General features: G+C 31.6%; 4 protein-coding genes, 10 long non-coding RNA genes and 1 pseudogene across 21 annotated transcripts; 1 reads left to right on the forward strand and 14 right to left on the reverse strand.

The window, feature by feature from the left end:
• Window positions 1-1,339: 1,339 nt before the first annotated feature.
• Window positions 1,340-3,589, reverse strand: LOC127096277 (uncharacterized). Its single transcript, XM_051034869.1, has 2 exons — window positions 2,147-3,589; window positions 1,340-1,696 (listed from the first exon to the last, which is right to left on the reverse strand). The coding sequence occupies exons 1-2, from the start codon at window positions 3,587-3,589 to the stop codon at window positions 1,340-1,342; spliced, it is 1,800 nt and encodes a 599-aa protein (XP_050890826.1).
• A 5,190-nt stretch (window positions 3,590-8,779) lies between these two features.
• Window positions 8,780-20,488, reverse strand: LOC127096278 (uncharacterized). Its single transcript, XM_051034870.1, has 6 exons — window positions 20,131-20,488; window positions 12,893-13,099; window positions 12,222-12,836; window positions 10,969-11,124; window positions 9,089-10,861; window positions 8,780-9,006 (listed from the first exon to the last, which is right to left on the reverse strand). The coding sequence occupies exons 1-6, from the start codon at window positions 20,486-20,488 to the stop codon at window positions 8,780-8,782; spliced, it is 3,336 nt and encodes a 1,111-aa protein (XP_050890827.1).
• Window positions 20,489-20,640: 152 nt separating this feature from the next.
• LOC127096279 (uncharacterized) lies at window positions 20,641-22,117 on the reverse strand. Its single transcript, XM_051034871.1, has 2 exons — window positions 20,933-22,117; window positions 20,641-20,715 (listed from the first exon to the last, which is right to left on the reverse strand). Exons 1-2 carry the CDS (start codon window positions 22,115-22,117, stop codon window positions 20,641-20,643), a joined length of 1,260 nt encoding a protein of 419 aa, XP_050890828.1.
• Window positions 22,118-27,500: 5,383 nt separating this feature from the next.
• LOC127096280 (uncharacterized) lies at window positions 27,501-29,879 on the reverse strand. The gene is made up of 3 exons (XM_051034872.1): window positions 29,690-29,879; window positions 27,810-29,582; window positions 27,501-27,727 (listed from the first exon to the last, which is right to left on the reverse strand). The coding sequence occupies exons 1-3, from the start codon at window positions 29,877-29,879 to the stop codon at window positions 27,501-27,503; spliced, it is 2,190 nt and encodes a 729-aa protein (XP_050890829.1).
• Window positions 29,880-42,317: 12,438 nt separating this feature from the next.
• On the reverse strand, window positions 42,318-51,569 carry LOC127092140 (uncharacterized). 3 transcript variants are annotated; one of them, XR_007792126.1, is made up of 2 exons: window positions 51,434-51,569; window positions 42,318-42,620 (listed from the first exon to the last, which is right to left on the reverse strand). It is a non-coding gene; the product is annotated as an uncharacterized LOC127092140 (long non-coding RNA). The 3 variants fall into 3 exon arrangements; XR_007792125.1 differs by lacking the exon at window positions 42,318-42,620 and adding an exon at window positions 48,120-48,422; XR_007792127.1 differs by lacking the exon at window positions 42,318-42,620 and adding an exon at window positions 51,024-51,326.
• Window positions 51,570-53,928: 2,359 nt separating this feature from the next.
• Window positions 53,929-63,185, reverse strand: LOC127092138 (uncharacterized). 4 transcript variants are annotated; one of them, XR_007792121.1, is made up of 2 exons: window positions 63,050-63,185; window positions 53,929-54,231 (listed from the first exon to the last, which is right to left on the reverse strand). It is a non-coding gene; the product is annotated as an uncharacterized LOC127092138 (long non-coding RNA). The 4 variants fall into 4 exon arrangements; XR_007792122.1 differs by lacking the exon at window positions 53,929-54,231 and adding an exon at window positions 56,827-57,129; XR_007792123.1 differs by lacking the exon at window positions 53,929-54,231 and adding an exon at window positions 59,735-60,037.
• A 2,356-nt stretch (window positions 63,186-65,541) lies between these two features.
• LOC127092139 (uncharacterized) lies at window positions 65,542-66,088 on the reverse strand. The gene is made up of 2 exons (XR_007792124.1): window positions 65,953-66,088; window positions 65,542-65,844 (listed from the first exon to the last, which is right to left on the reverse strand). It is a non-coding gene; the product is annotated as an uncharacterized LOC127092139 (long non-coding RNA).
• A 2,360-nt stretch (window positions 66,089-68,448) lies between these two features.
• On the reverse strand, window positions 68,449-83,978 carry LOC127092137 (uncharacterized). The gene is made up of 3 exons (XR_007792119.1): window positions 83,927-83,978; window positions 68,859-68,942; window positions 68,449-68,751 (listed from the first exon to the last, which is right to left on the reverse strand). It is a non-coding gene; the product is annotated as an uncharacterized LOC127092137 (long non-coding RNA).
• An 11,494-nt stretch (window positions 83,979-95,472) lies between these two features.
• Window positions 95,473-96,032, reverse strand: LOC127092136 (uncharacterized). The gene is made up of 2 exons (XR_007792118.1): window positions 95,892-96,032; window positions 95,473-95,784 (listed from the first exon to the last, which is right to left on the reverse strand). It is a non-coding gene; the product is annotated as an uncharacterized LOC127092136 (long non-coding RNA).
• Window positions 96,033-98,421: 2,389 nt separating this feature from the next.
• On the reverse strand, window positions 98,422-98,960 carry LOC127092135 (uncharacterized). Its single transcript, XR_007792117.1, has 2 exons — window positions 98,841-98,960; window positions 98,422-98,733 (listed from the first exon to the last, which is right to left on the reverse strand). It is a non-coding gene; the product is annotated as an uncharacterized LOC127092135 (long non-coding RNA).
• A 2,407-nt stretch (window positions 98,961-101,367) lies between these two features.
• Window positions 101,368-104,897, reverse strand: LOC127092132 (uncharacterized). 2 transcript variants are annotated; one of them, XR_007792113.1, is made up of 2 exons: window positions 104,731-104,897; window positions 101,368-101,679 (listed from the first exon to the last, which is right to left on the reverse strand). It is a non-coding gene; the product is annotated as an uncharacterized LOC127092132 (long non-coding RNA). The 2 variants fall into 2 exon arrangements; XR_007792112.1 differs by lacking the exon at window positions 101,368-101,679 and adding an exon at window positions 104,314-104,625.
• A 2,281-nt stretch (window positions 104,898-107,178) lies between these two features.
• On the reverse strand, window positions 107,179-110,634 carry LOC127092133 (uncharacterized). 2 transcript variants are annotated; one of them, XR_007792115.1, is made up of 2 exons: window positions 110,465-110,634; window positions 107,179-107,490 (listed from the first exon to the last, which is right to left on the reverse strand). It is a non-coding gene; the product is annotated as an uncharacterized LOC127092133 (long non-coding RNA). The 2 variants fall into 2 exon arrangements; XR_007792114.1 differs by lacking the exon at window positions 107,179-107,490 and adding an exon at window positions 110,068-110,357.
• A 2,380-nt stretch (window positions 110,635-113,014) lies between these two features.
• On the reverse strand, window positions 113,015-116,372 carry LOC127092134 (uncharacterized). Its single transcript, XR_007792116.1, has 2 exons — window positions 116,267-116,372; window positions 113,015-113,304 (listed from the first exon to the last, which is right to left on the reverse strand). It is a non-coding gene; the product is annotated as an uncharacterized LOC127092134 (long non-coding RNA).
• Window positions 116,373-131,938: 15,566 nt separating this feature from the next.
• On the forward strand, window positions 131,939-132,675 carry LOC127096281 (SUPPRESSOR OF GAMMA RESPONSE 1-like; annotated as a pseudogene).
• Window positions 132,676-133,991: 1,316 nt separating this feature from the next.
• Window positions 133,992-134,751, reverse strand: LOC127098442 (uncharacterized). Its single transcript, XR_007793364.1, has 3 exons — window positions 134,601-134,751; window positions 134,242-134,460; window positions 133,992-134,104 (listed from the first exon to the last, which is right to left on the reverse strand). It is a non-coding gene; the product is annotated as an uncharacterized LOC127098442 (long non-coding RNA).
• Between the last annotated feature and the right edge of the window lie 9,428 nt (window positions 134,752-144,179).

The raw sequence follows: 144,179 nt of genomic DNA on the forward strand, positions 1-144,179 counted from the left end.
GAGATATAATTCAAACGTCCCAGGAAGCCTCTAACCTCTCGCTCGGTGCGTGGAGCAGGCATTTCTTGTATAGCTCGGACCTTGTCAGGGTCCTCCTCAATTCCTTGTTGACTATCGATGAAACCAAGCAACTTCCCTGAACAGACACCGAATGTCCATTTTGCAGGGTTTAATCGTAATCTAAACTTTCTGAGGCGTTCAAACAGCTTCTTCAGATGGCTCATATGATCTTCTTCATTCTGAGATTTAGCGATCATGTCGTCAACATAGACCTCTGTCTCCTTGTGCATCATATCATGGAAAAGAGTGACCATAGCTCTCTAGTAAGTTGCCCCAGCATTTTTGATACCGAAAGGCATTCTCTTGTAGCAAAAGGTGCCCCAAGAGGTAATAAAAGTGGTCTTCTCCATGTCATCTGTTGCCATCTTAATTTAATTGTATCCCGAAAAACCATCCATAAAGGAGAAGACAACAAATCTTGCAGTGTTGTCTACCAAAGTATCAATGTGTGGTAGAGGGAAATCGTCCTTTGGACTAACTTTGTTCAGATCCCTATAGTCAACACACATCCTCACCTTGCCATCCTTTTTCGGCACAGGTACAATATTAGCTACCCATTGTGGGTACTTCGCCACTGCGAGAAAACCAGCGTCAAATTGTCGTATGACTTCTTCGCGAATCTTCAGAGCCATATCTGGTCTTGTTCTTCGGAGTTTCTGTTTTACTGGCGGGCATTCTGGCTGAAGCGGGAGCTTGTGCTCAACGATGTCAGTGTCTAGACCTGGCATATCCTGGTATGACCATGCAAATACATCCACATATTCTTGTAGCAGCTTAACCAGTCTCTCTTTGATGCTTGCTTCAAGCGTGGTGCCGATTTTGACTTCTTTTTTCTCTTCCTCTGTGCCAAGGTTGATTGTTTCAACCGGTTCTTCATGTGGCTGAAGGGCTTTGGACTCGTGCTCGAGCAGCCTTGTCAATTCGTCGGGGATGTAACAATCTTCTTTACCCTCTTCTTCGGCTTGGTAGATAGGGGAGTCAAAGTTATGAGAGGTAGTAAAGTCATTGGATTCAACGGGGTTATCATTTATTCTGCATGTTTGAATGATTGATTTCTTTTAGAAAAGTAAAAAATAAAAGATGCATAAATGGAAAGTTTTTTTTTTGTTTTTGAAAAGATTGCCATTTTCTTATGAGAAAGCAAAATGAATGAATAAGAATTTAACAAAATATCTTTTATTCACTGATAATGATTATTTGAAAATGAAAAGGGGCCCTACAACATGATCCATTAGCCTTGGGCAGAGCTAAGGATTTGAAAGGAAAAATACAACAATTATTACTTTGACAAAGGAAAAATTTCGGGGATCTCAACCGCCTTCCAATTGTTCAAAGTTGTCTCACACCGGTAAACCAAACATGGCTCATCTTCATTTTCGGTGCCATCTCCAATTGCATTGACCTGATCTCCATGGATGAATCCTGTGCTAAGGAATACTTCCTGGATGCTTCGAGTGTTGTCCTTTGCAGGGACTTGGGCTCCTTTCGCAGCGGAAGGCACATATCCCAGACCAAAGCGATCATGCTTCTCACGAATATCAATAAGTTGACCCCAACCTTCAGGGTTTCCTCCTTCAATGCTAGACTTTGCGCTTTTCAGATAAGCGAAAGATGAACAAGCTTTCCCAACAGGGTCCTTCATTTCCACAAAAGTGGCATTGGCTATTTCAAGAGCTTGGAAAGAAGTTTCCAAAGCGTCCTCATCAGCCTCAATATACCTAAAGGATGAAAGGTGACTAACCATAAAGTCCTCCTCCCCAGAGATGATAATCAATTGATTGTCCACCACAAACTTCATCTTTTGGTGTAAAGTGGAGGTGACTGCCCCTGCAGCATGAATCCAAGGACGTCCTAGTAAGCAGCTATATGCTGGATTAATATCCATGACTTGGAAATTAATCAGGAATACATGAGGGCCAATCAATATGGGCAATTCAACCTCTCCAATCACGGTTCTCCTGGAACCATCAAAAGCTTTCACTACCAAGGCACTAGGCTTCATAGCTGGTCCTTGATAAGATAACTTGGCGAGTGTTCTCTTTGGCATAACATTCAGAGAAGATTCGGTATCAACCAACACTCTTGCCAAAGCATCATCTTTGCATTTTACTGAGATATGGGGAGCACGATTGTGATTTTGTCCATCCTCAGGTAATTCCTCTCCACTGAAGCTTAAAGTATTGCAGGCTGTGATATTTGCAACTACTCCATCAAATTGGTCTACTGTTATGCTTTGTGTTACATGAGCTTGAGCAAGCACCTTCAACAAAGCCTCCCTATGGGCTTGGGAATTCAACAACAGAGATAAAATAGAGATCTTAGACGATGTTTGATGCAACTGGTCCACAACCTTGTAGTCACTTTTCTTGATCAACTTCAAGAATTCAACAGCATCTTCGGATTGAACCACTTCAGGTTCTTTAGTGGGAGCTACAACTGTTGATTCCTTGTTTGGCCCTTGAGAAGTCACATTGAATTCGGGCGTATAGACTCGACCACTATGGGTCATTCTGCTCATCCCTGCAATATTGGTGACGTCTTCACTTACAACTTCTGTCACTTCAACGTCTGCACTTCCTTCAACAACCTTATCCCCAGCAGTAATCTCATATTTCCAAGGCACAGCCTTGGTGCTCTCGTAGGGAAAAGGCGTGGGCATACATATTTCCACAGGCGACGACTTACTATTCATTGGAACCACTCCACCACTATAATATGGAATTTCAACCGGTTCAGATGAATTGAAACAAGGTTTAATTACCAACACGTCTTCGTTCTTCACAGCACTGGATATTTGAAGCACTCCTTTATCCATCAAATTTTGAATGTTGTCTCGTACCACCTGACATCCCTTTGGGTATGTGGCACACTCTTCACAATTTTCATGATTAACATTAATCATGCCAACTTCCACCAATCGGGCATGGAATGCTGCCAAAGGAGTCTTAACATCATCCACCTTATCAACCGTAACACCAACAAAGGCGTCTTCAATGGCGTTTACTACAGGATTTCCATGGGGAGGAAGAGGATTGTTCTTCACATTCGGTCCCATGTCCTTAAAAGACAAGATCTTGCTTTCAATTAGCTCACGAACCCTATGCTTCAGAGCGTAGCAACCCTTTAGGTCATGCCCGGGGGCACCCTCGTGAAAAGGACAGTGTGCATTAGGGTTGTACCATGGAGGAAGACGATCAGGTGGAGGTCCCATAGGTCTGGGAACCACTAAACCCTTTTGTAATAGGGAAGGATACAACTCAGTGTACGACATTGGGATTGGATTGAAGGTCGCCCTCTCCCCTTGCCTCTTGTTCTGGTTCTGAGTATTTTGCCTTGGCGCTTGAGCTCTCGGCTGTTGATAAACAGGAGCTACTGGTGCTTGTTGATAAGCTGGCGGAGCCGCAGCACGTTGTTGAACTGGAGCTGGTCGATAAGCTGGAGGCGCTTGATAAGCCTGAGCAGGCTGTTTATTGAATGCAGGTGTCACAGCAGCTACGTACGATTGCGGAGCATACTGGACGGGATACATGGGTTATTGATAGGGAATTGGTTGTTGAACATACTACTGAGGTGGATATTGTTGTGGTCTCCTTCTTGGAGGAGCTCTTCCCTGTCCAACAGTCACAACATTTGTTTCCCCTTCCTTCTTCTTGGGAAACCCTCCAGAGAACTTCTTTTGATTGGCATTTGAAGTTCCAGCTACAGCCGCCAGTTTGCCATTCCTTACACCATATTCAACGCGAGCTCCTATAGAAACAAGCTCGGAGAATCCCAAAGAAGCACTTCCAACCATCTTCTCGTAGAATTGAGGTTGGACAGTGTCAATAAATAGTTCAGCCAATTCCTTCTCAGCCAGAGGTGGTTCGACCTGAGAAGCCAGTTCCCTCCATCTTTGAGCGTATTCTTTGAAGGACTCCTTGTCATGTTGGAACATGCTCTGCAACTGTCTTCTGTCAGGCGCCATGTTCATGTTATACTTGTTGTGTTTTATGAACGCATCTGACAGGTCTTGGAAACACCTGATCCTATTCTGATCCAGACTTAGATACCATTTGGAAGGAGCCCCACTCAAGCTGTCTTGAAAGCAGTGGATCATCAACTTGTCGTCCTCCACGTGTGCAGCCATTTTTCGATAATACACGATGAGATGGCTCTTTGGACAAGTATCCTCCTTGTATTTGTCGAAGTCCGGAGTTTTGAATTTGGCTGGAATCACCAACCCGGATACCAGGCACATTTCTTTGGCAGCAGATCCAAAGACGTGGTCTCCTTCTAGATCTCGGAACTTCTTCTCAAGGAGCTGCATGTTCTCCTTTACTTCTCGGAAATCCTCAAGCCTTACTCCGTCACCGGCAACTGTTGAGTCAACAGTCTGATACATGTGGTTTTGATCTTCATAATGAGGAATATGCCTAGCATAGGCAGCTGGTGGAACCACAGTATGGATGACTAGACGTGCGTCAGTGTAAACCGGTAATGGCACAGCTTGTTGGACATATTGCCCCATGTCGTGCACTACCTCCGCTCGGGGGACGAAGTCATAGGGTAGCCCATATGGAGGAAGGGTTGAGGGTAACATCCTCTGAGGTGGGACTTCCACTGCTGGGCCTGTGGTCTCTGACATCACGGTCGCTTGCGGAATCTCAAACCTGAAGGTTAAAGCTTGCAGCATCTCTCGCATCTGGGACATGCCTCCCTTGATCTCGTCCAGCTCAACTCTAACTCGGGAGCTCTCTTGTTCTTGTTCAACCATTCTCTGTCTTGCTCTGGCGCGAGTATTATACTGGTGTTGAAAATTCAGCCTGAAACTGGAGGAAGAAAGGGAGGAGTGAGACTCTTTTTTTTGAAAATGTATGCATGCATGTATGGATGCATTTTGTTTGCAAAACTCTTGGTTCAAACTAAAAGTCTTGCTTTTTATGCGTATGTAATGAATGGATGGATGCAATGTTTTTTTTTGTTTTTTTTGGTACGGGTTCAAAGGTCCGAGGTATGGATAAATTTGATTGCTTTCCAAAACAGGGGTTCTCACCGGGTATGATCTAGGGCTTTGTTACAAAGGATCCCCAGAGTCATTGATTCACAAGAATGTTTGACGCTTACGCAAAATACTTTTCGGTCGTCAACTCCATCAAGGGAATCTATTCTGGGTGAGGTTCTCGTACCGACTCTTACGAAGTATTCACCTCGGGAGTCCGCACTACGCAACCATCGACTTGGTTCTAGACAGGGTACTCAGAGTCATGGATTCAAAAGAATGTTTGACGCTTACGGAAAATACTTTCCGATCGTCAACTCCATCTAGAGAATCTATTCTAAGCGAGGTTCTCGTATCGATTCTTACGAAGTATTCACCTCGGGAATCCATACTACGCAACCATCATTTCTAGTTGGCCAAAGGTTCAATGTTCTAAAAGGTTCTTAGAGTCATGGACCCCTTTGAAACATCGAAGCTTACGAGGTATACACCTCGGGTGACAATATTTGCAAAAGGATCTACTCTAAGTGAGGTTCTCGTACCGACTCTTACGAAGTATTCACCTCGGGAGTCTGTACTACTCAACCATCGTTCTATCTTATGTTTTTTCCACTCTAGACTCGGGTGTAGAGTCTTTCCCACATGGTTTGCAATCAAATACCCAAATACCCAACACAGCGGAACCAACATACATCAAAAATATCAATATAACAATAAAGATAATAAAACCAATAAATAAGGAAAAGCCACACAATTAAACAAACAAAGGCACACAAACGTCCTAACTAGGCTTGACTCGCTTAGGGAACGACAATCCCCAGCAGAGTCGCCATCTGTCGTACCTCGATGAAAAATGAGAGACACGACCTTAAGCGAAGCGCAATCGCGCGCTCGCAATGATGGACTGAATAGAGTCTCCACCGAACTTTATTTATTCCTAAAAAGGAAAGGGGAAATATCGATAAAACCCAAGACAAAACGACAATGATTATGGTCGTCGCAACCAAATCAGGGTTCGGGAGTCGATTACGCAAGGGGAAGGTATTAGCACCCCTCACGTCCGTTGTACTCAACGGGAACCATTAGGTGAGTTGTGCGCATTAATGTTAGTTTGGAATGTTAGGCTTTAAGTTATTAGGTGGGAAATAAAGAAAGGATGAGAGGAGAATACTTTTGGATTTTTTTAACGAAGGACTAAACCTAAGTTTTTTATTAGTGGGCCTGACAAGATTTACAAATCCTGCTCCTACGTATCTCAACAGAGAAATCAAGGCTTACGTAGTTCTGGGTAGAAAAATGTTTGTTTGTTGGTCGATTTTAGCGAAATCTACTTTGTGTCAAATCGACGAAAACATTATTGGATTACCCAAAACAGGTGGAAAAACATCGCCTTGCATCGTTTTGAAACAAAGTACCTTTCGTTTGAGAAAAGGTTTGAAGGGTCAATCGCACGGCGGCGAGAAAAGGTTTAAGAGCCAATCGCACGACGGCGAGAAAAGAAATTGATTGGTTTGATGTGTTTTGAATAATGGCGAGAACTTGGATGAGCGAGATATCCATCTCGAATCCTAGTCTCAGGAGTGCGTGGTATACACCACGTTCCATTTCCATCTTATTTGCAAAAATGTTTAATAAGGATTAAGTGTTTTGAGGTTTGGTTGAGAAAGGGTTTGAAGAAACCGCATTGACAATTTTAAATGATGGCGAGAGCTAAGATAGGCGAGGCATCCGCCTCGAATCTTAATCTCAGGAGTGCGTGGTATCCACCATGTTCCATTTCCATCTTTATTGAAAGGTGTTTAGATAGGAATTAAGTATTTTAAGTTTTTGTTGAAAATGACTTGACACTAGATCAAGCATTGATGGACGTTTAAGAGAAATTTGAATGAGCGTTTGAGAGAAAACACAGTAGATAAATTTGGATGATGACGAGAGCTAGGATAGGCGAGACATCCATCTCGAATCCTAGCCTCAGGAGTTCGCGGTATACACCACGTTCCATTTCCATCTTTATTGAAAAGGTCTTGAATATGAATTAAGTTTTTTTTTTTTTTGATTATGAAAAATGGCTTGACGTTGGATCAAGCTTTTGATGAAAGTTTGAAAGAAATGGAATAGAATGGGAGGGAGAAATGGATTGATTTGTTTATTGAGAAAATACTCGACGTTGGATCGAGTCTTATTTTTTTGATTTTTGAAATGGTTGATTTTATTCTTGTGTTAGTAGCTGACTAAACAGTCAAGCGAGTAAAGAAATGAAAAACAGTAAAATTATTACACATCGGGGGAGTGGGGTACATTTTGTCAAATGGGGATTCAAAGTACTGGAATAATTAAATCGGGCCCAAACGATAAATAATGCAATGTATGAGTGTAAGTGCAAGAGAACTGTCTCATTGTAAGAAGGCCCAAGAGTAAGCCATGTGAAGAAAATAAATAACACAACAAGTTATATTTACAAAATACTCAAAAATTTAATTGAAAGAAACAACATCGGGACGTACACGGATAAAAATCGGGATGCGAGGATGCGAATCAAAGTCGCATAACGCAATGACGTGTAAGGCAGATGGAAATTGAAAAAAAAAACAAACAAGAAATCTAGATAATGTGCTCAAAGCCGGTTTGCACATATTAACAACAACCGAAATGTCATATGTGATTAATCAAAATGCGGCGAAATACCATCAATGTATCGATAAAAGTAATCGTGGATAAACAACATGGGAATTGTTGAATCCATAAATTAAAATCGATGTTTAATAAATAAAAATAAAATAACGGCGAAAGAATAAAAGCTAAAGTTGAAAAGTGAGAATAAAATAAAACAAAATGATTAATAATAAAATAGATCCTAAATCAATCAAAGATTAAAAATTGTATAAAGTGAAAAAAACTAAAACCAAAGTGAAGCAAAAGGGTATCAAACCCGAGACCAAAGGCTTGCCAAAGCATCCCTTTACCAACTCTGCCAACAAGCATCCTTGTTGTATGATCTCAAGCACTAATACATAAGATAAACAAACGGACCAAACCTTTTAAGTAAAATACAAAGTTGAAAAAACAGTAGCAGAACAAGTTCATCTTTAACGCACATAGATTATGTTTCTTTCCATTTTGAACATCAAAATTTTAACAGGAAGTTAACATCACAAACAAACAGGCAGCAGTATTACTAAATGAAATCAAATCGGAACAATAACCATGGTTCTCTCATAAGGATGCAAAGCAGAATCGAAACATAGAAATAAAGCTCGGAAAGGAAGCTAACCGGTTGCGGCGAGCTCGACCGACGAATGTAGGTAAACGCTTCTCGTTCGCTGTCAAGAAAGATTTAAAGGAACTTCGGTGGAATTTCAATTAGGAGTGCCGCTTTAGAGAACAGGATAGGGATTTTCTTTCTCTTCTTTATGGTTTCCTTTGTTGTTGGGATTTTTGCCGTTTCACCGTCGAAGGAGTTCCTTAGGGACTTGCTGTTTGAACAATAGCCGCTAATGTTCTCTAGAAAATTAGGGTTTTTCGGCTCTCCTTTTTATGAACAGTGGCCTCTCTTTTATAGTCACACTGCTAGTGTCTTTTGAATTGGCCGCTGAGATCAAAGGGGTATCGGACTTGGAAGTGCTTTTGGTGCTGCCAGTTTGTCTATCCTGTTTTGGTGCTTATTCTGAAAAAGGTGACATGTACCTTGTACTTCTTCTGTGAAAACGTTTTCATTTTTGTTTCCTGTGAACTTTTACTGCCTTACCAAGTTATTTTACTGCAGTGAAAATAGAAAGCATCAGCAGGTCCACTGTGTATCTTTTTCCTCCAAACTATTGCCTCATGAACTGTGATTGGAATGCTGCTACTAGTGTCAATGTCACTACCACCATGGTCCTTAAAAACAGAACTGAGAGGTTTATTTATCAAGTTAGCTGCTATCTTAGTGATCTCCTGCATTGCCACTTCACTGAACTTTGAATTCATAGCTGAAATATAATCAACAAGTTCAAGCAAAGTTTGCCTCTCTCCAGTGATCCGATTCCTGTTCCTTATGCTACCGGCAAGAACTTTCGGTATTTTCGTTTATGTTGTCCATGGCACGAAATGCTCCCGGCCATAATCTTTTTAAATGCTTTCCAACCTCATAAAACTTTCGTCCTTGAATAATATCTTCAAGGGAAGGACATGATGCTTCACGTGACCGCCAAAGCCGAGATCCATATTGAACTAGTAAATCATCAATAATGAGATCTAAGTGTTCATCAATGGTTTTCTTCGAATCAGCCACTAGTGACTTCCATATGTGTACCATTGCATCCTGTATATTTTTATCAGGATCATACTGGTAGCGTACAAGCCTTGGAATCAAAGATCGTAAATGAGGCTTAAGAGCATCCCCTGCTTGCTTTGCTATTTTTGAGAAGCCAAAAGCAGCTGCTCTCTTAGAATTCAAAGAAGCTTGATGATTTGCTAAATCCATAAACTTATAAATCAAGTCTGGCTGTCCCATCTCATTTGCAAAGCTACATAACTCCTTATAAGTGTTCAGTTTCCCTCCACTAGCAGTTTCACCAAGAGATCCATCTTGAAATACTTCAGAATCTTCAACAAGCTTGATTGCTCTTTTCCGTTTGCCTGACCCAGTCAACGTATTCACAAGTTCATTCACCAAATTTTGTTTCACAGATTCATCACCAAGGTCATACACAATACTCATGCCTTGAGAAGCCAACTCTTGTGTGAGTTCATTTTGTTCACCAAGAAGGTGAGAGAAAGCCTCCTGAATTTCTGGAAGCATTTTCTGAATAGTAGGATGACTACCGCAGTACTTTGTAAGTGATACTAGCCAGACAATTCCAGCACATCGCTCTTCTTTCCTGCTACTATACAAAAGCTCATCAAAAAGCTTTTTCATAATTGCATCTCTTGCAGAAGCATGGTATCCTTCACTATGTTCACTTTGTCCATTTGGGAACTGCTTTGACTCAGCAGAGTTTAAATCTCCCATCAGAAAATTTGAAGCAGTCGATAGTGAAGTGAAGTTAGTTCTGAGGATTGTGTCAGCACTAACAGGAACACTACCCCACAAAAAAGAAAGTGCCTCCCCAGCAGCAAACAGAATATCCTCAGCCTCAGATCGACAAAGACTTAAAATCAAATTTAAGGCCATATCTATATGAGAGGATGATAATTTCTTTACACATATATGCCCAATGGATATGACGATCTTCTGTATTACTTTAACATCATCACTCAAGAGAAACTTACTCAATTTATCATACAGAAGTATGAGAATTCCATCTGAATTAGAATCCTCAAGTGGAGGTAAAGAAATACGCAGTCCAATATGACCTAATGCTTGCATTGCAACAGCAGCAAGAGCAGAAGTTTCAGGATTAACCACATCAACTAGGCATCTAAGTGTTTTCCGGAGAAAAATTTCTGGCATAAGTGCTCTAGACAAATAATCTGCAGTGATATATCCTATTGCACAAAGCGCACCGTGCTGAGTCTCAAATCTAGGCTTATGTGTTTGGCTGAAAATTGAAGTCAATTCCGAAATAACATCAGATGTTGCAGGCAGAGGAAGAGCAGAAGACACGATTCCAAGTAAACATGCAATGGATTCCCGAGTGTCCCAATCTACATGATTCAGTAGTAGTTGCTTAAGCCATGAAACTTTGAGAGCATAATGTGATGCTACCACCTCTGGCATATGCGATCCAATTATAAGCAATGCTTTGGAAGAAGTGACATGCAACTCAACAGAGCCTTCAAATGACATAGAGTGTTCCAAGAGCAAACAAAATGTCTTCACTGATGATATAAATTTAGGCGAGCCTTTTGAATTTTAATTTTCTTTGAATCATCAATTGAAGCTTCATGTTGGTTGCCTTCAACATATTCCATTTATGTGAATCCAAGTGAACTCATATAAGAAGACAAACTCTCCAACTCAATGGCATTTTCATCATCGGCCCCTTGAGGAACTTTGGTGTGAACATTTTCATCTTGAGAAGGGTTAACAACAGTGCTAGCTTCAGAATCATTGTTTCGGCGTGCGAGGGAATCATTTGGTCGAACAAGAAAAAGTGCGTCTTGGCCTAATGATATTTCTTTTCAAGATCTTCAAAGACATCCTCATATAGATCTCTCAGGGTAGAACCAGATGTATTTGATGCAACAGCTTGATATTGAGGCAACTCTTTCACCTTCAAGCAGTAATCTCGCCATTGTGTTTTAGCAGTGAATGAAGCAGTTCTATGAAGAATAGAAGGGATTTTCCTTTGAAGTTTCAGTTTGGGGAATGTTGATAGAATTCAGGATTTGATTGGAGGTTAGTTGGTGAAAACGGTTCCGTTCTGTTACCGTTTTTTTCTATTTCTGTTTTAGGTACCGGTAATAGGTCCTCGTTTGCATCAGGTGCCTTTGTTCGAATCTCCTTGGCTTTATCAGCCCGATGAAGGGTGTTTTGAGTTTTGGTATGGAATGTGCTTCTTGCCCTCTACAAGAGCATTGATGCAGCTGATTAGTGCAAGAAGAGATCGGTTAATATTGGCACCCTCAAGAGACCTAAGTGTTCTTTGATTTGTGGCAAAAGCTCTCTCTGACCATGCAAAACAGCATGGGAACGTGAAGATGTTTCATTTGCACGAGTGGGTTCCGTAGTTCTATTACGATTTCCCTGCTGAAGCAATGCCATCACTTCATCGGTGGAGTAAGCTCTGTATTGCGTAAGACCTGCTGCCTTCATTTCTTCCCTTTTTATTAAGTTGAATCTCCACAAACTTACCAAACTGACTTGGATTATTGTTCCTCACAGTCTTTGCATTGCCAAAAGCTCTTAGGACGGGATTTAACTCGAGGACTTTTTGCTCGACAATTCTACCTTCAGCAAATAAATTCAACTGTCCAGTTGAAGTGAGCACTACCGGCATTTGATCGTCTAACCATGCCAGACCTATAGCCGCACCGTCGAGAGACCATTCTCCATATACTTTTAATTCTAATTTGACCAATCTTGCAACCTAGTGCCTGTCTTTCTGAACTTGCAGTTTTCTCGTTGAATATAAAGTTTTCGTCTGGTTGAACTTGCAGATTTCACAACATTGAGTGGCTGCTACAGTGGCTATCAGAACCTTCGGTATCACAAAATGGAGGGCCGTTTGGTGCTGACATTATTGAGGAGTTGAGAACTCACCTACTACTTTAACCTCTACTTCAAACTTTTCTGCATCACTATATGCAGCCACATCTTGAACATTCATACCTTGAGGGGTATTAGAATTAGTAGAAGACAAAGCAGATTTAGAGAATATCTCAGATGGAGTTACCAAATGGGTAGGGTGTTTAAATACTGTAGGGCTATCAGAAACCACAGAAACATCGTTTTGTACAACTTTCTCACTTTCTTGCAAATTGTCACTTGATGCAGATACATCAGCCACATTAACTTTTTCAGAGTCTACTCTTTGTTCTGCAGAAGAATCAATATTTGTTGGCTCGCTGCCGTGATCACCAGCAGTTGTTAAGACGGTCCCTAAAATATTAGAAGAACTTTTGGAACCAGATAACCTTTGAGACAGTCTTGGACTTGGCGAAAGTGGAGGCATACATGGTGATAAATTGAGTCTGTATTGTTGAATAGCTTTGAATTGGTGTGTGGATATATGTTGATTTGAGAAGCCACCACTACTGTTGCGAGGCGAATTCTGCATAGAGACGGGGATTATAGCAGCAATGTTAATTTCTACTTCCTCTTCTACTTCCCAACAAAACCAAACTTCATTCACCGTTGATTTGTTGTTCTCTAAAACTGTCTCCAAGCAATTAAGAAGAACAGTGACAAAGGCTTCAAGATGGGCAACACACTGTTTGCACTTTCTGGATTTGACATTATTTCAACATCACTGCCACTTTCGGAGACATTATCTGTTTTTGATTCTTTTTGCGTTCCAGCTGAGCCATTTGTCTTAGAAACAAAATATTTAGATGACAAATACTTTGTACTAAATAAGTTGAAGGTTGGCTTCTCAAAATTCAAATGGGCCCAGATTGTTGAAACAGTGAAGGTGTTGGCTGAAGCAAAACGAGAACCATGGAATTCTGAAATGAAACTCGAGATTCGGGCTGAACTTTAGGCCCAACATCGTCGTCTCTCCTTGCTTGTGGCTTCCGACGCTTTATTCTTTCAACTTGTCGTTGATGCAAACCGTGCTCTTTGTAAATTATGTATTTTTTTGGATAATCCATGATTTGCAATGAATGAAAATTGGTGTTTCTTGTAGCAAGACAAAGATCTCTCTTTTCATCTTAGAAACTTCATGTATTCATGTCATGAGATGCTTTTTGATTATAAGTTATTCATATGCCATGTACATGGATGATTATGATTGAATGAATGAATGAAGTAATCGAACTATGAATGAGTATGTGGAAATTCTTGAATATGAATGAAATTTCTTTTCAATGTGAATGAAGAAAATATGAATGTAAATTTGGAACGTGAAAAACGTAAAAAATATGAAATAGTAAACATGAACATGAATGAAGGATATGAAGGTGAATGAAGAAAGAATGCAAACGAGTGATTGATGGGGAAAAATTTTCAGGGCCAAAATTGGGGTATGACAGTTGCCCCTATTTAAACATCCTCCACCAGAGGAAAATGAAACAACACTTTTTCATCGGATCGCAGTGGGGGATGGTTAAATACCATGGAGACCCAAATTTTGAACCTGAAAAATGAAAATGTTATGATATGATATGCATGGATGTATGATTCTTTATTTTTTTGAATTTATCTGTTAGGGACACAGTAAATCCTTAACAGGAGATGCTACTGGACAGACCGATCTGTGGGGAATGTGATGGTCCATAGGGAGACAGACACAATAGGGTAAAACAAACCGCTTGGGATAACAATAATGCTGGAGAGTCAGACACACACTGGAGAGTACTCAAAGAGAAATTCGATGAACGAAACTTAGAATACAAGAGATTTTGGCAGTAAGTTCACACATGACTTACTAAACCCGAATAAAAAAATTTCTACAACAGATTCATACATGACCTGATAACACTGAAATAATCATAGAGAAAGATTCTTCAAAACAGGTTCATACATGACCTGGTAATACTGGAATGAAAGCTCAACAGCAGGTTCATACATGACCTGACAATGCTGGGGAATATCAAGAAGTTCTGACAGCAGGTTCAGACATGACCTAACAAACTCAGAAAAATTCAAAAAGAGTATATCAACAGGTTCATACATGACCTGATGACAAACTTGAACATTTTGAGAAAATTTCCACAACAAGTTCATACATGACTTGACAACATTGGAATAATCAAAGAGAAAGATTCTTCAAAACAGGTTCAGACATGACCTGATAATACTGGAATGAAAGCTCAACAGCAGGTTCATACATGACCTGACAATGTTGGGGAATACTAAGAAGTTCTGACAGCAGGTTCAGACATGACCTAACAACATCAGAAAAATTCAAAAAGAGTATATCAACAGGTTCATACATGACCTGATGACAAACTTGAACATTTTGAGAAAATTTCCACAACAAGTTCATACATGACTTGACAACATTGGAACAAAAGGTTCAGCAACAGGTTCATACATGACCTGATAATACTGGAATGAAAGCTCAACAGCAGGTTCATACATGACCTGACAACACTTGACTATTTAAAGAATTTTCAATAACAGGTTCATACATGACCTGACAAAACAGGAACATTCAAAGAATTTTCAACAACAGGTTCATACATGACCTGACAACACTTGACTATTCAAAGAGTGCTCAATTAACAGGTTCATACATGACCTGAGATTACTTGGGAAAAATCAAAGGGAGTTTTATCAATAGGTTCATACATGACCTGAGAATATTGGAAAACAAACAAAGCAAGTTTCATCAATAGGTTCATACATGACCTGACACTTTAGAATACATCTGATAGTTCTGGAGATTTCTCACAAGAAATTCATCCAATCACAGATTTTGGAGATTCTTAACAGGGAATTTATGCAAAACGGGAGTCTTCTTATAAGTAGATCATCCATGCAAAAGGCTACGATGATTCTTTATAGAGAAAATCAAACATAACCTCTAAGCTTCTGGGAACTCCTCAAGATGGTGAGTCATACATGACTTTCACGGAACCATCAGGAAAGACAAGGTATTCAAACTCTCTGTACATGTCAACAACAATTGGACTTGATGAAAGTCATTAGTAAACAATTACCAGCTACAACGGAGTTTGCCAGCAACAACTGGACTTGAAATGATGTTGGCGGCAACCAAAACTTCAGATATCAATCACAAATGTATTTACAAACAGACTGACAGTGATGCCAACGACAATTGGGTTTAAAATAAATGCTGGTTACAACCCGACCTTAAAGGATACCAGTTACAACTGGATTTGGTCAAAGACACTGGTGACAACCAGACTTAACAGACGATGCCAGTAACAACTGGTCTCAGAGGTCAAGGGATACAATCAACAACGAGACCTGAGATTATGCAAATGAGCGCGAAGCACTTCGGGCTATGCATGATTTGGGTTTTGCTTATATGCATGATGTATGAATGATCATGAAAATGCAAATGCTGACAATATACATACTGGAAATTAGGGAAAGCTTTATGGAGGTACTGAATCCTCAACACCAATAACTCAATCGAAGGAGTGAGTAAATGCATCAAAGGAGGATCTATCAAGCTGAACAGTTACAACTGGCCCAATAATCCTTCCAGAGAATGATAAATTTGTGCTCTCTGGAGATAGATATTGATCATCCAATGGGAGTCTTGCAACTTGAGACTTGCGGGGAAAGACGAAAGATTTCCTTTTAATATTTCCACATGTCAAAGCAAAATTGTGTTTCTCAATATGTTGAAAAATTCTTTTTGAGTTCAAAATTTCATTATTAACAAATAAATGACATTTTGCATAACAAAGAAAATCAGAGAAAACAGCAAATGATAGAATTTGATTGGCAAACTTGTATTTATTCAAGAATGGTAGCACACAAATGGCGTAGCTCCATGGAATATTACAAATTTGAAAATGGCAATAGGGAAAGGTTTACATTAAATCGCAATGACTACTACTATCCCTAATAACAATGACTCCACGAGACCTCGCTTCTGAAGGGAGTAACTAGATTGATCTTCCATTTTTAGCTCTTCTGTGTTGATCAGTGACGAACCGATGCAGTCTATGCCTTTTGTCCCTAATTTTTGCCTGGATCGCCCTTTCGGGTTTTCAATCCACCGGGACGCTCCTTTTTGCCTAAGTCGCCCTTTCAGGTTTTCAACTTAGCGAGCTACCATTTTTTTTTATCCCTAACTTTTGCCTGGACCGCCCTTTCGGGTTTTCAGTCCACCGGGATTTGTTAGGCATAGTATCTTTTGACTGCATCAGAGTTCACAGGGTGAATGAGCTCTTCGCCATCCATAGTTGTGAGAAATAGAGCACCTCCAGAGTATGCTCTCTTTACAACATATGGGCCTTCATAGTTGGGAGTCCACTTCCCACGTGAATCTTTGTGTATTGGCAAGATCTTCTTGAGCACGAGATCTCCTTCCTTGAACTCTCGAGGACGGACCTTTTTGTCAAATGCCTTCTTGATTCGTTGCTGGTACAATTGTCCATGGCACAGAGCGGTCATCCGCTTCTCATCAATGAGATTAAGTTGATCATAGTTGTTTTGGATCCATTCAGCTTCGTCCAGCTTGGCTTCCATCAATATTCTCGTCGAAGGTATCTCTACTTCGACTGGGAGAACTGCGTCCATCCCATACACTAAGGAGAATGGGGTTGCCCCTGTTGAAGTGCGGACTGAGGTCCGGTATCCATGCAAAGCGAAGGGCAGCATCTCGTGCCAATCCTTATAAGTTTTCACCATTTTTTGCAGGATCTTCTTGATATTTTTATTGGCGGCTTCAACAACACTGTTCATCTTTGGACGGTAATGAGAGGAATTATGGTGGTCAATCTTGAAACTCTCACATAATTTTGTCATTGTCTTGTTGTTCAAGTTTGAACCGTTGTCGGTGATGATCTTGCTTGGGATTCCATAGCGGCAAATAATCTCCTTCTTGATAAAGCGAGCAACCACATGTCTCGTCACATTGGTGTAGGAAACAGCCTCCACCCATTTAGTAAAGTAATCGATGGCAACCAGGATGAAGCGGTGACCATTGGAAGCTTTAGGCTCTATAGCACCAATCATGTCGATGCCCCACATTGAGAAAGGCCAAGGCGGTACATGAACCTTATCAGCATAAATTTGGCATTTATGACATTTTCTTGCATAGCTGAAACAATCGGACTCCATGGTCAACCAATAATAGCCAGCTCTCAGAATTTTCTTGGCCATGGCATGTCCATTAGCATGGGTTCCAAAAGATCCTTCATGAATCTTCTTGATCAACATGTCTTCTTCGTGTCTATCCACGCATCTGAGCAGAACCATGTCATGGTTTCTCTTGTAAAGCACATCATTACTCAAAAAGAATTTGGATGATAACCTCCTCAGAGTTTTCTTATCCAACAATGTAGCATCTTCTGGATACTCTTGACTTAGAAGATATCGCTTGATGTCATGAAACCAAGGTTTACCATCAGTTTCTTCTTCAATTAGCTGACAGTAAGCAGGCTTATCTCTTCGCTCGATTCGAATAAGTGAAGCTTCATTATGGAATCTGACTTGGTACATTGATGCTAATGTTGCCAAAGCGTCATCCACTTGATTCTCTACTCTTGGGATGTGATGGAAAGTGATATCGTCGAAGTATTCTATCATCTTCACAACACGAGCGCGATACGGGATCAGCTTCGCATCGCGAGTTTCCCATTCTCCTTTGACTTGATAGATCACCAAGGCTGAATCTCCATACACCTCAAGGATCTTGATTCGGAGATCAATTGCGGCTTCCAGACCAAGGATACAAGCTTCATACTCTGCGACATTATTCGTACAATCAAAGCATAACCTTGCTGTAAAAGGGGTAAAGCCACCATTTGGATTCATTAAAATAGGTCCCACACCATGACCACTGTAATTGGAGGAGCCATCGAACGGAAGCTTCCATCGAGATCCTGGTTCTGGTTCTTCATCTGGGCCTGGGGTCTCACAATCTTTTATCACCATTATATCCTCATCGGGGAAATCAAACTTCAAAGGCTGATAGTCTTCAACTGGTTGGTGAGCAAGATACTCTGCTAACACACTTCCCTTGATTGCCTTCTGGGTTACGTATTGGATGTCGTACTCTAACAAAAGCATCTGCCAACGGGCAAGTCTTTCAGTCAAGGCAGGTTTCTCAAAGATATACTTTATTGGATCCATTTTTGAGATCAACAAAGTAGTATGGCAAATCATGTACTGCCTCAAACGACGAGCGGCCCATGCTAGCGCGCAACAAGTTTTCTCCAAAAGCGAATATCGACTTTCACAATCAGTAAACTTTTTACTCAGATAGTAAATAGCATGTTCTTTCCGACCAGTTTCGTCATGTTGCCCCAGCACGCATCCCATTGATCCTTCAAGCACAATCATATACATGATTAATGGCTTTCCTGGGACAGGTGGAATTAAAATAGGAGGCTCTTGCAAGTATTGACGAATCTTCTCAAAATCACTTTAACAATCAGAATTCCATTCAACAGCTTGATCTTTTCGAAGCAATTTGAAGATAGGCTCACACGTGGCCGTCATATGTGAGATAAACCTTGAGATATAATTCAAACGTCCCAGGAAGCCTCTAACCTCTCGCTCGGTGCGTGGAGCAGGCATTTCTTGTATAGCTCGGACCTTGTCAGGGTCCACCTCAATTCCTGGTTGGCTAACGATGAAACCAAGCAACTTCCCTGAACGGACACCGAATGTGCATTTTGCAGGGTTTAATCGTAATCTAAACTTTCTAAGGCGTTCAAACAGCTTCTTCAGATGGCTCATATGATCTTCTTCATTCTGAGATTTAGCGATCATGTCGTCAACATAGACCTCTATCTCCTTGTGCATCATATCATGGAAAAGAGTGACCATAGCTCTCTGGTAAGTTGCCCCATCATTTTTGAGACCGAAAGGCATTACCTTGTAGCAAAAGGTGCCCCAAGGGGTAATAAAAGTGGTCTTCTCCATGTCATTTGGAGCCATCTTGATTTGATTGTATCCCGAAAAAACATCCATAAAGGAGAAGACAACAAATCTTGCAGTGTTGTCTACCAAAGTATCAATGTGTGGTAGAGGGAAATCGTCCTTTGGAATAACTTTGTTCAGATCCCTATAGTCAACACACATCCTCACCTTGCCATCCTTTTTAGGCACAGGTACAATATTAGCTACCCATTGTGGGTACTTCGCCACTGCGAGAAAACCAGCGTCAAATTGTCGTTTGACTTCTTCGCGAATCTTCAGAGCCATATCTGGTCTTGTTCTTCGGAGTTTCTGTTTTACTGGTGGGCATTCTGGATGAAGCGGGAGCTTGTGCTCAACGATGTCGGTGTCTAGACCTAGCATATCCTGGTATGACCATGCAAATACATCCACATATTCTTGTAGCAGCTTAACCAAACTCTCTTTGATGCTTGCTTCAAGCGTGATGTCGATTTTGACTTCTTTTTTCTCTTCCTCTATGCCAAGGTTGATTGTTTCCACCGGTTCTTCATGTGGCTGAAGGGCTTTGGAATCGTGCTCGAGCAGCCTTGTCAATTCGTCGGGGATGTAACAATCTTCTTCACCCTCTTCTTCGGCTTGGTAGATAGGGGAGTCAAAGTTATGAGAGGTAGTAAAGTCATTAGATTCAACGGGGTTATCATTTATTCTGCATGTTTGAATGATTGATTTCTTTTAGAAAAGCAAAAAAATAAAAGATGCATAAATGGAAAGTTTTTTTTTTGTTTTTGAAAAGATTGCCATTTTATTATGAGAAAGCAAAATGAATGAATAAGAATTTAACAAAATGTCTTTTATTCACTGATAATGATTATTTGAAAATGAAAAGGGGCCCTACAACATGATCCATTAGCCTTGGGCAGAGCTAAAGATTTGAAAGGAAAAATACAACAATTATTACTTTGATAAAGGAAAATTTCAGGGATCTCAACCGCCTTCCAGTTGTTCAAAGCTGTCTCACACCGGTAAACCAAACATGGCTCATCTTCATTTTCGGTTCCATCTCCAATTGCATTGACATGATCTCCATGGATGAATCCTGTGCTAAGGAATACTTCCTGGATGCTTCGAGTGTTGTCCTTTGCAGGGACTCGGGCTCCTTTCGCAGCGGAAGGCACATATCCCAGACCAAAGCGATCATGCTTCTCACGAATATCAATAAGTTGACCCCAACCTTCAGGGTTTCCTCCTTCAATTCTAGACTTTGCGCTTTTCAGAGAAGCGAAAGATGAACAAGCTTTCCCAACAGGGTCCTTCATTTCCACAAAAGTGGCATTGGCTATTTCAAGAGCTTGGAAAGAAGTTTCCAAAGCGTCCTCATCAGCCTCAATATACCTGAAGGATGAAAGGTGACTAACCACAAATTCCTCCTCCCCAGAGATGATAATCAATTGATTGTCCACCACAAACTTCATCTTTTGGTGTAAAGTGGAGGTGACTGCCCCTGCAGCATGAGTCCAAGGACGTCCCAGTAAGCAGCTATATGCTGGATTAATATCCATGACTTAGAAATTAATCGGGAATACATGCGGGCCAATTAATATGGGCAATTCAACCTCTCCAATCACGGTTCTCCTGGAACCATCAAAAGCTTTCACTACCAAGGCACTAGGCTTCATAGCTGGTCCTTGATAAGATAACTTGGCGAGTGTTCTCTTTGGCATAACATTCAGAGAAGATCCGGTATCAACCAACACTCTTGCCAAAGCATCATCTTTGCATTTTACTGAGATATGGAGAGCACGATAGTGATTTTGTCCATCCTCAGGTAATTCCTCTCCACTGAAGCTTAAAGTATTGCAGGCTTTGATATTTGCAACTACTCCATCAAATTGGTCTACTGTTATACTTTGTGTTACATGAGCTTGAGCAAGCACCTTCAACAAAGCCTCCCTATGGGCTTGGGAATTCAACAGCAAAGATAAAATAGAGATCTTAGACGGTGTTTGATGCAACTGGTCCACAACCTTGTAGTCACTTTTCTTGATCAACTTCAAGAATTCAACAGCATCTTCGGATTGAACCACTTCAGGTTCTTTAGTGGGAGCTACAACTGTTGATTCCTTGTTTGGCCCTTGAGGAGTCACATTGAATTCGGGCGTATAGACTCGACCACTACGGGTCATTCTGCTCATCCCTGCAATATTGGTGACGTCTTCACTTACAGCTTCTGTCACTTCAGCGTCTGCACTTCCTTCAACAACCTTATCCACAGTAGTAAACTCATATTTCCAAGGCACAACCTTGGTGCTCTCGTAGGGAAAAGGCGTGGGCATACATATTTCCACAGGCGACGACTTACTATTCACTGGAACCACTCCACCACTATAATATGGAATTTCAACTGGTTCAGGTAAATTGAAACAAGGTTCAATTACCAACACGTCTTCGTTCTTCACAACACTGGATATTTGAAGCACTCCTTTATCCATCAAATTTTGAATGTTGTCTCGTACCACCTGACATCCCTTTGGGTATGTGGCACACTCTTCACAATTTTCATGATTAACATTAATCATGCCAGCTTCCACCAATCGGGCATGGAATGCTACCAAAGGAGTCTTAACATCATCCACCTTATCAACCGTAACACCAACAGAGGCGTCTTCAATGGCGTTTACTGCAGGATTTCCATGGGGAGGAAGAGGATTGTTCTTCACATTAGGTCCCATGTCCTTAAAAGACAAGATCTTGCTTTCAATTAGCTCACGAACCCTATGCTTTAGAGCGTAGCAACCCTCTAGGTCATGCCCGGGGGCACCCTCGTGAAAAGGACAATGTGCATTAGGGTTGTACCATGGAGGAAGACGATCAGGTGGAGGTCCCATAGGTCTGGGAACCACCAAACCCTTTTGTAATAGGGAAGGATACAACTCAGTGTACGACATTGGGATTGGATTGAAGGTCGCCCTCTCCCCTTGCCTCCTATTCTAGTTCTGAGCATTTTGCCTTGGCGCTTGAGCTCTCGGTTGTTGATAAACATGAGCTGCTGGTGCTTGTTGATAAGCTGGCGGAGCCGCAGCATGTTGTTGAACTATAGCTGGTCGATAAGCTGGAGGCGCTTGATAAGCCTGAGCAAGTTGTTGATTGAATGCAGGCGTCACAACAGCTACGTACGGTTGCGGAGCATACTGGACGGGATACATGGGTTGTTGATAGGGAATTGGTTGTTGAACATACTGCTGAGGTGGATATTGTTGTGGTCTCCTTCTTGGAGGAGCTCTTCCCTGTCCAATAGTCATAGCATTTGTTTCCCCTTCCTTCTTCCTGGGAAACCCTCCAGAGAACTTCTTTTGATTGGCATTTGAAGTTCCAGCTACAGCCGCCAGTTTGCCATTCCTTACACCATATTCAACGCGAGCTCCTATAGCAACAAGCTCGGAGAATCCCAAAGAAGCACTTACAACCATCTTCTCGTAGAATTGAGGTTGGACAGTGTCAATAAATAGTTCAGCCAATTCCTTCTCAGCCAGAGGTGGTTCGACCTGAGAAGCCAGTTCCCTCCATCTTTGAGCGTATTCTTTGAAGGACTCCTTGTCATGTTGGAACATGCTCTGCAACTGTCTTCTGTCAGGTGCCATGCCCATGTTATACTTGTAGTGTTTTATGAACGCGTCTGACAGGTCTTGGAAACACCTGATCCTATTCTGATCCAGACTTAGATATCATTTGGAAGGAGCCCCACTCAAGCTGTCTTGAAAGCAGTGGATCATCAACTTGTCGTCCTCCACGTGTGCAGCCATTTTTCGATAATACATGATGAGATGGCTCTTTGGACAAGTATGCCCCTTGTATTTATCGAAGTCCGGAGTTTTGAATTTGTATGGAATCACCAACCCGGATACCAGGCACATTTCTTTGGCAACAGATCCAAAGACGTGGTCTCCTTCTAGATCTCGAAACTTCTTCTCAAGGAGCTGCATGTTCTCCTTTACTTCTCTGAAATCCTCAAGCCTTACTTCGTCACCGGCAACTGCTGAGTCGACAGTCTGATACATGTGGTTTTGATCTTCATAATGAGGAATATGCCTAGCATAGGCAGCTGGTGGAACCACAGTATGGATGACTGGACGTGCGTTAGTGTAAACCGGTAATGGCACGACTTGTTGGACAGATTGCCCCATATCGTGCACTACCTCCGCTCGGGGGACGAAGTCATAGGGTAGCCCATATGGAGGAAGGGTTGAGGGTAACATCCTCTGAGGTGGGACTTCCACTACTGGGCCCGTGGTCTCTGACATCACGGTCGCTTACGGAATCTCAAACCTAAAGGTTAAAGCTTGCAGTATCTCTCGCATCTGGGACATGCCTCCCTTGATCTCGTCCAGCTCAGCTCTAACTCGGGCGCTCTCTTGTTCTTGTCCAGCCATTCTCTGTCTTGCTCTGGCGCAAGTATTATACTGGTGTTGAAAATTCAGCGTGAAACTGGAGGAAGAAAGGGCGGAGTGAGACTCTTTTTTTGAAAATGTATGAATGCAAGTATGGATGCATTTTGTTTGCAAAACTCTTGGTTCAAACTAAAAGTCTTGCTTTTTATGCGTATGCAATGAATGGATGGATGCAATGTTTTTTTTGTTTTTTTTGGTACGGGTTCAAAGGTCCGAGGTATGGATAAATTTGATTGCTTTCCAAAACAGGGGTTCTCACCGGGTATGATCTAGGGCTTTGTTACAAAGGATCCCCAGAGTCATTGATTCATAAGAATGTTTGACGCTTATGGAAAATACTTTCCGGTCGTCAACTCCATCAAGGGAATCTATTCTGGGTGAGGTTCTCGTACCGACTCTTACGAAGTATTCACCTCGGGAGTCCGCACTACGCAACCATCGACTTGGTTCTAGACAGGTTACTCAGAGTCATGGATTCAAAAGAATGTTTGACGCTTACGGAAAATACTTTTCGATCGTCAACTCCATCTAGAGAATCTATTCTGAGCGAGGTTCTCGTATCGATTCTTACGAAGTATTCACCTCGGGAATCCATACTACGCAACCATCATTTCTAGTTGGCCAAAGGTTCAATGTTCTAAAAGGTTCTTAGAGTCATGGACCCCTTTGAAACATCGAAGCTTAGGAGGTATACACCTCGGGCGACAATATTTGCAAAAGGATCTACTCTAAGTGAGGTTCTCGTACCGACTCTTACGAAGTATTCACCTCGGGAGTCTGTACTACTCAACCATCGTCCTATCTTATGTTTTTTCCACTCTAGACTCGGGTGTAGAGTCTTTCCCACATGGTTTGCAATCAAATACCCAAATACCCAACACAACGGAACCAACATACAACAAAAATACCAATATAACAATAAAGATAATAAAAGCAATAAATAAGGAAAAGCCACACAATTAAACAGACAAAGGCACACAAACGTCCTAACTAGGCTTGACTCGCTTAGGGAACGACAATCCCCAGCAGAGTCGCCATTTGTCGTACCTCGATGAAAAATGAGAGACACGACCTTAAGCGAAGCGCAATCGCGCGCTCGCAGTGATGAGCTGAACAGAGTCGCCACCGAACTTTATTTATTCCTAAAAAGGAAAGGGGAAATATCGATAAAACCCAAGACAAAACAACAATGATTATGGTCGTCGCAACCAAATCAGGGTTCGGGAGCCGATTACGCAAGGGGAAGGTATAGGACCCCTCACGTCCGTTGTACTCAACGGGAACCATTAGGTCAGTTGTGTGCATTAATGTTAGTTTGGAATGTTAGGCTTTAAGTTATTAGGTGGGAAAGAAAGAAAGGATGAGAGGATAATATTTTTGGATTTTTTTAACGAAGGACTAAACCTAAGTTTTTTATTAGTGGGCCTGACAAGATTTACAAATCCTGCTCCTATGTATCTCAACAGAGAAATCAAGGCTTATGTAGTTCTGGGTAGAAAAATGTTTGTTTGTTGGTCGAATCGACGAAAACATTGTTGAACTACCCAAAATAGGTGGAAAAACATCGCCTTGCATCGTTTAGAAACAAAGTACCTTTCGTTTGAGAAAAGGTTTGAAGGGTCGATCGCACGGCGGCGAGAAAAGGTTTAAGAGCCAATCGCACGGCGGCGAGAAAAGAAATTGATTGGTTTGATGTGTTTTGAATAATGGCGAGAACTTGGATGAGCGAGATATCCATCTCGAATCCTAGTCTCAGGAGTGCGCGGTATACACCACGTTCCATTTCCATCTTATTTGCAAAAATGTTTAATAAGGATTAAGTGTTTTGAGATTTGATTGAGAAAGGGTTTGAAGAAACCGCATTGACAATTTTAAATGATGGCGATAGCTAAGATAGGCGAGGCATCCACCTCGAATCTTAATCTCAGGAGTGTGTGGTATCCACCACGTTCCATTTCCATCTTTATTGAAAGGTGTTTAGATAGGAATTAAGTATTTTGAGTTTTTGTTGAAAATGACTTGACACTAGATCAAGCATTGATGGAAGTTTAAGAGAAATTTGAATGAGCGTTTGAGAGAAAACACAGTAGATAAATTTGGATGATGACGAGAGCTAGGATAGGCGAGACATCCATCTCGAATCCTAGCCTCAGGAGTGCCCGGTATACACCACGTTCCATTTCCATCTTTATTAAAAAGGTCTTAAATATGAATTAATATTTTTTATTATTTTTTGATTATGAAAAATGGCTTGACGTTGGATCAAGCGTTTGATGAAAGTTTGAAAGAAATGGAATAGAATGGGAGGGAGAAATGGATTGATTTGTTTATTGAGAAAATACTCGACGTTGGATCAAGTCTTATTTTTTTTATTTTTGAAATGGTTGATTTTATTCTTGTGTTAGTAGCTGACTAAACAGTCAAGCGAGTAAAGAAATGAAAAACAGTAAAATTATTACACATCGGGGGAGTGGGGTACATTTTTTCAAATGGGGATTCAAAGTATTGGAATAATTAAATCGGGCCCAAACGATAAATAATGCAATGTATGAGTGTAAGTGCAAGAGAACTGTCTCATTGTAAGAAGGCCCAAGAGTAAGCCATGTGAAGAAAATAAATAACACAACAAGTTATATTTACAAAACACTCAAAAATTTAATTGAAAGAAACAACATCGGGACGTACACGGATAAAAATCGGGATGCGAGGATGCGAATCAAAGTCGCATAACGCAATGACGTGCAAGGCAGATGGAAATTGAAAAAAAAGCAAACAAGAAATCTAGATAATGTGCTCAAAGCCGGTTTGCACATATTAACAACAACCGAAATGTCATATGTGATTAATCAAAACGCGACGAAATATCATCAATGTATCGATAAAATTAATCGTGGATAAACAACATGGGAATTGTTGAATCCATAAATTAAAATCGATGTTTAACAAATAAAAATAAAATAATGGCGAAAGATTAAAAGCTAAAGTTGAAAAGTGAGAATAAAATAAAACAAAATGATTAATAATAAAATAGATCCTAAATCAATCAAAGATTAAAAATTGAATAAAGTGAAAAAAACTAAAACCATGCCAAAGCATCCCTTTACCAACTCCACCAGACAAGCATCCTTGTTGTATGATCTCAAGCACTAATACATAAGATAAACAAACGGACCAAACCTTTTAAATAAAATACAAAGTTGAAAAAACAGTAGCAGAACAAGTTCATCTTTAACGCACATAGATTCTGTTTCTTTCCATTTTGAACATCAAAATTTTAACAGGAAGTTAACATCACAAAAAAACAGGCAGCAGTATTACTAAATGAAATCAAATCGGAACAACAACCATGGTTCCCTCAGAAGGATGCAAAGCAGAATCGAAACATAGAAATAAAGCTCGGAAAGAAAGCTAACCGGTTGCGGCGAGCTCGACCGACGAATGTAGGTAAACGCTTCTCGTTCGCTGTCAAGAAAGATTTAAAGGAACTTCGGTGGAATTTCAATTAGGAGCACTGCTTCAGAGAACAGGATATGGATTTTCTTTCTCTTCTTTATGGTTTCCTCTGTTGTTGGGATTTTTGCCGTTTCTCCGTCGAAGGAGTTCCTTAGGGACTTGCTGTTTGAACAGTAGCCGCTAATGTTCTCTAGAAAATTAGGGTTTTTCGGCTCTCCTTTTTATGAACAGTGGCCTCTCTTTTATAGTCACACTGCTAGGGTCTTTTGAATTGGCCGCTGAGATCAAAGGAGTGTCGGACTTGGAAGTGCTTTTGGTGCTGCCAGTTTGTCTATCCTGTTTTGGTGCTTATTCTGAAAAAGGTAACATGTACCTTGTACTTCTTCTGTGAAAACATTTTCATTTTTGTTGCCTGTGAACTTTTACTGCCTTACCAAGTTATTTTACTGCAGTGAAAATGGAAAGCATCAGCAGGTCCACTATGTATCTTTTTCCTCCAAACTATTGCCTCATGAACTGTGATTGGAATGCTGCTACTAGTGTCAATGTCACTACCACCATGGTCCTTAAAAACAGAACTGAGAGGTTTATTTATCAAGTCAGCTGCTATCTTAGTGATCTCCTGCATTGCCGCTTCACTGAACTTTGAATTCATAGCTAAAATATAATCAACAAGTTCAAGCAAAGTTTGCCTCTCTCCAATGATCCGATTCCTGTTCCTTCTGCTACCGGCAAGAACTTTCGGTATTTTCCTTTATGTTGTCCATGGCACGAAATGCTCCCGACCATAATCTTTTTAAATGCTTTCCAACCTCATAAAACTTTCGTCCTTGAATAATATCTGCAAGGGCGAGACATGATGCTTCACGTGACCGCCAAAGCCGAGATCCACATTGAACTAGTAAATCATCAATAATGAGATCTAAGTGTTCATCAATGGTTTTCTTCGAATCAGCCACTAGTGACTTCCATATGTGTACCATTGCATCCTGTATATTTTTATTAGGATCATACTGGTAGCATACAAGCCTTGGAATCAAAGATCGTAAATGTGGCTTAAGAGCATCCCCTGCTTGCTTTGCTATTTTTGAGAAGCCAAAAGCAACTGCTCTCTTAGAATTCAAAGAAGCTTGATGATTTGATAAATCCATAAACTTATAAATCAAGTCTGGCTGTCCCATCTCATTTGCAAAGCTACATAACTCCTTATAAGTGTTCAGTTTCCCTCCACTAGCAGTTTCACCAAGAGATCCATCTTGAAATACTTCAGAATCTTCAACAAGCTTGATTGCTCTTTTCCGTTTGCCTGACCCAGTCAACGTATTCACAAGTTCATTCACCAAATTTTGTTTCATAGATTCATCATCAAGGTCATACACAATAATCATGCCTTGAGAAGCCAACTCTTGTGTGAGTTCATTTTGTTCACCAAGAAGGTGAGAGAAAGCCTCCTGAATTTCTGGAAGCATTTTCTGAATAGTAGGATGACTGCCGCAGTACTTTGTAAGTGATACTAGCCAGACAGTTCTAGCACATCGCTCTTCTTTCCTGCTACTATACAAAAGCTCATCAAAAAGCTTTTTCATAATTGCATCTCTTGCAGAAGCATGGTATCCTTCACTATGTTCACTTTGTCCATTTGGGAACTGCTTTGACTCAGCAGAGTTTAAATCTCCCATCAGAAAATTTGAAGCAGTCGATAGTGAAGTGAAGTTAGTTCTGAGGATTGTGTTAGCACTGACAGGAACACTACCCCACAAAAAAGAAAGTGCCTCCCCAGCAGCAAACAGAACATCCTCAGCCTTAGATCGACAAAGACTGAAAATCAAATTTAAGGACATATCTATATGAGAGGATGATGATTCCTTTACAGATATATGCCCAATGGATATGACGATCTTCTGTATTGCTTTAACATCATCACTCAAGAGAAACTTACTCAATTTATCATACAGAAGTATGAGAATTCCATCTGAATTAGAATCCTCAAGTGGAGGTAAAGAAATACGCAGTCCAATATGACCTAATGCTTGCATTGCAACAGCAGCAAGAGCAGAAGTTTCAGGATTAACCACATCAACTAGGCATCTAAGTGTTTTCCGGAGAAAAATTTCTGGCATAAGTGCTCTAGACAAATAATCTGCAGTGATATATCCTATTGCACAAAGCGCACCGTGCTGAGTCTCAAATCTAGGCTTATGTGTTTGGCTGAAAATTGAAGTCAATTCCGAAATAACATCAGATGTTGCAGGCAGAGGAAGAGCAGAAGACACGATTCCAAGTAAACATGCAATGGATTCCCGAGTGTCCCAATCTACATGATTCAGTAGTAGTTGCTTAAGCCATGAAACTTTGAGAGCATAATGTGATGCTACCACCTCTGGCATATGCGATCCAATTATAAGCAATGCTTTGGAAGAAGTGACATGCAACTCAACAGAGCCTTCAAATGACATAGAGTGTTCCAAGAGCAAACAAAATGTCTTCACTGATGATATAAATTTAGGCGAGCCTTTTGAATTTTAATTTGCTTTGAATCATCAATTGAAGCTTCATGTTGGTTGCCTTCAACATATTCCATTTATGTGAATCCAAGTGAACTCATATAAGAAGACAAACTCTCCAACTCAATGGCCTTTTCATCATCGGCCCCTTGAGGAACTTTGGTGTGAACATTTGCATCTTGAGAAGGGTTAACAACAGTGCTAGCTTCAGAATCATTGTTTCGGCGTGTGAGGGAATCATTTGGTCGAACAAGAAGAGTGCGTCTTGGCCTAATGATATTTCTTTTCAAGATCTTCAAAGACATCCTCATATAGATCTCTCGGGGTAGAACCAGTTGTATTTGATGCAACAGCTTGATATTGAGGCAACTCTTTCACCTTCAAGCAGTAATCTCGTCATTGTGTTTTAGCAGTGAATGAAGCAGTTCTATGAAGAATACAAGGGTTTTTCCTTTGAAGTTTCAGTTTGGGGAATGTTGATAGAATTCAGGATTTGATTGGAGGTTAGTTGGTGAAAACGGTTCCGTTTTGTTACCGTTTTTTCTGTTTCTGTTTTAGGTACCGGTAATAGGTCCTCGTTTGCATCAGGTGCCTTTGTTCGAATCTCCTTGGCTTTATCAGCCCAATGAAGGGTGTTTTGAGTTTTGGTATGGAATGTGCTTCTTTCCCTCTACAAGAGCATTGATGCAGCTGCTTAGTGCAAGAAGAGATCGGGTAATATTGGCACCCTCAAGAGACCTAAATTTTCTTAGATCTGTGGCAAAATCTCTCTCTGACCATGCAAAACAGCATGGGAACGTGAAGATGTTTCATTTGCACGAGTGGGTTCCGTAGTTCTATTACGATTTCCCTGCTGAAGCAATGCCATCACTTCATCGGTGGAGTAAGCTCTGTATTGCGTAAGACCTGCTGCCTTCATTTCTTCCCTTTTTATTAAGTTGAATCTCCACAAACTTACCAAATTGACTTGGATTATTGTTCCTCACAGTCTTTGCATTGCCAAAAGCTCTTAGGACGGGATTTAACTCGAGGACTTTTTGCTCGACAATTCTACCTTCAGCAAATAAATTCAACTGTCCAGTTGAAGTGAGCACTACCGGCATCTGATCGTCTAACCATGCCAGACCTATAGCCGCACCGTCGAGAGACCATTCTCCATATACTTTTAATTCTGATTTGACCAATCTTGCAACCTAGTGCCTGTCTTTCTGAACTTGCAGTTTTCTCGTTGAATATAAAGTTTTCGTCTGGTTGAACTTGCAGATTTCAAAACATTGAGTGGCTGCTACAGTGGCCATCAGAACCTTCGGTATCACAAAATGGAGGGCCGTTTGGTGCTGACATTATTGAGGAGTTGAGAACTCACTTACTACTTTAACCTCTACTTCAAACTTTTCCGCATCACTATATGCAGCCACATCTTGAACATTCATACCTTGAGGGGTATTAGAATTAGCAGAAGATAAAGCAGATTTAGAGAATATCTGAGATGGAGTTACCAAATGGGTAGGGTGTTTAAATATTGTAGGGCTATCAGAAACCACAGAAACATCGTTTTGTACAACTTTCTCACTTTCTTGCAAATTGTCACTTGATGCAGATACATCAGCCACATTAACTTTTTCAGAGTCTACTCTTTGTTCTGCAGAAGAATCAATATTTGTTGGCTCGCTGCCGTGATCACCAACAGTTGTTGAGCTGGTCCCTAAAATATTAGAAGAACTTTTGGAACCAGATAACCTTTGAGACATTCTTGGACTTGGCGAAAGTGGAGGTGGAGCAACATGGACATGTTCAAAACCATTATGAGAAGGTAAATCATTTGGCTTGACCTCAGTATCTGATACCAAAGCTTAAGGAAAACCATGTACATCCAAAGACAAATTCAATGGCATTTTCAGAAGTGCTTGAATGAACTTACTGTGTGTTAACAATTTCCAGATCAGCAGATCCATCCTAGGCACGGGATACACTCGATTATGTTTTTTTTCAAGCTCAACATTGTCTAGTGGTGGAGGCAAACATTGTGATAAATTGAGTCCGTATTGTTGAATAAATTTGATTGGTGTGTGGATATATGTTGATTTGAGAAGCCACCACTACTGTTGCGAGGCGAATTCTGCATAGAGACGGGGATTATAGCAGCAGTGTTAATTTCTACTTCCTCTTCTACTTCCCAACAAAACCAAACTTCATTCACCGTTGATTTGTTGTTCTCTAAAACTGTCTCCGAGCAATTAAGAAGAACAGTGACAAAGGCTTCAAGATGGGCAACACACTGTTTGCACTTTCAGGATTTGACATTATTTCAACATCACTGCCACTTTCGGAGACATTATCTGTTTTTGATTCTTTTTGCGTTCCAACTGAGCCATTTGTCTTAGAAACAGAATATTTAGATGACAAATACTTTGTACCAGATAAGTTGAAGGCTGGCTTCTCAAAATTCAAATGGGCCCAGATTGTTGAAACAGTGAAGGTGTTGGCTGAAGCAAAACGAGAACCATGGAATTCTGAAATGAAACTAGAGATTCGGGCTGAACTTGAGGCCCAACATCGTCGTCTCTCCTTGCTTGTGGCTTCCGACACTTTATTCTTTCAACTTGTCGTTGATGCAAACCGTGCTCTTTGTAAATTATGTATTTTTTTGGATAATCTATGATTTGCAATGAATGAAAATTGGTGTTTCTTGTAGCAAGACAAAGATCTCTCTTTGCATCTTAGAAACTTCATGTATTCATGTGATGAGATGCTTTTTGATTATAAGTTATTCATATGCCATGTACATGGATGATTATGATTGAATGAATGAATGAAGTAATCGAACTATGAATGAGTATGTGGAAATTCTTGAATATGAATGAAATTTCTTTTCAATGTGAATGAAGAAAATATGAATGTAAATTTGGAACGTGAAAAACGTAAAAAATATGAAATAGTAAACATGAACATGAATGAAGGATATGAAGGTGAATGAAGAAAGAATGCAAACGAGTGATTGATGGGGAAAAATTTTCAGGGCCAAAATCGGGGTATGATAGAGGCTCATGAGCCCAATGAAATGGATAGATGAAGATTAGAAAAAGCATGACAGTGGTCCACAAAGTTATTAATCATCATATATGTCTCCCAAGTATCTCAATTTTCCAATTTGATCAAGATAACCCAAAGGGCTTGAAGATTGTTTCCCAAGGAAACCCTAATTCCACTGTGCTTTGATTGTGCCTTTCCCATGAAGAAATCTCAACCTTTGATCAAATTTAATCAAGGGAAGTTCTTTCATTCATCACTTTATGCATACGTGAGCCTATTTGGGGGCCCTCAATCATTTATTCATCAAGATTGGAAGTTTGGCCTTGAAAAGTTGACCAGTCAAAGTCATCTGACTAAATTGAGGTCCAATGAGATACAACTTTTGATTTGATTGTCAAATGAAGATGACCCCAAGAGAAAATATGTTCTTAAGAACCATATGGACAACTTTCATGTTCATAAACAATCCATTTGAAACTTGGAAGGTCATCATTCATTTCAAAACATTATAGGTCATTTTGATTGAAACCCTAATTTTGGGTCAACTTACCAAGGGCATAACTTCCTTAATTTTTATGATTTTGAGGTGAGACCAAATGCATTGGAAATCTTAAGATGTATGATTCAAAAGTTATGTTGGAGAAAATTTCATAATACTAAAATAAATACATGTGATAATACAAAACATTATAGGTCATCTTGGACCTAATTCATTGAATTTGAAAAGGTATCCAACTTCAAATGTCCATAACTTTGTCATAAAAAATCGAAATGATGCAAACTTTGAGTCTATATTGATCAGATTGAAACGATCTACAACTTTTATGTTAGATATTTTCTCATTTGAAGCTTGTATCATGAGGACAGAGGGGTTTGATTAAGCTTGCTTTTGGGTGAAATTTTTCAAAGTGGTTTGAACATGTTTTGTACTTGGATTTTCCCAGCCAGTTTTCATCAATTTTCAAATACCAAATGATTTTTTCCCAACATGACTTTTGTTCCTTATTTCAAGGGCTTTCCAACCATTACTCACAATGCTTATTTGGACCTACCATTTCGGGGTTTCGAATTTCTTTTCATGTATGTGCAATTTTGGTATTGTATGCTAAAACTTGAAATGCAAGCTATTTCCCTCCAAAGTGCACGATCAATTTCCCTTCACTTGATCTCAGCAAGCTTTTGCATTCAGCATTGTGCCTTCCACACGCTTGCACATGCCCATGCATCCAAATTCAAATTCTCATGCACATGAACAAAGTGTGATGCACAACCACATTCAGCTATAAATAGCACCTTCATGAGCTCCATTTGCTAACCTTTTGGAGATCCCAAGTGCTGTAGAAGGAAAACCATAGCCATACCAAAGGAATCACTCAAATTTTTTTCACACTTTCGAGCTTGAAATTCAGTATCATTAGTTGAGTTTCAAAGCCTAATTCCTTAGCCAATCACTTCCATTACACTCAAGGATCAAAGATGAGCAAGGATCTTGAAGGATTCGTGGCCAGAAGTTCTTCAATTCAGAGGTATAATCTCAAACGTTTTGGATCTAGAACTCTTAATTCAATGTAGTATCCTTGTGTTTCTGTGGTTTTCTGAAGTCCTCACACTTGAGGCAAGCCATTGGTGTTTTCAATTCTTCATTTCATGAGCAATCAGTTTGAACACCATGATTTTCTCCTTCACATTTATCTCAATATAGGAAGAGTGAGGGAGATCCATTAGTACAGTGATGATCTCCATCACACGAGCTTCATTTCCATGTCCTTGTTTTCCATTTTCATTAAATTTTATTTCTCTGCAATTGGTGGCCGGAAGTTGTTGTTTCGTCGGAGAAGATGGTGGTTTCCACCACCACCACCACGTGTGCATCCTCCTGGCCTTTGGATCTTGTATTCAGGATCTAATCTCACACGTCAGTTTCAATTACTTCATTGAATACAAGTTGTTGCGCGTTTGACTCAAGCCCAGCGTGTGTCCTCAGATCTGGACCATCCATAAGCGCCACGTCAATTAATGAAATGCATCACGTGGTTGTGGTTTTTTTTCGTTTATTCCATTTTCTTTTTATTTTCTGTTAATTCCTTTTATTTTCAAAAATTCATTAAAAAATTATTTGAGGTCAGAAAAATATGAGACAAATTCCAAAAAAAATCTTGAAAAATCTAGTTTCATATTATGATTTTTAATTATTTTTGTAACTTCATTTGATATTTTTTTATGAATTACTTGTTTTTTATTGGTTTTAGTTCATTTTAAAATACTTTTTGACTTTTAAAAAATCCAAAAATATTTTCATAGCATTGATGGATCATGATAAGTCAATGAAAAATAGTCTCATCAATTTCTTATTTGATTTGAGATTATTTGAGATTTTAATTCATATTGTGCTATTTTTAATTGTTTTCAATCGATTTTAATTACTTTCTGATTTCAAAAATTTGTGAGAAAATTAGTCAAAGCTTGTTTGACTATGTTGAACCTATGAGAATTTAATTGGACTTTTTGAAGTTGATTTGAATTGAATTTGAGGTTCAACCTTATTTGTTTATTTTTTTATTTGCATTTTATTTTAATTCAAAAAATACCAAAAAGATACTATTGACTCTTTGACTTGTTAACTTCATTTCTCTTCTGTTTGGTGTTGATTGAGGTTGATGTGAATCAACTTTGATCAATTGGGATTGTTTATTGACTTCTTATTCCCCACCCTTTCATTTTCATCCATTTCTTTCCCTCATATGGCCAATGAGTTAAAGTCTTATGGTTGGTCTTGACAAATGAGAAGTTTAACCTTCTTTGATCAAAACCAAACTCAACTTGATCCATGATCAAGTGAGTTATTTTGTGTCCAAGATAGGTTGCTTCTTGGTCAAGCAAATAACCTAAAGTCAATACAAGGCCCTTCCCCTTTTGTTTGGCATGACAAGTTTATGGAGCTTGGCTTACTAGTCATGATCTCTAACTTGTGTTCTTTGCCTATATTCTTATTGATCGGCCTCAGATAGGTGTGACTACTACATTAGTCCACTTACGATTGCTTAACATATCGCTACATTGACTTATTACAAGCTAACATAACCTTACTAACTACTAACTTCAATTTGAGCTTTGAATTTCTTGCCATTTACTTTTAATGTCATTTATTTCTTGCTCATTATTCATATTGATTTTCTCTTTGCTCATTTGAGCACATATTTTATGTTTATGTCATTTTTATTTTGCTCATTTGAGCCCATTATTGTATATAAATATATTGCTATCTTGTGTTGTTTTTGTGTTTGTTTTGATTTGAACCCAAATGCAAAAGGAGAAAGGACTTAGAATTAGGACTTACCCATGCTTAAAGTAGTTCAAGAGCAACTAGGCCTCATGCCTTTAGAATGCAAAATTTGTTGAAGAGCAACTAGGCCTCATGCCTTTAGAATGCTAAACTCAAAGTCAACCTCAAAAGGACTTCTCTTCCAAACTTATTCCTTGTTCATTCCCTTTATTGTGTTGTGAACTTTTTTGATGGTTGCTCTTGTGTGATAGGGATCCCACCTTGAGATTGTGAAAAGAGGACCATTGTCATGAGTAGCCAAGTTAAGAGCCAAGCCAAATGGAGATCCTAGGAGCTTGAATTCAATTATTGATTGCTTGTTTGTGTGCTAAGTCCAAAGGAAAGGAGCATATTAAGTCATCTATATGACTTCAAGAAAAAGGAACTCCAAGGGTTTTTCTTTCCCCTCTTATCTTTGTATGCTTTAGGAATAGCCCTTCTCTTCTTCTCCCCACTCTAACCAAGCCAAAAGTCATTTTCAAAACTTTGACTTTATTTCAAATTAGAAACCTAGGCCTTAAGCCTTTGACTTTTCAAACTCTTTTCATAAATACTCATTGTAAATAATCTTAATCCAAATTTGACCTCATTTTGTAAATAAGTCTAACTTGTAAATATAATCCATTTCAAGTTGTTTTATGGTTCCAAGGGCCACTTTGTTAAAACCTTTTCAAAAACATTAGTCATAGGTTTGAGTTATCATAGTGGTTGATATAAAGCTCACCTCATCCTTAGTGTTGGATTATAAGCCTTCCATTCTTATTATAGGGTTAACCCCTCACTAGCATGTTGAAGCCTTCCTCACATGGTGGATTGTTGGTTTAGGTTGAGTTTTCTCCCTTTGATAACAAAAGACCTTATGGCTTTTGATTAAATCAATTCACCAATCTTTGAGATTTTTACCCCGAACTACGAGGTTTTGATCCTCCTTTGTGATGGTACCTAGGCAATGGGTTCATCCATTCAAACAACAAAATTTGTAAATATAATCTATTCTCTTCTCATCCCCCCAATATTTTGCACAAATCTTTTCACAAATACCGACCTACAACACATATTTGCAAAAAGGGTTCCCTTAGAGTACTAAGGATGTTTTGGGTGCGTAAAACCTTCCCATTTCATAACCAACCCCCTTACCTAGATCTCTGACATTTTTATTAGTTTTTGATTTGAAAAACTTCTTACTTGGCATTTGTTCGCTTTTTAGCCTTTCCTTTGGACAAATAAAAGTGCGGTGGCGACTCAAATTGTATGTTGACTTTTGGTTTAGTTAATAAACCTAAAGGTAACGAAAACCCCGCTACAGTATTTTAATTCGTCAAATAGTTGATTCATATCAATAGATTGATCAAATGAATATTGATTGGAAGGGCCAATAGATTGATCAAATGTCCCATCCCTTTTCCACTCACAGAAACTTCATTTCCTCTCAAAATGGTTTCCAAATGTTACTCCATTTCCAACAACCAATCTCTTATATGAATATAAACACATCAACAACACCTTTAAAGCAACAACCATAGTATTAATTCCCAAGAATCCAACAAATAAAAAACACACATAGAAGTATCATCAAAGAATAATTACATGATCCATAAAGAACTCATTATAATATCACCTATCATACTATCAATTTCATGGTTCATTAACCCTAACTACCAAATCTAAAGTTCTACCTAGAACTCACCTAGTAGAAGAAGAAGATGAAGTTGGGTGAAGAAGATGAGATGATGTTGTGATGGTGGTGAATGTTTCCATGACTTTTCTTTTCTTCTTCATTCCTCTTCTTCTCTTCTTATCTTCTTCTTTTCCCCTTTCTCTCTTCTTTTCTTTTTCCTTTTTGATAACTCTCCTTCTCTTTCTTCCTTCTTATCCACTTCTTCTTTCTTTTCCAATCACCACCATACATATACTATATCATATATATAAATAATATATAATATTAAGTAGTAATATAAAATATCTCAATTTTTATTTTATCTTTCAGTACCAATTGACCAATTATTAACGTTACCAAAAACGTCCTTTCTTGTACTTAATAATATTGGTCTGTCTCTTTTATTAATAATAAATCTCTTCATAGTTCACTGGTTACTCTGTTGGTCCCAATTGAAAACATTTAGAGCACATAGGATCTCAAATTTTTACAACTAACAAAATATAGAGTACACAGGAACTCAATAAATCTCAACTGACAACTATTTGAGCATTTAAGGGAATATGAGATATTACATTCTCCCCCCTTTTAATTTAAATTCGCCCATGAATTTCCTTCACTCAACAAACAAACAAACCTTGTATCAACGTCTTAGACCAACACTTGACTTCTCTTCAATTTCAAGTCTTTGACATACTCATTCTTCTAACTTGTCTTTGCTGTCAAATTTCCTTCTTCATGAACTCTTGAAACTTCTTGATTTCCATCACAATCTTATTCTGATATTGGATTAACATTTACACTTGCTTCCACTTAATTCATCTGATATACCACTCTAGATCAGTTGGTCACTTTCCTCCCGGAAACCACAACTTCCCTTCCTTGCACTAAGTTACACAAAACATAAATATGACATCTTATCTTGACTAGGTTAATCAATACTCCTTAATCCTTCATAAGAAAACTTATTGATTCCTTAACCACACACAATATTGACTACTCTTCTCTTATTATTCCTTCAACAATTGCGATAACTTTGTAATCCATTTATTGATAATCTCGTAAACTTCACTTGATCTGATACTGTATGCTTCAAGTCTTTACTCCTATTAATTCACTTCTCTCATACTACTCCAATGAGATAGAACCATTAGCACGAGATTGTCTTACTCTCATCCTTACCTCATTCTTACGAGTAATTATCTCCATGATCCCCATAGACTTGATTGAGCTCTTTCTTTCATCACCTTCCATTGTGATACTCTGATTCCAATAGTGGAACACCTGGGATTCCTAGGCACCACTGTTTAGCTAACAATCTACAAATAAACATACCTACCCTCCAAAGTGCCTACTATCCAAAATGGTACTAGAACCTTACCGACTTCCATTAGTAGAATAACTTCCTTGATGACTCACACAAGTTTAAAATATGACCAACATCCTCCATAATATATATATATATATATATATATATATATATATATATATATATATATATATTATATATATATATATATATATATATATATATATATATATATATATATATATATATATATAAATATATATATATAGGAGCCACGTGACTACAACCATAAAGGTGTATGACATCCAGATTCATCATGTGTTCGAAGCAGCTAAACCAAATTAGTTTGACGATCTCCGGTTTTGGTTACTATATTCCATATCAAGTCCTCTTATAGGGTTTTGATTCATTCAAGATTTCTTCCGACACGTGATCTCGACCAATAACAAAGTAACACCGTCAAGGAACTTTAAATCATCAACAAGACACCACTTCTAAGGAACTTAAGTAATCTAGAACGTAACTATGAATGTCCATACACCTCATAGAGTCACATACAATATTTCACACACATCTAGAGATAACATTTCACTTCGTATCAAAAATCATTCATCTCAATTGTCCTGTCCCATCTTCCATAATCTTGGCACATGCTCTTACTAATATACAGTCCGAGTTACATGATTAACTTCAGGAATAACTGATTCCCGTTCCTCTTGGGAAGTATAACTCATGAATCCTTCCAATAGGGTAGAGTATCATTGTACACAAAAATACTACTCTCCTGGGGTTCCTCATCCGAAGCCATGAATCCAAGAAATACTATACTCACCACTTGATAAACCTACAACAAAAACAAAAAATTAATTATAGATTTTGTGTTCTTAAGAGTTTGTTGATCCTATATGAAGCATACGACTAGAGAGATAAAAATAAACTTTTATGCATTACCTAAAAGCAGGATCATAGAAATGAACAAAATAAAGCAAAAATATTTTTGATTGATTAACATGAAGGTCGTTGTAAAAAATTCACCTTTTACTGATTTTCTGTTGAGATTTAGGACTTACAATATATATACTGAAATGAAATTTATAGAGGGCAAGGAAGATGCTTGAAAAGAAAATAAATAAATTCAATTAAATTATTTTTATATTTTCATTACTTTACATCGATATTTATCTATTTATATATATTTTATATTATTTTGTTTTTGTTAAAGGTCGATATTAATATGTAAAAATGTCAATCTTAATTATTTTTATGAGATACAAATATATAACACTCACTTCGGGGTGTGACATTGGTCTCAACTTTAATTATTAATATATTTATTTGAAACAATTATTATTTTTAATTATTTCATGTTATAATATTTTTAAATTATTGATATTATGCAACACATCGACAAATGACTGTTTTATTTTAGCGGACGTTATATATTTAATTATTCGCGTAAATTTTATTTTATTTTTGTATGTATTTATTTAAAGGAGTAATCTAAAATTTATTACTTAAAAAAACAAAAAGTTATTTTCGAATATGATTTTAAATCAAATGAATGGTCAAATTTATATGTACTTTTTTTGGGTGTAGTTAGGGGTTTGTTTTCAAGAAAAAAATTATTTATTTGGTGGGTAGAATGCAATAACTTAAAATTTTAGTAATTTACTTCATATACTCGATATAATGAGAATTAACTTTTTTATAATTTAGTTTCACAAATTTATAAGTTTGCGGTAGCGTATTTTTATGTTTATGCACTTTAGAGGATGAAACTTTTTCAAGGTGGTAAAGTGGTAACATCATAATATTTCAAATATGTAACATATTCATTTCTTAAATTGTAGCATCCTTAGTTTTATGAGGTAGGAACATTGTCAAATTGTAGCATCCTTAGTTTTATTGAATATATATAACTTCATTTTTAATTCATCACTAATTAATGAGAATTTTAGTATATCTATTTCTTGATTAATGGAATTTGACTGAAGAAAAGAAAGATACCTTATATTGACATATTTTTTTAATGGACGATTTGTTGAGGTATTTAAATTAATAATTTTTTATGCAAACTATTGGGAGTTTATATTAATATGCTAATATGATGGATGGGGTAGCTCCACTGGTATTTGCTAGATGAGTGAAACAGGTGTAAGTTTTTTTCTAGGTTTTAGTCCACGACGACAAAATTTATTTATATTTATATGCAAAAAATATTTTTTTTTATATTTATAAATGAAAAGCTTTAAAAATAATATTTAGATATTAATTTCTTTAGTAATAGGTAAGATTGTAACTTCGGTTAATTTCTAAATTGTTAACATTAAGTATATTTTGTTCAATGATACTTACTAATTTTTGTGGGCGACCTTCATATTGAGTCTCACAAGTGATAACAACTATATAAAAATAATGCACACTAGTTGTTTTGAGTAGAATTATGACATGTAATGTTATGCTATATTCCTTACACTTATTAACAAAATATTACGTTGTTAAGAAGGTAAAATTTGTCATTCCTTTTTTAGTATTTACTTTGTATTCGTTATTGTATTTATGTAATTTTATTTTCTTTAAAGAATTTTATTCTTTTTCTTTTATATTTTTATCCATATCTGCATTTTTTATTATTTTATTTCCTTTCTAATAAATATTATAATTTGACTTTATTATTCTTCCATTTAACGCTTTCGAATTGGGTTCCATTTAAATAAATGGTTAATTGACCCAATTTAATATTACATCACTAATATCTTAAATTTTAGTCATCGCTGGTGTAACTTTCTAAACAATCTATCCTTGTCAGTGGCACGAAATATTCAAAAAAAATATAATGAAAATAGTATATAGTTTACGAAAGTCCATATTATCATCTCGATGTTTTATTCAAGTGTGGGAATTTGAAAGCACTAATTGGAAGAAAAACACAAAACGACAAGGCTCTTTTCCCTGACATCAAAATAAATTTGAAATGAGAGTAGTAGAATATTCATAAGCTGTTTGGATGCTTTATTAAAATAAAATTATGTAACAATGAATAATATCAAAATATGTTGTATGATTTATCTTATTAAAAAGGGAATTTCAAAGCAATGATCGTAAGAAAAATACATAATGACAAGGCTCTCTCCCAAAAAATCGAAATGAAATTTCGAAATGAGAGTCGGTAGAATATTTATAAGATGTTTGGATGCCTAAAAAAATAAAGTAATATAACAATGAATAAATTCAAAATACATTGTACGGTTTATGTTATTAAAATGGGAAAAAAAAATTTTTGTTGATTGTGTAGTAGAAAAACTTTACAACAAAATTATAAAATGATATATATAGAGAATAGATCCGAATTTGTGTTTGATGCAAATTCTAATTTTAAGTATTCACGGATATGGGTTCCAACAAATTAAAAATCCCTAGAATATGACAACTTGATTATATTAATAAATTTGAATGATAGCTTTATTTTACACAATATATATTCTTACAAAATCTTAATTCGAAACATACATTAGGTATTCCTTTTATTCACTTATTTTTCTTAAAGGACAAAATAAATCATCCTATAGTACAACAACATTTATTAGAACTAGGAAAAATTATTCTACAAACGCCGCCTTTCTTAAATCCCTTTTTAAGACAGTCTGAATTGCATTGTCCATCAGACGCACAATTACCACCTTGACATTTTATATCCGTAACGCTATACTCACCACTTGATAAACCTACAACAACAACAAAAAATTAATTATAGATTTTGTGTTCTTAAGAGTTTGTTGATCCTATATGAAGCATACGACTAGAGAGATAAAAATAAACTTTCATTCATTACCTGAAAGCAGGATCATAGAAATGAACAAAATCAAGCAAAAATACGATCGATTGATTAACATGAAGGCCATTGTAAAAAAATCACCTTTTACTGATTTTCTGTTGAGATTTAGGACTTACAATATATATACTGAAATGAAATTTATAGAGGGCAAGGAAGATGCTTGAAAAGAAAATAAATAAATTCAATTAAATTATTTTTATATTTTCATTACTTTACATCGATATTTATCTATTTATATATTTTATATTATTTTGTTTTTGTTAAAGGTCGATTTTAATATGTAAAAATGTCAATCTTAATTATTTTTATGAGATACAAATATATAACACTCACTTCGGGGTGTGACATTGGTCTCAACTTTAATTATTAATATATTTATTTGAAACAATTATTATTTTTAATTATTTCATGTTATAATATTTTTAAATTATTGATATTATGCAACACATCGACAAATGACTGTTTTATTTTAACGGACGTTATATATTTAATTATTCGCGTAAATTTTATTTTATTTTTGTATGTATTTATTTAAAGGAGTGATCTACAATTTATTACTTAAAAAAACAAAAAGTTATTTTCGAATGTGATTTTAAATCAAATGAATGGTCAAATTTATATGTAATTTTTTTGGGTGTAGTTAGGGGTTTGTTTTCAAGAAAAAAATATTTATTTGGTGGGTAGAATGCAATAACTTAAAATTTTAGTAATTTACTTCATATACTCGATATAATGAGAATTGATTTTTTATAATTTAGTTTCACAAATTTATAAGTTTGCGGTAGCGTATTTTTATGTTTATGCACTTTAGAGGATGAAACTTTTTCAAGGTGGTAAAGTGGTAACATCATAATATTTCAAATATGTAACATATTCATTTCTTAAAAAAATTATCATTTAATATTTATATTTTTTTAATAAATTGTTTTATGAGGTAGGAACATTGTCAAATTGTAGCATCCTTAGTTTTATTGAATATATATAACTTCATTTTTAATTCATCATTAATTAATGAGAATTTAGTATATCTATTTCTTGTTTAATGGAATTTGACTGAAGAAAAGAAAGATACCTTATATTGACATATTTTTTAATGGACGATTTGTTGAGGTATTTAAATTAATAATTTTTTATGCAAACTATTGGGAGTTTATATTAATATGCTAATATGATGGATGGGGTAGCTCCACTGGTATTTGCTAGATGAGTGAAACAGGTGTAAGTTTTTTTCTAGGTTTTAGTCCACGACGACAAAATTTATTTATATTTATATGCAAAAAATATTTTTTTTATATTTATAAATGAAAAGCTTTAAAAATAATATTTAGATATTAATTTCTTTAGTAATAGGTAAGATTGTAACTTCGGTTAATTTCTAAATTGTTAACATTAAGTATATTTTGTTCAATGATACTTACTAATTTTTGTGGGCGACCTTCATATTGAGTCTCACAAGTGATAACAACTATATAAAAATAATGCACACTAGTTGTTTTGAGTAGAATTATGACATGTAATGTTATGCTATATTCCTTACACTTATTAACAAAATATTACGTTGTTAAGAAGGTAAAAATTTGTCATTCCTTTTTTAGTATTTACTTTGTATTCGTTATTGTATTTATGTAATTTTATTTTCTTTAAAGAATTTTATTCTTTTTCTTTTATATTTTTATCCATATCTGCATTTTTTATTATTTTATTTCCTTTCTAATAAATATTATAATTTGACTTTATTATTCTTCCATTTAACGCTTTCGAATTGGGTTCCATTTAAATAAATGGTTAATTGACCCAATTTAATATTACATCACTAATATCTTAAATTTTAGTCATCGCTGGTGTAACTTTCTAAACAATCTATCCTTGTCAGTGGCACGAAATATTCAAAAAAAATATAATGAAAATAGTATATAGTTTACGAAAGTCCATATTATCATCTCGATGTTTTATTCAAGTGTGGGAATTTGAAAGCACTAATTGGAAGAAAAACACAAAACGACAAGGCTCTTTTCCCTGACATCAAAATAAATTTGAAATGAGAGTAGTAGAATATTCATAAGCTGTTTGGATGCTTTATTAAAATAAAATTATGTAACAATGAATAATATCAAAATATGTTGTATGATTTATCTTATTAAAAAGGGAATTTCAAAGCAATGATCGTAAGAAAAATACATAATGACAAGGCTCTCTCCAAAAAATCGAAATGAAATTTCGAAATGAGAGTCGGTAGAATATTTATAAGATGTTTGGATGCCTAAAAAAATAAAGTAATATAACAATGAATAAATTCAAAATACATTGTACGGTTTATGTTATTAAAATGGGAAAAAAATATTTTTGTTGATTGTGTAGTAGAAAAACTTTACAACAAAATTATAAAATGATATATATAGAGAATAGATCCGAATTTGTGTTTGATGCAAATTCTAATTTTAAGTATTCACGGATATGGGTTCCAACAAATTAAAAATCCCTAGAATATGACAACTTGATTATATTAATAAATTTGAATGATAGCTTTATTTTACACAATATATATTCTTACAAAATCTTAATTCGAAACATACATTAGGTATTCCTTTTATTCACTTATTTTTCTTAAAGGACAAAATAAATCATCCTATAGTACAACAACATTTATTAGAACTAGGAAAAATTATTCTACAAACGCCGCCTTTCTTAAATCCCTTTTAAGACAGTCTGAATTGCATTGTCCATCAGACGCACAATTACCACCTTGACATTTTATATCCGTAACGCTATACTCACCACTTGATAAACCTACAACAACAACAAAAAATTAATTATAGATTTTGTGTTCTTAAGAGTTTGTTGATCCTATATGAAGCATACGACTAGAGAGATAAAAATAAACTTTCATTCATTACCTGAAAGCAGGATCATAGAAATGAACAAAATCAAGCAAAAATACGATCGATTGATTAACATGAAGGCCATTGTAAAAAAATCACCTTTTACTGATTTTCTGTTGAGATTTAGGACTTACAATATATATACTGAAATGAAATTTATAGAGGGCAAGGAAGATGCTTGAAAAGAAAATAAATAAATTCAATTAAATTATTTTTATATTTTCATTACTTTACATCGATATTTATCTATTTTATATATTTTATATTATTTTGTTTTTGTTAAAGGTCGATTTTAATATGTAAAAATGTCAATCTTAATTATTTTTATGAGATACAAATATATAACACTCACTTCGGGGTGTGACATTGGTCTCAACTTTAATTATTAATATATTTATTTGAAACAATTATTATTTTTAATTATTTCATGTTATAATATTTTTAAATTATTGATATTATGCAACACATCGACAAATGACTGTTTTATTTTAACGGACGTTATATATTTAATTATTCGCGTAAATTTTATTTTATTTTTGTATGTATTTATTTAAAGGAGTGATCTACAATTTATTACTTAAAAAAACAAAAAGTTATTTTCGAATGTGATTTTAAATCAAATGAATGGTCAAATTTATATGTAATTTTTTGGGTGTAGTTAGGGGTTTGTTTTCAAGAAAAAAATTATTTATTTGGTGGGTAGAATGCAATAACTTAAAATTTTAGTAATTTACTTCATATACTCGATATAATGAGAATTGATTTTTTTATAATTTAGTTTCACAAATTTATAAGTTTGCGGTGGCGTATTTTTATGTTTATGCACTTTAGAGGATGAAACTTTTTCAAGGTGGTAAAGTGGTAACATCATAATATTTCAAATATGTAACATATTCATTTCTTAAAAAAATTATCATTTAATATTTATATTTTATTTAATAAATTGTTTTATGAGGTAGGAACATTGTCAAATTGTAGCATCCTTAGTTTTATTGAATATATATAACTTCATTTTTAATTCATCATTAATTAATGAGAATTTTAGTATATCTATTTCTTGTTTAATGGAATTTGACTGAAGAAAAGAAAGATACCTTATATTGACATATTTTTTTAATGGACGATTTGTTGAGGTATTTAAATTAATAATTTTTTATGCAAACTATTGGGAGTTTATATTAATATGCTAATATGATGGATGGGGTAGCTCCACTGGTATTTGCTAGATGAGTGAAACAGGTGTAAGTTTTTTTCTAGGTTTTAGTCCACGACGACAAAATTTATTTATATTTATATGCAAAAAATATTTTTTTTTATATTTATAAATGAAAAGCTTTAAAAATAAATATTTAGATATTAATTTCTTTAGTAATAGGTAAGATTGTAACTTCGGTTAATTTCTAAATTGTTAACATTAAGTATATTTTGTTCAATGATACTTACTAATTTTTGTGGGCGACCTTCATATTGAGTCTCACAAGTGATAACAACTATATAAAAATAATGCACACTAGTTGTTTTGAGTAGAATTATGACATGTAATGTTATGCTATATTCCTTACACTTATTAACAAAATATTACGTTGTTAAGAAGGTAAAAATTTGTCATTCCTTTTTTAGTATTTACTTTGTATTCGTTATTGTATTTATGTAATTTTATTTTCTTTAAAGAATTTTATTCTTTTTCTTTTATATTTTTATCCATATCTGCATTTTTTATTATTTTATTTCCTTTCTAATAAATATTATAATTTGACTTTATTATTCTTCCATTTAACGCTTTCGAATTGGGTTCCATTTAAATAAATGGTTAATTGACCCAATTTAATATTACATCACTAATATCTTAAATTTTAGTCATCGCTGGTGTAACTTTCTAAACAATCTATCCTTGTCAGTGGCACGAAATATTCAAAAAAAATATAATGAAAATAGTATATAGTTTACGAAAGTCCATATTATCATCTCGATGTTTTATTCAAGTGTGGGAATTTGAAAGCACTAATTGGAAGAAAAACACAAAACGACAAGGCTCTTTTCCCTGACATCAAAATAAATTTGAAATGAGAGTAGTAGAATATTCATAAGCTGTTTGGATGCTTTATTAAAATAAAATTATGTAACAATGAATAATATCAAAATATGTTGTATGATTTATCTTATTAAAAAGGGAATTTCAAAGCAATGATCGTAAGAAAAATACATAATGACAAGGCTCTCTCCCAAAAAATCGAAATGAAATTTCGAAATGAGAGTCGGTAGAATATTTATAAGATGTTTGGATGCCTAAAAAAATAAAGTAATATAACAATGAATAAATTCAAAATACATTGTACGGTTTATGTTATTAAAATGGGAAAAAAAAATTTTGTTGATTGTGTAGTAGAAAAACTTTACAACAAAATTATAAAATGATATATATAGAGAATAGATCCGAATTTGTGTTTGATGCAAATTCTAATTTTAAGTATTCACGGATATGGGTTCCAACAAATTAAAAATCCCTAGAATATGACAACTTGATTATATTAATAAATTTGAATGATAGCTTTATTTTACACAATATATATTCTTACAAAATCTTAATTCGAAACATACATTAGGTATTCCTTTTATTCACTTATTTTTCTTAAAGGACAAAATAAATCATCCTATAGTACAACAACATTTATTAGAACTAGGAAAAATTATTCTACAAACGCCGCCTTTCTTAAATCCCTTTTTAAGACAGTCTGAATTGCATTGTCCATCAGACGCACAATTACCACCTTGACATTTTATATCCGTAACGCTATACTCACCACTTGATAAACCTACAACAACAACAAAAATTAATTATAGATTTTGTGTTCTTAAGAGTTTGTTGATCCTATATGAAGCATACGACTAGAGAGATAAAAATAAACTTTCATTCATTACCTGAAAGCAGGATCATAGAAATGAACAAAATCAAGCAAAAATACGATCGATTGATTAACATGAAGGCCATTGTAAAAAAATCACCTTTTACTGATTTTCTGTTGAGATTTAGGACTTACAATATATATACTGAAATGAAATTTATAGAGGGCAAGGAAGATGCTTGAAAAGAAAATAAATAAATTCAATTAAATTATTTTTATATTTTCATTACTTTACATCGATATTTATCTATTTATATATATTTTATATTATTTTGTTTTTGTTAAAGGTCGATTTTAATATGTAAAAATGTCAATCTTAATTATTTTTATGAGATACAAATATATAACACTCACTTCGGGGTGTGACATTGGTCTCAACTTTAATTATTAATATATTTATTTGAAACAATTATTATTTTTAATTATTTCATGTTATAATATTTTTAAATTATTGATATTATGCAACACATCGACAAATGACTGTTTTATTTTAACGGACGTTATATATTTAATTATTCGCGTAAATTTTATTTTATTTTTGTATGTATTTATTTAAAGGAGTGATCTACAATTTATTACTTAAAAAAACAAAAAGTTATTTTCGAATGTGATTTTAAATCAAATGAATGGTCAAATTTATATGTAATTTTTTTGGGTGTAGTTAGGGGTTTGTTTTCAAGAAAAAAATTATTTATTTGGTGGGTAGAATGCAATAACTTAAAATTTTAGTAATTTACTTCATATACTCGATATAATGAGAATTAATTTTTTTATAATTTAGTTTCACAAATTTATAAGTTTGCGGTGGCGTATTTTTATGTTTATGCACTTTAGAGGATGAAACTTTTTCAAGGTGGTAAAGTGGTAACATCATAATATTTCAAATATGTAACATATTCATTTCTTAAAAAAATTATCATTTAATATTTATATTTTATTTAATAAATTGTTTTATGAGGTAGGAACATTGTCAAATTGTAGCATCCTTAGTTTTATTGAATATATATAACTTCATTTTTAATTCATCATTAATTAATGAGAATTTTAGTATATCTATTTCTTGTTTAATGGAATTTGACTGAAGAAAAGAAAGATACCTTATATTGACATATTTTTTAATGGACGATTTGTTGAGGTATTTAAATTAATAATTTTTTATGCAAACTATTGGGAGTTTATATTAATATGCTAATATGATGGATGGGGTAGCTCCACTGGTATTTGCTAGATGAGTGAAACAGGTGTAAGTTTTTTTCTAGGTTTTAGTCCACGACGACAAAATTTATTTATATTTATATGCAAAAAATATTTTTTTTTATATTTATAAATGAAAAGCTTTAAAAATAATATTTAGATATTAATTTCTTTAGTAATAGGTAAGATTGTAACTTCGGTTAATTTCTAAATTGTTAACATTAAGTATATTTTGTTCAATGATACTTACTAATTTTTGTGGGCGACCTTCATATTGAGTCTCACAAGTGATAACAACTATATAAAAATAATGCACACTAGTTGTTTTGAGTAGAATTATGACATGTAATGTTATGCTATATTCCTTACACTTATTAACAAAATATTACGTTGGTTAAGACGGTAAAAATTTGTCATTCCTTTTTTAGTATTTACTTTGTATTCGTTATTGTATTTATGTAATTTTATTTTCTTTAAAGAATTTTATTCTTTTTCTTTTATATTTTTATCCATATCTCCATTTTTATTATTTTATTTCCTTTCTAATAAATATTATAATTTGACTTTATTATTCTTCCATTTAACGCTTTCGAATTGGGTTCCATTTAAATAAATGGTTAATTGACCCAATTTAATATTACATCACTAATATCTTAAATTTTAGTCATCGCTGGTGTAACTTTCTAAACATTCTATCCTTGTCAGTGGCACAAAATATTCAAAAAAAATATAATGAAAATAGTATATAGTTTACGAAAGTCATATTATCATCTCGATGTTTTATTCAAGTGTGGGAATTTGAAAGCACTAATTGGAAGAAAAACACAAAACGACAAGGCTCTTTTCCCTGACATCAAAATAAATTTGAAATGAGAGTCAGTAGAATATTCATAAGCTGTTTGGATGCTTTATTAAAATAAAATTATGTAACAATGAATAATATCAAAATATGTTGTATGATTTATCTTATTAAAAAGGGAATTTCAAAGCAATGATCGTAAGAAAAATACATAATGACAAGGCTCTCTCCCAAAAAATCGAAATGAAATTTCGAAATGAGAGTCGGTAGAATATTTATAAGATGTTTGGATGCCTAAAAAAATAAAGTAATATAACAATGAATAAATTCAAAATACATTGTACGGTTTATGTTATTAAAATGGGAAAAAATATTTTTTGTTGATTGTGTAGTAGAAAAACTTTACAACAAAATTATAAAATGATATATATAGAGAATAGATCCGAATTTGTGTTTGATGCAAATTCTAATTTAAGTATTCACGGATATGGGTTCCAACAAATTAAAAATCCCTAGAATATGACAACTTGATTATATTAATAAATTTGAATGATAGCTTTATTTTACACAATATATATTCTTACAAAATCTTAATTCGAAACATACATTAGGTATTCCTTTTATTCACTTATTTTTCTTAAAGGACAAAATAAATCATCCTATAGTACAACAACATTTATTAGAACTAGGAAAAATTCTTCTACAAACACCGCCTTTCTTAAATCCCTTTTTAAGACAGTCTGAATTGCATTGTCCATCAGACGCACAATTACCACCTTGACATTTTATATCCGTAACGCTATACTCACCACTTGATAAACCTACAACAACAACAAAAAATTAATTATAGATTTTGTGTTCTTAAGAGTTTGTTGATCCTATATGAAGCATACGACTAGAGAGATAAAAATAAACTTTCATTCATTACCTGAAAGCAGGATCATAGAAATGAACAAAATCAAGCAAAAATACGATCGATTGATTAACATGAAGGCCATTGTAAAAAATTCACCTTTTACTGATTTTCTGTTGAGATTTAGGACTTACAATATATATACTGAAATGAAATTTATAGAGGGCAAGGAAGATGCTTGAAAAGAAAATAAATAAATTCAATTAAATTATTTTTATATTTTCATTACTTTACATCGATATTTATCTATTTATATATATTTTATATTATTTGTTTTTGTTAAAGGTCGATTTTAATATGTAAAAATGTCAATCTTAATTATTTTTATGAGATACAAATATATAACACTCACTTCGGGGTGTGACATTGGTCTCAACTTTAATTATTAATATATTTATTTGAAACAATTATTATTTTTAATTATTTCATGTTATAATATTTTTAAATTATTGATATTATGCAACACATCGACAAATGACTGTTTTATTTTAACGGACGTTATATATTTAATTATTCGCGTAAATTTTATTTTATTTTTGTATGTATTTATTTAAAGGAGTGATCTACAATTTATTACTTAAAAAAACAAAAAGTTATTTTCGAATGTGATTTTAAATCAAATGAATGGTCAAATTTATATGTAATTTTTTTGGGTGTAGTTAGGGGTTTGTTTTCAAGAAAAAAATTATTTATTTGGTGGGTAGAATGCAATAACTTAAAATTTTAGTAATTTACTTCATATACTCGATATAATGAGAATTGATTTTTTTATAATTTAGTTTCACAAATTTATAAGTTTGCGGTAGCGTATTTTTATGTTTATGCACTTTAGAGGATGAAACTTTTTCAAGGTGGTAAAGTGGTAACATCATAATATTTCAAATATGTAACATATTCATTTCTTAAAAAAATTATCATTTAATATTTATATTTTATTTAATAAATTGTTTTATGAGGTAGGAACATTGTCAAATTGTAGCATCCTTAGTTTTATTGAATATATATAACTTCATTTTTAATTCATCATTAAATAATGAGAATTTTAGTATATCTATTTCTTGTTTAATGGAATTTGACTGAAGAAAAGAAAGATACCTTATATTGACATATTTTTTTAATGGACGATTTGTTGAGGTATTTAAATTAATAATTTTTTATGCAAACTATTGGGAGTTTATATTAATATGCTAATATGATGGATGGGGTAGCTCCACTGGTATTTGCTAGATGAGTGAAACAGGTGTAAGTTTTTTTCTAGGTTTTAGTCCACGACGACAAAATTTATTTATATTTATATGCAAAAATATTTTTTTTTTATATTTATAAATGAAAAGCTTTAAAAATAATATTTAGATATTAATTTCTTTAGTAATAGGTAAGATTGTAACTTCGGTTAATTTCTAAATTGTTAACATTAAGTATATTTTGTTCAATGATACTTACTAATTTTGTGGGCGACCTTCATATTGAGTCTCACAAGTGATAACAACTATATAAAAATAATGCACACTAGTTGTTTTGAGTAGAATTATGACATGTAATGTTATGCTATATTCCTTACACTTATTAACAAAATATTACGTTGGTTAAGACGGTAAAAATTTGTCATTACTTTTTTAGTATTTACTTTGTATTCGTTATTGTATTTATGTAATTTTATTTTCTTTAAAGAATTTTATTCTTTTTCTTTTATATTTTTATCCATATCTCCATTTTTTATTATTTTATTTCCTTTCTAATAAATATTATAATTTGACTTTATTATTCTTCCATTTAACGCTTTCGAATTGGGTTCCATTTAAATAAATGGTTAATTGACCCAATTTAATATTACATCACTAATATCTTAAATTTTAGTCATCGCTGGTGTAACTTTCTAAACATTCTATCCTTGTCAGTGGCACAAAATATTCAAAAAAAATATAATGAAAATAGTATATAGTTTACGAAAGTCCATATTATCATCTCGATGTTTTATTCAAGTGTGGGAATTTGAAAGCACTAATTGGAAGAAAAACACAAAACGACAAGGCTCTTTTCCCTGACATCAAAATAAATTTGAAATGAGAGTAGTAGAATATTCATAAGCTGTTTGGATGCTTTATTAAAATAAAATTATGTAACAATGAATAATATCAAAATATGTTGTATGATTTATCTTATTAAAAAGGGAATTTCAAAGCAATGATCGTAAGAAAAATACATAATGACAAGGCTCTCTCCCAAAAAATCGAAATGAAATTTCGAAATGAGAGTCGGTAGAATATTTATAAGATGTTTGGATGCCTAAAAAAATAAGTAATATAACAATGAATAAATTCAAAATACATTGTACGGTTTATGTTATTAAAATGGGAAAAAAATATTTTTGTTGATTGTGTAGTAGAAAAACTTTACAACAAAATTATAAAATGATATATATAGAGAATAGATCCGAATTTGTGTTTGATGCAAATTCTAATTTTAAGTATTCACGGATATGGGTTCCAACAAATTAAAAATCCCTAGAATATGACAACTTGATTATATTAATAAATTTGAATGATAGCTTTATTTTACACAATATATATTCTTACAAAATCTTAATTCGAAACATACATTAGGTATTCCTTTTATTCACTTATTTTTCTTAAAGGACAAAATAAATCATCCTATAGTACAACAACATTTATTAGAACTAGGAAAAATTATTCTACAAACGCCGCCTTTCTTAAATCCCTTTTTAAGACAGTCTGAATTGCATTGTCCATCAGACGCACAATTACCACCTTGACATTTTATATCCGTAACGCTATACTCACCACTTGATAAACCTACAACAACAACAAAAAATTAATTATAGATTTTGTGTTCTTAAGAGTTTGTTGATCCTATATGAAGCATACGACTAGAGAGATAAAAATAAACTTTCATTCATTACCTGAAAGCAGGATCATAGAAATGAACAAAATCAAGCAAAAATACGATCGATTGATTAACATGAAGGCCATTGTAAAAAAATCACCTTTTACTGATTTTCTGTTGAGATTTAGGACTTACAATATATATACTGAAATGAAATTTATAGAGGGCAAGGAAGATGCTTGAAAAGAAAATAAATAAATTCAATTAAATTATTTTATATTTTCATTACTTTACATCGATATTTATCTATTTATATATTTTTATATTATTTTGTTTTTGTTAAAGGTCGATTTTAATATGTAAAAATGTCAATCTTAATTATTTTTATGAGATACAAATATATAACACTCACTTCGGGGTGTGACATTGGTCTCAACTTTAATTATTAATATATTTATTTGAAACAATTATTATTTTTAATTATTTCATGTTATAATATTTTTAAATTATTGATATTATGCAACACATCGACAAATGACTGTTTTATTTTAACGGACGTTATATATTTAATTATTCGCGTAAATTTTATTTTATTTTTGTATGTATTTATTTAAAGGAGTGATCTACAATTTATTACTTAAAAAAACAAAAAGTTATTTTCGAATGTGATTTTAAATCAAATGAATGGTCAAATTTATATGTAATTTTTTGGGTGTAGTTAGGGGTTTGTTTTCAAGAAAAAAATTATTTATTTGGTGGGTAGAATGCAATAACTTAAAATTTTAGTAATTTACTTCATATACTCGATATAATGAGAATTAATTTTTTTATAATTTAGTTTCACAAATTTATAAGTTTGCGGTGGCGTATTTTATGTTTATGCACTTTAGAGGATGAAACTTTTTCAAGGTGGTAAAGTGGTAACATCATAATATTTCAAATATGTAACATATTCATTTCTTAAAAAAATTATCATTTAATATTTATATTTTATTTAATAAATTGTTTTATGAGGTAGGAACATTGTCAAATTGTAGCATCCTTAGTTTTATTGAATATATATAACTTCATTTTTAATTCATCATTAATTAATGAGAATTTTAGTATATCTATTTCTTGTTTAATGGAATTTGACTGAAGAAAAGAAAGATACCTTATATTGACATATTTTTTTAATGGACGATTTGTTGAGGTATTTAAATTAATAATTTTTATGCAAACTATTGGGAGTTTATATTAATATGCTAATATGATGGATGGGGTAGCTCCACTGGTATTTGCTAGATGAGTGAAACAGGTGTAAGTTTTTTTCTAGGTTTTAGTCCACGACGACAAAATTTATTTATATTTATATGCAAAAATTTTTTTTTTATATTTATAAATGAAAAGCTTTAAAATAATATTTAGATATTAATTTCTTTAGTAATAGGTAAGATTGTAACTTCGGTTAATTTCTAAATTGTTAACATTAAGTATATTTTGTTCAATGATACTTACTAATTTTTGTGGGCGACCTTCATATTGAGTCTCACAAGTGATAACAACTATATAAAAATAATGCACACTAGTTGTTTTGAGTAGAATTATGACATGTAATGTTATGCTATATTCCTTACACTTATTAACAAAATATTACGTTGGTTAAGACGGTAAAAATTTGTCATTCCTTTTTTAGTATTTACTTTGTATTCGTTATTGTATTTATGTAATTTTATTTTCTTCAAAGAATTTTATTCTTTTTCTTTTATATTTTTATCCATATCTCCATTTTTTATTATTTTATTTCCTTTCTAATAAATATTATAATTTGACATTATTATTCTTCCATTTAACGCTTTCGAATTGGGTTCCATTTAAATAAATGGTTAATTGACCCAATTTAATATTACATCACTAATATCTTAAATTTTAGTCATCGCTGGTGTAACTTTCTAAACATTCTATCCTTGTCAGTGGCACAAAATATTCAAAAAAAATATAATGAAAATAGTATATAGTTTACGAAAGTCATATTATCATCTCGATGTTTTATTCAAGTGTGGGAATTTGAAAGCACTAATTGGAAGAAAAACACAAAACGACAAGGCTCTTTTCCCTGACATCAAAATAAATTTGAAATGAGAGTCAGTAGAATATTCATAAGCTGTTTGGATGCTTTATTAAAATAAAATTATGTAACAATGAATAATATCAAAATATGTTGTATGATTTATCTTATTAAAAAGGAATTTCAAAGCAATGATCGTAAGAAAAATACATAATGACAAGGCTCTCTCCCAAAAAATCGAAATGAAATTTCGAAATGAGAGTCGGTAGAATATTTATAAGATGTTTGGATGCCTAAAAAATAAAGTAATATAACAATGAATAAATTCAAAATACATTGTACGGTTTATGTTATTAAAATGGGAAAAAAATATTTTTGTTGATTGTGTAGTAGAAAAACTTTACAACAAAATTATAAAATGATATATATAGAGAATAGATCCGAATTTGTGTTTGATGCAAATTCTAATTTTAAGTATTCACGGATATGGGTTCCAACAAATTAAAAATCCCTAGAATATGACAACTTGATTATATTAATAAATTTGAATGATAGCTTTATTTTACACAATATATATTCTTACAAAATCTTAATTCGAAACATACATTAGGTATTCCTTTTATTCACTTATTTTTCTTAAAGGACAAAATAAATCATCCTATAGTACAACAACATTTATTAGAACTAGGAAAAATTATTCTACAAACACCGCCTTTCTTAAATCCCTTTTTAAGACAGTCTGAATTGCATTGTCCATCAGACGCACAATTACCACCTTGACATTTTATATCCGTAACGCTATACTCACCACTTGATAAACCTACAACAACAACAAAAAAATTAATTATAGATTTTGTGTTCTTAAGAGTTTGTTGATCCTATATGAAGCATACGACTAGAGAGATAAAAATAAACTTTCATTCATTACCTGAAAGCAGGATCATAGAAATGAACAAAATCAAGCAAAAATACGATCGATTGATTAACATGAAGGCCATTGTAAAAATTCACCTTTTACTGATTTTCTGTTGAGATTTAGGACTTACAATATATATACTGAAATGAAATTTATAAAGGGCAAGGAAGATGCTTGAAAAGAAAATAAATAAATTCAATTAAATTATTTTTATATTTTCATTACTTTACATCGATATTTATCTATTTATATATATTTTATATTATTTTGTTTTTGTTAAAGGTCGATTTTAATATGTAAAAATGTCAATCTTAATTATTTTTATGAGATACAAATATATAACACTCACTTCGGGGTGTGACATTGGTCTCAACTTTAATTATTAATATATTTATTTGAAACAATTATTATTTTTAATTATTTCATGTTATAATATTTTTAAATTATTGATATTATGCAACACATCGACAAATGACTGTTTTATTTTAACGGGCGTTATATATTTAATTATTCGCGTAAATTTTATTTTATTTTTGTATATATTTATTTAAAGGAGTGATCTACAATTTATTACTTAAAAAAAAAAAAAGTTATTTTCGAATGTGATTTTAAATCAAATGAATGGTAAAATTTATATGTAATTTTTTTGGGTGTAGTTAGGGGTTTGTTTTCAAGAAAAAAATTTTTATTTGGTGGGTAGAATGCAATAACTTAAAATTTTAGTAATTTACTTCATATACTCGATATAATGAGAATTATTTTTTTTATAATTTAGTTTCACAAATTTATAAGTTTACGGTAGCGTATTTTAATGTTTATGCACTTTAGAGGATGAAACTTTTTTAAGGTGGTAAAGTGGTAACATCATAATATTTCAAATATGTAACATATTCATTTCTTAAAAATTTTATCATTTAATATTTATATTTTATTTAATAAATTGTTTTATGAGGTAGGAACATTGTCAAATTGTAGCATCCTTAGTTTTATTGAATATATATAACTTCATTTTTAATTCATCGTTAATTAATGAGAATTTTAGTATATCTATTTCTTGTTTAATGGAATTTGACTGAAGAAAAGAAAGATACCTTATATTGACATATTTTTTTAATGGACGATTTGTTGAGGTATTTAAATTAATAATTTTTTATGCAAACTATTGGGAGTTTATATTAATATGCTAATACGATGGATGGGGTAGCTCCACTGGTATTTGCTAGATGAGTGAAACAGGTGTAAGTTTTTTTCTAGGTTTTAGTCCACGACGACAAAATTTATTTATATTTATATGCAAAAAAAATTTTTTTTTATATTTATAAATGAAAAGCTTTAAAAATAATATTTAGATATTAATTTCTTTAGTAATAGGTAAGATTGTAACTTCGGTTAATTTCTAAATTGTTAACATTAAGTATATTTTGTTCAATGATACTTACTAATTTTTGTGGGCGACCTTCATATTGAGTCTCACAAGTGATAACAAATATATAAAAATAATGCACACTAGTTGTTTTGAGTAGAATTATGACATGTAATGTTATGCTATATTCCTTACACTTATTAACAAAATATTACGTTGGTTAAGACGGTAAAAATTTGTCATTCCTTTTTTAGTATTTACTTTGTATTCGTTATTGTATTTATGTAATTTTATTTTCTTTAAAGAATTTTATTCTTTTTCTTTTATATTTTTATCCATATCTCCATTTTTTATTATTTTATTTCCTTTCTAATAAATATTATAATTTGACTTTATTATTCTTCCATTTAACGCTTTCGAATTGGGTTCCATTTAAATAAATGGTTAATTGACCCAATTTAATATTACATCACTAATATCTTAAATTTTAGTCATCGCTGGTGTAACTTTCTAAACATTCTATCCTTGTCAGTGGCACAAAATATTCAAAAAAAATATAATGAAAATAGTATATAGTTTACGAAAGTCCATATTATCATCTCGATGTTTTATTCAAGTGTGGGAATTTGAAAGCACTAATTGGAAGAAAAACACAAAACGACAAGGCTCTTTTCCCTGACATCAAAATAAATTTGAAATGAGAGTCAGTAGAATATTCATAAGCTGTTTGGATGCTTTATTAAAATAAAATTATGTAACAATGAATAATATCAAAATATGTTGTATGATTTATCTTATTAAAAAGGGAATTTCAAAGCAATGATCGTAAGAAAAATACATAATGACAAGGCTCTCTCCCAAAAAATCGAAATGAAATTTCGAAATGAGAGTCGGTAGAATATTTATAAGATGTTTGGATGCCTAAAAAAATAAAGTAATATAACAATGAATAAATTCAAAATACATTGTACGGTTTATGTTATTAAAATGGGAAAAAAATATTTTTGTTGATTGTGTAGTAGAAAAACTTTACAACAAAATTATAAAATGATATATATAGAGAATAGATCCGAATTTGTGTTTGATGCAAATTCTAATTTTAAGTATTCACGGATATGGGTTCCAACAAATTAAAAATCCCTAGAATATGACAACTTGATTATATTAATAAATTTGAATGATAGCTTTATTTTACACAATATATATTCTTACAAAATCTTAATTCGAAACATACATTAGGTATTCCTTTTATTCACTTATTTTTCTTAAAGGACAAAATAAATCATCCTATAGTACAACAACATTTATTAGAACTAGGAAAAATTATTCTACAAACACCGCCTTTCTTAAATCCCTTTTTAAGACAGTCTGAATTGCATTGTCCATCAGACGCACAATTACCACCTTGACATTTTATATCCGTAACGCTATACTCACCACTTGATAAACCTACAACAACAACAAAAAATTAATTATAGATTTTGTGTTCTTAAGAGTTTGTTGATCCTATATGAAGCATACGACTAGAGAGATAAAAATAAACTTTCATTCATTACCTGAAAGCAGGATCATAGAAATGAACAAAATCAAGCAAAAATACGATCGATTGATTAACATGAAGGCCATTGTAAAAATTCACCTTTTACTGATTTTCTGTTGAGATTTAGGACTTACAATATATATACTGAAATGAAATTTATAGAGGGCAAGGAAGATGCTTGAAAAGAAAATAAATAAATTCAATTAAATTATTTTTATATTTTCATTACTTTACATCGATATTTATCTATTTATATATATTTTATATTATTTTGTTTTTGTTAAAGGTCGATTTTAATATGTAAAAATGTCAATCTTAATTATTTTTATGAGATACAAATATATAACACTCACTTCGGGGTGTGACATTGGTCTCAACTTTAATTATTAATATATTTATTTGAAACAATTATTATTTTTAATTATTTCATGTTATAATATTTTTAAATTATTGATATTATGCAACACATCGACAAATGACTGTTTTATTTTAACGGGCGTTATATATTTAATTATTCGCGTAAATTTTATTTTATTTTTGTATATATTTATTTAAAGGAGTGATCTACAATTTATTACTTAAAAAAACAAAAAGTTATTTTCGAATGTGATTTTAAATCAAATGAATGGTAAAATTTATATGTAATTTTTTTGGGTGTAGTTAGGGGTTTGTTTTCAAGAAAAAAATTATTTATTTGGTGGGTAGAATGCAATAACTTAAAATTTTAGTAATTTACTTCATATACTCGATATAATGAGAATTAATTTTTTTATAATTTAGTTTCACAAATTTATAAGTTTACGGTAGCGTATTTTAATGTTTATGCACTTTAGAGGATGAAACTTTTTTAAGGTGGTAAAGTGGTAACATCATAATATTTCAAATATGTAACATATTCATTTCTTAAAAATTTTATCATTTAATATTTATATTTTATTTAATAAATTGTTTTATGAGGTAGGAACATTGTCAAATTGTAGCATCCTTAGTTTTATTGAATATATATAACTTAATTTTTAATTCATCGTTAATTAATGAGAATTTTAGTATATCTATTTCTTGTTTAATGGAATTTGACTGAAGAAAAGAAAGATACCTTATATTGACATATTTTTTTAATGGACGATTTGTTGAGGTATTTAAATTAATAATTTTTTATGCAAACTATTGGGAGTTTATATTAATATGCTAATACGATGGATGGGGTAGCTCCACTGGTATTTGCTAGATGAGTGAAACAGGTGTAAGTTTTTTTTTAGGTTTTAGTCCACGACGACAAAATTTATTTATATTTATATGCAAAATTTTTTTTTTTTATATTTATAAATGAAAAGCTTTAAAAATAATATTTAGATATTAATTTCTTTAGTAATAGGTAAGATTGTAACTTCGGTTAATTTCTAAATTGTTAACATTAAGTATATTTTGTTCAATGATACTTACTAATTTTTGTGGGCGACCTTCATATTGAGTCTCACAAGTGATAACAACTATATAAAAATAATGCACACTAGTTGTTTTGAGTAGAATTATGACATGTAATGTTATGCTATATTCCTTACACTTATTAACAAAATATTACGTTGGTTAAGACGGTAAAAATTTGTCATTACTTTTTTAGTATTTACTTTGTATTCGTTATTGTATTTATGTAATTTTATTTTATTTAAAGAATTTTATTCTTTTTCTTTTATATTTTTATCCATATCTCCATTTTTTATTATTTTATTTCCTTTCTAACAAATATTATAATTTGACTTTATTATTCTTCCATTTAACGCTTTCGAATTGGGTTCCATTTAAATAAATGGTTAATTGACCCAATTTAATATTACATCACTAATATCTTAAATTTTAGTCATCGCTGGTGTAACTTTCTAAACATTCTATCCTTGTCAGTGGCACAAAATATTCAAAAAAATATAATGAAAATAGTATATAGTTTACGAAAGTCCATATTATCATCTCGATGTTTTATTCAAGTGTGGGAATTTGAAAGCACTAATTGGAAGAAAAACACAAAACGACAAGGCTCTTTTCCCTGACATCAAAATAAATTTGAAATGAGAGTCAGTAGAATATTCATAAGCTGTTTGGATGCTTTATTAAAATAAATTATGTAACAATGAATAATATCAAAATATGTTGTATGATTTATCTTATTAAAAAGGGAATTTCAAAGCAATGATCGTAAGAAAAATACATAATGACAAGGCTCTCTCCCAAAAAATCGAAATGAAATTTCGAAATGAGAGTCGGTAGAATATTTATAAGATGTTTGGATGCCTAAAAAAATAAAGTAATATAACAATGAATAAATTCAAAATACATTGTACGGTTTATGTTATTAAAATGGGAAAAAAAAATTTTGTTGATTGTGTAGTAGAAAAACTTTACAACAAAATTATAAAATGATATATATAGAGAATAGATCCGAATTTGTGTTTGATGCAAATTCTAATTTTAAGTATTCACGGATATGGGTTCCAACAAATTAAAAATCCCTAGAATATGACAACTTGATTATATTAATAAATTTGAATGATAGCTTTATTTTACACAATATATATTCTTACAAAATCTTAATTCGAAACATACATTAGGTATTCCTTTTATTCACTTATTTTTCTTAAAGGACAAAATAAATCATCCTATAGTACAACAACATTTATTAGAACTAGGAAAAATTATTCTACAAACACCGCCTTTCTTAAATCCCTTTTTAAGACAGTCTGAATTGCATTGTCCATCAGACGCACAATTACCACCTTGACATTTTATATCCGTAACGCTATACTCACCACTTGATAAACCTACAACAACAACAAAAAAATTAATTATAGATTTTGTGTTCTTAAGAGTTTGTTGATCCTATATGAAGCATACGACTAGAGAGATAAAAATAAACTTTCATTCATTACCTGAAAGCAGGATCATAGAAATGAACAAAATCAAGCAAAAATACGATCGATTGATTAACATGAAGGCCATTGTAAAAAATTCACCTTTTACTGATTTTCTGTTGAGATTTAGGACTTACAATATATATACTGAAATGAAATTTATAAAGGGCAAGGAAGATGCTTGAAAAGAAAATAAATAAATTCAATTAAATTATTTTTATATTTTCATTACTTTACATCGATATTTATCTATTTATATATATTTTATATTATTTTGTTTTTGTTAAAGGTCGATTTTAATATGTAAAAATGTCAATCTTAATTATTTTTATGAGATACAAATATATAACACTCACTTCGGGGTGTGACATTGGTCTCAACTTTAATTATTAATATATTTATTTGAAACAATTATTATTTTTAATTATTTCATGTTATAATATTTTTAAATTATTGATATTATGCAACACATCGACAAATGACTGTTTTATTTTAACGGGCGTTATATATTTAATTATTCGCGTAAATTTTATTTTATTTTTGTATATATTTATTTAAAGGAGTGATCTACAATTTATTACTTAAAAAAAACAAAAGTTATTTTCGAATGTGATTTTAAATCAAATGAATGGTAAAATTTGTATGTAATTTTTTTGGGTGTAGTTAGGGGTTTGTTTTCAAGAAAAAAATTATTTATTTGGTGGGTAGAATGCAATAACTTAAAATTTTAGTAATTTACTTCATATACTCGATATAATGAGAATTAATTTTTTTATAATTTAGTTTCACAAATTTATAAGTTTACGGTAGCGTATTTTAATGTTTATGCACTTTAGAGGATGAAACTTTTTTAAGGTGGTAAAGTGGTAACATCATAATATTTCAAATATGTAACATATTCATTTCTTAAAAATTTTATCATTTAATATTTATATTTTATTTAATAAATTGTTTTATGAGGTAGGAACATTGTCAAATTGTAGCATCCTTAGTTTTATTGAATATATATAACTTCATTTTTAATTCATCGTTAATTAATGAGAATTTTAGTATATCTATTTCTTGTTTAATGGAATTTGACTGAAGAAAAGAAAGATACCTTATATTGACATATTTTTTTAATGGACGATTTGTTGAGGTATTTAAATTAATAATTTTTTATGCAAACTATTGGGAGTTTATATTAATATGCTAATACGATGGATGGGGTAGCTCCACTGGTATTTGCTAGATGAGTGAAACAGGTGTAAGTTTTTTTTAGGTTTTAGTCCACGACGACAAAATTTATTTATATTTATATGCAAATTTTTTTTTTATATTTATAAATGAAAAGCTTTAAAATAATATTTAGATATTAATTTCTTTAGTAATAGGTAAGATTGTAACTTCGGTTAATTTCTAAATTGTTAACATTAAGTATATTTTGTTCAATGATACTTACTAATTTTTGTGGGCGACCTTCATATTGAGTCTCACAAGTGATAACAACTATATAAAAATAATGCACACTAGTTGTTTTGAGTAGAATTATGACATGTAATGTTATGCTATATTCCTTACACTTATTAACAAAATATTACGTTGGTTAAGACGGTAAAAATTTGTCATTCTTTTTTAGTATTTACTTTGTATTCGTTATTGTATTTATGTAATTTTATTTTATTTAAAGAATTTTATTCTTTTTCTTTTATATTTTTATCCATATCTCCATTTTTTATTATTTTATTTCCTTTCTAACAAATATTATAATTTGACTTTATTATTCTTCCATTTAACGCTTTCGAATTGGGTTCCATTTAAATAAATGGTTAATTGACCCAATTTAATATTACATCACTAATATCTTAAATTTTAGTCATCGCTGGTGTAACTTTCTAAACATTCTATCCTTGTCAGTGGCACAAAATATTCAAAAAAATATAATGAAAATAGTATATAGTTTACGAAAGTCCATATTATCATCTCGATGTTTTATTCAAGTGTGGGAATTTGAAAGCACTAATTGGAAGAAAAACACAAAACGACAAGGCTCTTTTCCCTGACATCAAAATAAATTTGAAATGAGAGTCAGTAGAATATTCATAAGCTGTTTGGATGCTTTATTAAAATAAAATTATGTAACAATGAATAATATCAAAATATGTTGTATGATTTATCTTATTAAAAAGGGAATTTCAAAGCAATGATCGTAAGAAAAATACATAATGACAAGGCTCTCTCCCAAAAAATCGAAATGAAATTTCGAAATGAGAGTCGGTAGAATATTTATAAGATGTTTGGATGCCTAAAAAAATAAAGTAATATAACAATGAATAAATTCAAAATACATTGTACGGTTTATGTTATTAAAATGGGAAAAAAAATATTTTTGTTGATTGTGTAGTAGAAAAACTTTACAACAAAATTATAAAATGATATATATAGAGAATAGATCCGAATTTGTGTTTGATGCAAATTCTAATTTTAAGTATTCACGGATATGGGTTCCAACAAATTAAAAATCCCTAGAATATGACAACTTGATTATATTAATAAATTTGAATGATAGCTTTATTTTACACAATATATATTCTTACAAAATCTTAATTCGAAACATACATTAGGTATTCCTTTTATTCACTTATTTTTCTTAAAGGACAAAATAAATCATCCTATAGTACAACAACATTTATTAGAACTAGGAAAAATTATTCTACAAACACCGCCTTTCTTAAATCCCTTTTTAAGACAGTCTGAATTGCATTGTCCATCAGACGCACAATTACCACCTTGACATTTTATATCCGTAACGCTATACTCACCACTTGATAAACCTACAACAACAACAAAAAAATTAATTATAGATTTTGTGTTCTTAAGAGTTTGTTGATCCTATATGAAGCATACGACTAGAGAGATAAAAATAAACTTTCATTCATTACCTGAAAGCAGGATCATAGAAATGAACAAAATCAAGCAAAAATACGATCGATTGATTAACATGAAGGCCATTGTAAAAAATTCACCTTTTACTGATTTTCTGTTGAGATTTAGGACTTACAATATATATACTGAAATGAAATTTATAAAGGGCAAGGAAGATGCTTGAAAAGAAAATAAATAAATTCAATTAAATTATTTTTATATTTTCATTACTTTACATCGATATTTATCTATTATATATATTTTATATTATTTTGTTTTTGTTAAAGGTCGATTTTAATATGTAAAAATGTCAATCTTAATTATTTTATGAGATACAAATATATAACACTCACTTCGGGGTGTGACATTGGTCTCAACTTTAATTATTAATATATTTATTTGAAACAATTATTATTTTTAATTATTTCATGTTATAATATTTTTAAATTATTGATATTATGCAACACATCGACAAATGACTGTTTTATTTTAACGGGCGTTATATATTTAATTATTCGCGTAAATTTTATTTTATTTTTGTATATATTTATTTAAAGGAGTGATCTACAATTTATTACTTAAAAAAACAAAAAGTTATTTTCGAATGTGATTTTAAATCAAATGAATGGTAAAATTTGTATGTAATTTTTTTGGGTGTAGTTAGGGGTTTGTTTTCAAGAAAAAAATTATTTATTTGGTGGGTAGAATGCAATAACTTAAAATTTTAGTAATTTACTTCATATACTCGATATAATGAGAATTAATTTTTTTATAATTTAGTTTCACAAATTTATAAGTTTACGGTAGCGTATTTTAATGTTTATGCACTTTAGAGGATGAAACTTTTTTAAGGTGGTAAAGTGGTAACATCATAATATTTCAAATATGTAACATATTCATTTCTTAAAAATTTTATCATTTAATATTTATATTTTATTTAATAAATTGTTTTATGAGGTAGGAACATTGTCAAATTGTAGCATCCTTAGTTTTATTGAATATATATAACTTCATTTTTAATTCATCGTTAATTAATGAGAATTTTAGTATATCTATTTCTTGTTTAATGGAATTTGACTGAAGAAAAGAAAGATACCTTATATTGACATATTTTTTTAATGGACGATTTGTTGAGGTATTTAAATTAATAATTTTTTATGCAAACTATTGGGAGTTTATATTAATATGCTAATACGATGGATGGGGTAGCTCCACTGGTATTTGCTAGATGAGTGAAACAGGTGTAAGTTTTTTTCTAGGTTTTAGTCCACGACGACAAAATTTATTTATATTTATATGCAAAAAATTTTTTTTTTTATATTTATAAATGAAAAGCTTTAAAAATAATATTTAGATATTAATTTCTTTAGTAATAGGTAAGATTGTAACTTCGGTTAATTTCTAAATTGTTAACATTAAGTATATTTTGTTCAATGATACTTACTAATTTTTGTGGGCGACCTTCATATTGAGTCTCACAAGTGATAACAAATATATAAAAATAATGCACACTAGTTGTTTTGAGTAGAATTATGACATGTAATGTTATGCTATATTCCTTACACTTATTAACAAAATATTACGTTGGTTAAGACGGTAAAAATTTGTCATTCCTTTTTTAGTATTTACTTTGTATTCGTTCTTGTATTTATGTAATTTTATTTTCTTTAAAGAATTTTATTCTTTTTCTTTTATATTTTTATCCATATCTCCATTTTTTATTATTTTATTTCCTTTCTAATAAATATTATAATTTGACTTTATTATTCTTCCATTTAACGCTTTCGAATTGGGTTCCATTTAAATAAATGGTTAATTGACCCAATTTAATATTACATCACTAATATCTTAAATTTTAGTCATCGCTGGTGTAACTTTCTAAACATTCTATCCTTGTCAGTGGCACAAAATATTCAAAAAAAATATAATGAAAATAGTATATAGTTTACGAAAGTCCATATTATCATCTCGATGTTTTATTCAAGTGTGGGAATTTGAAAGCACTAATTGGAAGAAAAACACAAAACGACAAGGCTCTTTTCCCTGACATCAAAATAAATTTGAAATGAGAGTCAGTAGAATATTCATAAGCTGTTTGGATGCTTTATTAAAATAAAATTATGTAACAATGAATAATATCAAAATATGTTGTATGATTTATCTTATTAAAAAGGGAATTTCAAAGCAATGATCGTAAGAAAAATACATAATGACAAGGCTCTCTCCCAAAAAATCGAAATGAAATTTCGAAATGAGAGTCGGTAGAATATTTATAAGATGTTTGGATGCCTAAAAAAATAAAGTAATATAACAATGAATAAATTCAAAATACATTGTACGGTTTATGTTATTAAAATGGGAAAAAAAAATTTTGTTGATTGTGTAGTAGAAAAACTTTACAACAAAATTATAAAATGATATATATAGAGAATAGATCCGAATTTGTGTTTGATGCAAATTCTAATTTTAAGTATTCACGGATATGGGTTCCAACAAATTAAAAATCCCTAGAATATGACAACTTGATTATATTAATAAATTTGAATGATAGCTTTATTTTACACAATATATATTCTTACAAAATCTTAATTCGAAACATACATTAGGTATTCCTTTTATTCACTTATTTTTCTTAAAGGACAAAATAAATCATCCTATAGTACAACAACATTTATTAGAACTAGGAAAAATTATTCTACAAACACCGCCTTTCTTAAATCCCTTTTTAAGACAGTCTGAATTGCATTGTCCATCAGACGCACAATTACCACCTTGACATTTTATATCCGTAACGCTATACTCACCACTTGATAAACCTACAACAACAACAAAAAATTAATTATAGATTTTGTGTTCTTAAGAGTTTGTTGATCCTATATGAAGCATACGACTAGAGAGATAAAAATAAACTTTCATTCATTACCTGAAAGCAGGATCATAGAAATGAACAAAATCAAGCAAAAATACGATCGATTGATTAACATGAAGGCCATTGTAAAAAATTCACCTTTCACTGATTTTCTGTTGAGATTTAGGACTTACAATATATATACTGAAATGAAATTTATAGAGGGCAAGGAAGATGCTTGAAAAGAAAATAAATAAATTCAATTAAATTATTTTATATTTTCATTACTTTACATCGATATTTATCTATTTATATATTTTATATTATTTTGTTTTTGTTAAAGGTCGATTTTAATATGTAAAAATGTCAATCTTAATTATTTTTATGAGATACAAATATATAACACTCACTTCGGGGTGTGACATTGGTCTCAACTTTAATTATTAATATATTTATTTGAAACAATTATTATTTTTAATTATTTCATGTTATAATATTTTTAAATTATTGATATTATGCAACACATCGACAAATGACTGTTTTATTTTAACGGACGTTATATATTTAATTATTCGCGTAAATTTTATTTTATTTTTGTATGTATTTATTTAAAGGAGTGATCTACAATTTATTACTTAAAAAAACAAAAAGTTATTTTCGAATGTGATTTTAAATCAAATGAATGGTCAATTTATATGTAATTTTTTTGGGTGTAGTTAGGGGTTTGTTTTCAAGAAAAAAATTATTTATTTGGTGGGTAGAATGCAATAACTTAAAATTTTAGTAATTTACTTCATATACTCGATATAATGAGAATTGATTTTTTTATAATTTAGTTTCACAAATTTATAAGTTTGCGGTAGCGTATTTTTATGTTTATGCACTTTAGAGGATGAAACTTTTTCAAGGTGGTAAAGTGGTAACATCATAATATTTCAAATATGTAACATATTCATTTCTTAAAAAAATTATCATTTAATATTTATATTTTATTTAATAAATTGTTTTATGAGGTAGGAACATTGTCAAATTGTAGCATCCTTAGTTTTATTGAATATATATAACTTCATTTTTAATTCATCGTTAATTAATGAGAATTTTAGTATATCTATTTCTTGTTTAATGGAATTTGACTGAAGAAAAGAAAGATACCTTATATTGACATATTTTTTTAATGGATGATTTGTTGAGGTATTTAAATTAATAATTTTTTATGCAAACTATTGGGAGTTTATATTAATATGCTAATACGATGGATGGGGTAGCTCCACTGGTATTTGCTAGATGAGTGAAACAGGTGTAAGTTTTTTTCTAGGTTTTAGTCCACGACGACAAAATTTATTTATATTTATATGCAAATTTTTTTTTTTTTTATATTTATAAATGAAAAGCTTTAAAAATAATATTTAGATATTAATTTCTTTAGTAATAGGTAAGATTGTAACTTCGGTTAATTTCTAAATTGTTAACATTAAGTATATTTTGTTCAATGATACTTACTAATTTTTGTGGGCGACCTTCATATTGAGTCTCACAAGTGATAACAAATATATAAAATAATGCACACTAGTTGTTTTGAGTAGAATTATGACATGTAATGTTATGCTATATTCCTTACACTTATTAACAAAATATTACGTTGGTTAAGACGGTAAAAATTTGTCATTCCTTTTTTAGTATTTACTTTGTATTCGTTCTTGTATTTATGTAATTTTATTTTCTTTAAAGAATTTTATTCTTTTTCTTTTATATTTTTATCCATATCTCCATTTTTTATAACTTTATTTCCTTTCTAATAAATATTATAATTTGACTTTATTATTCTTCCATTTAACGCTTTCGAATTGGGTTCCATTTAAATAAATGGTTAATTGACCCAATTTAATATTACATCACTAATATCTTAAATTTTAGTCATCGCTGGTGTAACTTTCTAAACATTCTATCCTTGTCAGTGGCACAAAATATTCAAAAAAAATATAATGAAAATAGTATATAGTTTACGAAAGTCCATATTATCATCTCGATGTTTTATTCAAGTGTGGGAATTTGAAAGCACTAATTGGAAGAAAAACACAAAACGACAAGGCTCTTTTCCCTGACATCAAAATAAATTTGAAATGAGAGTCAGTAGAATATTCATAAGCTGTTTGGATGCTTTATTAAATAAAATTATGTAACAATGAATAATATCAAAATATGTTGTATGATTTATCTTATTAAAAAGGGAATTTCAAAGCAATGATTGTAAGAAAAATACATAATGACAAGGCTCTCTCCCAAAAAATCGAAATGAAATTTCGAAATGAGAGTCGGTAGAATATTTATAAGATGTTTGGATGCCTAAAAAATAAAGTAATATAACAATGAATAAATTCAAAATACATTGTACGGTTTATGTTATTAAAATGGGAAAAAATATTTTTGTTGATTGTGTAGTAGAAAAACTTTACAACAAAATTATAAAATGATATATATAGAGAATAGATCCGAATTTGTGTTTGATGCAAATTCTAATTTTAAGTATTCACGGATATGGTTTCCAACAAATTAAAATCCCTAGAATATGACAACTTGATTATATTATAAATTTGAATGATAGCTTTATTTTACACAATATATATTCTTACAAAATCTTAATTCGAAACATACATTAGGTATTCCTTTTATTCACTTATTTTTCTTAAAGGACAAAATAAATCATCCTATAGTACAACAACATTTATTAGAACTAGGAAAAATTATTCTACAAACGCCGCCTTTCTTAAATCCCTTTTTAAGACAGTCTGAATTGCATTGTCCATCAGACGCACAATTACCACCTTGACATTTTATATCCGTAACGCTATACTCACCACTTGATAAACCTACAACAACAACAAAAAATTAATTATAGATTTTGTGTTCTTAAGAGTTTGTTGATCCTATATGAAGCATACGACTAGAGAGATAAAAATAAACTTTCATTCATTACCTGAAAGCAGGATCATAGAAATGAACAAAATCAAGCAAAAATACGATCGATTGATTAACATGAAGGCCATTGTAAAAAATTCACCTTTTACTGATTTTCTGTTGAGATTTAGGACTTACAATATATATACTGAAATGAAATTTATAGAGGGCAAGGAAGATGCTTGTAACAACCCGTATAATATATATCTAGAATAATATCATACAAGTGTTAAATTTTGGTACTGTCACAACATAAGTGCCTAATGGCATTAAGATATACACATGTCCAAACTAAAAACATCAATGGAACATGTTATACAATAATGCCTAAACAATAAAAAAAATCTAAGAACTATGTACAATATCTTCATTGCACATAACTCCACAGCGGAGGATCATAATGAACAACAACCCTTGAAACATCCATAACAGTTTCTCTTAGATTCAACCTGTAAAGAATACCTGAAAAATAACAACAATAATGGGATGAGATAATAATCTCAGTGAGTTCTCCTATCCTATGGGTCCACTCGGCTCTACAGGGTATTCTAATCGATATTCAACTCATATCCAACTCAAGTCAACAAGGGAACGAAGACTTGAGCGATGGGGAAACTATCTCGCAATTGTATGGCAACATGCATTTGAGTTCTCATAACTCAACCACGATCATTATTCAGATCACGAAACATCAATTCCCGATCGGACTTACGTCTAAGCCAGACTCGGTTCATGCATGCTCGTATGATTCGACTTTCACGGTGGATATCAGGTTCCCCTATGGGACTCTAACCCACTTTTAAGAACCATCACTCGTATGGGACTCTAACCCACTTAGGTGTCCACCTTTCCCCCATGTCCTCCATGGTTGGGGCTCAAACCCAATTGAGGCTCGAATCATTGGTCCCACATCCCAATGCTTACACGTTTAAGCATACCAATAGAGATGTGTACCATCACAGAAAAACACACATTCTGAATACATGATCGGTTCCACAAAACATTGGTTCCACGAACCATAACAAATTCATCAATCATAGGTGACTTCATTCACCATAATACACAAATAATAATATGGCATGTTCCATACAATGCGTCTCATTCTCAATCATGGTAACAATTCGTCCATGACCTCACATAAGCGTCATACGAATGAATACCGTATTCTCATACATATATCACACATATTTCATAACCTAGATTATCTTACTAAGTTATTAATCATTTTATCCTCATAGGTTTCCTCACTTGCCTTTGGTAAAGGTTTTCAATCATGTTATTTCACAATCAAACATATCAACCATGTTTAACACCCATCATAATTATAATTCATTTAATTTGTAAGACACATAATATACTATAATATGATATCATAATAATAGCCTTTTTCATTATCTTACTAATGCATCCGAATCCAAAACGGAGCTATAATGCTCAATTAATTCATTAATCTATCTTAATCAAGATTTAGATTAATATTTATTCATTGCATAAGTATTCAACAACAACCTCTTTGGCCTTGTGGTAAGGCATGTAATTCTATTTCAGTGTTAACCGATTAACCACTCACGAAACTGCCCAGAAAGTGAGTTTTGCTACGCGTTAACCGGTTAACCGGATTTCCATTAATTCTCAGTAACCTCTTTCCTTAAATAACTCCTCTTTTATTTTCCTTTCCATCTACCATTTTCACATAACATGATTTTTTTAACAACAACCAACATAATATCAACACATAGCATGGATAGGGCACAATTCACACAAACCCTAACCCCACAAATATAGATTATTTTCCCCCAAATGCTAAAACTATCTAAGAACTCACCTAGTAGAAGAAGAAGATGAAGTTGTTGATGATGAAGATGAGATGATGATGGAGGTTTCCTTCCTCTTCTTCTCCCATGAGTCTTCTTCTTCCTTCCTTCTCTTTTCCTCTTTCTTTCTCTTCTTTTCTTCTCTTTCTTTTCCTTTTCCTTCCTGATATCTCTCACTCTCTCTTCTTCTATTCTTATCCTCTTCTTCTTTTCTTTTCCACCACACATATACTATATAATATATATATATAAATAATATATAATATTAAGTAGTATCATAAAATACCTCAATTGATATTTTATCTTCCAGCATCAATTGACCAATTATTAATGTTACCAAAAATGTCCTCTCTTGTACTTATTAATATTGGTTTGTCTCTTTATTAATAATCAATCCCTTCAGAGTTCACTGGTTACTCTATTGGTCCCAATTGACAACATTTAGAGCACATAGGAGCTCTAATTGGTACAACTAACAAAAGATATAGTACACAGGTACTCAATTGATCTCAACTGACAACTAATTGAGCATTTAAGGGAATATGGAATATTACATTCTCCCCCCTTAAATTGAAATTCGCCCCCGAATTTCCTTCACTCAACAAACAAACAAACCTTAAATCAACATCTTAGACCAACACTTGACTTCTCTTCAATTCCAAGTCTCTAACATACTTATTCTTCTAACTTATCTTTGCTGACAAATTTCCTTCTTCATGCACTCTCGAAATTTTTTGATTTCCATCACTATCTCATTCTGATATTGGATTAACATTTAAACTTGCTCCCACTTAATTCCTCTTATATACCGCTCAACATCAGTGGGTCACTTTCTTCCTGGAAACCATGACTTCCCTTACTTGCACTAAATTACACAAAACATAATTACGACATCTTATCTCGACTTGGTTAATCAATACCCATTAATTCTCCATAAGAAAATTTATTGATTCCTTAACCACACAATATTGACTACTCTTCCCTTATTATTCCTTCAACAAATGTGTCAAACTTGTAATCCATCTACCGGTAATCTTATAAACTTCACCTGGCATAATGCTACATGCTGCAAGCCTCTACTCCATTCGTTTCCCTTCTCTCGTACTACTCCAGTAAGATATCACCATTAGCACGAGATTGTCTCACTCTCATTCTTATGAGTAACTATCCCCATGATCCCCATAGACTTGATTGATCTCTTTCTTTCGTCACCTTCCATTGTGGTACTCTGATTCCAACAGTGGGACACCTGGGATTCCTAGGCACTACTATTTAGATAACAATCCACAAAGAAACACACTTACCCTCCAGAGTGCCTACCGTATACAAGAACCTTACCGACTCCCATTAGTAGAATAACTTCCTTGATGACTCACAAAAGTTTATAATAAGACCAACACTCTTCAGAATATAGGTATCCAGGAGTTACATGGCTACAACCATAAAAACATAGAACATCCAAATTCATCATGTGTTTGATGCAGCTATACCAAATTAGTTTGACAATATCCGGTTCCGGTTACTATATTCCATATCAATCCTCTTATAGGGTTTTGATTCACTCAAGATTTCTCCCGACACATAATCTCGGCCAATAACAAAGTAACACCGTCAAGGAACTTTAAATTATCAACAAAACACCACTTCTAAGGAACTTAAGCAATCTAGAACATAACTATGAGTGTCCATACATCTCGTAGAGTCACACACAATACTTCACACATATCTAGAGACAACATTTCACTTCGTATCCAAAATCATTCATCTCAATCGTTTTGTCCCGTCTTCTATGATCTTAGCTCATGCTCTTACTAACATACCATCCGAGTTACATGTTTAACTTTAGGAATAACTGATTCTCGTTCCTCCTGGGAAGTATAACTCATGAATCCTCCAATAGGGTAGAGTATCATCGTACACATCCATTACCACTCTCAGGGAGTCTACATCTAAGGCTATGAATCCAAATGAATCAATCAATTTCATACCATGACCAACCGCTTCACACCCTATCAATTTATACCACATACCTAGATAATCTCTTCCAGATCACCACTTAGTAGGTCTCTTCCAAGTCCGTTCCGTATAGTTATTCATAATCATAATAGTGGTACTTCCCAGACTTACTTAAACTGATCATGGTTTATCAGGTTGGTTTCCCCCCACACATCTGACTTCCATGAACTCTCTACAGATGACCAACTATGCACTACACCTTCGAAAATCCCAATTTCAAAACTACCAATCTGACTTGTGATGACTTGTAACTCCATCCTCAATTTGTACATCCATAACGGTACACTTATGACATTTAAGATATCCTTAGCTCCAACACTGTGTGAATGTTTATACTCCGGGATCAACCAACCAAACACTCCTCAAGAAGATAAATAACAACCAGACTTCCAATAAGCCAATATTACTCTTTCAATCCAAATAAAATTCACTTAAGATGAACCTTATCATTTCCACACAATTATGACTAGAATTTTCTTCTAAACCAATACCTACTACACACTGCATTATACCGGGGTTACTTGTCTCTATAACTTCCCACGAATAATCCTCATTGCCTCCCAATAAACTCTTGCAACATAAAACATTCCACATTCTACACTTAGTCCACATGCTCCAGCTTAGCTTATCTTTTGTTGGCTATCATCAACTAAACTTCTTAGAATACAAGACTCACTGCTCAAAGAAATGTATGTTACTTTACATCCATCTCAAGACAAGGAATCCATTACACTTACTTGTGACCATAATACTGCTATCACATACTTCTCTTAACACCAAGGTTTAACTTCCTCTATTCCACTATGTAACACCCCATACTGCTTTCAGGATTATCAACTAACCCCACAAATCAACACGGGCCTTTTTCAACATGTTTTGTCCTCACTCGCACGCTTTTCAGGAAACTTCCCAGAAGGTCACCCATCCCAATACTACTCCAAGTCAAGCACGCTTAACTATGGAGTTCTTATTGGTTAGGATACCGAAAAGAAGATGCATCTTGTTGATATAGGTAGTACCAGTTAATCCTTATAAGTCTTCTTTCAACCATGTAGTCTCATACCTGCACAGCCTTAGGATCCCTCTCATTCCGATGTGAATTTGGTTTTTCCCCTAGAAGTTGCTAGGAGTGTCTCATTGTCATGCATCATGCATCGACAACCACTCCATCGCCCTCGGATGTTACATGTAACCACTCTTCGGCCTCTCCGACCTCGGGTGTTACACACTACATACTCTAGAAATCCTCGATGTGAACAATCATCAACTACACGCCCATAACTTTGTCTTAATGAATCTTAATGGTTCAATTACGCCTTTATCTAAAATGTTCCTCATTACAACGGTCGTATTGCAACATCCTCACTACTTCCACACTCGGTGTTCACTTGTCTTCCCATGGTAATTCTCTCAGTTCCAATTACAAAACCATTCTACTAGAAGTCCTTAAATCCAACTTAATTGCTCTTCTCCTCAACCAGATCCCATATAACCAAACTCACTGGAGCTTCCATTACTATATAATGGGCGTTATCTCTCTCCAACACAAACTCTTATAATTGATCCTTAGGTAACTCATCATTCCATTATGGTCTCTTACTAACACTGAACCGCTGACGAGCTATCTTCAATCCGATCTCCCTTCTAAAACTGAACATACTTGGTTTATCTTATAACCTCCATTTTGTCCATACATGTTTCACTTGGAATAGGCAACCATGTCCTCGAGTCTCTCCTTAGACTTCACCACTACCTTAGGCTCCCAACAAAACTGAATGTCCTTATCCCTCAAGTCTTTAACCACTTGCAAGGTACCATTCCAAATATATATTCCATTAAGTACTCTTGTTCTTCCAAAATATTTTAGTGGCCTTAGAAGCTGAAACACTAATACACTACCTCACTTCCAGACCTTATGACATATGCGTAACATAACCATTCTTCCTCCTTTACCATACAGAATCACTCGCAATACTATTCCACATTAGTGAGTATATCTTACTCAGCTAGCAATTCACACCTCTCTCAAAGCTCTGACAATTTATCCAATAGAGATCCTTAACTTCTTAACGCTGTTAACACCGCAGAATCGCTTGGATGATACACTACTCTTCAATTCCATAATACCCAAATCACAACGCCTCTGAAACTTCAACTGGGCCATCTAGTTCTCCTTACTTTCTAACTCTTGGCTTGAGCCTATTCTCAAAGCACAAGTTCAACCCACACTTCGGAGTCCTCGTGGTCGCTTAACCATGATCCTACCTACCATGGACATAGCATTAGGTTGATCAGGCCCAATACTATATACAGTGATATTAAGAATCATGTTGGCTATACACACATATGAGGCAGGAATAGATTTACTTATGATGTTTCAAGGCTAGGTCGAGAATCGACCTGCTCTGATACCAACTGTAACAACCCGTATAATATATATCTAGAATAATATCATACAAGTGTTAAATTTTGGTACTGTCACAACATAAGTGCCTAATGGCATTAAGATATACACATGTCCAAACTAAAAACATCAATGGAACATGTTATACAATAATGCCTAAACAATAAAAAAAATCTAAGAACTATGTACAATATCTTCATTGCACATAACTCCACAGCGGAAGATCATAATGAACAGCAACCCTTGAAAATCCATAACAGTTTCTCTTAGATTCAACCTGTAAAGAATACCTGAAAAATAACAACAACAATGGGATGAGATAATAATCTCAGTGAGTTCTCCTATCCTGTGGGTCCACTCGGCTCTACAGGGTATTCTAATCGATATTCAACTCATATCCAACTTAAGTCAACAAGGGAACGAAGACTTGAGCGATAGGGAAACTATGTCACAATTGTATGGCAACATGCATCTGAGTTCTCATAACTCAACCACGATCATTATTCAGATCATGAAACATCAATTCCCGATCGGACTTACGTCTAAGCCAGACTCGGTTCATGCATGCTCGTATGATTCGACTTTCACGGTGGATATCAGGTTCCCCTATGGGACTCTAACCCACTTTTAAGAACCATCACTCGTATGGGACTCTAACCCACTTTGAGTATCTTTCACCGTATGGGACTCTAACCCACTTAGGTGTCCACCTTTCCCCCATGTCCGCCATGGTTGGGGCTCAAACGCAATTGAGGCTCGAATCATTGGTCCCACATCCCAATGCTTACACGTTTAAGCATACCAATAGAGATGTGTACCATCACAGAAAAACACACATTCTGAATACATGATCGGTTCCACAAAACATTGGTTCCACGAACCATAACAAATTCATCAATCATAGGTGACTTCATTCACCATAATACACAAATAATAATATGGCATGTTCCATACAATGCGTCTCATTCTCAATCATGGTAACAATTCGTCCACGACCTCACATAAGCGTCGTACGAATGAATACCGTATTCTCATACATATATCACACATATTTCATAACCTAGATTATCTTACTAAGTTATTAATCATTTTATCCTCATAGGTTTCCTCACTTGCCTTTGGTAAAGGTTTTCAATCATGTTATTTCACAATCAAACATATCAACCATGTTTAACACCCATCATAATTATAATTCATTTAATTTGTAAGACACATAATATACTATAATATGATATCATAATAATAGCCTTTTTCATTATCTTACTAATGCATCCGTCCGAATCCAAAACGGAGCTATAATGCTCAATTAATTCATTAATCTATCTTAATCAAGATTTAGAATAATATTTATTCATTGCATAAGTATTCAACAACAACTTCTTTGGCCTAGTGGTAAGGCATGTACAATTTCAAGGAGGTCCTAGGTTCGAACCCCATTGGTGACAAATTCTGCACAGACAGAAAATTTAATTCTATTTCAATGTTAACCTTAACCGATTAACCTCTTTCCTTTAATAACTCCTATTTTATTTTCCTTTCCATCTACCATTTTCACATAACATGATTTTTTTAACAACAACCAACATAATATCAACACATAGCATGGATAGGGCACAATTCACACAAACCCTAACCCCACAAATATAGATTATTTTCCCCCAATGCTAAAACTATCTAAGAACTCACCTAGTAGATGAAGAAGATGAAGTTGTTGATGATGAAGATGAGATGATGATGGAGGTTTCCTTCCTCTTCTTCTCCCATGAGTCTTCTTCTTCCTTCCTTCTCTTTTCCTCTTTCTCTTCTCTTTTCTTCTCTTTCTTTTCCTTTTCCTTCCTGATATCTCTCACTCTCTCTTCTTCTATTCTTATCCTCTTCTTCTTTTCTTTTCCACCACACATATACTATATAATATATATAAATAATATATAATATTAAGTAGTATCATAAAATACCTCAATTGATATTTTATCTTCCAGCACCAATTGACCAATTATTAATGTTACCAAAAATGTCCTCTCTTGTACTTATTAATATTGGTTTGTCTCTTTATTAATAATCAATCCCTTCAGAGTTCACTGGTTACTCTATTGGTCCCAATTGACAATATTTAGAGCACATAGGAGCTCTAATTGGCACAACTAACAAAAGATATAGTACACAGGTACTCAATTGATCTCAACTGACAACTAATTGAGCATTTAAGGGAATATGGGATATTACATTCTCCCCCCCTTAAATTGAAATTCGCCCCCGAATTTCCTTTACTCAACAAACAAACAAACCTTGAATCAACATCTTAGACCAACACTTGACTTCTCTTCAATTCCAAGTCTCTAACATACTTATTCTTCTAACTTATCTTTGCTGACAAATTTCCTTCTTCATGCACTCTCGAAATTTCTTGATTTCCATCACAATCTCATTCTGATATTGGATTAACATTTAAACTTGCTCCCACTTAATTCCTCTTATATACCGCTCAACATCAGTGGGTCACTTTCTTCCTGGAAACCATGACTTCCCTTACTTGCATTAAATTACACAAAACATAATTATGACATCTTATCTCGACTTGGTTAATCAATACCCATTAATTCTCCATAAGAAAATTTATTGATTCCTTAACCACACAATATTGACTACTCTTCCCTTATTATTCCTTCAACAAATGTGTCAAACTTGTAATCCATCTACCGGTAATCTTATAAACTTCACCTGGCATAATGCTACATGCTGCAAGCCTCTACTCCATTCGTTTCCCTTCTCTTGTAATCCATCATGGTTTATCAGGTTGGTTTCCCCCCACACATCTGACTTCCATGAACTCTCTACAGATGACCAACTATGCACTACACCTTCGAAAATCCCAATTTCAAAACTACCAATCTGACTTGTGGTGACTTGTAACTCCATCCTCAATTTGTACATCCACAACGGTACACTTATGACATTTAAGATATCCTTAGCTCCAACACTGTGTGAATGTTTATACTCCGGGATCACCTTTTAAAGATTTTCTGTTGTGATTTAGGACTTACAATATATATACTGAAATGAAATTTATAGAGGGCAAGGAAGATGCTTGAAAAGAAAATAAATAAATTCAATTAAATTATTTTTATATTTTCATTACTTTACATCGATATTTATCTATTTATATATATTTTATATTATTTTGTTTTTGTTAAAGGTCGATTTTAATATGTAAGAATGTCAATCTAAATTATTTTTATGAGATACAAATATATAACACTCACTTCGGGGTGTGACATTGGTCTCAACTTTAATTATTAATATATTTATTTGAAACAATTATTATTTTTAATTATTTCATGTTATAATATTTTTAAATTATTGATATTATGCAACACATCGACAAATGACTGTTTTATTTTAACGGACATTATATATTTAATTATTCGCGTAATTTTATTTTATTTTTGTATGTATTTATTTAAAGGAGTAATCTACAATTTATTACTTAAAAAAAACAAAAAGTTATTTTTGAATGTGATTTTAAATCAAATGAATGGTAAAATTTATATGTAATTTTTTTGGGTGTAGTTAGGGGTTTGTTTTCAAGAAAAAAATTATTTATTTGGTGGGTAGAATGCAATAACTTAAAATTTTAGTAATTTACTTCATATACTCGATATAATGAGAATTAATTTTTTTATAATTTAGTTTCACAAATTTATAAGTTTACGGTAGCGTATTTTTATGTTTATGCACTTTAGAGGATGAAACTATTTTAAGGTGGTAAAGTGGTAACATCATAATATTTCAAATATGTAACATATTCATTTCTTAAAATTTTTAGCATTTAATATTTATATTTTATTTAATAAATTGTTTTATGAGGTAGGAACATTGTCAAATTGTAGCATCCTTAGTTCTATTGAATATATATAACTTAATTTTTAATTCATCATTAATTAATGAGAATTTTAGTATATCTATTTCTTGATTAATGGAATTTGACTGAAGAAAAGAAAGATACCTTATATTGACATATTTTTTTAATGGACGATTTGTTGAGGTATTTAAAGTAATGATTTTTTATGCAAACTATTGGGAATTTATATTAATATGCTAATACAAAGGATGGGGTAGCTCCACTGGTATTTGCTAGATGAGTGAAACAGGTGTAAGTTTTTTTCTAGGTTTTAGTCCACGACGACAAAATTTATTTATATTTATATGCAAAAAATAATTTTTTTATATTTATAAATGAAAAACTTTAAAAATAATATTTAGATATTAATTTCTTTAGTAATAGGTAAGATTGTAACTTCGGTTAATTTCTAAAGTGTTAACATTAAGTATATTTTGTTCAATGATACTTACTAATTTTTGTGGGCGACCTTCATATTGAGTCTCACAAGTGATAACAAATATATAAAAATAATGCAGACTAGTTGTTTTGAGTAGAATTATGACATGTAATGTTATGCTATATTCCTTACACTTATTAACAAAATATTACGTTGGTTAAGACGGTAAAAATTTGTCATTCCTTTTTTAGTATTTACTTTGTATTCGTTCTTGTATTTATGTAATTTTATTTTATTTAAAGAATTTTATTCTTTTTCTTTTATATTTTCATCCATATCTCCATTTTTTATTATTTTATTTCCTTTCTAATAAATATTATAATTTGACTTTATTTTTCTTCCATTTAACGCCTTCGAATTGGGTTCCATTTAAATAAATGGTTAATTGACCCAATTTAATATTACATCACTAATATCTTAAATTTTAGTCATCGCTGGTGTAACTTTCTAAACATTCTATCATTTGTTTAACTTTCATTTTCTATGCAACATTTGATTTCCTTGTCAGTGGCACAAAATATTCAAAAAAAAATATAATTAAAATAGTATATAGTTTACGAAAGTCCATATTATCATCTCGATGTAGTATTCAAGTGTGGGAATTTGAAAGCACTAATTGGAAGAAAAACACAAAATGACAAGGCTCTTTTCCCTAACATCAAAATAAATTTTGAAATGAGAGTCAGTAGAATATTCATAAGCTGTTTGGATGCTTTAATAAAATAAAATTATGTAACAATGAATAATATCAAAATATGTTGTATGATTTATTTTATTAAAAAGGGAATTTCAAAGCAATGATCGTAAGAAAAATACATAATGACAAGGCTCTCTCCCAAAAAATCGAAATGAAATTTCGAAATGAGAGTCGGTAGAATATTTATAAGATGTTTGGATGCCTAAAAAAATAAAGTAATATAACAATGAATAAAATCAAAACACATTGTACGGTTTATGTTATTAAAATGGGAAAAAATATTTTTGTTGATGGTGTAGTAGAAAAACTTTACAACAAAATTATAAAATGATATATATAGAGAATAGATCCGAATTTGTATTTGATGCAAATTCTAATTTTATGTATTCACGGATATGGTTTCCAACAAAATAAAAATCCCTAGAATATGACAACTTGATTATATTAATCAATTTGAATGATAGCTTTATTTTACACAATACATATTCTTACAAAATCTTAATTCGAAACATACATTAGGTATTCCTTTTATTCACTTATTTTTCTTAAAGGACAAAATAAATCATCCTATAGTACAACAACATTTATTAGAACTAGGAAAAATTATTCTACAAACACCGCCTTTCTTAAATCCCTTTTTAAGACAGTCTGAATTGCATTGTCCATCAGACGCACAATTACCACCTTGACATTTTATATCCGTAACGCTATACTCACCACTTGATAAACCTACAACAACAACAAAAAATTAATTATAGATTTTGTGTTCTTAAGAGTTTGTTGATCCTATATGAAGCATACGACTAGAGAGATAAAAATAAACTTTCATTCATTACCTGAAAGCAGGATCATAGAAATGAACAAAATCAAGCAAAAATACGACCGATTGATTAACATGAAGGCCATTGTAAAAAATTCACCTTTTACTGATTTTCTGTTGAGATTTAGGACTTACAATATATATACTGAAATGAAATTTATAGGGGGCAAGGAAGATGCTTGAAAAGAAAATAAATAAATTCAATTAAATTATTTTTATATTTTCATTACTCTACATCGATATTTATCTATTTATATATATTTTATATTATTTTGTTTTTGTTAAAGGTCGATTTTAATATGTATAAATGTCAATCTTAATTATTTTTATGAGATACAAATATATAACACTCACTTCGGGTGTGACATTGGTCTCAACTTTAATTATTAATATATTTATTTGAAACAATTATTATTTTTAATTATTTCATGTTATTATTTTTAAATTATTGATATTATGCAACACATCGACAAATGGCTGTTTTATTTTAACGGACGTTATATATTTAATTATTCGCGTAAATTTTATTTTATTTTTGTATGTATTTATTTAAAGGAGTAATCTACAATTTATTACTTAAAAAAACAAAAAGTTATTTTCGAATGTGATTTTAAATCAAATGAATGGTAAAATTTATATGTAATTTTTTTGGGTGTAGTTAGGGGTTTGTTTTCAAGAAAAAAATTATTTATTTGGTGGGTAGAATGCAATAACTTAAAATTTTAGTAATTTACTTCATATACTCGATATAATGAGAATTAATTTTTTTATAATTTAGTTTCACAAATTTATAAGTTTACGGTAGCGTATTTTTATGTTTATGCACTTTAGAGGATGAAACTTTTTTAAGGTGGTAAAGTGGTAACATCATAATATTTCAAATATGTAACATATTCATTTCTTAAAAATTTTATCATTTAATATTTATATTTTATTTAATAAATTGTTTTATGAGGTAGGAACATTGTCAAATTGTAGCATCCTTAGTTTTATTGAATATATATAACTTCATTTTTAATTCATCATTAATTAATGAGAATTTTAGTATATCTATTTCTTGATTAATGAATGATAACTTTATTTTACACAATATATATTCTTACAAAATCATAATTCAAAACATACATTAGGTATTCCTTTTATTCACTTATTTTTCTTAAAGGACAAAATAAATCATCCTATAGTACAACAACATTTATTAGAACTAGGAAAAATTATTCTACAAACACCGCCTTTCTTAAATCCCTTTTTAAGACAGTCTGAATTGCATTGTCCATCAGACGCACAATTACCACCTTGACATTTTATATCCATAACGCTATACTCACCACTCGATAAACCTACAACAACAACAAAAAATTAATTATAGATTTTGTGTTCTTAAGTGTTTGTTGATCCTATATAAAGCATACGACTAGAGAGATAAAAATAAACTTTTATTCATTACCTTAAAGCAGGATCATTGAAATGAACAAAATCAAGGAAAAATACGATCGATTGATTAACGTGAAGGCCATTGAAAAAAATTCACCTTTTAGTGTTTTTCCTATTGAGATTTAGGATTACAATATATATACTAAAATGAAATTTATAGAGGGTAAAGAAGATGCTGGAAAAGAAAATAAATAAATAAATTTAAATTATTTTTATATTTTCATTACTTTACTTCAATATTTATCTATTTATATATATCTTTTATATTATTTTATTTTTGTTAAAGGTCGATTTTAATATGCAAAAGTGTCGTTTTTAATTATTTATATGAGATATAAATATATAATACTCACTTCGGGATGTGACATTGGTCTCAACTTTAATTATTAATATATTTCTTTGAAACAATTATTATTTTTAATTATTTCATTATATAAAAAAATTTGACTATTGATATTACACAACACATCGACAAATGACTGTTTCATTTTAATTGATGTTATATATTTAATTATTCACGTAAATTTATTTGATTTTTGTATGTATTTATTTAGAGGAGTAATCTAGAATTTGTTACTGATAAAAACAAAAAGTTATTTTCGAATGTGATTTTAAATCAAATGAATGGTAAAATTTATATGTTATTTATTTATAATTTTTTAGGGTGTAGTTATGGGTTTGTTTTCATCAGAAAAAAATATTTATTTGGTGGGTAGAATGCAATAACTTAAAATTTTAATAAATTACTTCATATACTCGATATAATGAGAATTAATTTTTTTTATGATTTAGTTTTACAAATTTATAAGTTTACGAGAGAGTATTTTTAGGTTTATGTAGTTTAGAGGATGAAACTATTTTAAGGGGGTAAAATGGTAACATCATAATATTTCAAATATGTAACATATTCTTTTCTCAAACCTTATATCATTTAATAAATTGTTTTATGAGGTAGGAATATTGTGAAATTGTAGCATCCTTAGTTTTATTGAATTTATATAACTTAATTTTTATTTCATCATTAATTAATAAGAATTTTAGTATATCTATTTCTTGAGTAACGGAATTTGACTGAAGAAAAGAAAAATACCTTATATTGAAATATTTTGTTAATGGATGATTTGTTGAGGTATTTTAATTAATAATTTTTTATGCAAACTGTTGAGAATTTACATTAATTTGTTAATACGATGGATGGGGTAGCTCCACTGGTATTCGCTAGATGAGTGAAACGGGTCTAAGTTTTTTTTTCTAGGTTTTAGTCTACGACGACAAAATTTATTTATATTTATATACAAAAAATAAGTTTTTTATATTTATAAATGAAAAAATTTAAAAATAATATCTTTTTTATATATTAATTTCTTCAGTAAGAGGTAAGATTGTAACTTCGGTTAATTTCTAAAGTGTTAACATTAAGTATATTTTATTCAAGGATACTTACTGATTTTTGTGGGCGAACTTCATATTGAGCCTCACTAGTGATAACAAATATATAAAAAGAACGTGTTAATACCTTAGGATTGGCATTAATTTTGTAAAACAAATAATGTAATCATCTCTGTTGTTTTAATATGTTGGGTTGAAGAAGTTCAACATCTGGACCAACATGTCATGTACGATGTCACGACATCATTCCTGTGACATCGTACATGTGTAGAAAACTGAATTAATTAATTCAGTATATATTCTGGGATTAGTGAGGATATTTGGTGAATATCCTAACTCCCATGTGGAGGTCTTAAAGACTCAATCAGAATATATATAGGCTCCAAATATGGAGATATACATGGAGAGATTTTAGGATTGAAGACCTTGTTTGTAGCAGAAATTTTCTGTTGTATTTGTAACAGCAAAGAAGAAGTTTGCTGCGATTTCTGAAGGCCCAAATCCAGTTGGGTGATTAGGTTATAAATAGAATATTGTAACCTAGTTTTTGTAAGCCTCTTAGAATGAAAAATTAGGGGTGTGTGTGAGGTAAACCTCCCAACTTGTGGGAAGGTTACCATGTGTTTCTCAGTGTTCAAAGCTGAGAGTATTTGTAACTCAAAGCCTGTAGGTAAGAGTTGTTTGTTCTTGAATGAAGCTGTGAAGCAAGTTCAAGTTGTTTAACATTACATTGTATTTGTAGTGATAGGAATGGAAACTGGAGGTTTCTATCTAGGAGTTCCTAGGTATAAATTGCATTGGGTAGGGATTAAGTGAAGAGTTGTAAACGGGGGAGTTTAACTCTGAATCAATACTGCTGATAGTTGATCTTCTTCCTGGCTTGGTAGCCCCCAGATGTAGGTCATGTTGGACCGAACTGGGTAAACAATTTTCTGTGTTTGTTTTCCTTCTGCATGTTATAATCTTGTCTGCCATAACTCAGGTTGTAATTCAGTCTGCTTATCAAGTTAATAACAGACCTGATACACAGCCTTCTGTTTGAATGTCAATCAGAATGTTTTGACATTCATCATTAACAACACATACTGAATAATAGGCATGTTGATCTCAGTTCAGTATTTAGTTAAGTCTGGTCTTTAAGAGGATAACAGACATGGCCAAAGGATCATAGTGAAACTGTCAAACTGGACGTCTTGACAGTTGTACGTGTAGGCTGACACTGAAGTAGAGACTGATTAGTCTTTCACAGTATAGTAAAGTTAGCACAGTCTGTTTTCAGGAACATAACATAATCAGCATGAGGTATAGGTTCTTAATGTCAAACTAAATGTTGTGACATTCACACCTGATAGTTGGTGCTAAATTGTAGGATAATTAGTTTTTCTGTTTCAGCAATTTTCTCAGGCTAATTTAAGAAATCCAACAGCTGAGCTAAAAACCAGGAAAATAACAACCAACCTACAATTAATGAACCTAACAAATAGCCTATTTGTCATCTCCCTAATGTGTAGAAATTAGGTTACCTTGTTTGACTTTTAGTTTAGGAAACATGAGTACTAAGTCAGCAAATTGGAATACAGTAACAGGTGATGTGCAAATCAATATTGATATATCATGCTGATAACTGTCCAAACACAACAGAAGTAAGTGTGGTGTTTGATCTCTGTTGTGTCTTTGTACAAGAAGGACAGAACTAGGTATTCTTCCATTCTAAGGTAATACAGTAGCAGATGTCGTGACTACTGTGAAAGCGTGCTTGAGTACAGGGTTTAGTTTGTATAACTGTCTTGTTGTATTAGTTACAATGTTGGATCAGATGTCATGACTTGGAGTAGAACATCTGAATTCTGACTACGCCAGAATTTCAAATGGTATCAGAGCAGGCATCCTGTTATGTTTCTGGATGAGATCCATGGGTGATACTTTCTGGTATCTTGCAAGGAGTTATGTTAGTACTGATGTTGGAACCTGTAGAAGGTTTTGTGGTTTCCCTGAATGGTCCCTTGAAATAGGTGGATGGACTATTCATGACAGGAACTGTGTGCACCTGCCTCTGGAGATTGGCAATTGGCCTTTGTGTGGGACAGCTGTGCTAGTATTGAATCATATTCAAACTTGGTATGTTCTTGGAGGTTGATCTGGTGAAGTGTGTGTTCATTGGTTGAGTTGTATTATGATTTCCGCTGCATAATACCTGGCAAAACTCAAACTCTGATGTAGTTTCCCCTCATGTGGATGAAAGGCTGATGTATTCAAGATTTCATCATAATCTACTGAAGATGTCAAAGATACTTGAGTCTCATCAAGTCCACTCTTCTTGGTAAGAATCACCTGATCACTGATTCTTGTACTCTCCTGGGTAGTGTATATGAAGACCTTGAAGACTTTCAAGGAGGGTTTGTTTCAAGGAGGTTAAACTAATGTTCTATGTGATGTTAGAACATGTTGTTCAACAAGTATGCAGCTACTGGTTGAAGAGCAGATGTGTTTAGGTGTCAAACAAAGGGATACTTTGGTTTGAAACCTACTCCTGACCTGGAAGAGGAGACATCTGTGTGTGCTAAGTTGACAAGGGTAGGGTCAACTGTGTGTGTGCTCAAGAAGGTCACTTTTAGAAGTCTGATCTCTAGAAGTGGAGCTGGTTGAGATGTGACATTGTGCAATCCCTGCTGTGTGCCTTATTCCTGTAGATTGATCAGGGTTGGATAGTTGTTCCCTGAAGTACTATGTTGTGTTGGAAGACAAGTCCTCTGGATGTTAGAAGTCAATAATGGGGTAACCTGACTGCTATTTCATTTAAGAGGATTGGGACCATGAATCTTGTTATTCAAACACCACGCTCAGAAGTGGCAGTTCTTTCAAGGTGTGAGAATATGAAGATTCAGTGGTTGGTTGAGGTAGTATGCTTTGGCAATGTATATCTACTATTAACTGGTGTTGTTTTGTTATCACTAGTACTTATGGTCAGCTGGAGTCTGATTGGTGTGATTGAAGTATGTATAGGTATAACTCATAGAGTTAGTTGCCACTGGTAGGGATGGTGTATGTCATGTTGAGACTTTTGTGTACAATGCATGGATATTGGTGTGAAGTGTCCATGATTGTTAATTTGAGGGGGAGTTTGGCTAACCTCCTCACGTTTGGTCAGCCTAGGGTCTGATTGGCTGTTGACCTGTGTCACATGGGTTCTGGCTATTGTGTGACACATTTGCAAGGAAGGACTCATCTCTCTCATTCCTAAGGGTGAATATAATCTGGAAAGATTCTCAAAACTGTTGAGGTGCTTGCAAGCAGAAGATCTTGCCACAAGAAGAGTATTTTCAAAGTATTCTTATGGTGGAAGTATCTAAAAGGATAATTGGGAAAGGATTTAAGATCAATGTCTACTTGTGCCAAGTACAAGTATTTAATTGATTATCCTTGGAGCTCCAGATAACTGATGTTCTTAAAGATGTTGGAACATCTCTCCTTCAAGACCCTGTGCAGAATCACAGGAAGGATAGTACATTGGTCTATGATCTATCTCCTTAGTGGCAGCAAGAGCATATGATCTCTGAAAAGGTTTCCTGGCAAGAAACATGTTCAGCCTTGTGGTGTACAAGAAGAAGACATCATAGTCTTGATGGTGGTTACTTGGATCAGTTTATTTCTGATCTAGGTAAGGAAGTGCATTGGCTAATGCACACTATGGAGTTAAGAACAAGTGGAAACATTCTTAACATCATGGAAACAACTTTACTTTAGGAAGTAGAATCCTTGGTATAGCTGAAGGGTTAGTCTCTAACTGGTCCTTCTGAAGACTCATGCATCAGAGTGTCTGATGTCTTTGGAGAAGAAGCAGGAATTCATCAAGGTGTGAGCTTGGATGACTTAACTGCAAACCTGCAGGATGGAGGTTGTTTACTCAGACTTGGTTCCACAATCAAGTCTATGAGAACATTGAACTCTTGTTCTGTGTAGGGAGGAAGTTCTTTCAAGTGGCAGAAGAAGGAGCTGAATTCAACAGCTAAATGTTGAAACACAATGTTGTGACATTTGGTTTAACATCAGAATCTTAGTTGGTGAAGTGGCACATCAACTTAAGATAGAAGGGTCTACAGAGTTGTAGATTGGGTACTTCAAAAAGGTCGTTCTCATTGCAGTCCTTTGGAGTTGCTGGATGGAGAAGATGTTACATGTTCATGTCTTAGAGAATCTAAGTTCTGTTTAACATGTAGCTTGAAGCTCAAGTCTCACTTGGAAGGTCAGCATATCTTTGGGAGAAGTCTGATAAACTTGGAGAGGTCAAAAAGTGGCATGTGACTTTTTCATATGAGGATTCATGAAGGAGGTAATCAACCAGTGGCATTTGGTCTATCTCAGAAGTGAGTTCGAAGGATCAAGATAATCAACATATGGCAGCTGATTATTCTTGAGGAAAGTCTGAGACAAATTACTTTTGAGCAGAAAAGTAGTAAGTTGAAGACAAAAGGAGGTGTTTTCTATTCATCTCTTGGAGCTTGTGGTAGGAGTTCTAAGCTATCTATGGAAGATTATCTCTTGGAATGGGATGAGAATGTATATGTCCCAATTTGTGTCTGGTTTCTTTTGGATTAAGCTGGTGACTCGGTGATATCTGAAGATTATCAGATGGTGTTCCCTGTTATGTTGTGAGGATGTCCTAACTAATGTTAGAACATTTTGTGAAGTGGTTTTATGTTCTGGTTAGAAGAGAGATTGACACAGAGTGTGGATGTGTTCAGCCAAGAGGGTTGAACAGAGGGTGTGCTCTTGAAGACATGAGGATGCGTCTTATGTTTTCCATTCATCAAGTGGTATGGGTTCTCTTTGAATTAGGAAATATGTGAAGGTCCAACTTTGGGGTGTTGGATATGTTCATGTGTGATCTCCAAGTTTCAAGAGGAGAGTTGGTTGTTCATGACAAGGGGAGTTTTGTCTTTGTGCTGCAATTAATCATCCAACTTATGGTCTATGTGTTCTCAGATGACAAGGTATGGCACCTTGTTAGTTATTGGGTTGATGTGTTGTGTGTCAAGGCTGAGGGAGCAGAAGAATGTCTGACCGGATGTCATGACATTGCCTTGGATAATATTGTTATTTCCCTCTGAACCTTAAAGTCATGAGGAAATATGGATGTGGTGTGTCTAATTATGATAAATTAGAATAAGCCTGATTGTTACAGTTGTGTGGTACAGGGGGAGTAACCATCTACTGGTGTTTGTGATTTTGGCTTTAGTGGTGCCAGATGTCAAGTTTCTACTGGAGGTACGAAAATGGTCTTAGGAAATGTTGATAGGAAGAATACTTGAAGAATGCAGGCAAAAGCCACGTTGAATGTTAAGACATCGCGTGCAACGTGTCTGACTGCATATAGGGAATAATCTCCATGCACTGGAACTGCTGTTTTGGAAAAGAAACAGTCAAGAGCTATAAAAGGTATTCAAAGATAGTCTGAGATTTTGTTGGTGATTCTCTGACTGTTTCTCAGCAAATATTAATGAATCTTGACCAAGCATTTATTCCTACCGTTAATTCCTAAGCACGGGCTGGACTATTTAAAGGATGTAATAGCCCTCTTCTTCTCACAAGAGAAACACTCCATTCCCTCTAAACCATGGGGTATGTTAAGGTTTGGGCAAGTTGTGCCTGGATCTGGATTTGTGAGGGGTTCCTTTACAAATGTTTAGCTAAAAAGGGGGAGAGAAATATAGTCCTGAGAATGTACCAGAAGCAAGTAAAATGTGGTAGTAAGCAGAAGTTGGCTTCAGGCACAAAAGTCACTAACTAGGCATATCACTTGTGTCTTGTGATCTGAGTTAAGAGGACAGTTGTGTCTTGTGATCTGAGTTACATTATCTATGTACTCAGCATTACATATTCTTCTGGAAGCTCTACCGTTGAGGGGAAGGGTTCTGATGCAACTGATTCTTGTACCTCTACTTCCTCATGTACACCAACTTTGGTGTTTGTGGTGGTGGAGATAATGACAGAGGCTTATTTGTTTTAACTAAAATTTGCCAAAGGGGGAGATTGTTAATACCTTAGGATTGGCATTAATTTTGTAAAACAAATAATGTAATCATCTCTGTTGTTTTAATATGTTGGGTTGAAGAAGTTCAACATCTGGACCAACATGTCATGTACGATGTCACGACATCATTCCTGTGACATCGTACATGTGTAGAAAACTGAATTAATTAATTCAGTATATATTCTGGGATTAGTGAGGATATTTGGTGAATATCCTAACTCCCATGTGGAGGTCTTAAAGACTCAATCAGAATATATATAGGCTCCAAATATGGAGATATACATGGAGAGATTTTAGGATTGAAGACCTTGTTTGTAGCAGAAATTTTCTATTGTATTTGTAACAGCAAAGAAGAAGTTTGCTGCGATTTCTGAAGGCCCAAATCCAGTTGGGTGATTAGGTTATAAATAGCTTATTGTAACCTAGTTTTAGTAAGCCTCTTAGAATGAAAAATTAGGGGTGTGTGTGAGGTAAACCTCCTAACTTGTGGGAAGGTTACCATGTGTTTCTCAGTGTTCAAAGCTGAGAGTATTTGTAACTCAAAGCCTGTAGGTAAGAGTTGTTTGTTCTTGAATGAAGTTGTGAAGCAAGTTCAAGTTGTTTAACATTACATTGTATTTGTAGTGATAGGAATGGAAACTGGAGGTTTCTATCTAGGAGTTCCTAGGTATAGATTGCATTGGGTAGGGATTAAGTGAAGAGTTGTAAACGGGGGAGTTTAACTCTGAATTAATACTGCTGATAGTGGATCTTCTTCCTGGCTTGGTAGCCCCCAGATGTAGGTCATGTTGGACCGAACTGGGTAAAGAATTTTCTGTGTTTGTTTTCCTTCTGCATGTTATAATCCTGTCTGCCATAACTCAGGTTGTAATTTAGTCTGCTTATCAAGTTAATAACAGACCTGATACACAGCCTTCTGTTTGAATGTCAATCAGAATGTTTTGACATTCATCATTAACAACACATACTGAATAATAGGCATGTTGATCTCAGTTCAGTATTTAGTTAAGTCTGGTCTTCAAGAGGATAACTGACCTGGCCAAAGGATCATAGTGAAACTGTCAAACTGGACGTCTTGACAGTTGTACGTGTAGGCTGACACTGAAGTAGAGACTGATTAGTCTTTCACAGTATAGTAAAGTTAGCACAGTCTGTTTTTAGGAACATAACAGAATCAGCATGAGGTATAGGTTCTGAATGTCAAACTAAATGTTGTGACATTCACACCTGACAGTTGGTGCTAAATTGTAGGATAATTAGTTTTTCTGTTTCAGCAATTTTCTCAAGCTAATTTAAGAAATCCAACAGCTGAGCTAAAAACCAGGAAAATAACAACCAACCTACAATTAATGAACCTAACAAATAGCCTATTTGTCAGCTCCCTAATGTGTAGAAATTAGGTTACCTTGTTTGACTTTTAGTTTAGGAAACACAAGTACTATGCCAGCAAATTGGAATACAGTAACAGGTGATGTGCAAATCAATATTGATATATCATGCTGATAACTGTCCAAACACAACAGAAGTAAGTGTGGTGTTTGATCTCTGTTGTGTCTTTGTACAAGAAGGACAGAACTAGGTGTTCTTCCATTCTAAGGTAATACAGTAGCAGATGTCGTGACTACTGTGAAAGCGTGCTTGAGTACAGGGTTTAGTTTGTATAACTGTCTTGCTGTATTAGTTACAATGTTGGATCAGATGTCATGACTTGGAGTAGAACATCTGAATTCTGACTACGCCTGAATTTCAGAACGCACACTAGTTATTTTGAGTGGAATTATGACATGTAATGTTATGTTTTATTCCTTACACTTATTACAAAAGTATTAAGTTGGTTAAGACGGTATAAATTTGTCATTCCTTTTTTAGTATTTACTTTGTATTCGTTCTTGTATTTATGTAATTTTATTTTCTTGAAAGAATTTTATTCTGTTTCTTTTATATTTTCATCCTTATCTCCATTTTTTATTATTTTATTTCCTTGCTAATAAATATTATAATTTGACTTTTTTTTTCTCTTCCATTTAACAACTTTGAATTGGGTTCCATTTAAATAAATGGTCAATTGACCCAATTTAATATTACATCACTAATATCTTAAATTTTAGTCATCGTTGGTGTAACTTTCTAAACATTCTATCATTTGTTTAACTTTCACTTTCTATGCACCATTTGATCTCCTTCTCCGTGGCACAAAATATTCACACAAAAATAATGAAAATAGTATACAGTTTATGAAAGTCCATATTATCCTCACGATATTTTGTTCAAGTGTGGGAATTAAAAAGCACTAATTGGAAGAAAAACACAAAATGACAAGGCTCTTTTCCCTAAAATCGAATTAAATTTTGAAATGAGAGTCAGTAGAATTATTTATAAGATGTTGGATGCTTTAATAAAGTAGAATTATATAACAATGAATAATATCAAAATATGTTTTACGATTTATCTTATTAAAAAGGGAAGTTGAAAGAAATGATCGGAAGAAAAATACATAATGACAAGGCTCTTTCCCAAAAAATCGAAACTGATTTTCGAAATGAGAGTCACTAGAACATTTATAAGATGTTCCGTGCTTTAAAACGTAAAGTAATATAACAATGAATAAAATCAAAATAAGTTTTACGATTTATGTTATCAAAATGGGAAAACTATACTTTTTCTGATTGTGTAGTAGAAAAACTTTATAACAAAATTATAAAATGATATATATAGCGAATAGATCCGAATTTGTATTTGATGCAAATTCAAATTTTCAGTATTCATGGATATAGTTTACAACAAAATAAAAATGACTAGAATATTACAACTTGATTATATTAATCAATTTGAATGATTACTTTATTTTACCCAATATATATTCTTACAAAATCTTAAATCGAAACATACATTAGGTATTCCTTTTATTCATTTAGTTTTCTTAAAGGACAAAATAAATCATCCTATAGTACAACAACATTTATTAGAACTAGGAAAAATTATTCTACAAACACCACCTTTCTTAAATCCCTTTTTAAGACAGTCTGAATTGCATTGTCCATCAGACGCACAATTACCATCCTGACATTTTATATCCATGACACCATACTCACCACTTGATAAACCTGCCACAACAACAAAAAATTAACTATAGATTTTGTGTTCTTAAGAGTTTGTTGATCCTATATGAAGCATACGACTAGAGAGATAAAAATAAACTTTTATTCATTACCTGAAAGCAGGATCATAGAAATGAACAAAATCAAGCAAAAATACGATCGATTGATTAACGTGAAGGCCATTGAAAAAAATTCACCTTTTGCTGTGTTTCCTATTGAGATTTAGGATTACAATATATATACTGAAATGAAATTTATAGAGGGTAAAGAAGATGCTGGAAAAGAAAATAAATAAATAAATTTAAATTATTTTTATATTTTCATTACTTTACTTCAATATTTATCTATTTATATATATTGGATATTATTTCGTTTTTGTTAAAGGTCGATTTTAATATGAAAAAGTGTCATTCTTAATTATTTATATGAGATATAAATATATAATACTCACTTCGGGATGTGACATTGGTCTCAACTTTAATTATTAATATATTTGTTTGAAACAATTATTATTTTTAATTATTTCATTATATAAAAAAATTTGACTATTGATATTACACAACACATCGACAAATGACTGTTTCATTTTAATTGATGTTATATATTTAATTATTCACATAAATTTATTTGATTTTTGTATGTATTTATTTAGAGGAGTAATCTAGAATTTGTTACTGATAAAAACAAAAAGTTATTTTCGAATGTGATTTTAAATCAAATGAATGGTAAAATTTATATGTTATTTATTTGTAATTTTTTAGGGTGTAGTTATGGGTTTGTTTTCATGAGAAAAAAAATATTTATTTGGTGGGTAGAATGCAATAATTTAAAATTTTAATAAATTACTTCATATACTCGATATAATGAGAATTTTTTTTTTTTATAATTTAGTTTTACAAATTTAAAGGTTTACGAGAGAGTATTTTTATGTTTATGTAGTTTAGAGGATGAAACTATTTTAAGGGGGTTAAATGGTAACATCATAATATTTCAAATATGTAACATATTCATTTCTCAAACCTTATATCATTTAATAAATTGTTTTATGAGGTAGGAATATTGTGAAATTGTAGCATCCTTAGTTTTATTGAATTTATATAACTTAATTTTTATTTCATCATTAATTAATAAGAATTTTAGTATATCTATTTCTTGAGTAATGGAATTTGACTGAAGAAAAGAAAAATACCTTATATTGACATATTTTCTTAATGGATGATTTGTTGAGGTATTTTAATTAATAATTTTTTATGCAAACTGTTGAGAATTTACATTAATTTGTTAATACGATGGATGGGGTAGCTCCACTGGTATTCGCTAGATGAGTGAAACGGGTGTAAGTTTTTTGTCTAGGTTTTAGTCCACGGCAACAAAACTTATTTATATTTATATACAAAAAATAAGTTTTTTATATTTATAAATGAAAAAATTTAAAAATAATATTTTTTTTTATATATTAATTTCTTCAGTAAGAGGTAAGATTGTAACTTCGGTTAATTTCTAAAGTGTTAACATTAAGTATATTTTATTCAAGGATACTTACTGATTTTTGTGGGCTAACTTCATATTGAGTCTCGCTAGTGATAACAAATATGTAAAAAGAACACACACTAGTTATTTTGAGTGGAATTATGACATGTAATGTTATGTTTTATTCCTTACACTTATTACAAAAGTATTAAGTTGGTTAAGACGGTATAAATTTGTCATTCCTTTTTTAGTTTTTACTTTGTATTCGTTCTTGTATTTATGTAATTTTATTTTCTTGAAAGAATTTTATTCTGTTTCTTTTATATTTTCATCCTTATCTCCATTTTTTATTATTTTATTTCCTTGCTAATAAATATTATAATTTGACTTTTTTTTTCTCTTCCATTTAACAACTTTGAATTGGGTTCCATTTAAATAAATGGTCAATTGACCCAATTTAATATTACATCACTAATATCTTAAATTTTAGTCATCGTTGGTGTAACTTTCTAAACATTCTATCATTTGTTTAACTTTCACTTTCTATGCAACATTTGATCTTCTTCTCCGTGGCACAAAATATTCACACAAAAATAATGAAAATAGTATACAGTTTATGAAAGTCCATATTATCCTCACGATATTTTGTTCAAGTGTGGGAATTAAAAAGCACAAATTGGAAGAAAAACACAAAATGACAAGGCTCTTTTCCCTAAAATCGAATTAAATTTTGAAATGAGAGTCAGTAGAATATTTATGAGATGTTGGATGCTTTAATAAAGTAGAATTATATAACAATGAATAATATCAAAATATGTTTTACGATTTATCTTATTAAAAAGGGAAGTTGAAAGAAATGATCGGAAGAAAAATACATAATGACAAGGCTCTTTCCCAAAAAATCGAAACTGATTTTCGAAATGAGAGTCACTAGAACATTTATAAGATGTTCCGTGCTTTAAAACGTAAAGTAATATAACAATGAATAAAATCAAAATAAGTTTTACGATTTATGTTATCAAAATGGGAAAACTGTACTTTTTCTGATTGTGTAGTAGAAAAACTTTATAACAAAATTATAAAATGATATATATAGCGAATAGATCCGAATTTGTATTTGATGCAAATTCAAATTTTCAGTATTCATGGATATAGTTTACAACAAAATAAAAATGACTAGAATATTACAACTTGATTATATTAATCAATTTGAATGATTACTTTATTTTACCCAATATATATTCTTACAAAATCTTAAATCGAAACATACATTAGGTATTCCTTTTATTCATTTAGTTTTCTTAAAGGACAAAATAAATCATCCTATAGTACAACAACATTTATTAGAACTAGGAAAAATTATTCTACAAACACCACCTTTCTTAAATCCCTTTTTAAGACAGTCTGAATTGCATTGTCCATCAGACGCACAATTACCATCCTGACATTTTATATCCATGACACCATACTCACCACTTGATAAACCTGCCACAACAACAAAAAATTAACTATAGATTTTGTGTTCTTAAGAGTTTGTTGATCCTATATGAAGCATACGACTAGAGAGATAAAAATAAACTTTTATTCATTACCTGAAAGCAGGATCATAGAAATGAACAAAATCAAGCAAAAATACGATCGATTGATTAACGTGAAGGCCATTGAAAAAAATTCACCTTTTGCTGTGTTTCCTATTGAGATTTAGGATTACAAATATATACTGAAATGAAATTTATAGAGGGTAAAGAAGATGCTGGAAAAGAAAATAAATAAATAAATTTAAATTATTTTTATATTTTCATTACTTTACTTCAATATTTATCTATTTATATATATTGGATATTATTTCGTTTTTGTTAAAGGTCGATTTTAATATGAAAAAGTGTCATTCTTAATTATTTATATGAGATATAAATATATAATACTCACTTCGGGATGTGACATTGGTCTCAACTTTAATTATTAATATATTTGTTTGAAACAATTATTATTTTTAATTATTTCATTATATAAAAAAATTTGACTATTGATATTACACAACACATCGACAAATGACTGTTTCATTTTAATTGATGTTATATATTTAATTATTCACGTAAATTTATTTGATTTTTTGTATGTATTTATTTAGAGGAGTAATCTAGAATTTGTTACTGATAAAAACAAAAAGTTATTTTCGAATGTGATTTGAAATCAAATGAATGGTAAAATTTATATGTTATTTATTTGTAATTTTTAAGGGTGTAGTTAAATGTTTGTTTTCATGAGAAAAAAATTATTTATTTGGTGGGTAGAATGCAATAATTTAAAATTTTAATAAATTACTTCATATACTCGATATAATGAGAATTATTTTTTTTTATAATTTAGTTTTACAAATTTAAAGGTTTACGAGAGAGTATTTTTTATGTTTATGTAGTTTAGAGGATGAAACTATTTTAAGGGGGTAAAATGGTAACATCATAATATTTCAAATATGTAACATATTCATTTCTCAAACCTTATATCATTTAATAAATTGTTTTATGAGGTAGGAATATTGTGAAATTGTAGCATCCTTAGTTTTATTGAATTTATATAACTTAATTTTTATTTCATCATTAATTAATAAGAATTTTAGTATATCTATTTCTTGAGTAATGGAATTTGACTGAAGAAAAGAAAAATACCTTATATTGACATATTTTCTTAATGGATGATTTGTTGAGGTATTTTAATTAATAATTTTTTATGCAAACTGTTGAGAATTTACATTAATTTGTTAATACGATGGATGGGGTAGCTCCACTGGTATTCGCTAGATGAGTGAAACGGGTGTAAGTTTTTTTTCTAGGTTTTAGTCCACGGCAACAAAACTTATTTATATTTATATACAAAAAATAAGTTTTTTATATTTATAAATGAAAAAATTTAAAAATAATATTTTTTTATATATTAATTTCTTCAGTAAGAGGTAAGATTGTAACTTCGGTTAATTTCTAAAGTGTTAACATTAAGTATATTTTATTCAAGGATACTTACTGATTTTTGTGGGCTAACTTCATATTGAGTCTCGCTAGTGATAACAAATATATAAAAAGAACGCACACTAGTTATTTTGAGTGGAATTATGACCTGTAATGTTATGTTTTATTCCTTACACTTATTACAAAAGTATTAAGTTGGTTAAGACGGTATAAATTTGTCATTCCTTTTTTAGTTTTTACTTTGTATTCGTTCTTGTATTTATGTAATTTTATTTTCTTGAAAGAATTTTATTCTGTTTCTTTTATATTTTCATCCTTATCTCCATTTTTATTATTTTATTTCCTTGCTAATAAATATTATAATTTGACTTTTTTTTTCTCTTCCATTTAACAACTTTGAATTGGGTTCCATTTAAATAAATGGTCAATTGACCCAATTTAATATTACATCACTAATATCTTAAATTTTAGTCATCGTTGGTGTAACTTTCTAAACATTCTATCATTTGTTTAACTTTCACTTTCTATGCACCATTTGATCTCCTTCTCCGTGGCACAAAATATTCACACAAAAATAATGAAAATAGTATACAGTTTATGAAAGTCCATATTATCCTCACGATATTTTGTTCAAGTGTGGGAATTAAAAAGCACTAATTGGAAGAAAAACACAAAATGACAAGGCTCTTTTCCCTAAAATCGAAATTAATTTTGAAATGAGAGTCAGTAGAATATTTATAAGATGTTGGATGCTTTAATAAAGTAGAATTATATAACAATGAATAATATCAAAATATGTTTTACGATTTATCTTATTAAAAAGGGAAGTTGAAAGAAATGATCGGAAGAAAAATACATAATGACAAGGCTCTTTCCCAAAAATCGAAACTGATTTTCGAAATGAGAGTCACTAGAACATTTATAAGATGTTTCGTGCTTTAAAACGTAAAGTAATATAACAATGAATAAAATCAAAATAAGTTTTACGATTTATGTTATCAAAATGGAAAAACTATATTTTTTCTGATTGTGTAGTAGAAAAACTTTATAACAAAATTATAAAATGATATATATAGCGAATAGATCCGAATTTGTATTTGATGCAAATTCAAATTTTCAGTATTCATGGATATAGTTTACAACAAAATAAAAATGACTAGAATATTACAACTTGATTATATTAATCAATTTGAATGATTACTTTATTTTACCCAATATATATTCTTACAAAATCTTAAATCGAAACATACATTAGGTATTCCTTTTATTCATTTAGTTTTCTTAAAGGACAAAATAAATCATCCTATAGTACAACAACATTTATTAGAACTAGGAAAAATTATTCTACAAACACCACCTTTCTTAAATCCCTTTTTAAGACAGTCTGAATTGCATTGTCCATCAGACGCACAATTACCATCCTGACATTTTATATCCATGACGCCATACTCACCACTTGATAAACCTGCCACAACAACAAAAAATTAACTATAGATTTTGTGTTCTTAAGAGTTTGTTGATCCTATATGAAGCATACGACTAGAGAGATAAAAATAAACTTTTATTCATTACCTGAAAGCAGGATCATAGAAATGAACAAAATCAAGCAAAAATACGATCGATTGATTAACGTGAAGGCCATTGAAAAAAATTCACCTTTTGCTGTGTTTCCTATTGAGATTTAGGATTACAATATATATACTGAAATGAAATTTATAGAGGGTAAAGAAGATGCTGGAAAAGAAAATAAATAAATAAATTTAAATTATTTTTATATTTTCATTACTTTACTTCAATATTTATCTATTTATATATATTGGATATTATTTCGTTTTTGTTAAAGGTCGATTTTAATATGCAAAAGTGTCATTCTTAATTATTTATATGAGATATAAATATATAATACTCACTTCGGGATGTGACATTGGTCTCAACTTTAATTATTAATATATTTGTTTGAAACAATTATTATTTTTAATTATTTCATTATCTAAAAAATTTTGACTATTGATATTACACAACACATCGACAAATGACTGTTTCATTTTAATTGATGTTATATATTTAATTATTCACGTAAATTTATTTGATTTCTGTATGTATTTATTTAGAGGAGTAATCTAGAATTTGTTACTGATAAAAACAAAAAGTTATTTTCGAATGTGATTTTAAATCAAATGAATGGTAAAATTTATATGTTATTTATTTGTAATTTTTTAGGGTGTAGTTATGGGTTTGTTTTCATGAGAAAAAAATTATTTATTTGGTGGGTAGAATGCAATAATTTAAAATTTTAATAAATTACTTCATATACTCGATATAATGAGAATTTTTTTTTTATAATTTAGTTTTACAAATTTAAAGGTTTACGAGAGAGTATTTTTATGTTTATGTAGTTTAGAGGATGAAACTATTTTAAGGGGGTAAAATGGTAACATCATAATATTTCAAATATGTAACATATTCATTTCTCAAACCTTATATCATTTAATAAATTGTTTTATTTGGTAGGAATATTGTGAAATTGTAGCATCCTTAGTTTTATTGAATTTATATAACTTAATTTTTATTTCATCATTAATTAATAAGAATTTTAGTATATCTATTTCTTGAGTAATGGAATTTGACTGAAGAAAAGAAAAATACCTTATATTGACATATTTTCTTAATGGATGATTTGTTGAGGTATTTTAATTAATAATTTTTTATGCAAAATGTTGAGAATTTACATTAATTTGTTAATACGATGGATGGGGTAGCTCCACTGGTATTCGCTAGATGAGTGAAACGGGTGTAAGTTTTTTTTCTAGGTTTTAGTCCACGACGACAAAATTTATTTATATTTATATACAAAAAATAAGTTTTTTATATTTATAAATGAAAAAATTTAAAAATAATATTTTTTTATATATTAATTTCTTCAGTTAGAGGTAAGATTGTAACTTCGGTTAATTTCTAAAGTGTTAACATTAAGTATATTTTATTCAAGGATACTTACTGATTTTTGTGGGCTAACTTCATATTGAGTCTCGCTAGTGATAACAAATATATAAAAAGAACGCACACTAGTTATTTTGAGTGGAATTATGACATGTAATGTTATGTTTTATTCTTTACACTTATTACAAAAGTATTAATTTGGTTAAGACGGTATAAATTTGTCATTCCTTTTTTAGTATTACTTTGTATTCGTTCTTGTATTTATGTAATTTTATTTTCTTGGAAGTATTTTATTTTGTTTCTTTTATATTTTCATCCTTATCTCCATCTTTTATTATTTTATTTCCTTGCTAATAAATGTTATAATTTGACTTCTCTTTTTTTCTCTTCCATTTAACAACTTTGAATTGGGTTCCATTTAAATAAATGGTCAATTGACCCAATTTAATATTACATCACTAATATCTTAAATTTTAGTCATCGTTGGTGTAACTTTCTAAACATTCTATCATTTGTTTAACTTTCACTTTCTATGCACCATTTGATCTCCTTCTCCGTGGCACAAAATATTCACACAAAAATAATGAAAATAGTATACAGTTTATGAAAGTCCATATTATCCTCACGATATTTTGTTCAAGTGTGGGAATTAAAAAGCACTAATTGGAAGAAAAACACAAAATGACAAGACTCTTTTCCCTAAAATCAAATTAAATTTTGAAATGAGAGTCAGTAGAATATTTATAAGATGTTGGATGCTTTAATAAAGTAGAATTATATAACAATGAATAATATCAAAATATGTTTTACGATTTATCTTATTAAAAAGGGAAGTTGAAAGAAATGATCGGAAGAAAAATACATAATGACAAGGCTCTTTCCCAAAAAATCGAAACTGATTTTCGAAATGAGAGTCACTAGAACATTTATAAGATGTTCCGTGCTTTAAAACGTAAAGTAATATAACAATGAATAAAATCAAAATAAGTTTTACGATTTATGTTATCAAAATGGGAAAACTATATTTTTCTGATTGTGTAGTAGAAAAACTTTATAACAAAATTATAAAATGATATATATAGCGAATAGATCCGAATTTGTATTTGATGCAAATTCAAATTTTCAGTATTCATGGATATAGTTTACAACAAAATAAAAATGACTAGAATATTACAACTTGATTATATTAATCAATTTGAATGATTACTTTATTTTACCCAATATATATTCTTACAAAATCTTAAATCGAAACATACATTAGGTATTCCTTTTATTCATTTAGTTTTCTTAAAGGACAAAATAAATCATCCTATAGTACAACAACATTTATTAGAACTAGGAAAAATTATTCTACAAACACCACCTTTCTTAAATCCCTTTTTAAGACAGTCTGAATTGCATTGTCCATCAGACGCACAATTACCATCCTGACATTTTATATCCATGACGCCATACTCACCACTTGATAAACCTGCCACAAAAAAAAAATTAACTATAGATTTTGTGTTCTTAAGAGTTTGTTGATCCTATATGAAGCATACGACTAGAGAGATAAAAATAAACTTTTATTCATTACCTGAAAGCAGGATCATAGAAATGAACAAAATCAAGCAAAAATACGATCGATTGATTAACGTGAAGGCCATTGAAAAAAATTCACCTTTTGCTGTTTTTCCTGTTGAGATTTAGGATTACAATATATATACTGAAATGAAATTTATAGAGGGTAAAGAAGATGCTGGAAAAGAAAATAAATAAATAAATTTAAATTATTTTTATATTTTCATTACTTTACTTCAATATTTATCTATTTATATATATTGGATATTATTTCGTTTTTGTTAAAGGTCGATTTTAATATGCAAAAGTGTCATTCTTAATTATTTATATGAGATATAACTATATAATACTCACTTCGGGATGTGACATTGGTCTCAACTTTAATTATTAATATATTTGTTTGAAACAATTATTATTTTTAATTATTTCATTATATAAAATTTTTTGACTATTGATATTACACAACACATCGACAAATGACTGTTTCATTTTAATTGATGTTATATATTTAATTATTCGCGTAAATTTATTTGATTTCTGTATGTATTTATTTAGAGGAGTAATCTAGAATTTGTTACTGATAAAAACAAAAAGTTATTTTCGAATGTGATTTTAAATCAAATGAATGGTAAAATTTATATGTTATTTATTTGTAATTTTTTAGGGTGTAGTTGTGGGTTTGTTTTCATGAGAAAAAAATTATTTATTTGGTGGGTAGAATGCAATAATTTAAAATTTTAATAAATTACTTCATATACTCGATATAATGAGAATTAATTTTTTTTTTAATTTAGTTTTACAAATTTATAAGTTTACGAGAGAGTATTTTTATGTTTATGTAGTTTAGAGGATGAAACTATTTTAAGGGGGTAAAATGGTAACATCATAATATTTCAAATATGTAACATATTCATTTCTCAAACCTTATATCATTTAATAAATTGTTTTATGAGGTAGGAATATTGTGAAATTGTAGCATCCTTAGTTTTATTGAATTTATATAACTTAATTTTTATTTCATCATTAATTAATAAGAATTTTAGATTTGTTGAGGTATTTTAATTAATAATTTTTTATGCAAACTGTTGAGAATTTACATTAATTTGTTAATACGATGGATGGGGTAGCTCCACTGGTATTCGCTAGATGAGTGAAACGGGTGTAAGTTTTTTTTCTAGGTTTTAGTCCACGACGACAAAATTTATTTATATTTATATACAAAAAATAAGTTTTTTATATTTATAAATGAAAAAATTTAAAAATATTTTTTTTTTATATATTAATTTCTTCAGTAAGAGGTAAGATTGTAACTTCGGTTAATTTCTAAAGTGTTAACATTAAGTATATTTTATTCAAGGATACTTACTGATTTTTGTGGGCTAACTTCATATTGAGTCTCGCTAGTGATAACAAATATATAAAAAGAACGCACACTAGTTATTTTGAGTGGAATTATGACATGTAATGTTATGTTTTATTCCTTACACTTATTACAAAAGTATTAAGTTGGTTAAGACGGTATAAATTTGTCATTCCTTTTTTAGTATTTACTTTGTATTCGTTCTTGTATTTATGTAATTTTATTTTCTTGGAAGTATTTTATTCTGTTTCTTTATATTTTCATCCTTATCTCCATTTTTTATTATTTTATTTCCTTGCTAATAAATATTATAATTTGACTTTTTTTTTCTCTTCCATTTAACAACTTTGAATTGGGTTCCATTTAAATAAATGGTCAATTGACCCAATTTAATATTACATCACTAATATCTTAAATTTTAGTCATCGTTGGTGTAACTTTCTAAACATTCTATCATTTGTTTAACTTTCACTTTCTATGCACCATTTGATCTCCTTCTCCGTGGCACAAAATATTCACACAAAAATAATGAAAATAGTATGCAGTTTATGAAAGTCCATATTATCCTCACGATATTTTGTTCAAGTGTGGGAATTAAAAAGCACTAATTGGAAGAAAAACACAAAATGACAAGGCTCTTTTCCCTAAAATCGAATTAAATTTTGAAATGAGAGTCAGTAGAATATTTATAAGATGTTGGATGCTTTAATAAAGTAGAATTATATAACAATGAATAATATCAAAATATGTTTTACGATTTATCTTATTAAAAAGGGAAGTTGAAAGAAATGATCGGAAGAAAAATACATAATGACAAGGCTCTTTCCCAAAAAATCGAAACTGATTTTCGAAATGAGAGTCACTAGAATATTTATAAGATGTTCGTGCTTTAAAACGTAAAGTAATATAACAATGAATAAAATCAAAATAAGTTTTACGATTTATGTTATCAAAATGGGAAAACTATATTTTTTCTGATTGTGTAGTAGAAAAACTTTATAACAAAATTATAAAATGATATATATAGCGAATAGATCCGAATTTGTATTTGATGCAAATTCAAATTTTCAGTATTCATGGATATAGTTTACAACAAAATAAAAATGACTAGAATATTACAACTTGATTATATTAATCAATTTGAATGATTACTTTATTTTACCCAATATATATTCTTACAAAATCTTAAATCGAAACATACATTAGGTATTCCTTTTATTCATTTAGTTTTCTTAAAGGACAAAATAAATCATCCTATAGTACAACAACATTTATTAGAACTAGGAAAAATTATTCTACAAACACCACCTTTCTTAAATCCCTTTTTAAGACAGTCTGAATTGCATTGTCCATCAGACGCACAATTACCATCCTGACATTTTATATCCATGACGCCATACTCACCACTTGATAAACCTGCCACAACAAAAAAAAATTAACTATAGATTTTGTGTTCTTAAGAGTTTGTTGATCCTATATGAAGCATACGACTAGAGAGATAAAAATAAACTTTTATTCATTACCTGAAAGCAGGATCATAGAAATGAACAAAATCAAGCAAAAATACGATCGATTGATTAACGTGAAGGCCATTGAAAAAATTCACCTTTTGCTGTTTTTCCTGTTGAGATTTAGGATTACAATATATATACTGAAATGAAATTTATAGAGGGTAAAGAAGATGCTGGAAAAGAAAATAAATAAATAAATTTAAATTATTTTTATATTTTCATTACTTTACTTCAATATTTATCTATTTATATATATTGGATATTATTTCGTTTTTGTTAAAGGTCGATTTTAATATGCAAAAGTGTCATTCTTAATTATTTATATGAGATATAACTATATAATACTCACTTCGGGATGTGACATTGGTCTCAACTTTAATTATTAATATATTTGTTGGAAACAATTATTATTTTTAATTATTTCATTATATTAAAAATTTTGACTATTGATATTACACAACACATCGACAAATGACTGTTTCATTTTAATTGATGTTATATATTTAATTATTCACGTAAATTTATTTGATTTCTGTATGTATTTATTTAGAGGAGTAATCTAGAATTTGTTACTGATAAAAACAAAAAGTTATTTTCGAATGTGATTTTAAATCAAATGAATGGTAAAATTTATATGTTATTTATTTGTAATTTTTTAGGGTGTAGTTATGGGTTTGTTTTCATGAGAAAAAATTATTTATTTGGTGGGTAGAATGCAATAACTTAAATTTTAATAAATTACTTCATATACTCGATATAATGAGAATTAATTTTTTTTTTAATTTAGTTTTACAAATTTATAAGTTTACGAGAGAGTATTTTTATGTTTATGTAGTTTAGAGGATGAAACTATTTTAAGGGGGTAAAATGGTAACATCATAATATTTCAAATATGTAACATATTCATTTCTCAAACCTTATATCATTTAATAAATTGTTTTATGAGGTAGGAATATTGTGAAATTGTAGCATCCTTAGTTTTATTGAATTTATATAACTTAATTTTTATTTCATCATTTAATTAATAAGAATTTTAGATTTGTTGAGGTATTTTAATTAATAATTTTTTATGCAAACTGTTGAGAATTTACATTAATTTGTTAATACGATGGATGGGGTAGCTCCACTGGTATTCGCTAGATGAGTGAAACGGGTGTAAGTTTTTTTTCTAGGTTTTAGTCCACGACGACAAAATTTATTTATATTTATATACAAAAAATAAGTTTTTTATATTTATAAATGAAAAAATTTAAAAATAATATTTTTTTATATATTAATTTCTTCAGTAAGAGGTAAGATTCTAACTTCGGTTAATTTCTAAACTGTTAACATTAAGTATATTTTATTCAAGGATACTTACTGATTTTTGTGGGCTAACTTCATATTGAGTCTCGCTAGTGATAACAAATATATAAAAAGAACGCACACTAGTTATTTTGAGTGGAATTATGACATGTAATGTTATGTTTTATTCCTTACACTTATTACAAAAGTATTAATTTGGTTAAGACGGTATAAATTTGTCATTCCTTTTTTAGTATTTACTTTGTATTCGTTCTTGTATTTATGTAATTTTATTTTCTTGGGAAGTATTTTATTCTGTTTCTTTTATATTTTCATCCTTATCTCCATCTTTTATTATTTTATTTCCTTGCTAATAAATGTTATAATTTGACTTTTTTTTTCTCTTCCATTTAACAACTTTGAATTGGGTTCCATTTAAATAAATGGTCAATTGACCCAATTTAATATTACATCACTAATATCTTAAATTTTAGTCATCGTTGGTGTAACTTTCTAAACATTCTATCATTTGTTTAACTTTCACTTTCTATGCACCATTTGATCTCCTTCTCCGTGGCACAAAATATTCACACAAAAATAATGAAAATAGTATGCAGTTTATGAAAGTCCATATTATCCTCACGATATTTTGTTCAAGTGTGGGAATTAAAAAGCACTAATTGGAAGAAAAACACAAAATGACAAGGCTCTTTTCCCTAAAATCGAATTAAATTTTGAAATGAGAGTCAGTAGAATATTTATAAGATGTTGGATGCTTTAATAAAGTAGAATTATATAACAATGAATAATATCAAAATATGTTTTACGATTTATCTTATTAAAAAGGGAAGTTGAAAGAAATGATCGGAAGAAAAATACATAATGACAAGGCTCTTTCCCAAAAAATCGAAACTGATTTTCGAAATGAGAGTCACTAGAATATTTATAAGATGTTCCGTGCTTTAAAACGTAAAGTAATATAACAATGAATAAAATCAAAATAAGTTTTACGATTTATGTTATCAAAATGGGAAAACTATACTTTTTCTGATTGTGTAGTAGAAAAACTTTATAACAAATTATAAAATGATATATATAGCGAATAGATCCGAATTTGTATTTGATGCAAATTCAAATTTTCAGTATTCATGGATATAGTTTACAACAAAATAAAAATGACTAGAATATTACAACTTGATTATATTAATCAATTTGAATGATTACTTTATTTTACCCAATATATATTCTTACAAAATCTTAAATCGAAACATACATTAGGTATTCCTTTTATTCATTTAGTTTTCTTAAAGGACAAAATAAATCATCCTATAGTACAACAACATTTATTAGAACTAGGAAAAATTATTCTACAAACACCACCTTTCTTAAATCCCTTTTTAAGACAGTCTGAATTGCATTGTCCATCAGACGCACAATTACCATCCTGACATTTTATATCCATGACGCCATACTCACCACTTGATAAACCTGCCACAACAAAAAAAAATTAACTATAGATTTTGTGTTCTTAAGAGTTTGTTGATCCTATATGAAGCATACGACTAGAGAGATAAAAATAAACTTTTATTCATTACCTGAAAGCAGGATCATAGAAATGAACAAAATCAAGCAAAAATACGATCGATTGATTAACGTGAAGGCCATTGAAAAAAATTCACCTTTTGCTGTTTTTCCTGTTGAGATTTAGGATTACAATATATATACTGAAATGAAATTTATAGAGGGTAAAGAAGATGTTGGAAAAGAAAATAAATAAATAAATTTAAATTATTTTTATATTTTCATTACTTTACTTCAATATTTATCTATTTATATATATTGGATATTATTTCGTTTTTGTTAAAGGTCGATTTTAATATGCAAAAGTGTCATTCTTAATTATTTATATGAGATATAACTATATAATACTCACTTCGGGATGTGACATTGGTCTCAACTTTAATTATTAATATATTTGTTTGAAACAATTATTATTTTTAATTATTTCATTATCTAAAAAATTTTGACTATTGATATTACACAACAAATCGACAAATGACTGTTTCATTTTAATTGATGTTATATATTTAATTATTCACGTAAATTTATTTGATTTCTGTATGTATTTATTTAGAGGAGTAATCTAGAATTTGTTACTGATAAAAACAAAAAGTTATTTTCGAATGTGATTTTAAATCAAATGAATGGTAAAATTTATATGTTATTTATTTGTAATTTTTTAGGGTGTAGTTATGGGTTTGTTTTCATGAGAAAAAAATTATTTATTTGGTGGGTAGAATGCAATAACTTAAAATTTTAATAAATTACTTCATATACTCGATATAATGAGAATTAATTTTTTTTATAATTTAGTTTTACAAATTTATAAGTTTACGAGAGAGTATTTTTATGTTTATGTAGTTTAGAGGATGAAACTATTTTAAGGGGGTAAAATGGTAACAAATATAATATAACAAATATGTAACATATTCATTTCTCAAACCTTATATCATTTAATAAATTGTTTTATTTGGTAGGAATATTGTGAAATTGTAGCATCCTTAGTTTTATTGAATTTATATAACTTAATTTTTATTTCATCATTAATTAAGAAGAATTTTAGTATATCTATTTCTTGAGTAATGGAATTTGACTGAAGAAAAGAAAGATACCTTATATTGACATATTTTGTTAATGGATGATTTGTTGAGGTATTTTAATTAATAACTTTTTATGCAAACTGTTGAGAATTTACATTAATTTGTTAATACGATGGATGGGGTAGCTCCACTGGTATTCGCTAGATGAGTGAAACGGGTGTAAGTTTTTTTTCTAGGTTTTAGTCCACGACTACAAAATTTATTTATATTTATATACAAAAAATAAGTTTTTTATATTTATAAATGAAAAAATTTAAAAATAATATTTTTTTATATATTAATTTCTTCAGTAAGAGGTAAGATTCTAACTTCGGTTAATTTCTAAAGTGTTAACATTAAGTATATTTTAATCAAGGATACTTACTGATTTTTGTGGGCTAACTTCATATTGAGTCTCGCTAGTGATAACAAATATATAAAAAGAACGCACACTAGTTATTTTGAGTGGAATTATGACATGTAATGTTATGTTTTATTCCTTACACTTATTACAAAAGTAAAAATTTTGTTAAGACGGTATAAATTTGTCATTCCTTTTTTAGTATTTACTTTGTATTCGTTCTTGTATTTATGTAATTTTATTTTCTTGGAAGTATTTTATTCTGTTTCTTTTATATTTTCATCCTTATCTCCATCTTTTATTATTTTATTTCCTTGCTAATAAATGTTATAATTTGACTTTTTTTTTCTCTTCCTTTAACAACTTTGAATTGGGTTCCATTTAAATAAATGGTCAATTGACCCAATTTAATATTACATCACTAATATCTTAAATTTTAGTCATCGTTGGTGTAACTTTCTAAACATTCTATCATTTGTTTAACTTTCACTTTCTATGCACCATTTGATCTCCTTCTCCGTGGCACAAAATATTCACACAAAAATAATGAAAATAGTATGCAGTTTATGAAAGTCCATATTATCCTCACGATATTTTGTTCAAGTGTGGGAATTAAAAAGCACTAATTGGAAGAAAAACACAAAATGACAAGGCTCTTTTCCCTAAAATCGAATTAAATTTTGAAATGAGAGTCAGTAGAATATTTATAAGATGTTGGATGCTTTAATAAAGTAGAATTATATAACAATGAATAATATCAAAATATGTTTTACGATTTATCTTATTAAAAAGGGAAGTTGAAAGAAATGATCGGAAGAAAAATACATAATGACAAGGCTCTTTCCCAAAAAATCGAAACTGATTTTCGAAATGAGAGTCACTAGAATATTTATAAGATGTTCCGTGCTTTAAAACGTAAAGTAATATAACAATGAATAAAATCAAAATAAGTTTTACGATTTATGTTATCAAAATGGGAAAACTATATTTTTTCTGATTGTGTAGTAGAAAAACTTTATAACAAAATTATAAAATGATATATATAGCGAATAGATCCGAATTTGTATTTGATGCAAATTCAAATTTTCAGTACTCATGGATATAGTTTACAACAAAATAAAAATGACTAGAATATTACAACTTGATTATATTAATCAATTTGAATGATTACTTTATTTTACCCAATATATATTCTTACAAAATCTTAAATCGAAACATACATTAGGTATTCCTTTTATTCATTTAGTTTTCTTAAAGGACAAAATAAATCATCCTATAGTACAACAACATTTATTAGAACTAGGAAAAATTATTCTACAAACACCACCTTTCTTAAATCCCTTTTTAAGACAGTCTGAATTGCATTGTCCATCAGACGCACAATTACCATCCTGACATTTTATATCCATGACGCCATACTCACCACTTGATAAACCTGCCACAACAACAAAAAATTAACTATAGATTTTGTGTTCTTAAGAGTTTGTTGATCCTATATGAAGCATACGACTAGAGAGATAAAAATAAACTTTTATTCATTACCTGAAAGCAGGATCATAGAAATGAACAAAATCAAGCAAAAATACGATCGATTGATTAACGTGAAGGCCATTGAAAAAAATTCAGCTTTTGCTGTTTTTCCTGTTGAGATTTAGGATTACAATATATATACTGAAATGAAATTTATAGAGGGTAAAGAAGATGTTGGAAAAGAAAATAAATAAATAAATTTAAATTATTTTTATATTTTCATTACTTTACTTCAATATTTATCTATTTATATATATTGGATATTATTTCGTTTTTGTTAAAGGTCGATTTTAATATGCAAAAGTGTCATTCTTAATTATTTATATGAGATATAACTATATAATACTCACTTCGGGATGTGACATTGGTCTCAACTTTAATTAATAATATATTTGTTTGAAACAATTATTATTTTTAATTATTTCATTACATAAATTTTTTGACTATTGATATTACAAAACACATCGACAAATGACTGTTTCATTTTAATTGATGTTATATATTTAATTATTCACGTAAATTTATTTGATTTTTGTATGTATTTATTTAGAGGAGTAATCTAGAATTTGTTACTGATAAAAACAAAAAGTTATTTTCGAATGTGATTTTAAATCAAATGAATGGTAAAATTTATATGTTATTTATTTGTAATTTTTTAGGGTGTAGTTATGGGTTTGTTTTCATGAGAAAAAAATTATTTATTTGGTGGGTAGAATGCAATAACTTAAAATTTTAATAAATTACTTCATATACTCGATATAATGAGAATTAATTTTTTTTTTTAATTTAGTTTTACAAATTTATAAGTTTACGAGAGAGTATTTTTATGTTTATGTAGTTTAGAGGATGAAACTATTTTAAGGGGGTAAAATGGTAACATCATAATATTTCAAATATGTAACATATTCATTTCTCAAACCTTATATCATTTAATAAATTGTTTTATGAGGTAGGAATATTGTGAAATTGTAGCATCCTTAGTTTTATTGAATTTATATAACTTAATTTTTATTTCATCATTAAATTAATAAGAATTTTAGATTTCTTGAGGTATTTTAATTAATAATTTTTTATGCAAACTATTGAGAATTTACATTAATTTGTTAATACGATGGATGGGGTAGCTCCACTGGTATTCGCTAGATGAGTGAAACGGGTGTAAGTTTTTTTTTCTAGGTTTTAGTCCACGACGACAAAATTTATTTATATTTATATACAAAAAATAAGTTTTTTATATTTATAAATGAAAAAATTTAAAAATATTTTTTTTTATATATTAATTTCTTCAGTAAGAGGTAAGATTGTAACTTCGGTTAATTTCTAAAGTGTTAACATTAAGTATATTTTATTCAAGGATACTTACTGATTTTTGTGGGCTAACTTCATATTGAGTCTCGCTAGTGATAACAAATATATAAAAAGAACGCACACTAGTTACTTTGAGTGGAATTATGACATGTAATGTTATGTTTTATTCCTTACACTTATTACAAAAGTATTAAGTTGGTTAAGACGGTATAAATTTGTCATTCCTTTTTTAGTATTTACTTTGTATTCGTTCTTGTATTTATGTAATTTTATTTTCTTGGAAGTATTTTATTCTGTTTCTTTTATATTTTCATCCTTATCTCCATCTTTTATTATTTTATTTCATTGCTAACAAATATTATAATTTGACTTTTTTTTTCTCTTCCATTTAACAACTTTGAATTGGGTTCCATTTAAATAAATGGTCAATTGACCCAATTTAATATTACATCACTTATATCTTAAATTTTAGTCATCGTTGGTGTAACTTTCTAAACATTCTATCATTTGTTTAACTTTCACTTTCTATGCACCATTTGATCTCCTTCTCCGTGGCACAAAATATTCACACAAAAATAATGAAAATAGTATGCAGTTTATGAAAGTCCATATTATCCTCACGATATTTTGTTCAAGTGTGGGAATTAAAAAGCACTAATTGGAAGAAAAACACAAAATGACAAGGCTCTTTTCCCTAAAATCGAATTAAATTTTGAAGTGAGAGTCAGTAGAATATTTATAAGATGTTGGATGCTTTAATAAAGTAGAAATATATAACAATGAATAATATCAAAATATGTTTTACGATTTATCTTATTAAAAAGGGAAGTTGAAAGAAATGATCGGAAGAAAAATACATAATGACAAGGCTCTTTCCCAAAAAATCGAAACTGATTTTCGAAATGAGAGTCACTAGAACATTTATAAGATGTTCCGTGCTTTAAAACGTAAAGTAATATAACAATGAATAAAATCAAAATAAGTTTTACGATTTATGTTATCAAAATGGGAAAACTATATTTTTTCTGATTGTGTAGTAGAAAAACTTTATAACAAAATTATAAAATGATATATATAGCGAATAGATCCGAATTTGTATTTGATGCAAATTCAAATTTTCAGTACTCATGGATATAGTTTACAACAAAATAAAAATGACTAGAATATTACAACTTGATTATATTAATCAATTTGAATGATTACTTTATTTTACCCAATATATATTCTTACAAAATCTTAAATCGAAACATACATTAGGTATTCCTTTTATTCATTTAGTTTTCTTAAAGGACAAAATAAATCATCCTATAGTACAACAACATTTATTAGAACTAGGAAAAATTATTCTACAAACACCACCTTTCTTAAATCCCTTTTAAGACAGTCTGAATTGCATTGTCCATCAGACGCACAATTACCATCCTGACATTTTATATCCATGACGCCATACTCACCACTTGATAAACCTGCCACAACAACAAAAAATTAACTATAGATTTTGTGTTCTTAAGAGTTTGTTGATCCTATATGAAGCATACGACTAAACTTTTATTCATTACCTGAAAGCAGGATCATAGAAATGAACAAAATCAAGCAAAAATACGATCGATTGATTAACGTGAAGGCCATTGAAAAAAATTCACCTTTTGCTGTTTTCCTGTTGAGATTTAGGATTACAATATATATACTGAAATGAAATTTATAGAGGGTAAAGAAGATGCTGGAAAAGAAAATAAATAAATAAATTTAAATTATTTTTATATTTTCATTACTTTACTTCAATATTTATCTATTTATATATATTGGATATTATTTCGTTTTTGTTAAAGGTCGATTTTAATATGCAAAAGTGTCATTCTTAATTATTTATATGAGATATAAATATATAATACTCACTTCGGGATGTGACATTGGTCTCAACTTTAATTATTAATATATTTGTTTGAAACAATTATTATTTTTAATTATTTCATTATATAAAAATATTTGACTATTGATATTACACAACACATCGACAAATGACTGTTTCATTTTAATTGATGTTATATATTTAATTATTCACGTAAATTTATTTGATTTCTGTATGTATTTATTTAGAGGAGTAATCTAGAATTTGTTACTGATAAAAACAAAAAGTTATTTTCGAATGTGATTTTAAATCAAATGAATGGTAAAATTTATATGTTATTTATTTGTAATTTTTTAGGGTGTAGTTATGGGTTTGTTTTCATGAGAAAAAAATTATTTATTTGGTGGGTAGAATGCAATAACTTAAAATTTTAATAAATTACTTCATATACTCGATATAATGAGAATTATTTTTTTTTATAATTTAGTTTTACAAATTTATAAGTTTACGAGAGAGTATTTTTATGTTTATGTAGTTTAGAGGATGAAACTATTTTAAGGGGGTAAAATGGTAACATCATAATATTTCAAATATGTAACATATTCATTTCTCAAACCTTATATCTATTAATAAATTGTTTTATGAGGTAGGAATATTGTGAAATTGTAGCATCCTTAGTTTTATTGAATTTATATAACTTAATTTTTATTTCATCATTAATTAATAAGAATTTTAGTATATCTATTTCTTGAGTAATGGAATTTGACTGAAGAAAAGAAAAATACCTTATATTGACATATTTTGTTAATGGATGATTTGTTGAGGTATTTTAATTAATAATTTTTTTTGCAAACTGTTGAGAATTTACATTAATTTGTTAATACGATGGATGGGGTAGCTCCACTGGTATTCGCTAGATGAGTGAAACGGGTGTAAGTTTTTTTTCTAGGTTTTAGTCCACGACGACAAAATTTACTTATATTTATATACAAAAAATAGTTTTTTATATTTATAAATGAAAAATTTAAAAATAATATTTTTTTATATATTAATTTCTTCAGTAAGAGGTAAGATTGTAACTTCGGTTAATTTCTAAAGTGTTAACATTAAGTATATTTTATTCAAGGATACTTACTGATTTTTGTGGGCTAACTTCATATTGAGTCTCGCTAGTGATAACAAATATATAAAAAGAACGCACACTAGTTATTTTGAGTGGAATTATGAAATGTAATGTTATGTTTTATTCCTTACACTTATTACAAAAGTATTAAGTTGGTTAAGACGGTATAAATTTGTCATTCCTTTTTTAGTATTTACTTTGTATTCGTTCTTGTATTTATGTAATTTTATTTTCTTGGATGAATTTTATTCTGTTTCTTTAATATTTTCGTCCTTATCTCCATCTTTTATTATTTTATTTCCTTGCTAATAAATATTATAATTTGACTTTTTTTTTCTCTTCCATTTAACAACTTTGAATTGGGTTCCATTTAAATAAATGGTCAATTGACTCAATTTAATATTACATCACTTATATCTTAAATTTTAGTCATCGTTGGTGTAACTTTCTAAACATTCTATCATTTGTTTAACTTTCACTTTCTATGCACCATTTGATCTCCTTCTCCGTGGCACAAAATATTCACACAAAAATAATGAAAATAGTATGCAGTTTATGAAAGTCCATATTATCCTCACGATATTTTGTTCAAGTGTGGGAATTAAAAAGCACTAATTGGAAGAAAAACACAAAATGACTAGGCTCTTTTCCCTAAAATCGAATTTAATTTTGAAATGAGAGTCAGTAGAATATTTATAAGATGTTGGATGCTTTAATAAAGTAGAATTATATAACAATGAATAATATCAAAATATGTTTTACGATTTATCTTATTAAAAAGGGAAGTTGAAAGAAATGATCGGAAGAAAAATACATAATGACAAGGCTCTTTCCCAAAAAATCGAAACTGATTTTCGAAATGAGAGTCACTAGAACATTTATAAGATGTTCCGTGATTTAAAACGTAAAGTAATATAACAATGAATAAAATCAAAATAAGTTTTACGATTTATTTTATCAAAATGGGAAAACTATATTTTTTCTGATTGTGTAGTAGAAAAACTTTATAACAAAATTATAAAATGATATATATAGCGAATAGATCCGAATTTGTATTTGATGCAAATTCAAATTTTCAGTATTCATGGATATAGTTTACAACAAAATAAAAATGACTAGAATATTACAACTTGATTATATTAATCAATTTGAATGATTACTTTATTTTACCCAATATATATTCTTACAAAATCTTCAATCGAAACATACATTAGGTATTCCTTTTATTCATTTAGTTTTCTTAAAGGACAAAATAAATCATCCTATAGTACAACAACATTTATTAGAACTAGGAAAAATTATTCTACAAACACCACCTTTCTTAAATCCCTTTTTAAGACAGTCTGAATTGCATTGTCCATCAGACGCACAATTACCATCCTGACATTTTATATCCATGACGCCATACTCACCACTTGATAAACCTGCCACAACAACAAAAATTAACTATAGATTTTGTGTTCTTAAGAGTTTTTGATCCTATATGAAGCATACGACTAGAGAGATAAAAATAAACTTTTATTCATTACCTGAAAGCAGGATCATAGAAATGAACAAAATCAAGCAAAAATACGATCGATTGATTAACGTGAAGGCCATTGAAAAAATTCACCTTTTTCTGTTTTTCCTGTTGAGATTTAGGATTACAATATATATACTGAAATGAAATTTATAGAGGGTAAAGAAGATGCTGGAAAAGAAAATAAATAAATAAATTTAAATTATTTTTATATTTTCATTACTTTACTTCAATATTTATCTATTTATATATATTGGATATTATTTCGTTTTTGTTAAAGGTCGATTTTAATATGCAAAAGTGTCATTCTTAATTATTTATATGAGATATAAATATATAATACTCACTTCGGGATGTGACATTGGTCTCAACTTTAATTATTAATATATTTGTTTGAAACAATTATTATTTTTAATTATTTCATTATATAAAAATATTTGACTATTGATATTACACAACACATCGACAAATGACTGTTTCATTTTAATTGATGTTATATATTTAATTATTCACGTAAATTTATTTGATTTCTGTATGTAGTTATTTAGAGGAGTAATCTAGAATTTGTTACTGATAAAAACAAAAAGTTATTTTCGAATGTGATTTTAAATCAAATGAATGGTAAAATTTATATGTTATTTATTTGTAATTTTTTAGGGTGTAGTTATGGGTTTGTTTTCATGAGAAAAAAATTATTTATTTGGTGGGTAGAATGCAATAACTTAAATTTTAATAAATTACTTCATATACTCGATATAATGAGAATTATTTTTTTTTATAATTTAGTTTTACAAATTTATAAGTTTACGAGGGAGTATTTTTATGTTTATGTAGTTTAGAGGATGAAACTATTTTAAGGGGGTAAAATGGTAACATCATAATATTTCAAATATGTAACATATTCATTTCTCAAACCTTATATCATTTAATAAATTGTTTTATGAGGTAGGAATATTGTGAAATTGTAGCATCCTTAGTTTTATTGAATTTATATAACTTAATTTTTATTTCATCATTAATTAATAAGAATTTTAGTATATCTATTTCTTGAGTAATGGAATTTGACTGAAGAAAAGTAAAATACCTTATATTGACATATTTTATTAATGGATGATTTGTTGAGGTATTTTAATTAATATTTTTTATGCAAACTGTTGAGAATTTACATTAATTTGTTAATACGATGGATGGGGTAGCTCCACTGGTATTCGCTAGATGAGTGAAACGGGTGTAAGTTTGTTTTCTAGGTTTTAGTCCACGACGACAAAATTTACTTATATTTATATACAAAAAATAAGTTTTTTATATTTATAAATGAAAAAATTTAAAAATAATATTTTTTTTATATTAATTTCTTCAGTAAGAGGTAAGATTGTAACTTCGGTTAATTTCTAAAGTGTTAACATTAAGTATATTTTATTCAAGGATACTTACTGATTTTTGTGGGATAACTTCATATTGAGTCTCGCTAGTGATAACAAATATATAAAAAGAACGCACACTAGTTATTTTGAGTGGAATTATGAAATGTAATGTTATGTTTTATTCCTTACACTTATTACAAAAGTATTAAGTTGGTTAAGACGGTATAAATTTGTCATTCCTTTTTTAGTATTTCCTTTGTATTCGTTCTTGTATTTATGTAATTTTATTTTCTTGGAAGAATTTTATTCTGTTTCTTTTATATTTTCATCCTTATCTCCATCTTTTATTATTTTATTTCCTTGCTAATAAATATTATAATTTGACTTTTTTTTTCTCTTCCATTTAACAACTTTGAATTGGGTTCCATTTAAATAAATGGTCAATTGACCCAATTTAATATTACATCACTAATATCTTAAATTTTAGTCATCGTTGGTGTAACTTTCTAAACATTCTATCATTTGTTTAACTTTCACTTTCTATGCACCATTTGATCTCCTTCTCCGTGGCACAAAATATTCACACAAAAATAATGAAAATAGTATGCAGTTTATGAAAGTCCATATTATCCTCACGATATTTTGTTCAAGTGTGGGAATTAAAAAGCACTAATTGGAAGAAAAACACAAAATGACAAGGCTCTTTTCCCTAAAATCGAATTAAATTTTGAAATGAGAGTCAGTAGAATAATAATAAGATGTTGGATGCTTTAATAAAGTAGAATTATATAACAATGAATAATATCAAAATATGTTTTACGATTTATCTTATAAAAAGGGAAGTTGAAAGAAATGATCGGAAGAAAAATACATAATGACAAGGCTCTTTCCCAAAAATCGAAACTGATTTTCGAAATGAGAGTCACTAGAATATTTATAAGATGTTCGGTGCTTTAAAACGTAAAGTAATATAACAATGAATAAAATCAAAATAAGTTTTACGATTTATGTTATCAAAATGGGAAAACTATACTTTTTCTGATTGTGTAGTAGAAACACTTTATAACAAAATTATAAAATGATATATATAGCGAATAGATCCGAATTTGTATTTGATGCAAATTCAAATTTTCAGTATTCATGGATATAGTTTACAACAAAATAAAAATGACTAGAATATTACAACTTGATTATATTAATCAATTTGAATGATTACTTTATTTTACCCAATATATATTCTTAAAAGGTAACATCATAATATTTCAAATATGTAACATATTCATTTCTCAAACCATATATCATTTAATAAATTGTTTTATGAGGTAGGAATATTGTGAAATGGTAGCATCCTTAGTTTTATTGAATTTATATAACTTAATTTTTATTTCATCATTAATTAATAAGAATTTTAGAATATCTATTTCTTGAGTAATGGAATTTGACTTAAGAAAAGAAAAATACCTTATATTGACATATTTTGTTAATGGATGATTTGTTGAGGTATTTTAATTAGTAATTTTTTATGCAAACTGTTGAGAATTTACATTAATTTGTTAATACGATGGATGGGGTAGCTCCACTGGTATTCACTAGATGAGTGAAACGGGTGTAAGTTTTTTTCTAGGTTTTAGTCCACGACGACAAAATTTATTTATATTTATATACAAAAAATAAGTTTTTTATATTTATAAATGAAAAAATTTAAAAATAATATTTTTTTTATATATTAATTTCTTCAGTAAGAGGTAAGATTGTAACTTCGGTTAATTTCTAAAGTGTTAACATTAAGTATATTTTATTCAAGGATACTTATTGATTTTTGTGGGCTAACTTCATATTGAGTCTCCATTTTATGTAATTATATTTTCTTGAAAGAATTTTATTCTGTTTCTTTTATATTTTCATCCTTATCTCCATTTTTTATTATTTTATTTCCTTGATAATAAATATTATAATTTAACTTTTTTTTTTCTCTTCCATTTAACAACTTTGAATTGGGTTCCATTTAAATAAATGGTCAATTGACCCAATTTAATATTACATCACTAATATCTTAAATTTTAGTCATCGTTGGTGTAACTTTCTAAACATTCTATCATTTGTTTAACTTTCACTTTCTATGCACCATTTGATCTCCTTCTCCGTGGTACAAAATATTCACACAAAAATAATGAAAATAGTATATATACTGAAATGAAATTTATAGAGGGTAAAGAAGATGCTGGAAAAGAAAATAAATAAATAAATTTAAACTATTTTTATATTTTTCATTACTTTACTTCAATATTTATCTATTTATATATATTGGATATTATTTAGTTTTTGTTAAAGGTCGATTTTAATATGCAAAAATGTCATTCCTAATTATTTATATGAGATATAAATATATAATACTCACTTCGGGATGTGACATTGGTCTCAACTTTAATTATTAATATATTTGTTTGAAACAATTATTATTTTTAATTATTTCTTTATATAAAAAAATTTAACTATTGATATTACACAACACATCGACAAATGACTGTTTCATTTTAATTGATGTTATATATTTAATTATTCACGTAAATTTATTTGATTTCTGTATGTATTTATTTAGAGGAGTAATCTACAATTCATTACTGATAAAAACAAAAAGTTATTTTCAAATGTGATTTTAAATCAAATGAATGGTAAATTTTATATGTTATTTATTTGTAATTTTTTAGGGGGTAGTTATGGGTTTGTTTTCATGAAAAAAAATTATTTATTTGGTGGGTAGAATGCAATAACTTAAAATTTTAATAAATTACTTCATATACTCGATATAATGAGAATTAATTTTTTTTATAATTTAGTTTTACAAGTTTATAAGTTTACGAGAGAGTATTTTTATGTTTATGTAGTTTAGAGGATGAAACTATTTTAAGGGGGTAAAATGGTAACATCATAATATTTCAAATATGTAACATATTCATTTCTCAAACCTTATATATATATATATATATATATATATATATTATATATATATATATATATATATATATATATATATATATATATATATATATATATATATCTATATATATATATATATATATATATATAATATATAACTATGCCACTAGCTCAACTCAAATGGAAAGAATCAATATCATCTCAAATAATGGGGATAGGAGGATTAAATATCAACTAAGAATGACTCATGTCTAATCTTAAGAGGTTTAAAGATAACAAGCCAAAGTGGCAAAAGGATTTTAAAATGCTAAGCTTTAACACTACAAAGCATGAAAGAAAGTTTAAATAAATAAATATAAAAAGGGGTGAGTACCTTGACAATGCTAGTCAATACCATCCCATTCCCTTGGATTGTAACATAAACAAAGACAAGATAATCATCATAGCAACGAAGGGGTTAAAAATTAGTCATCGAGGACAAGAATCAAGCATGTATCATCATCACGAGTATTATCAAGCAATTAGGTCAAAACCTTGTAGGTGAAGATGCAGTCTTTGATTCAAGCACTTTCAATGGTGGAAAGGATCTCTTTATCACCCTTGGACCCCCAGGAATGTATTGTAATGGATAGTTTGCTTTGAAACCTTCTCAATTGTTCTGACCAAGTCAAGTTGCAAGCTTAAATACGTGAGAGATGGATATGGTGATGGAGGTGTTTCAAATTAATTCCAGTGCATACATAAGTTTGTATGAAGTGTATTGATGATGATTCAATGGAGAAAAAAACACCAAGAACTTAGAGAAAATATGGAATTCGAAAATGGAGTTTTTGAAATTTCAACAATGGAGTTTTTGTGTGAAACTTGGTGTGTTTGACTTCTGAGCCCTTGATTCCATTTTATAGAGGTTCGGTTTTGGTCTTATAACTGAATGGAATTGATCTTGGTTGTGTCTTGATGCTATTTTGGCCATCAAGTTACAGAAAAAGGTTAATGGTGCATTATGGTTCCAAGAAAGCATGAAGTGATTAAGGGAGAGTGGGATTGCTTTTCCTAAGTTTAGGGACCTTGCTTCTGGTGTTTAGATAGACTAAGATCAAAGAAAAATCTATTTATAAAGCTCCAAGAAATAATGGTTGAGAAAAGTGATCTTTATAGAAATGGGAATGAAGCTTTATGGCAAAATGATCCATGAATGGTATGTTGTTTGGATAATGGTTCAAGCCCTTGTATAATGCATAAATGGTTTGTGTAAAACATTCATTATGCTGAGATTTAGAAGCATCATAGGCTGAAAAGCAAGACCTTGAGGTTTGTCTTTGGTATGAACATGAAACTTGACATGAAGATGGACTCTCAATTTGGCCTAACATGGTGGCTTTCCTTCTTTGAAACTCCTAGCTCAAGTGTGATAAATTCATTCCAATGGGCTATTTGGGAAGATTTTCCCAGCCTCTACAACTTTCATGTTGTACATTTGAAGAGATTCAGCTTGGATCATGGAGATAATTGGCCATTAATTTGACAATCTTAACTACTAAACACGTGGAAAATTTTCCAAGTGTTGAGCAATTTTACAACTTTGAGATCTCATCTTCATCACTTTATATCTTCCAATCCTTATGATATATTTTGTTCATTCCTTATCCAAAGTTGAAATATGGAACATCATATATAATTACATCCTTTGAGCATGAAAAATTATGGCTTGAGGAAGAAGTTACAAACTTCTAAAGTGGGCTTCATGAACATGCAATTTCATAACTTTGAGAAATTTTGAAAACCCTAAATTTGGCATTCTTGAACTTTTTCTTGATTTTCTTGATTTAACTTGATCAAATGCATTCATAAACCATATTTTCATGATTATTGACTTGAGAAGCCCATGGTTGACGAAAAAATCTCAAAAGCCAAACTTTGACCTTGAGTAGTTGACTTTTCATCAAATGAATTCAAAATCTTCAATGATCAATGAATCAAACTTATTTAGCCAATTGAAGCACATGAATGGATCATAATAAAGAATTTGAGGACCTTGAATCATATTTCAAACCATTAGATCATGTATTGGTCAAAAAGTCAACATCATAGCAAACATGATCAAAACCCTAATTTAGGCATCAGATGAATTTGGAACTTGTTGGTCTAGAATGGATGCAATTTTGAACTTGATTATGATGAATGTAAATAAATTTAATATTATGAATGAATGAGAAGCTTTAATTTCTGAGGAATGCCCATAATCGTGACCAGACAATCACTTGAGCTCCTTAAACCAACACACCTACCTTGTGAAAGAATCAAACAAGACAAAATATATTTTTATATTTTTAAATGGTTAGAGATATGAAATGATGTATGAGATATTTTGATGATATGAAATGATGTCAAAAGAGTTTGTATCTTAGGGATAAAAAATTAGGGCATAAAAGATTGGTTGTTGGAAGTGAACAAATATGTTACAGGTGGGAAACTTTGAGAGCATAACAGGGACCAGTCGATTTTAGAAATCGAGATCCAACCAATCGATTGATCCTCCCACTCAATTGATTGGTTTAATGCACTTTTTTGAGAATTATCCCATTCAATCGATTGTTTCATTTGGTCAATCAATTGACATGAATTAATTCCTTGTTAAATTATTTGAGTGTTGTAATTTCGTTTTAGACGCGGACGAATGCATTAGAATGATAATGTAGGTGATTATATTATTGTAGCATGTTATATTACCCTGTCTGCCTTATGAATGTTATGAATCATATTATGATGTATGCTAAGCATTGTTGTTGTGGTGAATGTGAAATAACATGATGAAAACTTTATAAAGATGTGTGAGGAGACCTAGGAGTATAAGTAGGAGAATGACTTAGAAAGATAATCTAGGTTATGGAAATGAGTATACGGTGATGCTTGGATGCAATGATACCTCAGTGTGTATTGCGAACAAATATTCGCTTGTTTATGAATCAATGTGCATTGAATGGTACATGTTGAATACTTTGTGGATGGGTGGATATGATCACCTAGTATTTGATGAACACCATGAGAATTGGTTGATATTTGGTGAGGAACATTTGTTCCAAAAGTCCTATTTTAGTGAGGAGCCTTGCTCCGAAAGTCCTATTTGTTGTTGAGACCTAATCACATATTTGGATATGAATTGTGCACATACCACTTCAAATGCTTAGGTAAAGCGGTAAGTGGGGATGTGGCACCAATGATTCATGCCTCAATTGGGTTTGATCCCTAACCATGGCGGACATGGGGGAAAGGTGGACACCTAAGTGGGTTAGAGGCTCATACGGTGAAAGATACCCTAAGTGGGTTAGAGGACCATACGGGTGATAGTCGCTTGAATTGAGGATTAAGCCTCATAGAGGACCCGATATCCACCATGAAAGTTGAATCATACGGGCATGTATGAACCGAACCTGGCTTAGATGTAGGTCCGTTCGGGGATTGATGTTTCGTGAATCCGAATAGTGATTGTTTGAGTTATGATAACTCTTGTGACATGATTCCATGCATTGAGAATATCCCTTAGACACTCGAGTCTTGGTTATCTTGTGTGAATTATATACAAGTAGCGAGAGATGAGGACTTGAGTTAGGATTCGTTTAAAAACCATGTAGAGCCGAGTGGACCCATAAGATAGGGAACCCACTGAGATTATTATCTCACCCCAATATTCTTGCTGCCTTTCAGGTTTTGTTGCAGGTTACATTATACAAGAGGAATTGTGCATTGATGTTTTCTAGGGGTGCAGTATGTTAAGATCTTCCGTTGTGTACCTTGTACAATGACTGACATTGTACTTAGATCTTAGATTTTTATTTTTGGTACTTTCCATATCTTGTACCATAGGTTGTATCTTTTATTTTGGTCAAGTATGTAAATGATGCCTTTAGGCTCTTATGTTGTATCAGTACCAAATCATAACACGTGTGTGATATTATTCTAGATATATATTATACGGGTTGTTACACATACCGAATAGAATTTCTATTTTCAGTCAATTCTTTATGACACTTGATACTTTAGTTCTTGAGGTTATTGAGTTTGATCTCCAAGAATTAATTTCTTAATTTAATTGAGAGAAAGAACAATAATATTCGTATGAGGGTCTAAATTTGCTATATAAATAGCAACTATGTGAATTAAGTTATAACCAATTCTTTCCCACTCAATTTTGTTCTTTGACCATATATCTCCTCCAAACTCAATATTCTCAAGACACATTGCAATATTTATCTCAAAATTATCTTTAACTTAGGACTAAAGTTTATATTTCTCAAACTTTTCAACAATTCTAGATTGTCACAAGTCATGACTGAATTAACTATAATGATATTTAAATTTAAAAGACAAATTGAATCCATCATTTAAATAATAAAAAAGAATAAATTATCATATTATAACAAAACTTTATTCATTCACCAAATTGTCTTTTAAATACAAATTTAAGCTTATAATGACAATCTAAAATAGTTAAAAATAAATAAGAAAAATATCAATCTTCATCAAATTTGTCCCCTTTAAATTGATGTATCTTTCAACATCATTGAACATTTGTTAGCTCAGATCATATTTTCTTATTATTCTTATTTGTGTTTATCCTTTGAGTTAGTTACTGAATGAGCACTATTTTATTTTCTCTTGCTTCAATCTTTTCTTTATTGCATACTTTATGAAATTATTCTATTAAATAATAGTTTCTAACTTTAATAGTTATAAACTTAATTGTGCAAAGAGAATGTCATATGCTTAAATTTCGACAAAGTCACCTAACTGACGAAACTATAGGGTTTTACTCACCAAATTATCAAATTCACCATTGATATTAAGTCTTTAGACAGTAAAATCAATTGCTAATAGTATTTATTTCCAAGGATCAAACACTGACAATTAATATTTATGAATAACAAATTCTTACAATTGTCACATGTTTGCATTATATGTGTGAGTCCAATCAAATAAACACTTGAAAGATTTACACTCATACAATATCATTACTGATATATGAATAAATTATTATATAGTCATTCATCTTTACTTATAAATTAAAAGACTCAAACAAGATACCAAACACACTATTTATTCTCAATCTTTGATTGCAAAAATTAACCGTAAACGGTACTCTCACGCAATGATCAAACATTATTAATAAATTCGGTCAGATGATAGACGTCTTTAACATCAATTATTAACCACATGGATTAAATTAATAATTACTACATATTTACCATCACAGATATGCAATTGTTCGGCTAAAATGTTTCTTCCTTTTTGACCGACTATAACAGTTCGCATGAACAATTACACACTACTGTCATACCCCAAAATTCACCCTACCCCCATACAACTTTCATCTGATCCATGTCCCTATTACTCCTACATACATTCATCGTTCGATCACCATAATTGCATTAACATCCATAACCAAAGGCGTGTTGCACGGGCTCAAGGCATGGTCTTCATACCTGAGAAAACACCAACAAAATAAGGGAAAATCAATTTTTTTACTGTATAATCGATTGCCGGGCAAAAATCAGGTTCCCATGCCATTTTGGCTGGTGTAATTGATTACCCCAATCATGGTAATCGATTACACCTGCGTAGACAGCAGCAGTAACTCGGTTTTTTACACATAGTGACTTTTGTTTCACCCCCTTACCCACTTGCCTTCCCTATAAATAGGGACACTATTTCCCCTCATTTTCCATGCTTTCTAGCCCCCAAAATTTTTGTCCAAACATCATTCACTCTCCTCTCTAAACCTAGGTCAAAACAAAAAAAACTTTCTCTCCCAAAAGTCACCCCCACCAATTTTTTTCCACTTCACATTTTTTTCCAAAACTTCCCACTCTCTAACACTCACAACTCAGCCCATTCACTAAGCTTCTACCATAAATACTTTCATCCCAAACCCCTTGCTTCATATTCAAGCTCAACACCATTTCAACCTAACTTTTTTTCACATTTTTGGGTAATGATTTTAACTTAAACTTTGTTAACTTTTTGGTTTTGTTTTGTGTTGAAAAATGGTTGTTTGTTCTTGGTTGATCTTTTGAGAGGGTTTAGATTCAAGCTTGCAAAAAATGATTAACTTTGGTTTACACACTTTTTTAAAGATTTCTTGCTCTTACTACCTTTTTATTCACCTTTTTTAGTCTTGCTTTGTGTTTGTTATCATTTTATTTTATTGTGGATTTATTGTTGCATTTGTTTGGTTGATGAGGTCTATTAGATGATGACCATGGTTGTTTAGAGTTGATTAAACCTTCAATATTTCAAACCTATTAATGGTTGATCAACAGATCATTCATGATACTTTGAGGCATTGATAGATTGCCTCTATTTCAACCATATTTGAGTCATTTGATGCATAGATGAAACTATGTTCTTTACATTAACTTGCTAATCCATTTGCTTATTGTTATTCTACTAACCACTAACTGCTAACTCCTAACATTTATATTATTGCACTGTATTTCCTTGCAATTTATTTTATTGCTCATTTTATTTTCAAGTACTTTATATTTATGTTTATTGTTATCTAACCATATCATTTATATTATGCTAATTTATTTACTCTTTTACTACCTTGCTAAATAAAAAGAAGTAAAAAACAAAAGAAATAGAATAAATCATAACTTGTTAAAATATTGATAAATGGACTTAGGGTTGTATAACTTTCTTTGTTACAAATCTATTGTTAGTTGATTTTTTAATCATCTTCAATATTTTGCATCAATGATAAGCTATCCCTTAATGTGACATATTTTGAGTCTTTTTCACCTATGAAAATAGTCCTCAAGATGTTCATTTTGTACATATTACTAACCACTAATTATACTTCAATAACTTTGTTTATCATTAACCTTTGTTATTGTGATTTTGGTACTACTAACTTGTTATTTATTTTAATGTAATTTATATCCACTAACCATTATTATTGTGATATTGTCATTTTTTATCTTGTAATTTACTTTTATGTCATTACCTTGTAATTTACATTCAAGTATTCACTAATATCATCATTGTACAAACTCATCATGCATGTTTATTTACTTGTTATTTATTTTATTTTCATCAAACATTAAAAAAAACAAAGACATGATAAAATGATAAGATCAAAAATATTCATTCCACTCTTAATCAACTTGGACTTAGAGGATTTCATCTTAGGATCTTTGCTTGGAGGCCTTTTCATTACTCTTTGTGATACTTTGTAAATACTTGGTTTTTCTTCCGTAACTTACATTCATGTTGTAAGAATGGCATCATGGCACCACCTTAGGGGGACATATTTGTAAGCCCATTATCCTTGTTTAGCTTAGGTCACTTTTGTACACACAAGGCTAACTCTTGGGCTACCTTACAATGAGACCCTTTATTTTCTTGTTGGTTACTTTGCATTCATGTTTCATAAGCCAAATTTCATAATCAAATAAGTCAAACCCTTGATTCAAGGTCAAGTGGCATTTTCATAATCAAATTCAAAAATACAATAAAATTACGATTATTATTGTGCTCCACGAGCCTTAAGTGGTGGAGAATGAGTAAGAATGGAGCATTCCTACCCTTACTCTGATTATTTTGGACGCAAGATGCTTGGCTTGTTGTCTAGAATAATCACCTCCGCCCATAGACTTTTAGTATAATACAATCACAAACATTCTTTTCATAAAACCCTTATTCAAGGTAAAATAATACAACTCATCAAACTCATTTTTGTGCCTTATGGCATCATCCCGAAAACCCTTTTCTCAAAGGTAAAATCAACCAACACACAAATATTTTCTACTTTGAACTACGGAGCTCTGATTCCTCATCCCCGAATGAGTGATACGTAGGTACAAGGGCCCCAATCCTTGGCGAGCACTATAATAATAAAACACCCTCTCTTTCACACACATTCTTTTGAAAATAACACAATGATAGATAAATCCCCATGTATGTAAAACAATCCAAATGGTTCCCATGGAGTACCATGGACACAAGGGGTGCTAATACATCCCCCTTGCGCAACCGACTTTCGAACCCAAATCTCGGTTGTGAGACCGATTTCTTATTCTCTTTTAGCACTTCTCGTGCACGTATCTTTTGAGGGTTTTATCGACTATTTCCCTTCGCATATTGACATACCCCGATTTTGGCCCTGAAATTTTTCTCCATCGATCACTCATTTGCATTATTTCTTCATTCACCTTCATATCCTTCATTCATGTTCATGTTTATTATTCCATATTTTTTATGTTTTTCACATTCCAAATTTACATTCATATTTTCTTCATTCACATTGGAAAATTTTCCATTCATATTCAAGAAATTCCACGTACTCATTCATATCTCGACTATTTCATTCATTCACTCATTCATTCATCGCTCTCTCTATTGAGTGTGTTTTCTTCATCATTCATTTCCTTCATACCAATAATGGCTAGGAGCTAGCTTATTGACATGGGAGGATTTGCAAAGAAAGTGAAAAGAACTACACTCTCTTTAGCTGATCAGATAAAGGATTGTGGCGCATATCGGGAATGTCCAAACTGTCATTGTCGTATAGACAATAGTGATGTTTCTAGCGAGTGGCCTGGCTTTCCGATTGGTATAAAGTTTGATCATTCTGATGTAGAATTATTAGACCATTTAGCGTCTAAATGTGGTGTTAGTAATGCAAATCCTCACATGTTTATCGACGAGTTCATACCAACATTGGAAGGAGACCAAGGCATCTGCTATACACGTCCTTAAAAATCTTCCAGGTGCTAAGAAAGATGGGAGTAGCATTCACTTTTTTTCACAGAACAATGAATGCATATAGTACTGGTCAACAAAAGCGTCAAAATACTCAACATCATGGTTCAACTGAAGATCATGTACGCTGGCACAAGACTGGTAAGACCAAAGCTGTAATAGAATATGGAGTACATAAGGGCTATAAGAAGATCTTGGTTTTGTATATAATATCTGGGAAAGAGTCAAAATCCTACAAATCTGACTGGAAAATGCATCAGTACCATCCTGGGAATGATGAAGATGAGAAGAATGGAGAATATGTGTTTTCAAAAGTATTTTATAAACATAATGAAAAAATGAAGAACTTAATTCATGTGTCGCAAGTTTCAACACCGACATGTTATATTTCTCTAACAATAATATTACAAATTTGAGACATCCACCACCAGATCTATCTTCTGAGTGCAACAACACTGCATCTGGTGGGGCAAATAAGAAAGAGCTAGATTTCAACAAGCTACAACTCAATTAACCTTCAAGGTTAGGAAAGAGAAATTAGGTGACAGGACTACTGCCATTCACCAGCTCTGTCTCGTTAGAAGTTTTTTGGTTATATCAAGATTCCTTCAGACACAAATTGAGGCTCCTATCTTACCATACTTGAGCAATGGACCTGGAAATGCAAGATAACCACATTTAGTTTAAGGAGATAAGAATTGTTTATCCTGGTCAGTTGCTACATAAAAATAGCTTGAAAGCAGCTAAAATTTTTTCTCATGAAGAACCAAACAAGGACTTACAATGATGGCCTGCTTCGCATCTATTTTCTGCTTGTTTGGTAGAGGAGGCCTTTGAACTATCGGCTGCATATCTCTTTCTCAACCCTTTGCCATTTGATGCTCACTGCTCACGGGTCACTGGATTTTTTAAGACTCCTGCAGTTTTGCTCTCACACCATGACTGGATTTCTTTTTCTTCTTTTCTCCCTTGTTGTTGACATGAATAATGACTTGAGCCAAGGTGATGTAAAAGAAGTAAATGAAAACTTTTTGATACAAAGAGAAGGTCACAGAGAGAATGGGCAAAATGCAGTGCGATTTTGTTGAGAAAACTTACATTTCAGGAGAAGATGGGTCCAAATAGATGTGAGTGCCGTTTACGGACTCTTCTGAACTATTATGATGCAATCATTATTCTCCACAAGGACAAAACTTGCGCTTCTCTTCTCATCAGAAGTTGGCCATGGAACTCAATTTGCAAAAGGACATGCTAGCAGGTGCTTCCAACCTTTATGCTCACAAACTCAACACAGCGTGATATCTTCCTGCAATAACAACGCAACAACCTTTCTCACTGACCTCCATCACATAAATCGAGTCACTAAGGCAGCTGAATGTAAGGTTATCGTGCTACCTGTGATAGGAGATCCAAAAGCTATTCCCTGCATCTCAAAGCCATGTCAATTCTGCATTTCTTCTAGCCGCCGAAGCCCGAAGTTCAGGCTGGAGTATTTCTGCTACAATGCTACCTGAAACAGGTGAAGAAACTCAAGTTTTAACTTATGAAAGCAAGCTTGCAATGTACGCCAAAAGCTATTGAAACTTGGTCCAACCATAAGTGTTTCGAGCCATGGAAACAAACCGAGTCCAGGCTAATGCTAGCATAATGCAACATAACTTTTTTTAATACATTGAGGGTCATTGTAACCATCCAAAGAATTGAAGATTTTTACAGGTTCCAAAACCTCTTATAGTCAGCAACATGTAGTGTTCTAAATTGAGCTCTTTACTTCAAGATAAGAGTTTGCTTCAGATTTGAATACGCTCTCCGCCATGTCCATGTTTTACAACTCGAGCCACCAACCTACCAAATCGATCAAAGAAGCGAAATGTCAAAATAAATATTCAATCAAGGCTTACTTCAAGAGTTTTCAAGTCAAGTTTCAGAGAAGAGAGGCTTATGCGCAAGAACTTCCCACTATGGTCTGAAGTAGGTCTTACCAATTATGTTGCAGCCTATTGCACCGGTCTCCTGTTGGCTCGTCGCATTCTTAAAACTTTTGAAATAGATGGTTCAATGAAGACATTATATGTCGATTGCATTTTGATGTATACTTCAAAAATAATCTTTGGTTATGAAGAGCAAAACACATTGCAGCAATTGCAATCCTCCATGAGCATAATCCATAGCATTCCAATTCATCACCATGCCATGTCCACCTGCAATACCAATGTAAACCAAGCCATTCAGTCCACTTGCAATAGAGAAAAGGCCAATAAAAACAATTCCAATAAAAGTACATTTAACCTGCATCTGATTTTTCATGACAGGAACATTTTTCATTAAAAATTCAACTCACCCCTTTATTTTCACTCAAACTCAAACTCATGGTGAGACTCCACCTAAGAAAAGGAGAAACCTTCCTAGCAATCCAGACCCGGAAGCTGAAGTTATAGCTCTATCGCCGAAGACACTTATGGCAACAAATAGATTCATATGTGAGATCTGCAACAAAGGATTTCAAAGAAATCAGAATCTTTAACTTCATAAAAGAGGACACAATTTGCCATGGAAGTTGAAGCAGAGAACAAGCAATGAGAAAAAAGGAAGAACGTATAGGTATGTCCAGAGCCAACTTGTGTGCACCATGACCCATCAAGAGCCTTAGGAGACCTAACTAGTATCAAGAAGCACTTCTGCAGAAAGCACGGTGAGAAAAAGTGGAAGTGTGATAAGTGCTCTAAGAAGTATGTTGTTCAATCTGATTGGAAAGCTCGCTCCAAAACCTGTAGGACAAGATCTAAACCTTCACGAAAACCCTAATCTTAGAAATGGCCCTACACCACTTCCATCCTACCAACCATCATCTGTTGTTTCACCTCACGGTACAATCACACTCACATTTGCTTACTCTCTTTAACTCCTGTTTTCGTCACAACATCTGCAAATCAATAACAACACGAAATCAGTTAATTCCAAAAACGCAAACTTTTTAGTTGAGTAACTTATGAGGGTAAAAGTTTTTACCAACGGTGAAGTTTCGAAATGAAGAGAATTGACACCCGGGACCACCAAGCTAGGATGAAGACAAAACCTTTAGCATCCTCCGTACGAAGGCTCCACTACACAGTAGAAAACGCAGTAGAGGAAAAAGGGGGTCCTGTATAAAAAGGAGGTTACTATTCACAAGAACCCTAGAATGAGAGCGGCGGCTACGAAATTTTTCATCAATCTCACAGTATCCTTTCGCACAGTGCATTAAATTCAATCGAGTTAAATTACCTGAAGCCACCACTACGAAGAAAAGGAGGCGGAGGCAGTTCCAAGGAAGACCAAATCGACCAAATCGTCGTTGCGTCCGTGGTTTCACAGGTTACCACTTTCTCTTTATGCATGATGCATTCGATTGTTTACCGCTGTTTGTTGTCGTTGTTCGAAAATCCATCACCGGTATCACCTTTTTTGCCATTCGCGCTTTATAATTGAAATCGGAAGCGAGAACCTCAGGGTTGATTTGTGATGCTTCTGTCCGGTTTATGTGTTGGGTCACGACCATTCTTATTGTTCTGAAAAGGGGGAGGGAATCTTGATTTGGGAAAGAAGGAGATGGTGGGTCAAACAAATCAAGTTTAGGGTTTATTTTTTTACCTGATTTGTTATACTTTTTCTGTTGGGCCTCGATTTCAAACGAGTCAAACTTACCCAGGCCCATGTCGCTATGCCCATTATGATTTCGTTCCTTTTGTGTGATTTAAACACTCATTTCATGTATTATTGATTTCGTTACTCTAGCAAGTGGACGATCATGGCTGGGTGGTAAAGACTCTTGGCACTCCACCAGATAGTCGTGGGTTCAATCCTTGGCACATACTTTTTTTTAATTATTTTTTCAGTTTTAATCTTTTAATGAATTTTAAATCCTTTTTTATTCTCATTTCTCCAACACTTGCTGATTTTAGCATTTTTCTTTGACTTGGTTTATTATTTAAACATCGATTTTAATTTACGGATCCAACAATTCCCATGTTGTTTATCCATGATTATTTTTATCGATATATTGATAGTATTTCGCCGCGTTTCGATTAATCGCATATGACATTTCAATTATTGTCAACATGCACAAACTGGCTTTGAGCACATTATTTAGGTTTTATGTGTCCCTCAATTTCCATCCGTGCAAATCCCGATTTTACCCTTTTTCAATTTAATTTTTAAGTGTTTTGTAAATATAACTTGTTGTGTTATTTATTTTCTTCACATGGCTTACTCTTGGGCCTTCTTACAATGAGACAGTTTCCCTTGCACCTACACTCATGCCTTGTTCATTCATTGATTGATCTGATTTAATTATTCCTTTACTTTGAATCCCCATATGACAAAATGTATCCCCACTCCCATGGCATGTAATAATTTTATCGCTTTTTATTTCTTTGTTATTGCTTGACTGTTTAGTTAGCTACTAACACAAGAATAAAATCAACCATTTCCAAAATATCAAAAAATAAGACTCGATCCAACGTCGAGTATTTTCTCAATAAACAAATCAATCCATTTCTTCTTCCCATTCTATTTCATTTCTTTCAAACTTTCATCAAACGCTTGATCCAACGTCAAGCCATTTCTCATAATCAAAAACTCAAAAATATTAATTCATATTCAAGACCTTTCCAATAAAGATGGAAATGGAACGTGGTGTATACCATGCACTCCTGAGACTAGGATTCGAGACGGATGTCTCGCTCATCCTAGTTCTCGCCATCATCCAAATTTATCCACTTTGTTTTCTCTCAAACCTTCATTCAAATCTTTCTCAATTGCTCATCAAATGCTTGATCTAATGTCAAGTCATTTTTACAATAAAACTCAAAATACTTAAGTCCTATCTAAACATTTTTTTCAATAAAGATGGAAATAGAACATGGTGTATACCATGCACTCCTAAGATTAAGATTCGAGGCGGATGCCTCGCCTATCTTAGCTCTTGCCATCATTTAAAATTGTCAATACGGTTTCTTTAAACCCTTTCTCAATCAAACCTCAAAAAACACTTAATGCTTATTAAACATTTTTGCAAATAAGATGGAAATGGAACGTGGTGTATACCCCGCACTCCTGAGACTAGGATTCGAGATGGATATCTCGCTCATCCAAGTTCTCGCCATTACTCAAAACACATTAAACCAATCAATTTCTTTTTCTCGCCGCCGTGCGATTAACCCTCCAAACCTTTTCTCAAACGAAAGGTACTTTGTTTCAAAACGATGCAAGGCGATGTTTTTCCACCTGTTTTGGGTAGTCCAACAATGTTTTCGTCGATTTGACACAAAGTAGCTTTCGCTAAAATCGACCAACAGACAAACATTTTTCTACCCAGAACTACGTAAGCCTTGATTTCTCTGTTGAGATACGTAGGAGCAGGATTTGTAAATCTTGTCAGGCCCACTAATAAAAAACTTAGGTTTAGTCCTTCGTCAAAAATCCAAAAATATTCTCCTCTCTTTTATTCTTTCTTTCCCACTTAATAACTTGAAAAGCCTAACATTTTAAACTAACACTAATGCACACAACTGACCTAATGGTTCCGGTTGAGTACAACGGGCGTGAGGGGTGCTAATACCTTCCCCTTGCGTAATCGACTCCCGAACCCTGATTTGGTTGCGACGACCAATATCATTGTCGTTCTTTCTTGGGTTTTTATCGATATTTCGCCCGAGGTGTATACCTCGTAAGCTTCGATGTTTCAAAGGGGTCCATGACTCTAAGAACCTTTTAGAACATTGAACCTTTGGCCAACTAGAAATGATGGTTGCGTAGTATGGATTCCCGAGGTGAATACTTCGTAAAGATCGATACGAGAACCTCGCTCAGAATAGATTCTCTAGATGGAGTTGACGATCGAAAAGTATTTTCCGTAAGCGTCAAACATTCTTTTGAATCCATGACTCTGAGTACCCTGTCTAGAACCGAGTCGATGGTTGCGTAGTGCGGACTCCCGAGGTGAATACTTCGTAAGAGTCGGTACGAGAACCTCACCCAGAATAGATTCCCTTGATGGAGTTGACGACCGGAAAGTATTTCCCGTAAGCGTCAAACATTCTTGTGAATCAATGACTCTGGGGACCCTTTGTAACAAAGCCCTAGATCATACCCGGTGAGAACCCCTATTTTGGAAAGCAATCAAATTTATCCATACCTCGGACCTTTGAACTTATACCAAAAAAACATTGCATCCATCCATTCATTGCACATGCATAAAAAGCAAAACTCTTAGTTTGTTTCGCATTATTTCAGGAATCCAAGACTTGTTAGCAAGATGAATCCTGAGAGAAGAGGCACTTTTCAGTTCAAATACAAGAACGTGGACCTTGTCAGCCTGCAGAAGTTGAGTGCCAAAGTAACACCAATCAAACTCAACAGCTTTGTGCAAAACTATGGAAGAATTCTGGACATCCTAAATGAGAAGATGGACATGATGACCACAATGACTATTGCTCAGTTCTACGATCCAGCTCTACGTTGTTTCACGTTTTCTGACTTCCAATTGGCTCCTACCTTGGAGGAGTTTGAGAGGATCATAGGCCGGAATTTGAAGAATCATAATCCATTTCCCAGGTTCGATGAAGATATTCCTCCCAAGAGGATAACTTTAGCTTTGGGTTTGAAAGTCTCTGAAGTCGTGGACAATTGGGATGTGAAGGGAGCTTTCAATGGTTTCTCTAGGAAATTCTTGGAAGATTAAGCTAAGAAGATGGAGAAAGAAGGTAATTGGGAAGCCTTCTATGTTGTGTTAGCCGTGTTGGTATATGGGATAGTTCTCTTCCCAAATATTGACCATTTTGTGGACCACCTGGCGGTGAGAATTTTCCTCTCTGGTAACCCTGTACCGTTCCTCTTGGCAGACCTCCACTACGCTCTCCACGATCGCCACGAGAAGAAGGGAGGAATCATCTTATGTTGTGCGCAGTTGTTGCATGCATGGTTGAGATCCCATATGCCCGAAGAAGGCCCTTTTGTCTCAAAGGAACTCAAGCCTTCCCAGAAGTTAGCTTCCCTCACCTCCAGTCATGTTAAGTGGTATATCAGGGATTGGGAAACCAAGGATGTCATTGTCAGCATTGGAGACCTCCCCAATGTGCCTTTGATAGGAACCAAGGGTTGCATTAACTATAACCCCATGTTATCTCTGAGGCAGCATGGGTACCCTATGAATGGCCCTCCAAAAACTGAAGCTTTAGAGCCTTTCATCTTACACAGTGTTGAAGCAGATCATCCCATGGTGAAGAAGATCAAGAGGTCTTGGCAAGCAGTTATCAGAAAAGGTAAAGAGTTGGGTAAGAGAAATGTCATTGCTCAAGAGCCTTACACTTGTTGGGTTAGAGAGAGGGTTCAGATGATTAAACTCCCTTTTCCATTTGATCCTTCTATCTATCCATTGGTTCCTGAGCCAGAGCCCATATTACCTGAAGATGTAGAGAAGCTCAATGCCCGTATTAAGGAGTTGGAGTTGGAAAATGCTGATTTGAGAATTAAGCTCGGCCGAGTCTCGATAGAGAATGGGAACTTGAAAGACGGTCAACAAAAGAAGGACAAAGAGCTTGAAATCTCCAACAAAAGAGCTAGAGAATCTGAAGCAAGGAGGGAAAAATTCAGGCAAGCGCTCTATAGCACTAAATCTGTATTCAAGTTAAAAGAGGAAGAGTTGGATAGAGCTTTACTCCGGATTCAAAAACTCAACAAGACTCTGGAACTGACCCTTGAAATGAAAAGGGAAGCACGGCTTATTTCCGAGATTCATACTCGTGAACTGGAGAATACCATTCAGAAATACAAGGATACTCTGGAACGCGAGAAGCTGAAGACTGAAGAGTCAGAAAGAGTTTGCACACGGCTGAAATATCATTTGGAACGAGCCGATGCTAGAATCCAGGCACTTGAAGGTGGGGATCAGGATGCTGCCTATATGGTGTTGCTAGGTGAAAGCAGATATTTGAGAAACCTCTATAGGGACATAGAGGTGACCAAGGCTGAAGACTTGCGCATCATTCAAGATCTCCAAGGGCTTTACACTGAGTGGAAGGGCAAATTTCTGAGGCTGTCGGGATTTGCGAGTTCCATCATGCGAGAGCTACCTGAGAAGCTGCAAGAAGCTGATTGGTGCATGTGTCCAAAGAACACCCCGCATCAAGTCTTTAATTTCATTAAGTTTTGTAAAGCAATGCTAGAAGGGCTGACTATCGACCTTGCTACGGTTCGGAAAGCCCATAAGCCATAAACACGTCTTTGTATTTGAACTTTGATATGAGATTAATGAAAAATCGCTTTTGAGATTCATTTTTATTGTGTTTCATTTCCTTATTATTTTAAATATTTGCAAACAAGTATTGTGGCATTTCTGAAATGAATGACTGAAACTAACCAAGAGTTTTGCAAACAAGATGCATCCATACATGCATTCATACATTTACAAAAAAAAAAGTCTCACTCTGCCCTTTCTTCCTCCAGTTTCACGCTGAATTTTCAACACCGATATAATACTCGTGCCAGAGCAAGACAGAGAATGGATGAACAAGAACAAGAGAGCGCCCGAGTTAGAGCTGAACTAGATGAGATCAAAGGAGGCATGTCCCAGATGCGAGAGATGCTGCAAGCTTTGACCTTCAGGTTTGAGATTCCGCAAGCGACCATGATTTCAGAGACCACGGGCCCAGCAATGGAAGTCCCACCTCAGAGGACGTTACCCTCAACCCTTCCTCCATATGGGCTACCTTATGACTTCGTCCCCCGAGCGGAGGTGGTGCACGAAATGGGGCAATATGTCCAACAAGCCGTGCCATTACCGATTTACACTGGCGCACGTCCAGTCATCCATACTGTGGTTCCACCAGCTGCCTATGCTAGGCATATTCCTCATTATGAAGATCAAAACCACATGTATCAGACTATTGACTCAACAGTTGCTGGTGACGAAGTAAGGTTTGAGGATTTCAGAGAGGTAAAGGAGAACATGCAGCTCCTTGAGAAGAAATTCCGAGATTTAGAAGGAGACCACGTCTTTGGATCTGCTGCCAAAGAAATGTGCCTGGTATCCGGGTTGGTGATTCCGGCCAAATTCAAAAATCTGGACTTCGACAAATACAAGGGGCATACTTGTCCAAAGAGCCATCTCATCATGTATTATCGAAAAATGGCTGCACACGTGGAGGACGACAAGCTGATGATCCATTGTTTTCAAGATAGCTTGAGTGGGGCTCCTTCCAAATGGTACCTAAGTCTGGATCAGAATAGGATCAGGTGTTTCCAAGACCTGTTAGACGCGTTCATAAAACATTACAAATATAATATGGACATGGCACCTGACAAAAGACAGTTGCAGAGCATGTTCCAACATGACAAGGAGTCCTTCAAAGAATACGCTCAAAGATGGAGGGAACTGGCTTCTCAGGTTGAACCACCTCTGGCTGAGAAGGAATTGGCGAAACTATTTATCGACATTGTCCAACCTCAATTCTATGAGAAGATGGTTGGAAGTGCTTCCCTGGGATTCTCGGAGCTTGTGGCTATAGGAGCTCGTGTAGAATATGGTGTAAGGAATGGAAAACTGGCGGCTGTAGCTGGAGCTTCAAATGCCAATCAAAAGAAGTTCTCTGGAGGGTTTCCCAGGAAGAAGGAAGGGGAAACAAATGTTGTGACTGTTGGTCAAGGAAGAGCTCCTCCAAGAAGGAGACCACAATAATACTCACCTCAACAGTATGTTCAACAACCAATTCCCTATCAGCAACCCATGTATCTCGTCCAGTACGCCCCGCAACCATACGTAGCTGCTGTGACGCCTGCATTCAATCAATAGCCTACTCAGGCTTATCAAGCGCCTCCAGTCTATCGACCAGCTCCAGTTCAACAACGTGTTGCGGCTTGATCACACTAAAATTTACGTATTTTTGACTCCGATTTCACATGCATTCTAATTGTTTTATTATCATTTTATTGTGTTATTGCTATGTTTTTCTTTGTTTACAGGTTTTTACTTTAATCGGAGCCCCGATCGAGAAAAGGAGTGAAAAAGAGCTAAAAACCCTAAAATTCAGCATTTTGTGCTTATGGCCTACCCCCTGGCGGGCGCCACAGACCAAGCCATGACGTGTCCAAGTCCAACTTCCTCAACTCCCACGTTTCCCCACTTCATCCACTAAGGCGCCCCACTTTGTGCTTGTGGCGGGCGCCATAGCCTTGTGGCGGGCGCCACAAGAAGGAAACGGTTTCCCCTATTTTCAAGTTGAAGGGCATCCAAGTCAATTCCACCTTTTTTGTTTGCTTATAAATAGAAACGCGAATTCAGTTTTACAATCATCCAAACTTAGAGCAGAGGCAAACTCAGAAGCAACTTTGTTTCACTTAGGCATATATTCAGTATTTTATAGTGGTAATCGCTTCGCATTGGAGTGTTACCACAATTGTGTCATCAAGTCTGTGATAGAGTCTGTAATCGAGTTTGGAGCACTTTGGGAGGAAGTTAATCCTGCCGCCATTTTCTTTTCCGCATTGCAATTTACTCATTTTATTCATTTAGTACATTAGGTTCCTTTTATTCATTTAGTTTTCTTAAAGGACAAAATAAATCATCCTATAGTACAACAACATTTATTAGAAGTAGGAAAAATTATTCTACAAACACCACCTTTCTTAAATCCCTTTTTAAGACAGTCTGAATTGCATTGTCCATCAGACGCACAATTACCATCCTGACATTTTATATCCATGACGCCATACTCACCACTTGATAAACCTGCCACAACAAAAAAAAATTAACTATAGATTTTGTGTTCTTAAGAGTTTGTTGATCCTATATGAAGCATACGACTAGAGAGATAAAAATAAACTTTTATTCATTACCTGAAAGCAGGATCATAGAAATGAACAAAATCAAGCAAAAATACGATCGATTGATTAACGTGAAGGCCATTGAAAAAAATTCACCTTTTGCTGTTTTTCCTGTTGAGATTTAGGATTACAATATATATACTGAAATGAAATTTATAGAGGGTAAAGAAGATGCTGGAAAAGAAAATAAATAAATAAATTTAAATTATTTTTATATTTCATTACTTTACTTCAATATTTATCTATTTATATATATTGGATATTATTTCGTTTTTGTTAAAGGTCGATTTTAATATGCAAAAGTGTCATTCTTAATTATTTATATGAGATATAACTATATAATACTCACTTCGGGATGAGACATTGGTCTCAACTTTAATTATTAATATATTTGTTGGAAACAATTATTATTTTTAATTATTTCATTATATTAAAAATTTTGACTATTGATATTACACAACACATCGACAAATGACTGTTTCATTTTAATTGATGTTATATATTTAATTATTCACGTAAATTTATTTGATTTCTGTATGTATTTATTTAGAGGAGTAATCTAGAATTTGTTACTGATAAAAACAAAAAGTTATTTTCGAATGTGATTTTAAATCAAATGAATGGTAAAATTTATATGTTATTTATTTGTAATTTTTTAGGGTGTAGTTATGGGTTTGTTTTCATGAGAAAAAAATTATTTATTTGGTGGGTAGAATGCAATAACTTAAAATTTTAATAAATTACTTCATATACTCGATATAATGAGAATTAATTTTTTTTTTAATTTAGTTTTACAAATTATAAGTTTACGAGAGAGTATTTTATGTTTATGTAGTTTAGAGGATGAAACTATTTTAAGGGGGTAAAATGGTAACATCATAATATTTCAAATATGTAACATATTCATTTCTCAAACCTTATATCATTTAATAAATTGTTTTATGAGGTAGGAATATTGTGAAATTGTAGCATCCTTAGTTTTATTGAATTTATATAACTTAATTTTTATTTCATCATTAATTAATAAGAATTTTAGATTTGTTGAGGTATTTTAATTAAT

The sequence above is a fragment of the Lathyrus oleraceus genome, chromosome 6, assembly GCF_024323335.1.
Source record: "Lathyrus oleraceus cultivar Zhongwan6 chromosome 6, CAAS_Psat_ZW6_1.0, whole genome shotgun sequence".
NCBI classification, from domain to species: Eukaryota; Viridiplantae; Streptophyta; class Magnoliopsida; order Fabales; family Fabaceae; genus Lathyrus; species Lathyrus oleraceus.

What these genes read in the sequence shown, in the direction of transcription:
- LOC127096277 (XM_051034869.1), bottom strand. Translation starts at nt 3,589, where the DNA reads ATGTATCCCGTCCAGTATGCTCCGCAATCGTACGTAGCTGCTGTGACA. An exon ending in AATGCAAAGATGATGCTTTG is followed by an intron (nt 1,697 to 2,146) that starts GCAAGAGTGTTG and finishes GTGGAAATGAAG; the next exon opens with GACCCTGTTGGGAAAGCTTG.
- LOC127096278 (XM_051034870.1), bottom strand. Translation starts at nt 20,488, where the DNA reads ATGAAGGACCCTGTTGGGAAAGCTTGTTCATCTTTCGCTTCTCTGAAA. An exon ending in AAATCCAGAAAGTGCAAACA is followed by an intron (nt 12,837 to 12,892) that starts GTGTGTTGCCCA and finishes GCTTGGAGACAG; the next exon opens with TTTTAGAGAACAACAAATCA. An exon ending in CATAAACGAAAATACCGAAA is followed by an intron (nt 9,007 to 9,088) that starts GTTCTTGCCGGT and finishes ATTATATTTCAG; the next exon opens with CTATGAATTCAAAGTTCAGT.
- LOC127096279 (XM_051034871.1), bottom strand. Translation starts at nt 22,117, where the DNA reads ATGTCGTACACTGAGTTGTATCCTTCCCTATTACAAAAGGGTTTGGTG. An exon ending in AATGCAAAGATGATGCTTTG is followed by an intron (nt 20,716 to 20,932) that starts GCAAGAGTGTTG and finishes ATATTAATCCAG; the next exon opens with CATATAGCTGCTTACTGGGA.
- LOC127096280 (XM_051034872.1), bottom strand. Translation starts at nt 29,879, where the DNA reads ATGTCTTTGAAGATCTTGAAAAGAAATATCATTAGGCCAAGACGCACT. An exon ending in AAAGGCCATTGAGTTGGAGA is followed by an intron (nt 29,583 to 29,689) that starts GTTTGTCTTCTT and finishes AAAATTCAAAAG; the next exon opens with GCTCGCCTAAATTTATATCA. An exon ending in CATAAAGGAAAATACCGAAA is followed by an intron (nt 27,728 to 27,809) that starts GTTCTTGCCGGT and finishes ATTATATTTTAG; the next exon opens with CTATGAATTCAAAGTTCAGT.